The sequence below is a fragment of the Pollicipes pollicipes genome, unplaced genomic scaffold (assembly GCF_011947565.3).
Source record: "Pollicipes pollicipes isolate AB1234 unplaced genomic scaffold, Ppol_2.1 Scaffold_6686;HRSCAF=7923_pilon_pilon_pilon, whole genome shotgun sequence".
In the NCBI taxonomy this organism is placed as follows: Eukaryota; Metazoa; Arthropoda; class Thecostraca; order Pollicipedomorpha; family Pollicipedidae; genus Pollicipes; species Pollicipes pollicipes.
This window is the reverse complement of record NW_023596921.1, coordinates 31642455-31786633: the sequence shown is the minus strand read 5'-3', so window position 1 is coordinate 31786633 and position 144179 is coordinate 31642455. Positions and strand designations below refer to the sequence as shown.

Genomic DNA, 144179 nt, shown 5'->3' with positions numbered 1-144179 from the left:
GAAGGCAACTCTCAGCGCCTAGTTGCGACGAAAATCAAATGCGTCGGAGAAGGAAACTGCCGCTTGTGTGATGTATTTCAGCACCGTCGCGAACCACGCTTACACAGCAATTTGCTCTCGTGTGTCACGCTCAGTCCCGCATTCTGGTAGTACGGTGGTGAGGTTTGGTAGTACGGTGGTGTAGTGAGGTACGGTACGGAGGAACGGTGAAGTGAGGACTAAAAATGACACCTTAAGGCGTTGGCTCAAACTGGTTTGTGCTGAAGGCTGCCTGAGTTATATGATGCGTTACTTCAATTACAGAAGCTGGCAAGTCAATTCTGGCATAGAGACGAAGTTTGAATTCGGGCTTCGAAGCTAAACTCGAAGACAAGACAACGATATAAATCAGAAACAGCAGTAAAAGCCGAAGCCAGTGGTCCTTCAGTTTGGATCTCCAAAGCCGTTGCCGAGGTCAGTGGCCTCTTATATTTAAACAAATGCGAAGCCGAATTTAAAGCTTTTGGCTTTGACCGTTTCATCCGTAACGCCGAAGCCGAAGTCAGCGAAGCTGAACTTAGAAAAAGTGAAGGCAAGCCCAAACCCATGAAGTTGAGATCTCCAGAACTCTAACCGAATTGAGTCACAAAGCTTTTGTGAATGGCAGCCCACTTTTCCGCTTGCAAAAACTGCATGGAATTGCAAAATAACCCAGATTTTGCGAAGTGATTAATTCGTAGTGTAAGCATTACAGATGTAAGATTTTCAGAGCGTTGTCCCCGTCTTGTGTGTTAGCACGTAAACCACGTTTCGGATGTGCTTTACGGATCTACGGGCTTACGCCTTTTCATTTTTTTCGGACGTGGTTTTGGTCAGTTGTTTACTGTTTCCGAGATTAATCCACTGGTTTTGGCTTTAAATCACACACGCAAGGCTAAAGTCCCCTATTAAGTTGGGGCATGGGACGGCTCCATCCCTCTCCCTCCAACCTGGTTTACAGCCCTTAACTTTAAGAAGAAAGCGGTCCAATACCGGGCCCGTTTGCTGGCAGCGTGTTTAGGTTATGTTGCAACATTTTTCATTGCTCAGCCAAATCTCTTGCAGCACAAACCGCACGAACCAAAACTACACGCTGATCACTGTAGAATATCTTAATAATATATACCTCATATCGTCATAGGCAAGCTCTCTTATGTGGAGCTTGCCTTAGACGATATTGATATACTTTGGCGCAAATCAATTAGCCAAGTGTGTATGCCTTGTGATGTCAGCGATTTTGTCGAAAAGGGGAACCGAAATCTGAGCAAAATCTGAGTGTTTTGTAGGGTTGGTGGCCCCTGAATTGGAAGCGGCGCTCCTTCTGGCGAGTGTTCCCCGATCGAAACTCGTGAATCTGCCTCTGCAGTCATAGCTAGGAAAGAGTGTCCAAGGACGGTGTTTTTTATGTTTGAGTCAAAGATTTACTATGCTTTTGTAAAACTTGAGTCAAAATACATTGTGCGTGCCCAAGCCAACGATGGGGAGGCAGCTCCCCCATTGACTGTGGGGCCGGAGGAGAGGAGGGGGGGGGGGGGGGGCAGAACCTTGCAAAATGATGGAAATGGACGTCAGTGACTTCGGTTTTCTTTCTAGAATCCACGTGTATTTTTATATCGTATCAGACGATCTGTAGCCAAGATACTGATATTGCTTGTCACTCTATGCTCATATTAATTTAAATGCACGTGTCGGAATAATCATCAGCTAGCCTTGTTAGCAGAGTGTCATATAACTTACATCTCTACACCGCTGGCCACCATAGGCTGCCTTAAAGTGACATGATTGCTGCCATACGTTGTGCTCCACTGGGCCCGGTTGATGCGGCGACAATCCTGATCGGCCATCGCTGTCTTGCTGATCACCCCTAAGTTTCGGTCAAATGGTGTCGATGTACCGGCGCTGTGTCGGGCGTCGATTTTACGAGCTGGCGGCTGCAGCTGGGGCCACCACCTGGCCAGTCCGGTCGTGCCCCCCGGGAGACTGGCACGTGCCTGGCGCACCGGTGCCGGGATCGAGGGCCAGCGCGGCGACAGAGAGCCCCCGCGCTCAGGCTGCAGATAGAGGCACGACCCGGCGGGCAGGACGGCGGTCCCGAGGACGGGGACTGCGGTGCGACACCTCATGGTCCATGGAGTGGGACGACTCGGAGTTGGGAGTCTTCCTTTGGGGCTCGGCCACGCAGAGTGGATGGGTTGGCAGCTTGGAACTCCGGGGTGACATGGCCATGCGGAGTGTCAGGCTCGGAGCTTAGAACTTGGTTCTGTTATAGAGGCATTTGGATTACATAACCCCAAGCTTTGCGGAGATATACTTAATGCCCTCCAACGCTACACTGAGTTTGGAATGGGGAGGCAGAAAGTTTATCAAAATGTTTGATGCCAGTGATATTCCCCGAAACTCGTCTTCTATACCCCGCCGGCTTTCCGAGAATATCTCGATTAAATCGGCTGCATATTCATGAAATGATACTGCGCCACGAACTTTTCAGAGGAATATTGGACACTCGTGTTTTTCGAATTCTGCACTGCGGTGTATGACTAGAGAAAACGGCGATTCGTTTTTCAGACTGGCCGTTTTATTTTCTACGTCATACAGCTTTCAAGTCCCCTTTTCCCCGCCAATGCCACCAAACGCCCAATTTGCCCATTCGTCTGAACCACAAGCCTTGGGAGACGAGAGTAGCCTAGCTAATGGTTACCGGCGAGTCCGGAGCAATGTTTGAGGAGGCAATGCGAAAGACACTCAGCACCGGAAAACAACCAGTAAAGCTGAGTCGCACGCCCATACACTCTCGCTGTAGGCTGGCGCCATGCGCATGTACAAAGTACCCGAACGTTGTGGCAGGCCACGCGGACGTACCGAACGTTCCACCGCACCCGGCCGGCTGCGGCCACCGCCGGCGACCGGTGCGGCGGAGAGCGGGACAAGGGCGGCGCGGCACGCTCCGAGGGCTATATCCACACACGTGCCGTGTGTACCGGCGGCATTAGCCATTAGCCAGCCGATGCCCCGGGGGCCTGTTCTGCCGATCTGGCCCGATCTATTGACGAGAGCTCCGCCGGCCAGGAGAGGGGTGAGGGCAGCGCACCTACGGCCTGGCCGTGCGCAATTGATCGAGCGGGGTAGGCAGGCGCTCCCCAGTCGGGCCTCTCGCTGCTCCCGGACCGTGGTCAGCCAGGGCCTTGCCGCCTGCGGGCCGGCCGGCGGCCTCTTTGATGAGATGAGGCTGGGGAGTGCCGCGCTGAAAGCGCAGGGGCGGCTGGGGAGCCGAGGCAGGGACGCTGTGGGAACGCGCGCGTGGACTGCCGTTATCGCTCTCTTGTCCGGCGTGGCCAGCGGGACGCAGTTGGGGGATGTCCACGGTGCGGCAAGTAATGGTTACAGTACATTATTACTCATTGGCTTTGCTGCATTAGCCTCGGAACCATTTTTCAGTTCAGGTCTGGCTAAAAGCATTTCTACGGCTATGAGGACAATATCGAACTGCCGAACTCACCCGACTTGAGTTCGTGTTGATTTTATGGTTTTGCCAAGCATTAGTAGTTCAAAGATGTGAAATGGCATCGTTCCCATGATGAGTGGGCGAACGATGAGTGACGAGGCAGCACGATGGCACATGCACAACAGCTGGTGATACGACGAGCGTAGTCGATGCGCACCTGAGCTCAGATAACTAACGAGCTGATGACCGTGATGTCGTAGGGAGCACGAGCGGTTTGTAATGGAAGGGGTCTGCGTCGACAGGGGTGGTAGAGGCATGAGAGTTGGATGATGGAGGAGGGGGGGGGGGGGGGCTGCCTTCGCTGCCTCCGCCGCCGGAAAAGTTAACATCAACCTTATGGTGTTGTGCGGAAAAAAACTAAAAGCCATGTTTGTGTCGTATGTGGCCGGCTGGCATCCGCCGCCAGTCTGCAGCAGCTTCAGTTCTGCGGCCCCCACCACGTGACCGAATGTCACTGCAGGTCAGCGAAGCGAGGCCACGCGCGCCGCCAGGGGACCTTGTATTCCGACGGATGCCACGGCTGTGTGCCAGCGCATCCTGTTAAGCTCTGGGTTTCTGATAAGTATAATGTTCATAAGACACAGCATTTTATGCGGATCTGGACCGCATCGAGACTAAGCCGGCTTAGATTTGTACCTTTATTATCGGAGACCAGGAGTCATCAAACTCCGCCATGATACGGATAGGCAAGCTTGCAGAGAATGGAGCTAACTACGCACTTTCTTACACTTCAACAGGCACCATTTGTACTTGTGCGGTAACTTGGAAGTTGACCAAAGAATAACGATTCATTTTACTGGACCTGTCTGCAGTACTTACTGTATTGCTGAGTTGTCGATTACTACATGAACTAGCCGCAGCCAACAAAATACTAAATTTGTTACGAAAGTCGTAAATTCACTTCACAGCTTACAACTGGAGCAGCGAGCTCTGGCTGTCTAGATGCATTTCGAGTCCAGAAGACAAAGAAGTCAGTCCATGAATATGTCCATGGTGGAGCGAATCATCGCGACTTGGCATACTAACACGCTGAAACGGACTTCCGAGCGGGGAGTATCTCCTCACATGGTCCCGTATTTCAAAGGTATTGCACCCAGTTAGCGTCGTTCTCAGCTGTGGACGATGCCTCTGCTATTTTCCGTCGCAGGAAACGATTCACTTTATCCGACTATCGGAACGTATGAAACGCATCTCGTATTTTCTCGACCCCTGGCCCCTCGCCGGATGCTGAGAATCATGCAAAATGAGCGAACAGAGGCGCGTTTGTTCTTCTTCGGGTGAGATAGACTTCTACCGTGCCCGAATCTATGGCAAAACGGTCAGCCATGTGTTTTCAAACCCCTGTTTCCTTTCGACTACTCCCCCGTATTTGCTCCTACAGTGCACTTGCTTCGCCGTCTTAAACCGCGTCCCATTCTTTTTCCCTCACAGCTCATCGCTGCTGCTTATTTCGCTATGAAATATTTCATCGAGCGGCAGAGATTCGCCGCCAGGCAATTTCCTCTCCGCTGTTCGCTGTTTACGTGAGCTGGCACTAAAAATGACAGATATGTGTTTGTCGGATTGCCTTTTATTTGCGCGTCTTTAATGTCGCGGCTGCCGACGGAACTGCATTACGTGCCGCGTCCTCCCCTCGCGCTGCCAGCGGGCCGGCGTTATTTGCCCCCAGGCTTCGGCGCCCGAGGACAGAGGAGCGGTCAACGCCGTCAGCTGCATCGCGAGGCCCGGAAGGGTCGGGCGGATGTCCGCAAATGCGCCAGCCAACTGGGCTGGCAAACATGGATCCATATCGGGTTTGTTTGATCTGGAATGCAAATGACAGGCGGCTGGCTTGTTTGCCCTCGGCTGGTCTCGGACCGTTGATCGCCGGGCGTTCAGCGAACCACGCCGGCCTGAACTCTGGTCCCGGCACGTGCCACCTGCAGCTGAGACCCCAGAGACCCCCCCCCCCCCCTGTTCAAACTTGCCATGTCAAGCCATGCGTGCATACTTCTCACAGGAAAGTGTGAATGGTGCACACCGGAACTAGTGGGAAATGGCTGGTGGCGAACGCGTGCTGTGGCCGAACGGTGAGGTCTTGCGGTGTGACGCCTGTTGACGGTCAATTTTTCGCGAGAGGCAGCTTTCCCACATATCTCATCTATTACAAACATATTTAGAATGCGAAGCACAGCGCACCTTGTAAAACGACTGTGTCATTTGAGTGCACCTGTGGCGGAAGCACCTTTCGGATGGGACGATCTCTCTGACTGTGGATTTAGTCACGGATCTGGTTTGGCTTCATCCACGGTTTCCACGAACACAGATCGAATGTGCGGATGAATAAGCACTGGACGGATTCTGGAATTGCTCGCCTCGCCTGGATCGGACAGATGCAAAAATAGTGGCGCACAACAAGGAATGACTGCCGATGGAAAAGTGGTTCGGACCATCGTTTGCGCCTGGTGTGTGTGTGTGGTGTATAACATACCAGACGAGTTTGATAGGCCAAACAATTATTGCTCCTGCGATACTAATGGCCCGTGTCATTTCTCCCGTAAAGCTACAAAAAGCTAACTGGTCCTACAAATGCCAACTTGAAAAAATGTGTCAAGTGTAAAGCAGCGTGATATATATGCTGTTTGTCTACTTAATATCAAGCAGAATACGTGTAATATATGTTGTTTGTCCACGCAAACGATCTCGATTTACTAAACAAGCGTATGTAATGCCGCACGACCCACCCTCAGAACAAAACACTAATTAATTGCACTTTATCCCAACTTGCAATGGGCATGACATGACATTTTATTAAGTGGTGGACGATTTCTTGGTGCAAACAACGACTCCAAGATTCTTAAAACAATGCGGAAGATCTCCTATCTCAGAAATTAAATTATGGGGCAAAGCTGGGCACCAGATGCGAGGGAATACGAATGGGAGGGGGGTCAGGCTTAACAAGAAACTTCACTGTCCGGATAGATTTGCCTACATGTTACCCTTGATTTCATGTGATACTTTGGGCTCGCTTAAGTCGTGCGTCATACGTTCAAACGTCATACGTTCATACGTGCGTACTGTGAAAAAGAGGAAGGGTTTACCACGCCAAGAGAGGTGGAAGCGATTAAAATTGTTAATTGGTAAAACGGTAGTCACGCGCATATTCCAAAGCTATCAAGGTTTTTATGAAGCTCCATCCCATGTAAATTAAAACGATACTTTGGCAGCCTATCAGATACTATCTTGTCAGGCATTGAACATCTCAGTAAGGGGCGTGATTAGATTTGTTAGCCATCATAGTAATTTTGCAAGTTTCCTGTCGTTCTCACACTCGGGCTTTGAATCAAGGTCTCACCAGCAAGTGGATTCCATATTTCCCTACAGATAGATAGTATACAGGTAGATATAGATAGATATGGAAAAATATTATTGCTGAGAATAGTCTGTTGCTCCGACACTGGTTAAATAACACTCAAGTTTTCTGAAACCTGGTGTAATTCTTCCCTACCCGGTGGTAAGTGAAACACCACTGTTTTTTCTGTTTGTTTTTTGGACGGGCCATGCAAGACTATGTTAGCGCTTTTAATGGTGCATATATCCTCTTCTTTCGGCCTAGAGGCACGAGATCTTAAGTAAGAACCGAGCCCACCCGGATAGGTGGTTCGGTTCGGTGCCTCCTCCTCGGGTCGGTTCGGTTTGGTTCGGTCCCATTACCACGGCTCGGTTCGATTCGATTAGATAGCTTTGATTCGAATCGAATTTAATCAAATCGGATCGGATCGGATCGGTCCCACTGCCTGGGATCCACTGTGCCCGGCCATTATTACTGAGTGCCACGCCCAGTGCTCTGGTTTCTATTCTGGAATGACGGCAATGCGTCCATAAACAGAAAAAAGATAGGCAGGCCTGCACAAGACAAGATCTTGTCGCACCATGCACACAACACCGCCAGCAGGAGCCGGCACGAGCTGCGTGTCCTCTCGGCCGCCAGCCGCCTGGTGTTGATCCAGTCTGAGCGGCGTCTGCCCCCGCCCGCACCAGCCGGCGGCCGTCCGCCGGGCAGCCCGGCCATCGCCGCCGGCGGCGGCACGTCCAATCTGTCGGCGCCGTCTGCGCCTCGCGCTAAACACGTCCGTCCGGTGTCTGACCGGCCCCCCGGGGCACCGCCGCCGGCGCCACACGTGACGCGCCGGCCCCGAGGAGCGGCGCGGTGCCGCCGCTTCGACGCCGCGTTTGCCGTGGCCGCTTGCCTGTGCCGCGCCAGGCCAGCATCGGCATGATGTTGAGCTGTGTGCTCCCCGGTTAACCCGTGACAGTGTTAAGTCACACTGTGGTGTGTATGTAAGCATGCGGCTCGATGAAAAGTTGAAAGCACTTGATAGATATATGGGCTTGGTCTGTGTCGCGTCAGCTTTGCAAGTTTTCTTTTGCTGGGACATCGCACTTTGCACTCCACCGTCTTGAGGGGGGTGTTTACGACGTTTGGCTATGTTAGCAGCCATGGGCAATATGTTTCAGTTGAATGGCTCAGTGCACGATGGGGTCTTGCACAATGTGGTGCCATCATGCCGTGTCAGCTGCAGACCATAGTGTGCATCTGACCGATGTGTTTGGGTGACGCGCATTGTAGTTTTACATACCTTCCATGGTGTCCTGATGGGTCTTGTAAAAAAATCCTCCTGCCGTACACGAAGTAAAGTATCGTGCCATTGCCATCCAGCGAAGACCTGTGTCTTTATAATCATGTGCGCGCTGAGTGAAAGCGGTACAAACTAAGCGCACGTTGAGGATCACGGGTAGAGGAGCACAAATATCTATAAACCAGTTTGTCTCGTTCGTTTCTGGTCGAGGGTACGCACTCTTGGGCATGCACTCGAATGTCATACAGTTTCATAAGACATGCACATGCAAGCACACAACCGTGAGCAGCATATAAAACTGGAGGTTCAGTATCTTCATAACCGTGAACACTGCCCATCTGCTCTGATATGTGCACTTCCACAGAGCTGTTATGCTGCTGTATCCAATCGTCGCGTTACGCTAAGCGTCACCAAACATTAACCACCTAGTAGTTATCCGCTCACAAATCCGCCGCGGGCGCGCGGGTCGACTCCGCCGGGGTTTTCACATGGACGGATGCTTTCCCCGAACCACTGCATGGCTTTATCGTTCCAAGAAGGTCCGAGGCTGTCGAGCTGGCGCGTGCCCCAGCACTCGAATCATGCTGCGATCCGCCACACATGACTCGCTGCGTCACTGTGCCACGGCTCGGCCCCGTCGCCGCGTGAGTTTGGTGGTGAACATAACTCTGTCCACTTGACGTCGATTTTGATCCATACTGGCCCACGCCGGCCTGGGTGGCTTCGACATGCTCATAAGTGCCAAGGCCTTACCGGTTCTACGCCCGCTGCGATAGCGTAACAAGGGTGGCGCGCCTTGTCGTCGTTTGGTTCTTTCCCCGGGCCTGGTACGTTCTCGTTGAATTATGTAAGGTAGTGCATATGACTTCTATTGGTGGACCTGTCAGGATGGGTCAAACGCGACAAATTTTGTCTGCCTGTGGCCAGCTCCGTTTACGTTCGCAAAATACATATGGCTCGAGTTAAAGCATGCCACCATTCATTTCCAAAGGGAAGTGCGAAGTTATTCGAGATTAGCCTATGATCTATTATGACCTTGATATTACATATTCTTAACACTCGCCCGGGTGGCCGGCTAGATACCCGTTACCCGGGCGGGGGGGGGGGGGCAATTTGACACCCCTGAGATCTCAAGAACTAGGAGAGCTAGAGACGCCAAACTTACAGGGACCTGTTGACCCTGTTGACCTGTACGTGAACTCACTTAGGTCAAAGTTTGAGATTCTTAAGTCATGACCTCCGAGTCAAATAAGGTCAAATGAGGTAAAATTCCAGGCTGGTCTTCAAAGTGCTTCCAAAGCCGAGCTAAATGTTTCTAAGCAAAAGGTCACACATTCATTCAAGGTCAGTGACCTTGTTTGACCTTTTGAGGGTCATGGTGACCAAAATCATAAAAGACTGCTCTGAGTCTTGCATTTGAATAAGCGACCAGGATTACGCAAGGCAGTGTGTCTCTAACAACAAAATGTTGACCTGGGTCATTTTAGATCAAGGACCTATTCTGACTCTGAGAAGTCTATGGAAGATATATATATATATATATATATATATATATATATATATATATATATATTGCGGCTCCTGCTATCAATAAGTTCGAAATGAGCACCAGAAGCTACCCTATACAAAAAGCCCTAGAGTATTAAAACAGGTTGGTTTTAGCCTTGATCTGACCTTCATACCTTACCTTGGGTCAATGTAATTTCCTCTTTCAATATTTGTGTTGCCTAAGAAAGCATCTCAGAGATGTATGGCATCATCTAACACTCCGTCGTTGCATCAGATTGAACGATTCCCTAGAAATTGACTTTGCTGAAACAATGGCCTGACTTTGACCTGCCATAGGTCAGTGGCCTAACAAGGTACATCTAAATGTTGTACGCCAAACGATCTGCTATTTAATTGTCTACAGCTATGCAAAATATGGCACTGGCTGCGCCGCGCCGTTCGGGAACCATTCTAGAGAAGCCTTCGGGGGTCAGTTTGAGCCCCACCCGGGGACGTCCTAAGCGTATGATACGACGGACAGGTAAAACATTGGTGTACTATGGGAACTCTTTCGGTGTCATTCACGTTCGCGTTTCCACGGGCTGGAGAGGTTTTACGTACGGGTCAACTTATGAATTGCTAGCGAATTTTCGAGATGGCAGTAATGGCGTTCATTGAAACTATTACACACTCTCAGAACCACTGTGGACAAAAGGATCGGACAGGCGGAGGCCAGAATGCGTTGCATTCGAGAGGTACGGTTTTCTATTTTTCGGCCATGCGGGCATTTGAGAACAAGGTTACGGCTTAGTGGCCTGACATGGAAGAAGTTGTGACGGTCAGTGTTCGGATAAATGGATTCGAAACTCGGACGCACAAAAATGTCATCTCAATCCCCTGAGCGGCTTTGCCATTCTCCATAGCAGTCGGGTCAGTGAAACACTGGACGGCTGGCCACCGTGCGGCGGATGCTGAGAGTTGGCGGCACAGAAATCGCACTGACGTTTACGCATTTGATGTTTTTTTATAACGTACTGCAATTGAGCAATCAGCCACTTAGCAGTTGGTTGAATGGCAACTGGCGAAGGGAGTCAGACCTGTACGGAGCGGCGGCGCATAATATATGGAGGGTTGGTAGCTTACGACAAAATTTATCAATTCAAACAGGCTAGTTCCACTGGGATAGTAGAGTCAGAGTTGAGTGAAAGCAATGGTTTGAAAAAGCTCTAATCTCAAAATATCTCCTGCAGGAAATTCAGCCATTTCTTAAAGGCCCCCAAATATATCTCTAAGCTATCAGAGGAACCACTTGTACGGATGAGACAGGTCTGCACGTAACCAACAAGAAGAAGGCAGAAGTTGTTCCACGATACGCCGGCTGATGTGGTATGTTTATGGGTCTCTCTCTCTCTCTCTCTCTCTCTCTCTCTCTCTCTCTCTCTCTCTCTCTCTCTCTCTCTCTCTCTCTCTCTCTCTCTCTCTCTCTCTCTCTCTCTCTCTCTCTCTCTCTCTCTCTCTCTCTCTCTCTCTCTCTCTCTCTCTCTCTCTCTCTCTCTCTCTCTCTCTCTCTCTCTCTCTCTCTCTCTCTCTTTCCCCTTCTCTCTCCTTTCCCTCTCTTTGTCCCCAAGTGACACGTCAGTAAAACTCATAAATCACCTTGCAAGTAACTGGTCTTAAAGGAGTTCCGCCAGACAGCATTGAATGGATAGGGTGAGAGGGGTGGAGAGCTTTCTTTCAACCGCCATGTTGCATACTCAATGGGGTAGACGGCCGGTCTGACTAGGATTATATTCTGTGCAGCCATCGTCGACAACCGTGTGGCCACCATGGACTGCGCAGCGATCTCTCCAGCCTTCCAAATAGCAACGCTCTATCCTTTTGTTTTTTACTTTTCCTATGCCTTTGGAATGGGAAGCAAACCTTAAAAATGGCATTCGTTCAAATGCTTCTTTTGAGGATTACTTTCTCATCCAATACGCATTCCCCTGGCGCATATACCTGCTGAGAGCATTTTTCTCTGCGCGCCGAGGTACGTTACGTCATCGCGCGGCTTAAAAGTAGATTGTCCATTGCAACATGACAGGAAACTCGTATGCGCTATCGAGCGCTATGAGAATGTGAGACCTGTAATCCATATCCGCGCACCACCTCACCTTGCCGGCACCATTGTCCCGCCGGTCCGTCCTCGACGTTGGTGCCGTGCCTCTTTCCATAACCCTCCGCGCCACAGTTCCCTGCTGCCAGTCATACCAATACCTGGGGGCATCAGGGCTCCCTAGTTGCACCAGCCTTGAGTCCATACCTTGAAAAGTGATTCGCCTCACCTGTCGCATCAGTTGTCTAATGCTCAGCACAGCTGCGGCGCAAGGCATCGAGCAGCGGGGTCAGACCAGCAGCGTGACCCCACACCATCCTCTCCGCGCTCCGCGTCGGTGGCCGCCGGTCGCCGCGAGCCGGCGCGGCGCCGTTCGTGACGCCGTCGGCGCCGGCTGACGTGCCGTGACCGGCGCCGGTGCGAGCCGCACGCGCCGTCGCCGCCGCTCTTCCAGACCGTCGCTGGCGACGGCCGGTCAGTCGGCGCCGACGCGGCGGACGGGCGGCTGGTCCCGGCCACGGCGCTGCCGCCGCCGCCGCCGCTGCCGGCCTGCCCGCCGCCGTCACCGCCGCTGCAGGAGGTCGACTGTTTCTCGGGGGCAGGGCGCCGGGCCGCTGTTGTGAGCTGGCGCGCGGGCTGCCGCCGAGGACGTTGTCGAAGTTGGTCTTGTGCCGACCGCTGTTGACTGGGCGGAAGCAGCACTTGGAGTCTTGGAGTTGGACGGACGGCGGGCGGCGGATGTACCGGCTGCTGGTGGGTCGTGTTTGGAGGAGGATGACGGAGGTACGCCGGACATCGAGGGCCAGGCTGCCGCAGCTCGCGCTGTTAGTGATCTGCATCTTCCCGACCGGTAAGCAGGGCCGCTGGTGGTGATTCGGTGACTTACACCGCATGCTGTAGTTGGTGCTGTAAAGTGGGCCGCTAATATGTTCGCTTGTCCGCTGGAATACCTCTTGATGAACGCTGCAGCCAAGGTCATAAATGTCGTCACATTTTGGACAAGCCGAAATTATGATAAACAAGACAAGCGCAACCGATATATCACGAAATTAACATGCGGCCTTGCTTTTATGTTTCTTGCAACAATGCTCCTGCTCCTGCTCATGAGGATGTTTTGCTTGTTGCACCTCAGGTGCGTGTCTCATTGGCTAAAGGCGTTCGTCGTACTCAGATATGACGATCCGGTCAAGAAGCGAGCTGCAGCGCCACGATACGGGCTAAGTTTGTCGTTCGTGTTGAAGTTATTGTGATGTAATGTTGTCCTCAAGCATGAGCGTAAACTGCTCCCCCGGCAGATTATTGGCAACGTGAAGAGAACTTATCAGTAATGCTTAATTCTTTTGATTGTACGAATCACAAACATAAGACAATCCCCGCCTACATATTTTCACCAAATTGTAGTCTTCGCATGTACATGCCCTCGGCAGGCCGAGGCTATAATTATATTGCTCTTAAGCCACCTTTTTAAGACTTGTTGGAAGTCAAGAACAAATTACCCCAGCATGCATGCTTTCACACACGCATACATATATATATATATATATATATATATATATATATATATATATATTTGCCGTTTTGATTGTTTTAACGGCTCGCTGCTGATGTGCCTCACAGTGAGGGTCTCGAGAGCGACGTCGGGAGGGGCGGGAAGGAAGGCACTCTCAAAAAGATACGAGGCTTCAGCCATGTCCTTGTCCAATACGCACGGGATCGTTCTATGCCAGAGCATATGAATCAGGTGACGTGTCCTCACATGAGCGGAATCCGCCTCGTGTTTCACGCCTTGCAGGCCTCGCCAGCGCTACTCAATTCATTAAACCGCGTCCATTTATGTCGGAAGTGAAATTTACTCGTGCCCACAGCGACTCAGCATTGTTCATCGCACGCGACTGGGCTAACGATATCACAATTTCGGCTTTGACGACTTAAGTGACCCACGGCTGACGCCAGTGTGCTCAAGATGGCGGGCGTGGGAGGAGAGGTCGTGGGCGGCTTGCGGTGACCCGTACGCAGATATGAGAGTATGGTTAGAGCGCCGGAAGCAATTGGATCGGCGAGATGGAGTGTTTGCAGCCACGAAGACCGTGCTCTGTCCTGTGGGAAGAAGCACAAACTTTATAAATAGTGCTGTGGTTGGTGTGGGAGCACAATGAGCTAAAATCATCATGGAAAAGGCTCACATTAATAATGAACGCTGAAATGTGAATATCCCATTTTGTTTGGAAGGATGCTGAAAACCTCAATTTGACACTGCGTACTGCTTCAATTACCCCTTTATGTATCCTTCACCCGTACGCATAACATTCTAGCTCTGTCGTGAGGGACGCAACATTCCGACGGTCAGACAATGGCCAGTGTCTTTATTTTAGAGCCGTTCGCAAGCAATGCTTTCCAAAAATGCGGTTGCTTGAGAATGAAACTCAGGAGTGGGTGAATGAACCCAAATGGTACAGCAAGCTCACGTGCTAAATGTTTTGAATGAGTTTTGTGATACCAAATGCTGAATTATTTATTTCTTTCCTCATATTCAAGAAAGTTCATCTTCAGCGTTAGCACGTTACCTGTTCAGATAGCCCACCTGTTCGGCTACCCGGGGTTTTATCACACATGGTGGACGCATGGTCGTTTACTTCCGGGTGAAAGATGATACCATTATATTTCCAGCGCAGTTGAGGCCGATGTGCCGCGCAGCAACATGTCTCCGTTTCTTCTGAGCCACTTCGCTCACTTCCCTACGTCAGATGACGCGAAGCTCGGACACTGACCAGGTCATATACCGACGGCGCCAGGGATACGAACGCGTGGCATGGGCTTCAACATGGTGATCTCCCCGTAGGAATTCATAATACCGCCATCAGGTGGCGTCGCTCGATGCTTGCGATGCGAATAACTCCGGAGCCTTGAACTGGTCGGGCGAGAGAAAACACTTAATCCCTGGGTAGGCTATTGAACAGCAGAATTCTGGCTTAACTAGATCTGGTGAACATTTGTTTTGAGATATTTTACTCCGACAACAGGGTAATTGTTTGATGTAGTGCGATATACGTCGCGACGAAAAGTGTGATTACGATCACAGCCGCAGCGAACGGTGAACCAGCGATGTATTAACATCTTGGTGTACTACATTGTGGTTTACTACTACGTAGCACAACTACCCTTATGGTGTGCGGTGAATTGTTGTTGAACTACCTCTTGACCAGTCTCACCATTTTGGGTTTGTCTGATATATTAAGGGCTTTGCATGAGACAAAATATCGTGCTAAAAAAATATCCCGCTGTAAAACAGGCACTGCAACTTTGGAGCATATCATGAAATACCACTGCAATGAAGTCGACGCATACATTATGCTTTTTAATCACAATTGAAAGCTCACCAAGGCAATGTTTATCATAAACAAACGATGATATAGCTTATTCATTGTGGGACTCTGAAAGGGTTGACTTATCACTGTTATATGGAAGTCTTTTGCTACAGAAACATGAGAGGTGCATCGGAGACATTTTCGAGTAAAACACATTTGATCCGGCGCGCTAATTTTCTATGGATCGGAGTCAGCTATCAGGCAATAAAGATGCGAAGCAATGGGCAAAGATTTCGAGAGTAAATACAGTTGGGAAATTTTAGCACAAAAGTCAGGGGCAAGTCCGCAGAGCAGGTGATTTATCAGTTCCTCGCGTTGATGTGAGATCGATACAAGAATTGCTTTCGGTGCAGTCAGCGTGTTATCTAAACATTTACTACCTTCTCGCAAATTCAGTATGCTAAGAGTATTAATGCAAAATGGCGAAAATGGCTGGGCGAATTTCGCCTCCTCTTCAAACAACGAACTTCTTGAACTCCTCAGGTGGTAACTAAAACACTTCCATTAAGCGTTCCAACTTTCAACAACTGGGAGGCAAGTAATCTCAGTGTTATCTCAAAATCCGTGCATCCAATGTACTTTCCTTCCCTATCTTGGAGAGTGGTGCATCACCCCTATTGCTTCATTGTCTTAAATCTCCAGCCTGACACAAACCCCCCACAGCAAAACCAACGCAAAAACGAGAAGCTATGCTACTAAACAAACATTGCAGAACAGACAGTATGCAAATAATACAAGCATCACATAGGGGAATATCTGTTTCATGCTCATTTCTCTTCTACCGATAGACTCACGATTGAATATTTTAAAACACAAATATCAAAATAAGATGAGGCATAGCAAGCGATTAAAAATTATCTGAGTACCTTCTCGGGTAAATAAGCTGAGGTTACAATATTCAACACTCGTGATGGATGGCAAGCGCTCTGATGGATTGATGTGTATCGCGTATTGGTGGATTAAATCTCAAGGTCATTTGTTCAAATAAACTGCTGAGGCCGTCAGCAGGTTATTGAGAATGGCCTGTGGATGGTTTGTAATTATGCCCACAGGCTGGTCTGAGTCTTAATAGTTGAAAACTTTAACTGGAACATGTCAGCGGCCGGCCTGGGTAAAGCTTTGGGTGCAATATCACTGATTAACATGGGAAACGTAAAATTTGCGAAAAATCAGTACGAGGGTCGAAACTAGACTCCGATATCCACGACGAAGCTTTGCAGCGTCGCGAGATCAGCACTCTTAACTAGTAAGAGAGTGTACACCTGTACTGTTATTTGCGTGCGCAGTAGTGGTCACTGTGGTCACTGTGGTCGGGGCTGAACCAAACGGCCGTGGGACAGGCTGCGTATGTGCTAAGAATGTGCACGAGCTGCAGATGGGTCCAGACTGGAAGCCCTCACGCGTAAGATTCCCTGTACCTTATTCACCCATTATCCTTAAGGCTGTGCCCACACCACCCGCTACCCATTCTCAATGCTCGCGCTTTACCCAGCCGCATGCATTTTCGCACTTAGCCCTATTTTTATAACGATTCAGACATGCTGAAATGCAAGCTTACTATTACAGTGAAAATACAAAAGTACTTCAACTGGAACTAATCAGGGTCAGGACCAAAGTACTCTACAACATTGTGGACTTTTTTGTACATACTCGGCCATTTGCGAATATACTTCTCCATACCCGTCCCCATGTCAGAAGTGTCCCCCAAATATATACTTAGCCCAACGTGATACTCATTACATATGGGTACCAGACTGTGAACCTACGCGAGTATATTGCCCACCCATGTGTTCATCCAGTCCGTGAAGTTGTCTAGTTCGGGCTGAAGAAAATCTTAACATAATGCTCTTGCCCTTCGACCATGAATTAAAGGTAAAAACGTGTTAAATATAGGTGTCAAATGTAAGATGCACCGTGTGTGACATTTCTTTTCATACTTTATTTGCAAGTCACGGCAGTGCGTTGGCAATAGTCGCCAAATTTGTAACAAGTCGAGAGTCGTAAAGCATTGTGACTGGTGAGTGTCCTTTACCATTGCCGTGTCCGGCCATGCCTGGCCAGAGGGTGACCAGCCAATTTGAAGTGATTGCTCAGCCTAGCGCGGGAATATTGGCAGACCTGCGTCAGCTAAGCCCTCGTGAAAGGCAGACTTTCCAATTCATAGATGGAACCCTTTAGCGTAGGCTTCCATATAAGTATGGTTCTATTACCTTCGGTTTTGTCACTGCCTGCATAATGGCGGTTGTCAAATAAATCCCCCCCCCCCCCAGCCCCCCAGTAAAAGATGCATAGGAACCTGTCTTAGGGATCTTCCCAACCTAGAGAAAAAAACATTAGGCTTCCGCGGGCACCACGAGGAGAAAGTGGGTGTTTTCCTGTGGCCTAGGTAAGGTCACGCCGCTAAATGAACCGGTATTGGGGGGACATGTACAACAGGCATAGGACACAGTAAAACACGAAATAAACTGAACGAGGGAAGTGAATGAGCTGCCTACAAATCGGTGCGCGATACGAGCACTCTTTGGCGCATCGAGGTGCGTTACTGCTCGATTGGAAAGTGGCCATCGACGCCCTTTTCAAACCAGCCTCAAATACAACATACTGAGGCTTAAGCTGCAAGCGGTGGCCCATGCCAACTCAACGGACGTGAAGCAGAGCTCATTGTTCAGTTCAGTTCACCTCGCGTTCACAAATCGTTCCAACCAGTGGCTTATTGTTTGATTCGGTACAATTACAAAAGTAGTATGAATACCGTAGCAAAACATGATGACAACGCGGCCACATTCACACATCGTCAACCATCGAGTCTTTCTCACAACTTTGTCAAAAACAAAACCATTGATCAAACCATAATTCGTCGACACATGTTACATAACGGCTAACAAGCAATGATTACACAACGGACAGTCTAAATCCTCTAGCCTGGTGCGAAAGCCATTGCATGTGCAATAGGTCGTAATGGTCGGCGGTATATGGCTTCAGGATAAGTCTGTGCGATGCGAAAAATAAATCAGGCACACCAGCCTTGTGCTGACCCGATACCCTGACAATCAACCTATCCTACCAGGCGCATTATCATGTGCCCTTATTACATCTGTATTCACCTTTTAATTTTAAAGACAGCAGACTGGAGCCTCTGAAATTCAAGCTATGAGATTCTTGATGGTGTCATATGAATCGAATGCATCCACTATAAGCAGCTTCTACTCAAGAGCCTTCGCTTCTCGTAATTTATTGGTCATGGCAACACAATACTAAAGCATTTGAAATCTGTAGAAGTGTTCTACCGAAATTAACAGGTCGGCCAGGCTCAGTCATCTAATTGTAAGTGATATGACTTGAAAAACGCACAAACTTCACAGTAAAAAATGACAACAAAGCACTGCCTCCAGAATTAATGAAAAGGACATTAAAACGGGGCCAGTTTTATGGGCTCTGAAAGGTTTGGCTAGGTCTGGCCAAGATTTCATAGCAATGACATGGTCGTAATTCACAGCTGATAAAGGTCACGGCTGTTGTAATCTCGCCAGCCCACACCTCATACGGCGTCCTTTTCGTGGCCTGAGGCAAACGCTATTTTTTACGTATTTTGGTCGTCAGAAGTATAGCAATCGGCGTGCTGCTGATCACTTGCATGTTATTCGTAAATACATTATTATGCACGCCAAACAAGTCTGTATGTACCTTTTCAGTCTAGCGATAGCAGAACGGATCCCCTGGCATTAAGGCCTTCGTGGTTCTCGGCGGTGTCATTGAAGTAGAACGCATCCGCTTTCAATGTGATGGAAGCGCTGGCACGCCGAAAGGAATGCACTTGGGTGGTGGAAAGTTGGGCCGATCTGGGGTGAATATAGTCGATGGATCAGCATACGCCCTCATTTTCTTGATAAAGTGGTCGCGTGGTGTTACTGGTCTGCCGCATCGACCTTCAGGCGTTCTTTGTTGAAGGCCGTGGAGATCGTTGGCAAATTCGTGATCGCATAAGTTTGTTTTTCGCTTAACTTAACAGCAAAGTGAAACAATAGTTCGTTTCAGCGTCTTTCGATCCGGTGAGGGAGTAACGAGAACGACTGGGCGCAACGCACAAGTGGAAGGTATATTCCTAACCCCCGGTTTGATGTGATTTGGTTTTCAGCGTACGGATGAATGATAATTGTGGATGTAATTACGCGCTTATAGTAGCAAGCAGTGCCAGTGATGCCAAACGGACATATTTTACGAGTATGAACAGCAATTCGTAAGCCTCGTGGTAATCACGAGCCGCTCATCGCTGCAGCCCCTTTCACCGGGAAGAAAAGCAAGTATGACACAATTTTACTGCCAAAGTATTTTTTGTTTACTGCTGCTAATTTCTACTACCGGGCTTTCCGTTCCAGTTTGGCAAGTGCGTCTGCTTTGAGAACAACAAAGCTGTTGAAGACGTTTGTGCGCAACAGGCGTGAAACGTCATCCCAACAAAACGAGCATAATCCAGCTATATTTATCACAACAATGAAGCGACTCAAAGCCTTAGTGCCAGTAAAAGCACGGCTTAACGCATCATCGGATTGATGTTTGACGGCAAAACACAGCGCGGTGTTGCTGGTCTGGCTGCCCGGCCCGCAATCGCCGCGGAGAGCGAGGACCATCCTCGCTAGGTGGCGCCACTGAACGGACCTGGGCCGGACGGACCCCGGTGCCTCGGCGGGTCCGTTAGGGCTCGTCGGCGGTATACCGCTGACGTCCGGAAGCCAGCACCACCAAGAGCGCTCTGGTGCGGGCACACCATCGATGATCGATGCAAGAAGTTGCCGAGCGAGGACCAAGCGTCGGAACGCGGAAGACATGCCGGCACCCACTCGCTGCGGGGGCCATCATTGGGATAGTCCAGCGCCGTTCAAACCCAGAGGACGTCGACGAGGCGAGCGCTGGTCCTACTCGGCGAAGCATCGTCGGGAGGCACCGCCACAGCGGTCGATAGATCTACGTTGACACAAAGCGATGCGTGAAAGGAAACCCAGAGCTGGGCTGCTGGGAGTACATCGCCGCCCCTCGGCTCTGCAGCTGGTGACGCGGCGCTCCTGGCTGCCCACGCGCGCCGGACACCGGACCGCCTTCGGCCCGGCCGATCTGGGTTCGATGCCACGGTCGATGGGCCGTAGAGCCATTCAAAAGAGACGCCCCGTTATTCCGCGGGCGCACTCGCAGGTCAGCGCGTCTCGGCGATCGATGGCGCTCGAACCGCCCGAGGCTCTGGCTGCTAGCACGTCCAAGTATTGACACTGAACAATGGTTGGCTACAATTGCCGGCGTCATCACGCGGCTCCCAGCGTCACACAGCCGACAGTGTCGCCATGACAACCCTGAGAAGCGGTGGCTAACTTCTGAGGCCTCACCTCGCCTGCGTTGTCCCACCCTCGTCTAACAGGACGGGAAGATGTGCCTTACCAGCATTAACAAATGCCCCTCAGAATCCCAGCTCTGTGCTGCCCGTCCCTGCTCCTCTAATGATACTGAGTGTTCCTGAAATCGGTGCGAAATGGTTCTATAGCCGCACAGAGGTTCGCCGACCGGGGATTGCTTGCGGTAACTGACGCAGTTGGGATCATCCCGGCCAGATCATCCCGGAGGACGGACTCCCGGAAGATGTGCCGCATGGATCACCTGCTCTGGGGAAACCTACTGCTGAAAGTACTGCGCTCGGATGATCTACGCTGGGAAGATCTATGCCCAAAAGCTTACTCCCGGAATGCTTGCGCTGTGAAGACCTATTGCCGGGAGACCCGCTTAGCGAACGTCTACTGGCGATGTCCTTAATCGAGTCAGGACGAGCAGGCGGCAACGGACGACGACACAATGGATGGCCGATCTTATTATTTTAAAGCTCTTATGTTGAGGTAACAACCTTCAATGTATTGTACGCTTCAATGTATCTTCAATGTATGCAAGACGTACTGCTTAAATACATTGCAGAGTATAACGACTCTAACGACGGTAGTAATATCGTTCAAGGTAAACGATATTTAGTACTACAACGCTAATCAGTGCCTCCCGCTATATTGAAGATTGTTTACTTAACACAAGAGCGTTCATCTCATAATGCCGAAAAATCAGAAGCTGAAAATTAGAAGCTGAAGACCCTTCTTATACTATGTGCAAGCGTGCTAGCCAGAGCGGACTAGGGCCGGCTGGCTGGGGTGACCCGAAGGGCCGTTATGGCGGCCTGCTGACCACGAAGCGTGGTATGCACTGATAGGTCGACTCACTGGACCCATCTCCCACCACACAAGCCGAATATGGTGCCAGAGTCGACTCGCAGGATCGGAGATCGGCCGAAGATCCCCACCGGAGGATCGGAGATCGGCCGTAGATCCCCACCGGAGGATCGAAGATCGGCCGAAGATCCCCAACGGAGGATCGGAGATCGACCGAAGATCCCCACCGGAGGATCGGAGACCGGCTGGAGATCCTGACTCGATCAAAACAAAACAGCCCGGAGCTCTAATGCGGAGGTTCTCTGGGCGTAGGTCTTCAGAGCGCAAGGTTTCAGAGCGCAGATCTTCCGAATGCAGGTATTCACAGCAGTAGATCTCCGGAGAGCAGGTCTTCGGATCGCGGGTATTCTGGTGGTAGGTAACCTCAGCGGTTTGCTTTCCGAGCGTACTCTTCCGAGCGTAGCTGTTCCGAGCGTAGGCTTTCCAGACATGGGACTTCCAAGCGTACGCCGAGAATAGATTTTCCCGGCCTTGGCCTTCCGGGCATAGACCCTCGAAACTCCAAACATGTCCTGCGGGGGTGGGTCCTCGGACTCTCCTGCCACCGCTCGGGCCAACGCGGGCCGGGCGCAGGCGGGGCGCGGCCGGCCGCTCCAGCCGCCATGGGAACGCGTCCGGTGGCGCCGCCGGGGTCGCGCCGCTTCGGTGTGCACCGCACGTCACGCTGGAGTGCGGAGAAGTGTCGCTCTGAAAGCTCGTGACCAACACATAGTTGCACACGGTCTGCATGCAATGGGTGGATGGAGATCAATACCATTATTTGATTCTGGGACGGTGTGCTCGTTAAGCTCCACATGACATACTAGCAGTTTTCACGGAGGTTTGCTGCGTCATGGGATTCGTCGAGTTATCATTTGTTTGCAGATGTGGACTGCAATGTTTAAGATAATGTTTACCCTCGCCCTGATAGGGGATGGGGTCGATGCGACTACGCCCCCCCCCCCCCCCCCTCACCCGCATCCTCTCCCGTCGGTTTTCTGTAGATAATTCTGCGTATTTTGAAACCCAAAACTTGTCGCAGGCGTTTATGGTTTCAGAGCAGCGACGGGACGGCGTTGTTTCGTTAATAGAGCCGTACGTCATAAGCAAGTGCTTAAAACACATAAAACTATAACACATAAAACAAAAACACGTAAAACCATTGCACTAAGAAACAAACAGAATATGTGCCAGTTTAGATTTCGTGGCTTCACGGGTCATAGTTCGTACATACGAGCATGCAAAGCTGGAAAGGTTTCGATTTTCGGGAAAATTTTGCATTTCATCTGGCATATATGGATCAATTATTGGTTATGGAATATAAAACTAATCATCGGTCGCAATATCTCATTGAGATCAATCCGCTGGTTCGGTGGATTTCAAATATCACACATCAAATAACTTCCATGTTTCCTAGTTTGGCAACAGCCTGGTTGCATCAAACCCTTCCTCCTACCAGTCCTCGTTATGAGGATCGGCAGATCAGGGCGCGACCACGCTGTCATTATATCTCAGGCTAGTCAACGCGATTGACGTAGTCATGATTTCCAGCAGCAAATAGTTGTCCTGCCCACGAAATCTTCCCTTAGAAAATGTTGCTCCGAGACCACTTCGCAGTCGGAGCATGTTTGTCAATGATATACTCAGGACTATGGATTCAGACAGAAGAAATTTGTACATTCATAGTATCTGGAGCGGAAAGTGGATTAGACAATCTCAGAAAGTGGCCTTTTGTGACAATGGGTATGACGCACTTCGTATGGTATCCAACACATGTTTGAACCATTCTTCAATCCGCGCTCGGATTGTCTTGCGTTTGTTGTCCGGCCATCCCCAAAATGCGTGTTCCGTTCTCCGCCATGTAAATTCCGCTCACTCCTGCGCCTTGTGCGTGACCGCATTAGACCGCAATGTCCTGGGTAATGAATGTTGGATGAAGATAAACAACCTTCTCATGCATATCTCGGGAAGCAAGCCGACGCCGGCACTTTAGGCGTATGGAGCTCAGCTATTCAGTTAGCAAAATTAGCATCTCGCACATGCGGGTATTGCCAAGCAGACTTCCAGCACCATGCGCTGTTTGAGATCGTCTTCCGGATGTTGCATCTACTCGAGTATCTGAACCCAGCTCCTTTGAACGCCATAATTAAACGTTATTTTTGTCAGCCAGGAAAACGTGGGGTAAACGCAGGTACCACCGCACGGTCACTTGCACCACAGAGGTGCGCAGACCGGAGCAAATGTGCCGATTTATTTTGTCCCGACAGTGATTCGCTTATGCAGGCGTTATTGCGCACGAGGGCATCACGTGGCTCGCCATGTATGTCAAATTAGTGGCCGGCGGCGAGCGGCGTCAGCGGCGGCGCGCAGCACTATCTGTTGCGGCGTGTGCCACGCGCGCCGCCCGGCCGGAGGGGTCAGCCCAGATTGGCGGCGGCCGCCGGTCACCGGCGCTAATCTGGTTTGCCCGTCGTGACTGATGCCCACGCCATCGGTGCTGGCAGGGCGCGGGGACCGGCTCATGAAGACGGTGGTCGTGCGCGCCGGCGAGAACGCCACCATCCCGTGCCCGGGGCTGACCGAGGTCGGCCGCGCCGCCGACTACATCATCGGCCGGCTGACCTGGACGTGCCCCGGCCGGCGGCCCTGCCCGGCCGCGGCGCCCACGGTAGGTGGCTCGAACTGCACGCCCGCCCCCCCCCCCCCCCCCCGGCGGCCGGCTGCCGCGTGCAGGCGGCCTGATGACAGACGTGCAGGTGGCCTGATGACAGACGTGCAGGTGGTCTGACCGCAGACGTGCAGGCGGCCTGACCGCAAGCGTGCAGGCGTGCTGATGACAGACATGCAGGTGGCCTGACCGCAGACGTGCAGGCGTCCTGATGCCAGACGTGCAGGTGGCCTGACCGCAGACGTGCAGGCGGCCTGGTCGCAGACGTGCTGGACGGGGCGTGCAGTGACGATGGAAGCATGGGATCCGAACCACATTTTGCGATGAATGGAACCTTGTGGGGAGCAGAGAAAATCATGGGGACCTAAACGCTGTATTCACTTATGCGATGTGCTACACGTGTTCCTGTTTTGACGGCGGGGAGCAGAAAATTGACGCTTAACTCGGATATTAAGGCATCTTACCTTATGTCTACCAAGTTTGGAGGTTTTGGGGTTAAATGTTACTTAAGCTAAAAACTGCGGGTGGGAGTTGTTGTACATTGACAGATTGATGCGTTAAGTGATATTTTAGATGACATTTGAACCAAATACTGGGCGTGAATCGCCATCTGCTGGGCTGACATTAAGCGTCGTCACTTCTGTTCTTTGCTATCTCCGTTAAAAATGTAGTTAACCCACGTCCGGCCGGAGGGAGGGAGCTGATTTCCACAACGGCATTTCGAGGACAACCAAAACACACTTGCTGCAACCCCACATCCTTAGAAGCTATTAATCCATCAGTTTGGCATCCTTTGTGCAAATTTAAAGCACGGTTTTTTGTCTAGGCTAGCGACCTAAGTTAGGTCAAATTGGTCAACCCCTAAAAAGTTTTTATCACGCATAATTTTTTATGTCATTTGCCATTGCTCCAGCTTTAGCGAGAGAACACGATAATTCCTACAGTTTGCTTCTTTCATATTTTTCCAAACATGCGGATCAGTAAAATGAGGCCCAGTCAGTTATTGCTACTTCTGCAAATAATGCAACCCGGTACGTATTTTTGTGCGGTTCTGGTGTTTGAACATGAGGAAGAATACTAACTAACATTCACAACCATCGCATGACCACAAAGCCAAAGACATTGACCTAGGTGGTGACCTACCTTTATGGGCATCTTCTGCAAGACACATGCTTAGCTCAAAACAAAAGGTTTTATTAGGTACTGTTTTTTGGGGGGGGAGGGGAGAGCAGACTCCCAGTGCCCCACTGAAAATATATTGTGAAATCATTCTAATGCATAATAAGGCCGCAATAGGTCACATGATGACAGGCAAGTTACAATGACGCCATCCAAAGTCAATGAATTATATTGTCAGTAGCGCGCATGCCAGCGGCATTAGGGGTCTCCAAATTTGTCATCACTTAGTGATAGAGGCGTCCAAGGGAAATTGCGAAAATGAATGTCCCCAATATGATATATTGCTGTATTCCGTACACAATATATCAGGCCTGATTGTACCAGCAACAGGCGGCCGGGGGTCCGGCCGGCCGGGGCCTTGACCGTGCTTCTCGGCTAATGGGAAATAGCGCGGGATGTTGGGCGAGCGCACAGAGTGCAGCTACAGAAGAGCACTTTGCTGACCAGTTAGACACGCTAACGCTTTGCGCTCTCTTCTGTCAGGTTTCTAAATTTGGCCTAAGCTGACCCCATGTCATTTCTTGGTCCGTCATAAATGACATTTTTGTGTCTGAGATGTTTCTGTTTCACAGCTGCAGCTCATAAGATAAGTTTAGTCCGAAGTGCAATGTGGAAAAAAACACCAATGACTCGTCCCTGCAGTTTGCTGGGAGACCAATTTTAAACGGTAATCTGACGCGCCTCTTGTGGTCAGAATTCTTGTGGTCAACAGAAACGGCCGGAATGGATTCCCCAAAGTTTTAAGGCGGACTTACATGCCCTCAATATCCGTCTTGACCAATTAGCACGTACTCGGGTGGCCGGTTGGATGCCTTTCGCTTGGGGGAGGTCAACTTGACTCCCCTAAGACCTCAGGAACCAGGAGAGCTAGAGACACCAGATTCACAGGGCTTGTTGGCCTATACGTGAACGCACTTAGATCAAAGTTTGAGGCTCTAAGACTATCACCTTCTGGTCAAATAAGGTCAAACAAAGTCAAACTCCAAGCTGGTTTTCAAAGTGTCTCCAAAACCTAGGTACCTGTTCTCAGCAAAAGATAACATGCTCATTTAAAGTCAGTGACCTTGTTTGACATTTTGAAGGTCATAGTAACCAAAATCACGCAATAATCAGCTTTTGACAAACAATTTGAATTTGAATGCACTTGCATTTTGCATGCGAATAAGTGACAAAGTTTGCGCTAGGCAGTATGTTCCTAAAAACGCAATGTGACCTGGGCCATTTTAAGTCACTGACCTATTCCGAGCTTTAAAAAGCCATGGAAGGTGTCTAATGTGGTTCTTCTAATCACTACATTTTAAATAAGCGCCAGAAACTATCTCATTCAGCAAGCCCTAGAATGATAAAACAGGTTGGTTTTGACTCCCTTCGGACTAAGTGCCGGACCCTAGTTCAATGGAATTTGAGCATTCAATGCTGTGTTGCCTAAGAAAGTCTCTCAGACATGTGTGGCTTCGTCTAGCACTCCGTTGTTCCAAAAGATTGATTTTTTTAGAAATTGACTTCGCTGAATCTATGGCCTGATTTTGACCCGCTGTAGGTCAGTGACCTTACAAGTTACATCGGAATTTTTGGCACCAAACGATCTACCATTCATTTGTCTACAGGTATGCAAAATTTGGCGAGGCGTAGCCGCGTCAAATTTTGTGCGGAAACTGTTCCGGAAAAATCCTTGGAGGGATTAATTTGACCACCATCCGAACGCGTGTTAGCATATGTTTTGACTGCGTTTATCAGAACGACCTTTTTTACCTTTTGCAACCTCTGGTGGCCTCACATTTGGCCTAATATCGGAAATTTGGTATGTATTCTTTATTACTTGATGAGGCCTTCACAACGGTATCATTGTTCATCCCATGCGGCGTCTGGAAGTTGGAGAAATCGATCTTTAGAACATGCGACGCATTTCGCATTGAGGCTTAAACTATGTCAGATATATTGGTCTATCATGTGTATAAAATCACAAATGCCCCACCGCATGTCCACAATAAAGGCTGAGGTGTTTTATGGTACCGTAGATCGATGCATTTTCCACGTTACGTACCATGCCAGATTAATGGGCACATGCAAGCGTGTGTGAGGGCGGAACCGTCCATCCTCCGGCCTAGTCTGATCTCAATGTTGAGTCTATAGACATACTTAAATATATCTCCAAAACCACGCATACATCTACCGTACCTACGGTAATTGTATGCCGTGCAATATAGTAAACAGCTGGAATAAATAGCTGATTTTGAAGACTTTTCCAAAACCTCTGGCCTTCGTCCTCAGCAACAGGAATGTGGCCAATCTCCCGGCAAATGACGTAACAGTCAATTGACTATCAAGTTAGGTGACAGGATGCGATGGAAATGACGCAGCATGTTACCGGGTGAACCACGGAGTTAACGTTGTGAATCACAACACATTCAAAAAGTAAAAGAAGCTTGTAATCGGCATATTGAACTGAATTCCATCCCGCTGATTTGTGCCAGGAAATGTAAATATTTGTCATCTTTGTTAAGTTTGCTGAGTCAAAAGAATAACGAATATTCTTGAGAATATCTTACTTCATCAGTACATGGCACCAACAATAAACGCTTTCAGCTATATATTGAACTGGATGTTGGGCCGCTTTTCTACCACCTAAAGGCGTGCCGATATATTTCGAGTATGACATTGGTGATTATTGTAATATAGACGCACATTATACAAATGCGACGTCTGTATATGAACAGGAACTCATCCCTGTCTTTTCAGGTGTTGCCTGTCTTTTGCCGTCTTGGTTCAATTTTAAATGCATTTAGAAGCTTTGATGCATCTTTGGTGACCGTGAACAATAAGGCTGTAATGTCTGTGACATATGCGCACACATACTACGACCGTCCCGAGAACTCGAGCTCAAACAATGGAGTTCTCGAAGCTTTGCGCGACCCATTCACCGAAGATAGAAAGTATGCCGCCGAAAGACATTTGCATATAATTGGTCCATTGCCAGACAGGTGCCGCTCCAATGAGGTGGAGGACCACTTGAAAGCTAATACCCGTGCAGAGCCATTTGGCTCCATTACGGGCAGCGGGTGGGTCGACGAGCTCACGGGGGGTGAGGGCTCCAACTTCAAACGGCGGCACGGCTATCGCGCTCGCATATATTAAACCTTTTTGGACTACTCTGCATCGAGAATAGTAAATCATACCGGTGAAATTAGGCGCCGTCGTCGCGCTGGCGCACGGACAGGGCCCAGGTAGCGTGTCGTGCGATGCTCATAGGCGTTTAACTCTCACGCTGGGATTGGGCACGGGTTAGGATGTAATATTTCGTGAAACTTTCCGTTAGTGCAGCTAACTCAGTTGTATTTTCTCCCCGCGTCGGATCAGAGTTTCCAATCGCTTGCTAGAGCCCGGCGCCTGTGGACTGTGCTGACGGTGCGGTCTGCGCGCGCGCGGTTCGCCAGCCGCGGCCGACAAAAGCTTGACTGCATTAGGACAGGTTAACGATTGGAGGGAGCCGATGCCGAACTGGTCTCATGACGTCACTGTCACCGGCCGCGCCCAAGGCCACGCCTTCGAGCACGCGACGTCACGTGACCTGGTCCGGTCGCGGGGTCACAGGTTAGATGGATCAGGGCAGAGACTGCCAGGTCAGCACAGCGGGGCGCAAGGGCGAAGGATGGTTTCGACGATGAACGGAAGCCATGACGTTTGGCAGTTGCACGTTGGCAAATCGATTAGATCTGACGTGAAGAGCATGAGCCCATTGGTATTTGGATTTCATTAGGAAAAGGTTTACGAGTCATCGACGCCGCATTATTTTACGGCACACGCTGCCATGTGGTCGTTATATATGACCACTTTCTCACATAGGTCGCGGCAGTAAAAGCGCCATACGGCTGATGATGATTATCAGATCACCACACTTTGCCAAACTCAAACGATTTTAAGTAACTTATAGAGGCACAGATTGTAGCAGACAAAGGCAGGGAATGGCGATGCGACGGGCCATGATGCCTCGGTGCTGACGCGGAAAATTGCATGTGCGCACTGCACGTGCTTGCAATATAACTGGGAAGTGTGTTAAAGAGCAGCACCCACGTCGCGTCCCCCCCCCCCCCCCCCGACTTAGAGACCCCGGTGTCTCCAGCTCTGCGCCAGAATCAGCTAGCTGTGCCAGAATCGGACCCCGCTTCTGTGTTCCTGCGCCAGTGAAACGCTACATTGAACGAGCGCTTCCATCGCGCTAAATTCACTGCCAAGCATTACGGACTTACGCACGCGGGAAAATTCGGTCCCCAAACGTGATCACGAACGTGGAGCCGGCAACTTTTGTGCTCGCATCAGGGAAGCGCTGTCGAGCCCGTAACTTCTCGCAGCAGTCTCTCCCACTCGGCGCCGACGGAGCTGCAAATAAAAACGTCGGCCAATTTGCTGCGCGGACGCCTGATGCGGAACCCGTGTCAGTACGGCGGGCGCGCCGGCAAATAGTGGCGCTGTTGACTGGCAGCTGGACACGGCTGCACGTCGCAACAGCGCCGGTTCCGCCGCGCCGCGCCGTTTTTGGGCCTGATTCGGCGTGGCCGCGCCCAGCCAGCGCCTCCCCGACGCCGGCCTGGCGCCCCGCTCAAGACGTTCATATTTGTCACGTTGTTTGCTCAAGGACGTGCCAATCAGAAATGATTCTTGGCGCCTGGACACAGCAGAAGACAAATATCAGCGTTTCGCTGGAAGCGACAGCGGCGTGAAAGCTGCCAGCTCGCTGGTAATGGGACGCCGCTGGCTGGGCCGGCTCTGTGGCTGAAAAGGTCCCAGGGTAACGCGTGACCTTTACCCCAGGACCCAGCGCGAGATCAGCGAGAGTGCGTGAGAAAAGTTTGCGTTCACTGAATGAACTTTGACCATTTTCGGTGTATTGACGGAGCACAGCGAAAGCTCAGCCATCAACCCATGCGCCTTTCCATGGCACAAAAATTCGTAGTTCTTGTGGCAATCGCTCAAGCTGCATTACGTTACCTAGCGATCGCTTTCGATGCAACAAATCCGTGGCGAGGTAGCTCTTTATGAATGGTAGCAGGACGTCTGATGTCGCGCAGGCTTCTTACGAGGCTCCATCCACGAGCCCTAATCCCCGCTCTAACGCCAAATTTAGGCTGATGGGACTGTATATCCGTCCTCCTTCCCCTACGCTCTCAGAAATGAGTGTAGGTAGAGAAAAAACAAAAAGTACTGTTAGTTTACCGTAGTGATTTGAAACACACAATTAGAAGTCGCTTTTGTACCCACTGTCAAGTTTGTGGTCATATTAGGCCGCTTTGCTTATGCCTTGCACACAAAGCGACCCTATTCCTGGGCATCAACATATTTCTTGCTTTGTCTTTGTGAAGGTCAGGGTAGGTTGCTGACATATAATAATCTTTATCATCCTGTTGTTTTGAGGAACATGCGCCCTAAGGTGGTTTTGGACGTCAAGTATTAACTATAATGCCAGAAATATGTTATATGATTTTGGCCATTTCCAACTTTTAAAGGCCAGATTTGGTCACTGACCTGATATGAACACCGATAACCTTTTGCTTAGAAACAATTCTTCGGCCAAAACTGGTTGCGTGAGGAAGTCTTAAGGCGCTTTCGGCACCGATTTCGAGTGCAAATTTGCTACCTTATTTGAGCCGAGTGTCTCAAGTTAGGAATTCAGAAATCTGACGCAAATGAGCTCGCCCAGACCCCTACCTGCCACGTCGGTTTGGTGTCCCTAGATTTCTTAGCTTTTGGAATACCCGCGGCCGGATTACCCCCCCGCTCACCCCACCACAAACGCCAACCCCACCTGCACCCAGGCGCGCTGCACTCGGCCGGCCACGCGGCTGCGTGTCAAATAGGACAAAAGCTGCGGCACACTCCAGTGTTGCATTTCGTATCCTTTTTTCCCCCAGGTATCTATTTACGGTGTGATAATTCTGCAAAGTTTCGGCCTTAACATGGGCCCAAATGGAGGGCGAGCACCACTTAGTGGCTCTTTCATTATGCCGGCGCCGAAAACGACTCGCCCGGGGACTCTCGGGAAGCACGCCAATATCACTGTTTGTTATGGGATAACAATAGAACATTGTAACATCTGTTTGTTATGGGATAACAATAGAACATTGTAACATCTGGACCATGGATTACAAGGAATTATCATGCCGTCTGGCATGTGTGGTAAAATCTAGGCCGTCATGTAAAATGAGTATGATTCTACTCATACTTTGTGTGCCTTAGGTGTATATAAGTAATGCGAGAAAGAGACGTCGACGAGAGTTATTAACCTGTAAGGAACTTGTGCTGCACAATTAGCGTCCACAGGTTAAAGGGATGCGCTGTCCGGTCTTACCTACGGTAAGACCGGAATAAGTAGGCAAGTAAGTAAGTTGGTAAGTAGGTAAGCCTGACCAGTCATGCGCTGGAGTGTGTATTACCAGCAGCCACAACCAAAATCAGCCCACACCAATGATCCTATTGTCACTTTAAAATGTTTCCAGTATGCCATCGAGCAAGACTGTAGGAATGTACACCAACAATAGAGTGTACTTAATCATGCTAGAATGTATTGTTTTCTACGCGCAAAATGTACGTAGATTAAGACGATATACGAGACGCACCAACAACACAACACTTAATATGCGATCTCCTAACGGAGGTACTTCGCGATATTGGGGCGTATTGGCAGGGGATGCTTGGAAAGGCATTGGAAACGTGTGCGCCGTAACTATAATGGAACTTGTAATGGAGCTTACTCAAACTGGTCTTTTGCATTGGCGGAGCAACAATACATGAGGTGGATACCCACCCGCCCCGGCACTGAGGCTGCAGGTCACACTTTGTGAACCGTGTCCTTAAAAGGGACCGCTCTAGCGCGGACAGCAGCAATTTCCTCCAGATGCATCAGCGCTGTGTACGCTTCCTATCATGTGGCGCCGATCAATGGGACTGAAGGTTACGACGTGCTACAAAATAGCGCGCAAGCTGGTAAAACGACAGCATACTCAGGCACTGTTGCTGAGAGAGCTCTTTGTCTCACACGCCACACGCTGAGGAGGCGTGCAGCAAGTTCCAGCTCGGACTGGGTGTTATGAGCTCGGTTCTGCGCAGTCCGTTCATTGTGATGGCCTTCCGCTCATGCGTGAAGCTTTTCCGTAGTATTCAATTGACTTGTGCTTGCTTCGGGGCGCTGAAAAGGCTCTGCGTAGCACTGGAGTAGGCCACACATTTCGCAAATTCGTCCTGTCGACGATTTGTGTACGCATGCGGCATTTTTTCGTTTTTAAAGCTTGCCTGCGGCATGGGTGTGTTCAGAAAAGCGGGTTTAACTTTTTTCAAAATAACTGCGGTGGACCTCACGGGTTAGTTAATTCCATACGCGCAACGCCATTGTGAGCATTTGCGAGTTAAAATGACATTAAATGAAAATAAATTTGGTCCATTAGCAAAAAAATCACCCGCATGTCTGCGTAGGGGCTGTTCCAAGGTTGACAAAAGTTTGCCGATTCAAAGTTGTACGTGACGGTTTTTTATTTGTTTAAGGTGTGTCGTCGTGTGTCATTTCTTGCCGCAGACGTACCGTAATATTCTGCAATATTGGGCTGCGGCGTATCTCCGGTGTGGTGGAATCCATGAGTGGCAAACATTGCAGCACCGTGACAAACAGGAGCTTTCTCCACTCGTTTTTCTTCTCTACACACTGCATTTTCCAGGCTAAGGATGCTCTGTCAGACTAATAAAGTGGCGCTTTCTCTATGCACACGCTATCTCTACGCACTGTGTGGGCGGCGACCAAGCCCATTCTCTCGGAGGAGGCTTGCAAAGAGCATTCGATGACTGATTGAGCCACCGCGAGTGACCGATCGCGCCAAAGGCCCGAGAGATGTCCGTGCGTGTTCTGGAATATGGTTTTGTAAGATTAGCTCGGGCCGATGAACCTTGGCTCCACAGCGCTGTGGTCGTATGTGCTGTTGCATTGCAGGTGGTTGTACGTCAACCTCCGTCCACGTGTTGCTAGTTTACAACGTAGAGCAGGACACATCGCCGGCGGCGTAACGGCAAGGTGCTGGAATGTCCTTGGTTGGCGCGGATCTAAATAAATAATACGACCATGAAACTATTCGCGTTCCATTGAGCTTCGTATAACACCGGCCGCCTGTTGGGAATATGGTAAGGAGACTCACTAAAATGCAGGACTTCTTCTGGAACAGTTTAGAGGCTTAAGTGGAAAGGAGTGCGGGATTTTTTCTGGAACGGTTTAGAGGCTGAAGTGGAGAGCTGAAGAAGGGCCCCGTCCAGCAAAAACATTGTGCTAAAGCTTTGCAACATTAGACATATTTCAGGGGTATTAAGGCACTAGCCTTATACTAAGTTTGGAAAGCTGACGTTCATGGGGCCCATTGGTGTAAAGCATATATGTGTACATTATATATATATATATATATATATATATATATATATATATATACGTGAGCGCTTGCGTGCATGCGTGCGTGCATGCGTGCGTGCGAGCGAGTGCACCTGAGCGCGCGCGTACGTGCGTGCGTGCGTGCGTGTTTTCATCGGAGGGAACCGCAACTGCCCTTTTTATTGCCACTTGGGATACGAAGCAAGCTTTTGCCGAAATTCTACCTTGTCAAACTGTGCTGACTCTCGCCAGCACCGGCAATGAGGAAACTTTTCTCCGGTGTTATGGAAGTAAGACCCAAACCGTTGCACACATCGCAAGGAAACTAGGACGAGTAGCTTCAACATTTTCATATGACTGTCCAGTTTAAATTCCAGCCGTCCAGGCTGACGACCTCTGACACATGCAACATCCTCAACAACCTGAATCGACGTCAAAGCAGTGTTTCAACGCAGGCGTCTTCTTAAAGATTTGCGTTGTCTTTGGATGCGTGGGATAATGTTGCAATCAGGCATGGCTTCAAGTAAGAAAATGTCTTTCATCGTTTGTAAGTGATGGCAGTTCCACACATGAAAGCATATTCCACGGTCTATTTTGAAAAAATATGCTAAAGCACGTGACTTCCACACCAGGAAATCCACATACGCGAATAACCACGTGGGCATTTGTGCAATGCATGCGTCTGGAGATCAAATACAAATACAAATGGCCTCATTTCAAGTTGTGCACTGCGCAGGCGCGGAATATTGACGCCCCGCGACGCATTTCAAGGTGTGCACTGCGCAGGCGCGGAATATTGACGCCCCGCGACGCATTTCAAGGTGTGCACTGCGCAGGCGCGGAATATTGACGCCCCGCGACGCATTTCAAGGTGTGCACTGCGCAGGCGCGGAATATTGACGCCCCGCGACGCATTTCAAGGTGTGCACTGCGCAGGCGCGGAATATTGACGCCCCGCGACGCATTTCAAGGTGTGCACTGCGCAGGCGCGGAATATTGACGCCCCGCGACGCATTTCAAGGTGTGCACTGCGCAGGCGCGGAATATTGACGCCCCGCGACGCATTTCAAGGTGTGCACTGCGCAGGCGCGGAATATTGACGCCCCGCGACGCATTTCAAGGTGTGCACTGCGCAGGCGCGGAATATTGACGCCCCGCGACGCATTTCAAGGTGTGCACTGCGCAGGCGCGGAATATTGACGCCCCGCGACGCATTTCAAGCCCCGTGCGCAAGCCCCGTTTTGGTCCGTCGGTTCTCAACGAATGAGATAGCTAGATCATGCATGTCATTATTGATCGTAAGTGACCTTTGGGCAAAATGGCCAAAGTAGACGGCGCGTTCTTTAATACAGCTCATGAAAGCAATCAGCTATGGCCTTTGTCGAATGCAGTACACATCAGGTTGATTTTGGAAAAGAATGTAAGCTCATTCCTGCAGTTGGTTCCAAAAAATCAGCCTCCAGACACGTCATATTACCAGTTTAAGTGTATCTTCTAAGTGTAAATCTAAGTCTTTTTTGCATTACCGCAACATTTTGAGTTCATGGGATAGCAGAAGGGACCTATGAAGTGTTAACTTGATACTATGACTTGATTTAATGTATCAAAGATTGCATTCACAATTGTCCAGTCACACCTGTCCGATACAGATCGACAAAAGGGCTTCATTTCCGTCTTCCTCCAGGCTCTAGTTGCTTAGTTTTGCAAGATCGTAAGGGGTCGCTGAGCTATCCTCACCTCTCGAACGGCGAAAGTGGAAAACTCCCGTAAGGTATGAGACAGGTCGGAAGTGGATATTCGCTAAATCATCACAAGCATCACAATTTAAAGCCCTCTTTCCAGGGCTGACTGCACGACGTGTCCGTGTCCGGCAGGGCCAGCTGGCCTCCTACGCGGCGAGGACTGTGTCCATAGAGGGCGACCGCGGCCGCCTGGACCTGGACCGGCGCACCTGGGCCCTGCTGATCGCTCCGGCCCGGGCCGCCGACAGCGGCGCATACAGCTGCTCGTTCAACGACCAGCCCTCCGACCACAGGATCGTCAAGCTGGAGGTGCAGGGTGAGATAGCCACCGGCCAGCGCGGTCCTGATCGGCTACGTCATGCTGGTCGTCTCCTCAGCTGCTGCTTAACAGGGGTCCTCGCGTGGCGCCCTGGCTCTTGCGCTGCGCATATTCCGCGATTTGCAACTGGCTTACCCGCGCTTCCCCGCGACCGGTTCGCAAGCACGCGTAAGCCTGCTCTCGGACGAGCGTCGGAGTGGTTTGCCGGGGCGGCCTTTTAAATAATAGCTCTTGCCAGCCGGCGTCATCTATCCACGGCGGTCGGGCCCGTGCCGGCGGCCGCGCCGCCAGCATGGACTGGCCACCGCGGCTCGCGTGGTCTCGCTCCGCCACTCAGGCCGCCGCCAGCCGTTGCACCCGCGCCGATCGATTACATTTACAGCAGCGGGATTTATGAAACGCAGGCTGCCGATTTACGGCCGGTGCGTCCGCTCGGCCGAGACGGCGACTCCAGCGGCCTCCGCACCGCCGTAATCAGCCATTAATTTTTCACCTAATCAGATGCCGGTCGGCCGGGGCCGCCGCGCGAGGGGCGCCCATTACCGGCCTGCTATCTGAGCCGGCGGCGAGCCCGTGTCAGCGGTTAGCACCGCAGGGGATGATGCAGTGATCCGTTTTCGTTCCGGTCGAACGTGGCTGGCGGCGGCGGCGCGCGGCGTCAGCAGTGACAAATACGTTAGCGGCATGCACCTATTCAGAACCGAAGGGTGGGGATGAAGGCTGTCGCCGTGCTCCCCCCCCCCCCCCTCCCCCCGCACCACAAGCGCCTTGGTGACCTCGCCGCCACTCGTGCATGACTGATATCACTGACGCTGCTGAGCGTACGTCACCGCTGACGTCACTGATGCCGCTGGAACTCATCGGCGCCGCCGGCAACGCTGACGCTGCTAGGCACGTTGGCAGTGACAACATCACAGACTGCTGCGGTACCACGACACCACCGACAGCACTGATGACGTCGGTAGTACTGGCGCCACTGGTACCAATGATACAGCCGGCAACACTGTTATTGGCAGTAGCACTGGCGCATCTGATGCCACAGGTGCCGCCAGCACCACTGATAATGTCAGAATGACCGACACTACCAGTTCTACTGGCAACCCTTGAACCCCTGAGATCACCGAAACCACTGGCACTACCAAAACACTAATACCGACAAAACCACTGCCACCACTGAAACCATGGACAACTGAAACCGCTGACACCGCCGAAACCACTGACACTACCAAGGATACTCACGCCACCGAAACCACTGATACTACGGAGACCACTGACACTGCTGAAACTACTGGCACCGCCGAAACCACCGGTACTATCGAAACCGCTGATACTACTGATACCACTCACACTACTAAAACCACTCGCACCACTTACACTACCAAAACCACACACACTACCGAGACCACCCACATTACCGAAACCATCTACACTACCGAAACCACTCACACTGCCGAAGCCACTCACGCTAACGAAGCCACTCACAATTATCGAAACCACTCACACGACCAAAGCCACACACTACCGAAACCACTCACACTACCGAAACCACTCACACCACCGAAGCCACTCACACTACCGAAGCGACCCACATTACCGAAACCACTCACACTACCGAAGAGACTCACAATACCGAAACCACTCACACTACCGAAACCACTCACACTACCGAAGTCACTGCGCGGCCGGCAGCACTGTGCGGCAGCCGACACAGCCTTCTCCGAACCTGACGCTACGCCACTTGGGCGAGGCCATCCCTATCCATACAGATTGCATGACGCAGCTTGAAATGACACTGAAACCAATTGAGCTCCAGCTAGATAACATTATTCAAGTTTATACCCGTTCGGTGCTGATTTAGAATTGCTCGATGTGATGCGTTGAAAAATGCTCCCATTTGCCTGCGATATTGATTTTCTGCCCAGTCCGCGTGCTCCATGGGACGTTACGCCCACATAAACTGCCTAATACGCGTATGGCGCTTTACTCCACAGACATAATTGTATATTTGTGCACGTCCGACCAGGCAGTGCTGGGGTATTGATTCGATTTTTAAACTCGGCACTAACTTGTACCTACGGTACTATTTCGCAGCGTTGGATTCTAATCCACGGATCACTCAGCGAGATCATGTCATGATAGTGTAATACGTAGGTCTTTAGATCACACTGCGGCCTGTCGGTGTCTTGCAGCCTAGGTCAAACCGTGAGCACGGTTTCACGAGGCCGCCTGTGGATCTCCTGTTCAACACGAGACCGAGGGTGACACCTCTGCTTTAGTGACAGCAGTGAGATCTTGCACATGGACACACCTTTAGGTCATCTGATCTCCTCTTGCATTTTGGTAGTCAGGGACAAGACATGTTTGATGCCGCTAGATATGCCACGATTAATTTTATCGAAGCGGAAGTAAATGATTCCGCTGATTGCCCATTGTCGGGCTTTCCTCTCTGCGGCAGAGCGCCGTAAGAAAACCAGCCTAACAAAGCTCAAAAAGTGTTTTGTAAAGCAGGGCTGGTGTGTGGATCAAATCCGTTTGTCTGCAGGTGATGGATGCATCCTTTTTAAGATTTGCTATTAACCCTTTTGAATGAATACGTTTCTGGTGGAAAAGCTCGCGCTAAGCAGCGCTTGTTGTGTGAGCCGTGACCTCTATCATCCGATCGTGCCGCACCGCGTCAAAGATGGAATTCGGTGGCGAAAGTTCGACGTGCTGCAATGCTCGGCACAGGCCGTCCTGCTCTTTGACGTCACCTGACCTGTAGCGCGGCCGCTACCACCGGCCGCAGGCCATACCTTTTCAAAGGCAAGTAGCCAGCGCCTGAAGTGAATCGCACCACTGTTGGGTGGATCGGAAGTGTCTGAATCATCGGTGTCTGATCGGTGTCTGAATCAAGTGAAATGTGAAGACGGGCAAGTGGATCCTGGTGGACGGACGAGAAGGCGTATGAATAAATATTGAGTTATTTGTGAATGACGCAGGGCAGCCAACCCTCACCGAGCCGTTCGAAAAGCTGGGATGCCTGCAGCCTACTCTTTCTCCGACCACTTCCCACGGATAGATGGTATGCCGAAGTAGAGCACGGACCAGTCTTCAGTTCTTGCCGGCAGGAACTGTTCTCCTGCTGGACTTGAGAAGTTCTTAGTGTGAAGCAGGGACCGGGTTGTGACGTTGGCCTCCTTACGATGCAGGCATGGAGCCTTTCTCTGTTGCTTTATGCCCATCCGATAGCAAGTACTCTGCCAGCGGTCAGTTTTGATGGTTTTTGATAGAGCGTCACTTGGCTGAGTGAGCTTCGCAGCTTTACTGCCGGCGGCCAATCGACCCCCAGCATGACATCATCATGACTGTCACCTGGGCGACGTTCCGCGGTTTAACGCGCGGACGCCCGCCGTGCGCCCTACGAACCATACTGCTGACGTTTATAAGTATGTGCCGCGTTTGCAGCTGGAGTTACAGGTCCAGCTGTCAACTGGAATGAGGCGTCGCTCTTGACTTGTGTTGACCGGTTTGCGGTGCTGCTCTGACCGTTCCGTGACCTGACCCGACTTGACCTGGACCTGACCTGGCTGAGCGAGTCGCGCCAGCTGCTGTATGTGACTCTGGGATTGAGGTGTGCTGCTCCGCAGGCGTTCCCAGTCCGCCAGGCCGGCCGATGGTCATCAAGCACACGTCGCGGCACATCGACCTCAGCTGGGCGCCCAGTCTGCAGACAAACAACAGCCCCATCAAACACTACGTCATACAAACCAGGTGAATGGCGACGCCGCCCGACGGTCGACGCCAGACCTCGCCTCGGTCGGCGTGGATTTCCAGCCATTTTCGAGTTTGGTGGAGCTATGTGACACGGGGAAATCGCTGGACACGGGTCATGATGCGCTGGCTGGACCTCCCGGAATTCAAATACCACAGCCGGCCGGGGTGAAGCTCTATTCAGGATGGGCGAGGGGTTTAGGCTGCAAAACAGACCTTCCGTGGGGAGATACACTCGCATGGCTGCAGAAGTCTTGTGAGAAACACAGGGTTGGTGGCGTTTTTCACTACTGCAGCGTTTGACGTAAACGTGACAACGGCCAGATATGGTGACTGGATGATATTGAACACATCGTCGTTACAAACAAGAAAGCGCTAAGCTCCTGCATACCGTCATTATACATAAGAAAGCGCTAAGTTCCTGCATATCGTCGTCATAAATAACAAAGCTTTAAGCTCTTGTTTTCGACACTATTAGTGTGCTAGAACAGTCATTGCGTATACCAAGCGGTACTGACTCAGACGTACCTATGGCACCCAGCGGGTCTACGACCCTTGTTAGAACCGATGAGTGTTTTTATAACTTATCCAAATAATTGCTTCGTAGGTTAGTTTAACCGGTGTCTTCCGGTACGTTGGAGGTTTGATATTCTCAGGAAACTGAACTTTATTGTTTTAGCATAGATTGCACCATCTAATTAGTTTGATGCACCATAAGTACAGCTAGGCAGAACTTCCGTTATACCACATATTAAATGCCTTTAGCTGCGTGAAGTTTTAAAAGTTGATATTTCTCAACTGGACTTAGTTCTTACCAAGAATTTCTTTCCGAAAGGATCGTGTGAAATTTTATGAACCCAGCCGGATGCGGGTAAGCCTGGCAACTTCAGCCGCATGTGAGTAAGCCAGTCCATCAAACAGAAATAAAACGTGTGAACACTGCTCACACGAGGTCTCGGCAGATAATCCCTATCTGTATGGAGAGCGAGTTACGGCTTCTTGGCCGGTCAGTATATGACGTCCCGGTCGACCGATGACCCAGCGGGCCGGCGCCACAGCAGTCCGGTGTGACCATGCAGCTCGACAGGACGAGCCGGAGCAGCGGGCCGGCGCCACAGCAGTCCAGTGTGACCATGCAGCTCGACAGGACGAGCCGGAGCAGCGGGCCGGTGGCACAGCAGTCCTGTGTGACCATGCAGCTCGGCAGGACGAGCCGGAGCAGCGGGCCGGTGGCACAGCAGTCCTGTGTGACCATGCAGCTCGACAGGACGAGCCGGAGCAGCGGGCCGGTGGCACAGCAGTCCGGTGTGACCATGCAGCTCGACAGGACGAGCCGGAGCAGCGGGCCGGTGGCACAGCAGTCCGGTGTGACCATGCAGCTCGACAGGACGAGCCGGAGCAGCGGGCCGGTGGCACAGCAGTCCGGTGTGACCATGCAGCTCGGCAGGACGAGCCGGAGCAGCGGGCCGGTGGCACAGCAGTCCGGTGTGACCATGCAGCTCGGCAGGACGAGCCGGAGCAGCGGGCCGGTGGCACAGCAGTCCGGTGTGACCATGCAGCTCGGCAGGACGAGCCGGAGCAGCGGGCCGGTGGCACAGCAGTCCAGTGTGACCATGCAGCCCGGCAGGACGAGCCGGAGCAGCGTGCCGGTGGCACAGCAGTCCGGTGTGACCATGCAGCCCGGCAGGACGAGCCGGAGCAGCGGGCCGGTGGCACAGCAGTCCGGTGTGACCATGCAGCCCGGCAGGGCGAGCCGGAGCAGCGGGCCGGTGGCACAGCAGTCCGATGTGACCATGTAGCCCGGCAGGACGAGCCGGAGCAGCGGGCCGGCGCCACAGCAGTCCGGTGTGGCCATGCAGCTCGGCAGGACGAGCCGGAGCAACGGGCTGATGACACAGCAGCCCGGTGTGGCCATGCAGCTCAGCAGGAAGAGCCGGAGCAGCGGGCCGGTGGCACAGCAGTCCTGTGCGACCATGCAGCCCGGCAGGACGAGCCGGAGCAGCCGGCCGGCGCCACAGCAGCCCGGTGTGGCCATGCAGCTCGACAGGACGAGCCGGAGCAGCGGGCCGGCGCCACAGCAGTCCGGTGTGACCATGCAGCTCGGCAGGACGAGCCGGAGCAGCGGGCCGGTGGCACAGCAGTCCTGTGCGACCATGCAGCTCGGCAGGACGAGCCGGAGCAGCGGGCCGGTGGCACAGCAGTCCTGTGTGACCATGCAGCTCGACAGGACGAGCCGGAGCAGCGGGCCGGCGCCACAGCAGTCCGGTGTGGCCATGCAGCTCGGCAGGACGAGCCGGAGCAACGGGCTGATGACACAGCAGCCCGGTGTGGCCATGCAGCTCAGCAGGAAGAGCCGGAGCAGCGGGCCGGTGGCACAGCAGTCCTGTGCGACCATGCAGCCCGGCAGGACGAGCCGGAGCAGCCGGCCGGCGCCACAGCAGCCCGGTGTGGCCATGCAGCTCGACAGGACGAGCCGGAGCAGCGGGCCGGCGCCACAGCAGTCCGGTGTGACCATGCAGCTCGGCAGGACGAGCCGGAGCAGCGGGCCGGTGGCACAGCAGTCCTGTGCGACCATGCAGCCCGGCAGGACGAGCCGGAGCAGCAGGCCGGCGCCACAGCAGCCCGGTGTGGCCACACAGCTCGGCAGGACGAGCCGGAGCGCTTTACGGCCGCGCCCCGCCGCTGTGTATGCGGCGCTTGCCGCTCGTGACGTGTGGCCTTCATATTTCAACGAAATTTCAGAACAAACACCGCCTATGTGGCCCAGGAGTGTCGTACCGCCGCACATAGCGCTCAGCTGCCGTTGCTCTGCAAAACAATGGCACGCGCTCGAGCTCTGGTGGGCATGGTCCTCAACGCGGGAGGAACAGCCCTGTGATCACTAATTTGGATGGAAAATGAGGAGATGATGTCCAGATAATCAGCCTCGTCGGCTTCATTTGAAACGCGCTCCCGCCGTGAACAGCATGGCTTTGATTGATCAGAGTCAGAAGCAGACAGTAGCTGCCAGTGACGAGTGCTACCAACGGCTGCTGCTGAGTTTTCAATATGAGATACGTCGCTGGCACTGACTCAGCTTTAATGCTGTTCGATCTTTGGCAATGATCCTCGGGTCTTTGTCGGCGATTGCATCGCGGATTTATTTAGCCGGCCTCGTTTCGCAAATGTCCTTTATTTGCTCTGCATCAGTTTCTCGGACACTGAATGGGGCCGTTTCCGCAACTTCATGAAAAGGGGCCTCTTATTGTGGAGCTGGAGCTCGAGAAATATTGGACGGCCGAGATTTAGGGCTGTGCCGTGTATCTTGGGCTGGGGCGCGTCAGCTCCAGCTGGCCATAAGCGGTCGGTGGGTGTGTCCGCTTCACTCCGATAAACCGGCTCGTCCCTCTCGCAACAGGAGACCGCATAGTTTTCCATAACGATGACGCTCTGAAAAATTTAGTGTCGCCTGCTAGCGATTTAGAAGATTGCCCGAACCGGATTTGGTAAACAGGCCGATAAAATCAGCTCAGCATCGCTGATTTTCGTAATAACGCACGATTTCACAGCGGGAGAGAAACGCGGTGTAGTATTACGCTTCCTAACTGTCTGTAGCCAGGCGGCTGTGACAGTCAGTGCGCTAAACGCCTGTCAGTCAGGTCAGATGAAACGTCAGACACAGCGTGCCGATCGGTTGGGCTCCGGCTCCTTACTGTCGTGTTTGCGGTCGCCTGTTTGTTAGCTCGCTGATTATGATGCCCGCCGGTGGTGATGCGCTGGTCCGCCCCCTCCCCCCTCCCCCTTGGTGGCCGGGTCGATACGTGATGCGGGCCGCTGGACGTCTCTCATAACGCAGTAAATAATGTCGATGATCCTTGATGGCCCCATAACGAGTCACTTGAAAGCCATTTGACCTCCTGGGGCTGCAGCGCATTGGCTTTACGTGACGTCACTGGGTCAATTATTTATTCGCTGCCCCCATGAATCAACGGCTTGGATGCATCCACAGAGAATGGACCGACGAGTACCACATCACTCTCTTGTTGACCTCAGAGATCACATTTCATCTTGCCGATGTTCTAAGAGGGAAGGATTTTTGCGGCCCGTCTGACTCTCGGATAAAAATGGTCTGCTGGTCTGCCCGTCAGGAGAAGCCCGCTCTCCCCGGTGTGTTGTTTGGCTTCGCGAAGAAATGAGGCGCGGGAGATACATTTGAGGTCACGCCCATCCAGGCGGCGCAGACGACGCATTTGCCGCGCGCGCCGCCATCGCTTCGTCTAGAATAACACGCCAGATAAGCCATTGACAATGCATCATTTTTCCTTTTCTGCGGTAGAAATGATAGTCCCTTATGCTGAGGTGGCGCGATAGTATTCGCCGTGCCCGCAAACATCCTCCGGATGGCTGGTGGCGTGTTGTGAACATTCCAGACGATGTATTCATCTGGGGGGGGGGGGGGGGGGATCATGATCTGGGAGGCAGCTGCCCGCGCGCGAGGCGATATGACAACGATAGATGAAGCGTTTTCGGATGAATATTCCTAAAAGCTGCTCCCTGGTATGACAGATAAGCATGCTCGGAGCGGCCCGACAGGCCGGCCGTCTTATCTAGCTCCTCTCCAGACTGCTGAGGCCAGCTGTCCGTCGTTTTGCGCCGTTTGAGACAAAGTGCGCGTTCCATCACGGCTGGACGGCGCCCGCGTAGTGCCCGCAGCTTCAGCGACGCGCGGGGGAGGAGGGTTATATGTCCATAGTTTGCGTCTGAACTGTCTGGTGTCCCCCAGCTCAAAGAAATGCCTCGTCATTTTCACCGTCATCTTTGGTGTTTATGACTGTCATTTGTTCATAGCCGTGTGAAGCCTTCTCGCCACCGTGTTATTGATTGATCAAGCAGGCACAAATGAGTGTACACGTGCGCGACATGGTTCGACGTGGCGTGACACATAATTTTTGTGGTGCAACAACCAGCGAACAGTCAGAAAGGGCCGAACGGCAACTGCCTTTTGTTGCACCACCATGAGTGTAGGAACTAGGGCCCAGGCGGGCCGTAATGTCCCCCACCCCGTTTTGAGCGGTTAGCATAAACTCTGTGGCGATGCATGTAACTGCAGAATTCAACCTTGACAACCACCCCTCCCCCATACCCCCTCCCCCTCCACGCACACTTTTCGAGATGTTCCTAAGCCTGTCTGCGGCACAGCACATTTGCCATCTGGTCTAGCTAAACTTTTTTCAACATCGCTGGCTATTGGGTTTTATAGGCTATTAAGTTTTTACAATTCCAGCTGCTATTGGGGTTTAACGACGCGTTTTATTAACCCCGGGTATGATGTGTTGAAAGCTCCCGCGCCGCTTGTCGCGAGGGTTCAGAAATCGCAAGAAACACTGAAACGTTGACTTTTGTTGTCATGCTTGCACTCCAGTCAATGATGCCACGTGAGGACTAAAGGCACCCCGCTTCACCTGTTTTACGCATTTTCTATATCATATTGCGTAGATAACGAACCTCGGCAGCCGTGACGGTGGACAACTGCACCACTTTCCGTTCAAGGTACACTTGTGGCTTCTTGCCATCGTAAGATGCTCGTTCTATCTGCCTTGTCACATCGATTTTCTTGAGATTTTCCATCGGTGGACAAATCCCGTGTCACCGAGAGTGTGCATTTATTTATCCCCGTAAGGAGTGAGAGAGCGCGCGTGTGAGAGTCACCTAGACTGCCGATGGCCAGATTCGTGTACATGTATTCCCGTAATGGGTGAGAGAGCGTTCGTGTGAGAGCCACTCAGATTGCCAATCCCCAACTTCGTGCACATTTATTCCCGTAGGGAGTGAGAGAGTGCCTGTGTGAGAGCCACTTGGACTGATAATGCCCAGCTTTGTGCACATTTATTTCCGTAAGGAGTGAGAGAGCGCTGGTGTGAAAGTCACCCAGACTGCTGATGCCCAGCTTCATGCACATTTATCAGATTCACCATCGGATGGTGTGACGCCTGAACAGCTATCATATGTCGCATGACTCTTGGTGGTCGTGGCAGTGACTTAAAGCTGGCACAAATCTGTTTCAAACGTCTCGAATATGGATAAGTACTCGCATAAAAGGGAGAGCGAGATACTAATGACGGCAATTTAGGATTGTGTCAGTTTCACAAAGCTCTGTTGCGCACGCGACTGTAGTAAGTAAATCTTGCGCAAAGGGATGTAACTAGGCTCATTTGCATTCGATTGAAACATTTTTAGCAGGTTTTTGTGAATGGTGCGTGTGCCAACTAGTGTATCTTTGTTCACTACAGAAGGGGCGGGGCTATTCAGGAATGCATGGCGACCTGGGCCATTGTTCATACTTCTTGACCAGTGATGTTTGTCATTATATCGTGTGCGCTGGTGTTGGGATGATACCCTACGCTCGGCTGGAAAATTTCTGGCACCGATGCTGTTCTGGGTTTGCCGCCCGATGGGCCACATAGGCCTCTTTTGCTGTGATTTGTGCAATATGGGTCAAGCCCTCAGCACATAGGCGTCATCCCGCGACGCCGATGAGCGTGCTCGGCACGGTAAATGTCGCAGGACAGCACCCTTTACACTGCATCAAGTATCGGTCAATGTTTTTAAGCTAGGTCAAAGCAGGCCTTTAATAGTCAAACAGCATTCGATAAACTACATCCGGCAGGCACACTGGGCCTACTTCGTCGTTGTACGGCGTTATCTTCGCGTCTTATTTCATAGAGTAGCACCGTCATGTAGTGAGGGATCGGAACAGTGTTGAAAGACGAAGCAGTTTTGTGTATCGTTTGTGGTAACTAACCTCCGTGAGCTGCAGTACTGCAGAGACCGGGTGTTCGAAATGCAACTGTGTTTTGTCACCGATGCTGATGACTGCTTTTCCAGCGCTCGCTGGTTTATTTTCATATTTTCTACTACGAGTGCAGCCTAGGCTTACGGCGATATCAACTGTCATGGCAAAACGTGGCAGAAATGGTCGCATCTACGAACACAGGTCTATGCATGTTTGAATATGAGTGAGTGCTCATGGTTCAAGCGGCTCTTTTGGGCGTTGCGTTCGTCTTCAGCTACTGTCAACGTGTTCTGCGGATTGCTGTGATGCAGTAAGACAAAGGAACTGGGGTGCAAGGTATAAAACCAGACACGTCATTCAACTAGCATGACACGAGAACCAGTATCATGCCCTTACATCCTCGTTTTTTAACCCACAATAACTTAGAAAAAGGCACCCTTTGATTTTTTGGAACAAGTTCTGAACTGTTGCAGACATAAATACCAAACTGTAGTTTTTGGGTGCGGAGTTTGGTTCGTTCTATAAAAATCAACATGCTTTTGCTTTGCACGTTACTGTACTATTTTTCGATGAGCTTGGAAGGCCTGTGTGGGTGTTTTTGCATCTACACGCAGTGATCTTCGGCTTTATTTCGTGTTCCCCTGTTTTTATGCCATTCATGGACTGGTTTCACCGAATGTCAGTTATGGCCAGCCATACTTTGTTAGACAACACTACATCATTATCAGCGTGTGGGTCCAAGCTACAATCGTCAAACCAAAGGCATTTTAGTAGCTTATTTCTTGTAGATAGCCCGATGTGATTAAGACGATTTACAATGCAATGGATGCTCTAAGCCGTATGACCCAAAACAGCCAAACAAAAATTAGTGAGCTGATCAGATCTTGACCTGCCTTGATCTGGACCTTACTTGAACGTTAACACGCGCTCGGATGGGGGTCAAATTGACCCCCCGAAGGTTTTTTTAGAATGTTTTCCGAACGGTGCGGCGTAGCCACGCCAAACTTTGCATAGGTGTAGACAATTAAATGGATGATCGTTTGGCATCACGAAATTAGATGTATTTAGATTGTAAGGTCGCTGATCTATGGCAGGCCAAAATCAGACCATGGTTTCAGCGACGGCAATTTCTAGGGGATCCTTCCATCTGATCCAACAACGGAGTGCTAGATGAAGCCATACATCCCTGAGGTGCTTTCTTAGACAACACAGCAGTTGAATGAGTAAATTGCATTGACCTAAGGTCATGTATGAAGTTCACACCAAGGTCAAAACCGACTTGTTTTGTTACTCTAGGGCTTGCTGTATGGGATAGTTTCTAGTACTGATTTCGAGTTCATTGATAGCAGGAGCGCATTATACATCTTCCATGGACTTCTTAGACGTCGGAATAAGTCATTAACCTAACATGACCCAGGTCAACATTTTGTTTTAGAAACATACTGCCTGGCGTAATCTTTGTCGCTTAGTCAAATGCAAAACCCAAAGCAATCTTGTATGATTTTGGTCACCTTGACCTTCAAAAGGTCAAACAAGGTCACTGACCTTCAATGGAAATGTGAAATTTTGCTTAGAAACGTTATCTAGGTTCTGGGGGGCACTTTGGAGACCAGCCTGGAACTTCAAATTGTTTGACCTTTTTTGACCTAATGGTCATAATCTAGGAACCTGAGACTTTGACCTCAGGGAATTCACGTACAGGTCAATACACCCTGTAAATTTGGTGTCTCTAGTTTTCTTAGTTCACGAGATCTCAGCTGGGGTCAAATTGATCCCCCCCCCCCCCATCCGAGCGCAGCATATTTAGGCTGCCACCCGGGCGCGTGTTAATCGGGCCTGGCCTGACACTAACGTTATTTCATGACGGTATGATAATTGCATGCATTGAAACACTTGTTTGCTTAATGCTAGTTGGAAAGCTTGAGAACGCTATTGCGAGTAAAAAGGAACTTCAAAATCGTTCGAAGCATTCGGCAATGTTTAGGATAATTTGGCGTGACAATTTGAGTGTACTAGTCGCGCGAAAGACGCCAAAGAAAAATGTCCTATGCGGGACAGACCCGATCTATCGATTGCTATTAGAATATTTCCAATACGACGCTTGGACCCTCGGGCTGCAAGGGTGTTAGAAGTGACGCCGCCAAGCGATCGGGGCTGATGGAATACTCCCGAAGGTGTCAGATTAATGCCTGAAAAGTCAGCTCCCTTAGCCTGTTACAGAGTGTGCCCTCACTGTAATCAGGGCCCTGTTTCTTGCGTGACGACTTTCATACATTTGGAGTATGTCCACTATCATGGTACGCTCTGCGCGGAGCTTGTTTAATGTCACGTGTCTGATTTGTCGTCCCTATATGGGCCGCTGATTGTTCGTAATGGGATCATTATTTACCCCTTAATTGCACTTCTCTTGTTTAGCTTCCATTCTCGCGGAGCGTGCAGTTTCTGTTTCGTCGAATAACGCCCGGCAATATTGGAACTGCCCAATTATAGTCATCGCATTACACACCTGGACGGGTATACAGTTGCCGCTGTCGAATCCATACCGCCCGCTGGCAATATCGCTGGAAATATGGCCGGCGCCGTTTACATATTCGGCCAGGACACGACGTTTGCCACGCGCCGTGTGGCTAACTTTGCGAGTAACGGGCGGTGTCGGGCACTGTGGTCGCTCCGCTGGGCACGTGCCGTCATCAGGACGGGAGCATTTTCAGACTGACAGACTACCGGAATGTTGTGAAATAGATGCAACCATACACTTTATGAGAAACGTAGATGCCCATATACATGACAAGGAGCAGACCTACCCAGATATCTACAGATGACACTTCTTGCCCAAAACGCTCAGATATACTTGAGGACTCGGAAATATGGCTGCTCACTGAATTCCGAGCTTGATTTGTACTGTCATTCATCTACTGAGGGTCTGAGAGGACTTTTCTTTCATTATCTCCGTGTTTTTGGCCAGCATTGACTTGCGGCTTGTTTCTAAAGCACTCTCGCACTAATAGAATCTTTTAAATTCATTGCACGTTTGACCACGGTAGCTTTAATTTAGCTGTAACAAGTCTGGTCTCAAGGCTACTTCGCAATCAATTGAAAACTTTGCTGCAAACTTGGCTACACGCAGAGCGAGAGAGGGAGAAAACCGGCCACTGGACCACGACCACGAGTCTATCACAAACTATAACGCACCGTTCGTCTCGCTCGAGGATGACTTCTCACGCCGGAGCAGCGAGCGATTTGCCCCGAGGCGACCGGCCTGGCTGGGGGACGGGGCGACGGTGGCCGGGCCGGGCCACGGCTGATGGCCGGCCGGCATGCGAGTGGTGCCGCACCGGCCTGCGCAGCAGCGCCGGGCGCCAGCCGGCCCGCTCCCAGGCCTGGCTCGTGCGCTATTCGCGCCGTGGGGCCGTACACCTTGTGCCACGCCCGCGGCTTCGAATGGCGTGTTTGCTTTTGAGGTGTGCCGCCTGCAGGCCCGGTCGCCCGTCCGGCGGCCGGCACGTGCGTCAGGCGCGCGTGCGGCCGTCGCCGACGCGTCCGAAGGGGCCGCTGTCGCGTCGGCCGCGCACCGTGGCGACCGAAGGCAGTAGACTCCGGGCGTGCCCGCCGTACCAGCGCTCGTGCCCGTCCACTGCCAGGCGCCGGGCGCTCCGCAAATCATGCCGCCATTCTGGCACGATCAGACGACTCCGAGCGGCGGTAAACAGGCGACCATGCTAGCGGACACAGTCATCATCGGTGGCAGAGCGGTATCGGCGGTAGGCGCAGCGGTGTCTGGTTGTACCGGATCTGGACACCGTAAGCCGGAGGCGGCAGGGCTAAATCACGACCACCAAAAAGCGACGCTCGTATTTCAGTCTTCGCTGTCTATGCTCGACAGCTTAATTAGAAGTTTTGTGCTGCACGAAAGGGCAGAGCTTGCAGACATAGATTGAACACGAGTAATTTGAACAGTTAATTTGGACCGATTCATCTGAGCTGATAAAACATACATCTAAGCTGGTTCTGACCGCGAGAAGTGGACATCCATCGAAGTCCAACGCTGCCAGCAAGTGGCACTGATACCGGCGATGCGGCCGTCGGTGTTGACATTGTCGGCTGACGCGCGCGCTCCGTCGTCAGGTACGGCGATACGGGCACGTGGCCTGCGGTCGAGGCGGGCCACCGCACTGCCGGCAGCCAGACCAACGCCACGGTCGCCGACCTCACACCGTTTACCGTCTACACCTTCCGCGTGGTGGCCGCCAACGACATGGGCTACAGCCGGCCCAGCGACGCCTCGTATCCAGTCAGCACACTCCGAGAGCGTAAGTCAGCACCCTCAGAGAGCCTCAATCGCTCCCTCAGAGGGTGTAAGTCACCATCCTCTGAGGGCGTAAGTTGGGCGTTCGAGAACGTTGTGGGTTGCGGCGTACGCAGCAATGTCCCCTGTTCTGTCAATACACGTAGGATATGTCTCTTCAATGGTCGTGGGAAGTCAGCGGCTAGCGCTAGCCTAGCATGGACTCGTCTATCCGGTTTGCACGATAAGGAAATGCAACAGAAGCTACGCGCGAGCAAAAAAACAATTTCTTGTTTGACTTTTAAACTCATGACGTCGCCAGGGCGTAAATCAGGATTCGAGAACATATCTCGTTGTGTGTGTCCTTGCGTGACTGCAAGACATTGCAGCCTTCTAAATGGTGGTCTAAAAGACCGTGATATCTTTTGCGCTGATGTCCGTATGTTCAAACGCTAATTCTCACCACACGATGACAGCGCCATGGAGGTTACGCTATTGAGACCTCACTACCTCACCACCGCAGCATGAGTGCGCCACCTGCTGTCTCCCGCCGCAGGTCCCGGGGCGCCACCGAAGCTGACATATGCCCGGAACCGGTCGTCCACCTCTATAGAGGTGGGCTGGCGGCCCCCGGCCGACCACACGCTGCACGGGGAGTTCACCGGCTACCACCTGACGTACCGGCGGGCCGAGCCAGGCCGCCGGTCGGGACCGGCCAGCAGCGTCCAGCTGCACGACGTGTCGGACCGGGTAAGGCCACCTTTCCCCCCTTCCACCACCGCAGCAGGTTCTGGCCTGCAGTGTCCAGCTGCACGACGTGTCGGACCGGGTGAGGTCGCTCCCCCCCCTTCCCCCCAGCTACAGCCGGCTGTCAGCGCCCTTCAGGTACATGTCTGTCCTAACCGGGTGCTCCCCTCCCCTCCCCTCCGCTCCCCACACGCACACCCTATTCACGACAGGCTGGAGTGGTCAGCAGCACCAGCCGCAGGTCTGCTGCCGGACGGGTCAGACCGCGGTACGCGGCTCAGGGCGCCAACCGCGCGTGCATTCGCGATGTTCGCGATGTCTGTTCGCGATGTAGCGTCTGTCCGGCACGCAACGTTCCGTCTGCAGCTGTTCAAGGCATGTGAGACGAATTGATGTCATGGAGCACTTGAGTTAACTCTGCCTCAAGGTTCACATTTTTAGAGATCGAAATGGCTGTTGAACATCGTTATTAGTCAACCTCTGTCCTAAACATTTTATCGTTTCCGCACATTGCGGGAGGGAACACTTAAGGCCTATTGCATTTACAATGACGGTCGTAAATTTTCACTCGCCTCAACAGCGTGGTGTGAATTTTTCGGGCTGCGTCCTGCCACACAATCAAGCTAAAGTGATATAGATAGACGAGGTGTCAAAGGGACTTCTGTTCAAGAGTCGATAGCATCACTTACACGAGGCTTCTCGTCACGAGAGTCTCGTTCCCTCGTTCCCGACTGAAAAATAGACAACCCGCTGAAAAATGGCTGCCGTAACAAGCAGCATCAGCCGTTAAACAGCATCAATTAATGTCATTGAGTGCATTTCATTCACTTACATAATACGTCATTAAATCAAAGTCGGCTGGAACTCCTCGGCAGTGGCAGTCATTCCGCCGGAAAGCCGGCCTGCTGGGGCTATCGAGCTGTCCGGCCGGCCCTAAGATGTGCGAAAGTTGGATGACAGCCGCCGTAAGTGTCAAACTACGGCGATTCTGCATGGGATGACATCGCGGTGATGGCACTAATTCCGGAGTGTTAGCGGCGCATCGGGTCCGGCGCCCGGTCGCCGCGGCCCTCGTGTGTCCCCGCCGCGCGCCACCGGCCCGGCACCTGTCGTAAAGGCGGCCGAACGAGCCGTCCGCCGCCGGCCACTCTGGATATTGGCCGCCGACCGTGCTGGGATGAGTGGCGGTGCGGGTCGCGCCGCCCTCGCACGTGCTGCACCGCGGCCCCCGCCGAAGCTTGTCTGGAGTTGATCGCTGAAAGCGTGATTGCTCAGCGGACAACCAATCCAATCCGGAAGCTTCGATACAGGTGGCGGAGGTGCGGCGTTCCAGCCGTTGACGGGCTGCGGAACGGTGCCTTTTACTGTATGGCAAACATGATTTGTCGGCAGATGACCATGGCCTGCGATGAAAGCTGAGGCGGAGATGTATCATGAATCTTTTGCGGGACCCCATTCTGTTTTAGCACCTCGACGTGTATGTGGCTGAGGACAACGGTATCCCGTAATAGTTCTGAAGCACATATGATAGTTATGCTGCCATGACCTTTGTGTGTGACTGGAATTACGCTTGTTTCAACAGAAATGGTAATTAGCAAGGTGAGTTAGGCCATTAAAGCAATTAGAGCTATAGAAAGGAGCCGGAACCTCGTGTTCATCTTTTCATAAACTTCTTTTTTCTCTTCCAAGATCGATCATGCATATATTTAGGCTGTTGCCTGATTCTTAACACTTAAGGTGTAGGCACAAACGCAGCTCATCATCATGAACATGACAAGTCGACATTCCACTGGGTTAATTAGCGTCAGAATCCTGGAACAAAGGATAGCTGGATATCTCTCAGACCGGCGAGGCTGTGGTATAGGGGCCGTGAGGGATGACTATTACCAAAGGCGATACCCAAAATTGATGGTCGTACTTCAGGGAGGTCAAGGTCAATTGAACACACGGAGTAAGAGCCACATGCTGCACCGAATGGGCCAACTTTCCTATGGTCTGCCATGTTTGCTAACTTATACTCTCAGGAGGCGCCGCAGTGAGATTTCAATTACCCCCTGCTGTGATAAAAGATCCGAAGAGGCAGCAAATCGTAGAAGTTTCGCGCCGGCGGCCAGACCTGCTCACCCGTTGCAAAACTTTGTCAGATGCATCTGTGATTCGGGTCGATGGGTGCCGAGTGGGGCCTTACTGCTTTGTGGGGGTATGTCGCGAAGACATCCGACGTCGAATGGAGTGGACTGACCGTGCGAGTCGAATGTGCCAAAGCTGTTGGCGTCGGCCCGACGTGGCAGACTTGCTGGGGTTGACAGCAATGGACTTTGCGAGTATCCCTGCCCGAAATGCGATCAAGGGCGCGATTAGATGGTCCGAAGGGCTGCTCGGAGGTCGTATTAGAGGACCTAGGCCGGAAGGCCAATAATAAATAACGCTAATAACTGAACCGCATGCTCTGGTGAAAGATTCGTCTGGGCCAGTGCGGCCCTTTGGCGACCTGGGATCAAGTACTCCGGTGAGGGGCCTTTCTGCGTCGAGGACGAGACCGATGAGTGATGCGTCCCTCTGATGATTTCAGTACCGACCCGGGTCCCATACTCCAGTGTTTTCAGAATGATAACCAGTAGGTACTCTGGGCTGGAATAAAGGTGCCCCTAATTCCCCGACCGGGAGAGGAATGATTGACGATCCGCCCCGAGCCCTCCACGGCTCTACCCAAGCGGTTTCCTGTTCTAAGTAATTAGGGGCTCCTCTTACTGTCCAATCACAGCCCCCTCAATGCTAAATACCAGGACGACACATTTGGATTTCCCTTAAACGGTGGGGCCATAACTGTTGGCTACCGAGTTGTAAGGACACGTCAGCTGCCTTGCTTATTTGCGCCCATTTGGGGGGGGGGGGGGGCATGCGGTACGTGGGGAATATCTCTCGGGGCCGGCTTTTTCACTGAGAGCCTTCAACATGCTTCTTGCCCCGCCCTACCGACCAATTAGGAGATCAAACTAAATTAGTTAGTTAATTCTTGAAACATTCCAGATCCAATACAGCTAATTCGCAACTGACAAGATCGCCTCTACAGTTAAACACAAAAAAATCCATCTCGGTGTCAGTTAGAATGTCTTTTCCATGAAGCTCCCCCAACTGTGGGTTGACGTGCAGACGTATGTCAAATTTGATTTCTCATTTCGCATTGTTGCTATCCACGTATGTGGTATGCTGGCCCGCAATGGCAGTAGCCTGTTCTGCCCAACAGAGCTACTTCATCGAGGACCTGGAGCCGTACACGAGGTACGAGATCACTCTACAGGTGAAGAATCCGCAGGACCTGGGACCGCCAGCCACCATCACCGCCACCACGGGCGAGGGCGGTAAGGAGCAGACCCTGAGCGAGCAGAGCAGTCCCGGGCGCCGCTGAGCCGGGTGAGCCGGCTGGACTGAGCGCGGCCGCCGCCGCCGCTCGGCTCCTGAGCCCGGCAGCATTGCACAGGCCATCCGTCAGCCTGCAGCCGCCGGCGCTCCGCCAGTCGGACTCCGAGGCTTAGCAGCCGGACGAACAGTAATCGGGTATGATTGTCCAGAATGTGGGGAAACTGTTCCGAACGGCGCTCGGTACAGATGATCCGGTCGTTGTCGGAGAGAATTATGTGTGATTGACCACTCATTTTTCTTCTTGCTTTCTCACAGAAACGATGTAAGAAAATCCGGAGGTTTAATGTTAAATCCCAGGACTGCTCTTGAACAAGTCCACTTCCCACCCCTTCCTGGTGCTATCACCGATGGCGGGGCAGGGAGCCAGGTCGGAAAATGCTGCGCTCGCTAGAAAAAGGAAAAATCCCGTGATTATACGCGAGCCAGCGTGCTATGCCTACGGCCTGCTCCGGTCGTCGACGAACCGGGAATGTAGACTGTTCCGCAGTGCTCTGTCGCATGCCGGGGCAGCATAACGCGCGCTGGGAGTGTGGTCTACGCGAGCGGGGACGCCATAGCCGCGCCCTCTCGGCACGTTTTAGCCCCATTTTCTGCAACCAAATCTACAACCCAGGTCCTTTGTAACCATCGCCCTAATTGGGCGTTTTTCATAACGTGGATTGATAGAGATGGGGAGACGACCCCAACCTGCAGTTTCCAAGCTAAGAAAGATAGAGCGTATCGGAAACAGCAGTGGATTGATCTCAACGAGATCTTGCGATTGGTAAAAACCGCTATGTTGCTGATTGAAATGTACGCCACAATGTCAGGCCAAGGGGCGAATTTTTCTTAAAATCAAATTTTGTCCGCATTACAAGTTCATACGTAAAAGACAATAATACGTAGCGACACGAAACCAAACAGGTGTATGCCTTGTTCAACTATATATGTAACGAATGTAGTTCAAAGTTTGTGAGCATACATCTGTGACCTAGGGCTCCGTTGATGGAACGGTGTTGGCCCGCCCTGCATAGCCCGCGGAATCGTCGGTTGCCACCCGTCGTCCGCACCGGCCGAGGATCGCCGTGCAGTGCTCCAAAAGGGCCGTTATTTCACAGAAAACAGAAACCTTAGGGAAACGTTTATAGTGTCAGAACACGTTCAATGAATGTCTTAGAGGCTACCAGGATCTGAGTGCGATTGAACGACATGCCGGAGAGATGTTCTCCGCAAATCTCAGGGGGCGGTGGTCTCATTCCCCCACCAGGGCGAAGGTTGTCGTATCATGTGCGGGTTGAAGTGCACCACACGCGCATGTATTCCCTTTCCCATTGAACAAGTATTTCCCCGTCCTCGCAACTGTTTTAGTCTCGTACTAAATTTTTGTCATAGCCCCATTATATATCGCGGCCATTTCACTGCACATCTTTGTTGGTGTTTTTCGTCTTCATGTAAGAATCAAGTAATGTAAAACGGGAGGATAGATCAGAAATAAGTACGTTGTAGGCAAATTGATATGCTAAAATATACACTTCGAATTTTGTGTAATTGGGGCGTTCTGTCGCTGAACATTCCCTAGAAGAGGTGCTAATACAGCCATTCAGCAGATGCAGCCGGCCGGCCAATGTGTCAGGTCACCCCTGTGGCCGATGTGTGAGGTCACTCCCGTGGCTGATGTGTGAGGTCATCCCCGTGGCCGATGCGTGAGGTCACCCCTGTGGCCGATGCGTGAGGTCACCCCTGCGGCCGATGTGTGAGGTCACCCCTGTGGCCGATGTGTGAGGTCACCCCTGTGGCCGATGTGTGAGGTCACTCCCGTGGCCTATGTGTGAGGTCATCCCTGTGGCCGATGCGTGAGGTCATCCCTTTGGCCGATGTGTGAGGTCACCCCTGTGGCCTATGTGTAAAGTCATCTCCGTGGCCGATGTGTGAGGTCCTCCCTGTGGCCGATGTGTGAGGTCATCTCCGTGGCCGATGTGTGAGGTCACCCCTGTGGCCGATGTGTGAGGTCCTCCCCGTGGCCGATGTGTGAGGTCCTCCCGGTGGCCGATGTGTGAGGTCCTCCCCGTGGCCGACGTGAGAGGTCACCCCTGTGGCCGATGTGTGAGGTCATCCCCGTGGCTGATGTGTGAGGTCATTCCTGTGGCTGATGTGTGAGGTCAACCCCGTGGCCGACGTAAGAGGTCACCCCCTGTGGCTGATGTGTGAGGTCATCCCCGTGGCTGATGTGTGAGGTCCTCCCCGTGGCCGACGTGAGAGGTCACCCCTGTGGCCGATGTGTGAGGTCAACCCCGTGGCTGATGTTTAAGGTCACCTCTGTCATCGAGCCGACGCCGGCACTGTCTGCAACAGCTGGCTGGGCGCAGCACTACGGTCGGTGCTGACACCAGTGTTGACATATGCCAGCAAAGTATACTGATGAACAGCACCGCTTTCGAGACAGACAGTCCACCGAGACAGCTGCGGGGAGGGGGATCGCTCAAAGAATAATCAATATGGGAAAGGGTCTGGAGTTAGCTGCTCCCACCTAAAGAGGATCCGGAACGTTCCAAGGCCTCATTTGCGTCCCTGTTCTTTTATATAACTTTTGATTTTTTAAATGAGCATCTGCTAAGCTCATCTCACATCCTCCCACAGGCAAGCAGCTGGCTGAGCTGATGATGCCTGTTTCATAGGCTGGGGCGCCCAGCTGATCCAACATTGTTGGAAAGGCTGAGAATGCTGAAAAAGGGACGCACTCTTCAACCAGCTCTTAAGTGATCTATACATAACCGAACTATGATAAAACCCGCCAAAACTGGAACTTTTCATGAAGCCCGGTGAACAGAAACCCGCCAAAACTGGAAGCTTTCCATGAAGCCCGGTGAACAGTCCGCGCGCACATGGTTTCCAGTTTGCTCCTGTGGTCATGGCATGCATTTCGCCTGATCTATATCATCATTGTTTATTCCCACGTTTCATGGGACAAACGAATCTCCCAAATTATTCGCTGTTGGGACAGCTTGGTAGCTGGGCTTTGCAAAATGGCGCACAAATTTTCCCCTACCATCTGCCGTTGTTTCTGGCAGCTGTTCTTACTTCAGGCTCCCTTGTGGTCACACTTTCTGCGCTGTTTCACAGTTTGAAGCGGACGCATCGAAGCACACGAAATACCGAACAGAAAGCAGAAAGCAGTACAGAAAGCAGCCAACTTCGGCGCTCTAAATCATCACTGGTTTCAGAAGAACCTAGCATATTTGTCCGGCTCCGTGTGCTGTGAGATGGCCGAGAGCGAGCGCACTGCTGGCTGATCGCGACCGGCCATGAAGCTTGGGCTTCAACCAGTCAACCGGTCAGCCGGTCAACCGGTCAAAGGTCAACCGGTCAACCGGTCATGAAGCTCGGGCTTCGACGGTCGTGGCTGCTCCCTAAAGCGCTCGCAGGCGGAGTTGAGCTGCCCTCTGACATATCAACCCGAGTCATTCGAGCTACTGATTCAACAGAGCTGCATTCATCCAGGGTACGCACGGGGTGGGCGGCGCGCTTACGAGTTCTACTTTGCTAGACCCTGGGACTGAACGGCCGGTGCCGTCGGCGTTGCCACGCATATCCTTCAATGGCGTATGTCAGATCGGTGGCTTCAATATCAGTCGACGCTTCTCGGCACAGTGAGCCTGATCAGAGCGTCTCCTGGCTTACGATCGTTCGCAAACCCTATGCAAGGTTTGGCTTAAGATTGCTTGGGTTGTGTCGCAGATGTTGGTATGATATAAACTGTGTTGTTTTGTATACCTCCACGTAGTGACCGCGCTAATTACTGAAAAGTCACCCAGTGGAGCAAATATATATATATATATATATATATATATATATATGATGAGTACGATTTTATGAGTACTACTGATGAGTACGATTTTAGGCTTGACAAGTCCTTTCATGAATGTGATGCGCTATGATGAGATGATTATAATAAGCCTAATCTAACCACATAGTGCAGAATATTTCAGCGCGTGCAATACCGTGATCCAGTGCTGCGCCATCTGCTGCAGACAATACTGTTTTACCACTCGTCTGCTGAAGAATCTAGTGCGGAGTGACGCTGCTCGTTCAACGCCAGTAAGGCATCGGCCCCTACGGCGCGATAGCTGTGTTGACGTCACGTAATTTCGCCCAGCGGTACCCTTAAAGGCCGGCTTTGACTGTCGGATCGGTCACAGAAAGCGACTTCAACGCAAGCATCCCTGTTTATATCGCAAAGAGCCCCCAAACGCGACTTGTGGTCTGGCTCGGGCTGCTAAGCCTGTTTGGTTTGCGAAATTATATGGAAATAATTATCGAAAAATCCCGAATAGTGTGTGTCCCTTAAAAATGGTTACGCTTGAAAATTAGCCTGGCAGCCTGCCGTCATGCTTACACCCACCAACGTAACGTTTTTGAGAGGATATTGTGGGCAGCTTGCCTGTTCTGCGGACCCCATGCTGGCCATGTCCCTGTACTGTCCCGTGCTGGGCGCGCATCTGTATCCTCTAGGAATGGTGCGTGGAAAGCCGATGATAGATTGCGACTGTCCCTGGCCACTGGGGCAGTGATCGGCTATGGACAATCAGCCGTTGCTAAAATTCACGGCAAGCGATTAAAAAATGCTCAAAGTAGGATGCAATTAGTTGGGATATAGGCATAATCTCATAAAAAATTATGGATCGAATATCAAAGCATATTGATAAAACCAGAAACCAGTGTAAAAGGCTGCAACGTATGTCAGCGTCACGTACGGTTAAGAAGCCAGCATAAATTGGCACCAAACGCGAGGACACCTTGAGGACTAAGTCATTGGACGCCTTGCCTGTCAACACTCATTCACGTCCTGCACACAGCCCGTCTGCACAAGCCCAAGCTGTCTGTTAAAGAACTTCATGGAATTAATTTTCAGGATCCGGTCCAGTCCAATCAGGCTGGTCCAAATTCGGTTTGATTGCCAGTCCGCCTTTCCCAGATTTCTCATTACGTCATCCGGTTCGAATTGCCAGATGTTTTTCAGATGGCTCCGTGCAGATCCACTCCAACATAAAGGACTTTTTATTATGTGAACAGCAAAATTAGTGCTTTTGAGTACGTTAAATTGTATTTGTTTGTTAATTTCTATTGGGAAAACGTACAATAAGTTGGTATACACGATTGGGTGCCAAAAGATTAAACACAGCTTGTTGCCTCTTGGCTATACAATTTTGCAATAAGACTCACCTTGCTTTCAATAATATTACAATTATCTAAGCCAATAATTCATGAGCACCATTAGGGGCCAAGCTCGCCCCTCGTTTCACCAACCTAAAGGTGTGAGCATACTATCTAAAAATTCCAGACTTCAGGTTACGTGCAATATATCTGCACCTGCCACTCGACAGTTTCAACGGTACCCAGTTAACAAGTGCAAAACGACACCCACCTAGTGCGCCTTTTGAATAAATAAACCGACCATCTCACCTCACATGTGGTAAATGATGTGAGCATGCGTTCCTGGACACAGCAGCTGGTGAAACGAACTCAACAGCGACCATTATTTCCCGCTAGATTACCTGCTGCGTGTAACTTGCAATCAGGGCGCGCGACTGCCCACCGGCAGGTGCCTGCGGTGCCGTCTTTCCCTTTTTCATGCAGGAATATGAAAGAGTTGCGTCATTTCTTCAGCCACCTGGCCAAAACGCCATATGCTGCCAGATCTCCCTTGTTTGTTCATGTGGGAAAAAGCGCGAAAACTATTTTATTTGTAATCGTAAATCGTGCAGGTGCAAGAAGTTGCATTTATACAGAAAAACAATTATTCCAGATACATCGACAATATTACGGCACTTCGCATTTGTTATGGGACAGCGTTTTATCAGTTTGATAAGTCTTTTCTGCGTCGTGAGCGCCACAGATACCAATAAAATATCCTTCCGCGTTCAAAAACATGAGAGAGAATAACGTACATTTCGCCAGTCATCCGACTTTTGTCATGACCACTGGTGCTTTGACATCCTATATGCATGCTGCCCACTTGCTATGAAGGACCGTGGTGATCGCACCAGATGCTCAGAATCTCACCAAATCTTCATTTGAGGCATGAATGGATGGTATTGGGTGCCATATTCACCCACGTAAATTTCCTGTTTTTCTGTGTAAAGTGCTCTGAATCTCCTAAACCATTACAGAAAAGTCATAGCTACGCAAATGTATTGTTAACGTCCAAATTTGTGTATGGATAATACGAGTGGAGGCAGAATGAATAGGACACAAATTGATAGCTGCCTACCTAAAATAAAAGTTTTTTGCTGGATGTAAAGACTACCTAACTCACATCAAGCAACTAACTACTGGGTGAGGAGGGTGTCTTTGGTCCATGGTTGTTGAGGACGACATGGTCATTCTCTGAGATGTATCAATTTTGAAGATCACTGAGTGATATTGAGGATGCAATTTTGCTCTGACATTCACCTGCCATTAGATTAGCTGAAGCATCACACTTGTTTGAAGATGGTGATAACTAAAACTTGACTGACTGACTAAGCCAACAGAAAATAGTGTTTCCATGGAGATAAGTTTCTTTTAATTTCCTCAAACACGAGCTTGCAGTTCAAAGCTCTATGGTGTGCAATTTGCCAACAAAACATTTTCCGCCTACTTTTTCAACTCTGATATGCAATGGCAGCCACTATGGTTCAATGGGACTGCTGGCAAGATCAAACCTATAGTAGTAGTTACAAAAGTAGTTGTGTGATGATTTGACAGAGCAGTTTTCAATATCAGCATATATGAGTGTCACTCACCCATATAAAGTTGTCAATGTGACCTATTCAGCAGAGAATTTATTTGAGGATTATGTGGCTGAGTTATGTATTATGTAATCTGCCTGTACATTGCTTGTAATTCAAACTACTGTATTTTAATGGTGTTAAGATACTTTTCTCGGTTGATGTCTCTTTTGAGCATTGTAGGAACGTTAAGTGGTGATTTCCATTTTGATTTATATTTGATCCGCGAAAACCGTGTGAGCTGGTAAGTTTCAAAATCCGACACATGTTTTAGTGAAAATATCTGATCCGGTCCAATCCAGTCCGCGGATTGATCCACAATCCGTGGATTGATCCAATGCATGAAGTGTTCCACTGTCCGCCGCAACAGTGCCGCGCCGCAGCCTGGGGCTCCAGTCGTCAGGCGCGGCGCGCGACGCGCGAACACTGTGAACGCGTGACATCCCCCCTGCTCAAGTATGTGCGCGCAATTTAAAAGTCCGGGCGCGACGAACGCCACCCAGATGAGCGTTTTCCCCGAAAGGGCCGACCTGCCGGCGGGCGGCCGTCGGGTGGCGCCTCGTCACGCGCCGCGCGCTGTCCGGCAGTGCCGTCGCGGCCCGTGAACGTCAGCTTCTCCAGCGTGCGGGACCGCAGCGTGGTGCTGCGCTGGGTGCCGCCGCGCCGGCCCAACGGCCTGGTGCGCGGCTACAACGCCTACTGGACGGCCGACAAAGGCCAGGTCATGCGCCGAGCCGTGCCTGACGGCGATCGCAGGACCTTCACCATCACCAACCTCGGTGAGGGGAGACGGCTTCAGGAACACATGGCGGGCGTTCAGGCGCTCGTGCTCCTTGGCATGCTTATGCAGACTCTTGTATTGCGTGCTCTCAAACAGTCTGTGGGTGTGTGGACTCGGCATAATTATGCATTAAGTAGTAGTCCAAATCAGCTATGTGTCTCGTTAACAGCATTAAATATTCATTTGTGCAATTGGGCTCACTTTTAATCTGCATTAAACACACCTCTTGCTCCTTTCAACATGCTTGATTCGCGGTATTGTGGCTTATTACCAGTTCTAGAAAACGGCTAATCTGATATTGCGCTGCAGAGCCATATGGCACTATACAGCTTCGCACGGTTGAACACAATGGTGTTTGGTTATCGAGGTCATATTACCGTTATTGAACAGCACAGAGAGTTCATTTATCAGTGACGTCACTGCAGCCCACAGAGCCGGACAAGGAAAATAGCGCGTTAGTGACGACACTTGAACCCAAAGAGCCCGGCCGGTAATCCAGTTCGTGCCATTTACCTCTGGACTTACACAGCCACACCGGGACTGCGGTGTGTGTCTGTGATGGCAATGACATCCAAAGAACAGGACCGGGCACACCGCCTGAGTCAGTGGCATCACTGCGACCCACAGATCCGGACACAGAGTACAGCGTGTGGCTGAAGGCGGTGACGGGGGCCGGCGAGGGCGACCGCTCGTTCCCTGTGCGGGCACGGACTGACGTCAGCGGTCCGGGGGCGCCCGTCATCACCAACATCACGTGCCCGACGGACACGTCACTGGGACTGCAGTGGCGTAAACCGGAGATCGTCTATGGGTGAGCGCACCATGGCGCGTGGCGTCAATGCGCGTGTTATAGACGTCAGCAAACATCAACCTAAATTGCGGGCTACTTTATTGTGCTATGCAACTGGGTAAATCAAAGCAAGATGTTGCGGTTGAGGATTTCTAAGTGCTGATAATATTGCCTGCGTCAGTCGCACTGCAGCGAACTGACTGCCAACGGAAGTCAGTGGGCGAATGTCAGCCTTACCATGGTTATTTATTTCATTGTATTAGCGCCTGACATTTGCTGTTATTTCAGCCTGGTTGATCTGTACTATCTGCTCTATCGCTCTGGAGACAGCCGAGACTTCATCGAGCGGATGGTCCCTGTTCAGAGCGACCGGCTGCAGTACACGGTAGGAGGAGCGTCATGCTCGTCACCACCTGCTTACTGCTCTGGCACTGATTGCAGAACCATGCTTCTGGCGCATGCTCACTCTGTCACTTAAGCACCTATTTTTTGCGCCCGCAAAATCTCTTTTTTGCATGCGTGATCTGTAATGGACGAATGGGCGTGTGCGCGAGTTGGAAGTAAAGGGCGGCCTCGTAGCATACAATACAACGACCTGATATAGTGTGGTGTCTCATAGCCTACTTTTCGTGCACTTTTGGATAGAGGCTCGAGCATTGTTTTCTCTGCTGGACTTGGTGGTATAAAAGTTTTGCTGCGGAAGGCAAGCAGATTTCCATTGCTGAGCCGTATGAGGCAAGTGCGTATGTTACAAAATAATCGACGTGCCATCGTGCTCAGCACTGCTTTGCGTACGCATTTCGGTTAAAATACAAAATAGAATATATAAAATACAAAATACATAAAATACATAATATAAAAATAAAAGGCACATTTTATATTGTGCCCTGAAATCAGCGGCTGGGGCACTCGGACTGAATTGCCGCGGACGAGAAGGCTGGCTGCTCTGTCACCCGTTGGCAGCTGAACTGCGAACGGGGCCGCAGACCGATTGATCCTGAACCGCTGAACCACTGAACCGCTGAAACCCTGTCAACCCTGAACCGCTGAAAGCAACGCCAGCGTAAGCGGCCCCGCTCGACCGGCGGCCGCTGTCACGCTTTCTAGACGATATGCATGCAACAGCTAATCACATATTTCTGAGATCTTCAGGAACAAGGAACGCAGCTTTGGTATTTTTGCTTTACACATTTAGATTATTTTCAAACAGTCTGGTTGACCTAGGCGATTTTCCTACTATTGCGGTTTGAGCAAAGTATATCTTTACTTACGTAATTGACAAGGAAAATGGACCATTTGCGAGTTGCGAAAAAAAACCTGCACAACGGTGGCCCAGATCTCGGCGATCCCACGTTAGGGACGCAAGACCAATGCATTTTTGTCTGAGGACGGGACGGACAATCGAATCGCCCAAAATGTGCATCGGTCTGATCAGTCTGAGACGCGCTCTTCAAAGCGCACCAGAAATCCGCCCATTCTGGGACGTTTTTAAGACTGATGTCAGGTCTCCGCAGTCAGGGCAGGTACGACATCAGAGAGCAAACTGCGTGATACAGCTGAACGCGCCCCCTTCTAGGCAATCGCATTCGTGTTCAACCGATAAGTGCGCCGGTAATTGGCCTACAAAAGGCCAATATCCTTTCTTGCGTTTGCAATAACCGGTTTGCAATACAGTACGCTGCGGCTCAATCTGAGATAGGCTAGACCCATTCTTAAACAACCACGGAGACATATTCTTAGAAATCAGGGGGGTTTATTCCTTAAAAACTGAGGAGGTCCATTTCTAAGAAACTAATTGAGCTCATTCCTAAATTCCCAAATGGGTCCATTCCAAAGTATTTGGAAGGCCCATTCCTAAAAACCTAAGGAGGTCCATTTCTTATTCTAACGAGGCCACTCCTGAAAAATAAGGGAAGCCCACTCAAGTCCATTAAAACCAATATCCAAATAAGATATTTTGCTTTCCCAACGCTTTGTCACAATCACCAAATTCGCCAATTAATACTAATTCATTGATTTTCCCGGCCGAAAATGAGGCCTGGCCAGAAGAAAGGCTAGTCAATTAACGAGCAGTGTGATTTGTAACCCTGACTCGAGATCGCCACGTCGGCCAGCCATTGCGTTCTGAACTCCAATGAACGGTGGACTTTCCATCATTGGTGAGGTAAGTGGCTGAATGATATAAGGTTCTGGCATCGTCCACATGCTGTTAATCTATAATTCCCATGTCAAAGTCGCGTTACAGTCAGCTCACTTGTCCCACGCCACACGAGCCGTCATGCTATTCTGTCATGCGTAAATCGCATTTCACGAGCATAGGGACCAAGAGAAACATTCACCGCTGCATGAAAACTGTACTGCCTCAGCTTGGGTGCAGCTTGAGTGCCAGGAGTTGGTGAGTACCAGGAGCCTGTCCTGACACGGCGGTACGCCTGACGCCGCCCGCCATCCGCTGGCTTCTGGGGGGCGGGGAGGGGGAGAGCGCCCCGGCGGTGCACACCGCACGCCGCGGCCGCCCCAGCCGCCGTCACCCCCGCCATCCGCCGGCCTCTGGGCGGCGGGGAGGGGGAGAGCGCCCCGGCGGTGCACACCGTACGCCGCGGCCGCTCCAGCCGCCGTCACCGACATGACGGATCGCCCGTCCCGGCCGCTGCAGCCGCCAGCTCCGGCCCCAGAAGCGGGCCTCCCCCGGGGCCGGCCTCGCACCACTTTTGTTTAAGTCGGGACCCTGCGCAAAGGTTAGCCTCTTAAGGTTGATTGGATTGGTCGGGGCGGCGCTGAGAGCGATGTTCCGCATCACTGGCGTGCTGCCCCGACGACTGACCGCTGTCTAGGGCTCTCCCCGTGCTTGGCGGTTGGCGGGCGTGACTTCCACGAGCGGCCACAGTCTAGGGCTGTCCCAAGGCTTGGCGGTTGGTGGACATGACCCCGACGAGTGGCCGCTGTGAAGGGCCCTCCCATTGTTTGTTGACTGGTGGGCGTGATCCCGCATTGTCCCTGTTGCATGGATCTGCAATATGTCTACGCAAAGCATAATTCTGCCGGACAAATAGATATTAGGTGGCAACCGATGGTAAGTGGTGTGCAATTTATGATGCACACAATAATCGGAACGCATGCATAATGCTTTCATTTGAATTCAATCCATTTTGTTCCTCACGGGTTCGGCTACCTACCTTAAACTAAGAATTATTTTCAGCGGATCTGACCCTGAGTGTGAGGGCCTGATCAATGACAAAACGAAAATCTTGAAAAATAGAGGATCGAGGCGATCACCAAATAAACCGTCATGATAAATGTCATCAGGAAACGGCGTAATCAGAAGCTCATGAAGGAAAAAATAAAACCTATGTAACAGGGGCAGCGATTTCCTGCGGCGTCAAACGAGAGACGGTGCTTTTCGTTCCTTTGAAGAACGAGCGGTGTAGGCTGTCTTCCGCCCATTCTTGTAGAATTTAACCGAAATCCAAAGTGTAACGTTCGTTAATTCTCACGTATCGCGCTACCCGTCACATTCGCCGAACGCTGACATGTTAGCCGCTATTTTTGGTTGCCGCAGGTCTCGTGATTACGCTTGTGTCGCTTGAGTACCAGAGTTCCGGCGCCGTTTGGGCCGAATCATGAAAACTTGTGTACAGATTCGGCTGAGGCTGCATCGAATTTCGCTGCACGATTTCCGCGCTCGCACAAAAACAAGATTGGCCGTATAATACTAGCTTTCCCCACGCGAACGCGCTATCCACCAGTATGACCGTGGCCACCAATGGGCTGGTGAGGTTCGGATCCCAGTACCTTTGGGCAGGTTAAAATATTTGCGTTTTGACCATTAAAGTGGCATCGTAACAGAACTGAGCCCCAGCAACGTTTAAGGCGTGATTACGCCAAAGCTTACAACCGAAAGCCTCAGCGTCTTCCAATTTCGACGTTGTTTACCTTTCGATGTAGAACCGCCGGAGGACGCTACTGAGCTACAAGACGCGAGCCGGACAGTTTAACTAAAGTAAGTTTAACGTTTCTAACAAGAGTGGCTGGGTGGAGAAGAGGATCAGGCCATCAAATGTTCTACCTTTGCGCGACACGCCCATTCCCCATGAGCGATCACTTGACTGGTGTACTTTGCTGATCCTTTTAATAATGCCTGTGTTGTCAAGTGTTTCTACATGTATTTTGCGAAGTACGGCCGAGCGTGCTATCCTTCACACACTACGGTTGTGTAACGTGTTCATGGCTATCAACAGCATCTTCGCATGCCCGTTGCTGACATTTCGGGGGTGGATGTGGAGCCATGACATCTGCAGCAGCATGTCGGAAGCTCTCACTGACATTCGGCGGGCTCCGGAGAGGCGATAGTAGAATGCTCGTGCCTGATCCCGAACGCTCTCACTGACATTCAGCGGGCTCCGGAGAGGCGATAGTAGAATGCTCCCGCCTGATCCCGAACGCTCTTACTGGCATTCAGCAGGCTCCGGAGAGGTGATAGTAGAAAGCTCGTGCATGATCCCGAACGCTCTTACTGACATTCGGTGGGCTCTAGAGAGGTGATAATAGCATCCCGGTGCCTAATCTTCAGCGCTCTCACTGACCTCACCGACATTTGGCGGGCTCCAGAGAGGCGATAGCAGCATGCTCGAGTCTGGTCCTTGAATCTAACCTCCCCTGTTGCGGGATACGGCCTCATAAGTTTTGACAGGAGCTGGAAGGCCTCGTCGCCGACAAGCACATGCGAAGGGGCCGTCTCCTCCTGGCAGTGGGCCAGGTCGTGGGATGCGCATTGTTTGGTTCGCAATACACCGGGCCAACTCCAGGGTGCGGCACATGCCGCCGTCGCCCCCACAGCTAGCGCTTCTAAGACGACGAAGGCGAATGGTTGTGCGTGGCATCCAAGGCAGCCATGAGGACGCAGGAGCATTGGTGTTTTTTTAGTGAAAATGTGCTGCCGGCGTTGGACGGACGGCGAGGCTTAACATGCTTGCCATCGATCGCGGCGAGCAGTTTGGGAACTGCCACCGGTGCCGGAAGTCGCCCTCATCCGCGCGCCACGACGCCCCCGTTGGGTTCGGCTGGTGCAGCGGCCCAGCACCTTCACAGTCGCCTATCGCTTGTCGTGGACGTCCGCTTGTGTGGTGGATTCTCCGGGACGGAAGGAAGGGGCCAGCGTGGAAAACTCCGACACGGATGTCAGATACTGGCGCGTCTCTGCGAAGCGTTGGGAAGCGCTGGTGGGCTGACGTAAGTTAGTTTTCTCCTCAGTGATTCGACCTTCATCTAGCGCCAGTAGCAAACCGGAAGCCCCTTTGTTCAGTCGAAAGAATTGCAGACAGCATTGGGGAGGTCACTTAGTCAGAGCTCCAGCGCCAGGTCGCCAACGATATCTAGCTCGCCAGACCTTACCAGCAGCTTGTTCACCCACCAATGTCGGACAAGTGGTTGGCGCCGGTGGTCACCACGATCTGGTCTCGATATTATGGATCACATTATCGAGGCCACAGTAAGATACATAATACCTTGTTCTGGATTCTTCAGCGCCTGTTATATTTCCGCGTTTCCCCCACTAGCAATTTCTGGCGCTGAAATCTATATTCTCGCTTGCCTTTCACATTGAATGTAGGGAAGGGCAATAGCAAGCCGGCTATTATTCACATTCCGTGAGTTTCCAGTCATTTCATTTTATTGAGCGACAGCAGCGAAATTTGGTGGGGATCGACCGCTGCAGCTGTGTTTCTGGCGAGAAAAATTCGTGATTATCCAGAGGCGTGAAAATACGGACTGAATAGCCGGTGTTCCACAACTCCTAGTAGACGGCTCTGTGGTAGAGCGCTTCCTGTTTGATCTTTTACGAAAGTGCAAAGCTTGTTGCCAGCTTCAGTTGCTATTTCGCATGAAATAATCTTCCAAAAGGCCATGTTAGGAACAACTGGTTTGAACACGTGACTATATCTGAGAGCAAAATTGACCGTTGGCGTTCAAGTATCCTGCTTATTGTACCCTTCAGGTGCACCAAAGGCTTGTCAGATTGGTCATGAAAACGTATTTGATGCTCATAATTACGTGTGCAGTCCTGGTATAAAATTGGTGAAGCATCTGTGGCAACGGATACGAGAACGCCCTCTTTTCACGGGCACACAACCGGTTACTTCCCCAATTATTTCGCGGGTAATGTGTTCGTGCTCAGTCGTTTCGCGTCCTTTCACTTTCTAGACCAAGATCAACCATAAACTGGTCTCAAATGTACATGTGCAATCGCATAACGCTCTGGTTGCTTCAAAGCCCCTTATATGCGAGGACTGGCAGAATTTGCAGCTAAATAAGAACGTATGTACCTTTTCGAATATTTGCGCAATGACAAGGGTATTACCACCCCAGTGGCGTACACTCATTCACGGCAAATCATGTATTGTGTTCCCGTAACTGGAAGGTCACCGCGAGCGAAGACTCTGTCGTAGTCACGACCAATATTGTACCACCGGTTTCATTATGAGGGTTATTACATCCGTCGGCAACGCCCGTGATTGTGTGCGGCGGGTCAAAAATTATCGGCAGCGCTGGTAAGATGCGATAACTTACCGACCCTGACGCAAAAACTAATGTCGCCACGTGCTGATATACGTGTATATACATATATACATATGTATATATATATATGTATATATATACATATATGTATATATATATATATATATATATATATCTCATGCCACGAATTGTCAGTCCGAAAATGTGGCGTCCTTTCGCCTATTCAAAGGAATATGCATGCCATAACTAGTTATAATCTATGCCGACTTGATGTCGATATTTACCATGCATGTGTGGGATTGTTCAAGACTGACACACTTTCCAAGAGAGTTTCGGTCAAATAGCGTCTCTATGCACTGCTCATCATATACTAATTGTCAACACGCATTTTAATACTTGAGGATTGACCTATAAATTGGAGCCCTTGCTTTCAGGTCCTCCCGCTTTCTTTGATGCGTAACCACCAGTGATGTTTTGTTTCGCTTGTACCGCAGATCCCCCATTTTGGAGCTATGGGGTAAACAAAAATGCAACTCGTAATTTGCTTGCCTTTTTTAACTCTCCTTGATCTTTGAACCTCTCTGTCATGCCTTTTCAGGCAGCGCATCCATTCAACATACTTAATCTTTTTTCATCTTTTGGGAGCATCTTTTGAACTGCAAAAACGCATTGGCAGGTGACCTTGGGAAGCCCGAAGGTCTCATATTCCGGTCTAAGGGCGTCTTTGTGAGTCTAAGGGGGCATTTTTAGGCACATTTTCAGGTTGCGGATATATTTTTTGGATGCAATGTCAATGTTTATGACCGTCTTTTCTATGTGGGGGCGTGCTGTGAGGGCTAACGGGTGTATTTTTAGACCTGTGGAACGTTGGTTAAGGTCAACTAGACTTTTCTGACCTACAACGTACCTTCAGCCTTCAAATAGCCCCCTTCTACCAGGTCTGGTGCACTTTTCAGACCACGGCCTGTTTTATCATGTGCCATGGTTGCATTGTTAGGTCTTTTAGCATATTTTCTGTCCTTGAGGGCGTGTTCACAGTCCTGAGGACGACATGTTAGACCGGTTGGATATAATTTCGGGCTTATGAGGCGTCCGAAAATGACCTGGGACTCAACCGGAAACTTCAACCTGAGTTCCAGGCCGCATTGTACGTGCACGAGACGCTGCTGGCAGCATATGAAGGCAACAAGTGTTTAAGTGATGGTCAATATGGTGCACTCAGTATCGCATCGGTCAGCAATCGTTCATTGTCATTACTCCCCTTCAATCGACCGCACCCAGGCCCATTAAGGCGTGGCGCTTACCTGCTGCGCCAAAGTTTAGTTCAAACTGTAAGAGAAGTTCTCAGTAGCAGGTATTTTACCAGCAAACTGTGTTTGAGGGTCGGCAGCCAGTATTTAGAATCCAAATAACTGAAACTGCTTGAATGGATGGCGGTGTGGAGATCTTCAACAACGTATTTAATATCTTAAAAATACACGACGGAGACACGTTATGTCGGGTTTAAATGACGGCTGTCTTTTTTAAAAAACCTCACTAAATAATGTGAAGCGATTAAAATAGTGTCTTAGATAAGCCGGCAGGAAAAACCATGCTAGCAGCAACCGCCCACAATTGAGCGTTTAGTCATCAGCCGCTTTTTGGACTCTGTACCAAATCTGTAATCTGCGGTCACAGCGCTAACGTAAAAACTGACAGCAGTTTGAGAATTTGTTACTCGTTCGGGTCTCACATGACAATTACATCTTTACCCAGCCCCATATGTCACTTACTTATAAAGTGCAGCTCCACGTGTGGATGGACGGATGATTTCAACTGCCTTCCAGGTGCTATGCATCCCAGATGCGTTTTCTGACTTTGTTTATAACATTGTGACCCATGTCCAATAACCCATCAAACTGCATGCAGTTGCGTATATCTCTGTGCGGCTTCTTGTCCTTGTTACGTTCGTTACAAGGTAGTGCAGCAATGAGCACGACTGCGTGGTGGAAGCGACTTGTGACAAACTCCGCGGTGGAGTGTTCATCGCATGGTTCGGCAATATTTCCAGCCCTCCATTTTACGACCCGTGCAGCTCTCGATGGCTGACGACCGGCACCCGGCCCGTGCTCCTAGCTCCCGGTGCGGGACCATGTCAGCGATCCCGGAAAACTCCAGATCCTGAGGCAGACTCATAATCTCGCCACTCTTGGGGCCGCGGTCACCAGAGCCGGAAGCTTCCGGGTTCCGGCTGGTAACCGCGGTGGCTGAGCCGTGACACAGACCTGATCCTAAGCGGCTGGGATCGGACGCTCATCCCTTGGTGGCATCGAGCGCTTGGCCCTTGGTGGCATCGGGCGCTTGGCCCTTGGTGGCATCGAGCGCTTGGCCCTTGGTGGCATCGGGCGCTTGGCCCTTGGTGGCATCGGGCGCTTGACCCTTAGTGGCATCGGGCGCCTGGCCCTGGCGGCATCGGGCGCTTGGCCCTTGGTGGCATCGGGCGCTTGGTCCTCGGAGTGGGATCCCACCTCTCCCCTGGCCCGCGCCCGTCGGCTGTGTCCCATGCTGCCGCCACCGTCTCACTGTGCGCAGCGTTGGGCCGGGCGACAGCTGCCGCCCGGGTCTGTTTGACGTCCTTCTCCCCCTCTGCCTCAGATCAATCTGCCCAATCTGACGGCCAACCAGGTGTACGAGATCCGCATCCAGGGAGCGACCGTGTCCCGCCTGGACCGCAACAAGGTCTACAACGGTCAGCAGTCTCTGCCCAGAAAGGTAGGCGCCAATTCAGCTCACGACGGTAGTTTCAGGTCACGGTGGCAGCTTGGGGTCGGGGTGGCAGCTCCATGTCAAGGTGGTAGGCCAAGGACACGGGGAAGGGTCAAGTCAAGATGGTGGCCTCAGGTCACGGAGGTAGGTTGAGGTCACGGCTAGGTGAGGTCGGGAGCCCCGCCCTTGCGGTCCCCTCATGCCAACGCTACATTCTTAGTACATTGGTGTTATCCCCTACAGCCACGCGGGCTGGAAAGGGACTCGTACGGTGAGACTATCAGGGGAAACGTGATCCGGCTAACTAGCAGGCATAGTTATGCAGACGCGTAAACCCTCAGCATGTATGCTATATGCGAATCACCCGGTATGTGCCAGTTCAAGGCAGGAACGGGAATGTCCGCGGCCAGAGTACCAGGCTCTCCAGGATGGTCCCACTCGGTGCCGAAGGTGCAGGGGCGCATGAAGAGCGCCACCTTGGGGGCAGAAACACCGGCTTGAGGGCGGAAGTACCGGCTTTGGGAGCCTAAGTCCAAAAAGGTGTAGTCATTGTCACAAACATATCGAATCTTCCTAACTTCGACCTAAAAAAATGTTGCAAAGCAAACTTCTGAATACCAGGGAAGCTTAACAGGGGTGGCAGTGGAAGTAACCGCAGTAACAGTGGCAGTTTTTCAAACTCATGGTGTGCGATTTGGGGCCTCATTATTGGCGCCCCGTCTTCCTCCTTTCTCGCAGATCGGAGCTTGGCAAGATGAGTTGAATAACGATTGATGGTCATGCATTGCATCATTTACAGCTTAATGGGAGTGTTTCACATTTGTATGGGATTTTGGACTGAAATAGCTATCATGAAGTTGATTTGGTGCAGGTCGCAGAGTTACTCTTCTTAAGACATTAACCCTTCTGGTTTCTGAGCAGCACCACCGCGAAGATGTGCACACTTTTTCTTGCAGACTATTTTAAATTCACTCAGGCAACCATGACCCTATAATGTCATTTAAGCCCCGCCATTCCATTAGCCACGCTGCGATCAAGGCCAATAAAAATGTAATTGTCGAGTCGGTCCAATCTGGAGCACGTGAGCACGGTTTCCATATATGATGGCCAGCCAACTAGCTCTTAATCAATGTTGTGTAACGTGCCATGATGTAATTAAGACAACGACATCTTGAGAAACATGCTTATCAAACAGAAAATTGGGCTGCTCACAGCAGTCTTCTCCACTTAAAAGGATGCCAATATTTAAATATGTACTTATTTGATACATGGAATATATGAACTTATTTCATTACACCTGATGCTTCCTTCAATAATTTTAAATGCGGAGCATTCCCTTCAAGGGAATAAAGCTATTGCCCTGTCTGTCCGATTCTCTCAGAAGTGTGGTGGTGTGGGGAGTAGTTTCGTAAAATGGGTGTAGGTGAAGTAGATATAGAGCATCTGTCGGCCCTGTAACATCACCGCCTTGTGGGGCTCATCCGCCGGTCAGGTTCATTCGGTGTTCGCCGCTTCGCATGAACTCTTGGCCAGTACTACGCCTACGCCAGGGGCGCAGTTTTGCAAATGAGTTGGTGGTGTGGGGGGGGGGGGGGGTCTGCACCCTGGAAATAATGCTGCCACCCCCGTATAGATAGGTCAACAGGCGCGGCGTTTTCTTGGATTTGGCCCACGTTCTTATCAAAAGTTAATGGGCTTGAGCCGAATTTGGGGAGGGGTGATGGAGCCTTCTTCCCCAAATGGACAGGAAACTATTCTCCTGGATAATACAGAATGTACACAGCCAGGAAATTTATGCACGACTTACGATTAAAACACGTGACTTTCTTTGATAACACCAATCCTCACGTTATTCATCAATCGCCAATGATGGAAGCATCGTTCAGGAGGGAGCACCTCATACTTCAAGGCTATTATGCAGAACCAACGGACGTTCTCAAGTGCCCGCCATCCCCTCTTCTGCAGGACTTTTGTCGACGCGGCCCTCTCATCCTCGGCACCGCTGTCCCTCGGCGCTATCGACCCAGATGCTGTTCCATAAGCCGCTCCAGACAACATCTCGTGGCGATATTGTTTTCGCAGCGCTCTTCATCCGTCGCAACAGGGGCGCGTGGGAGCATCTTCCGGCGCTGCAATGTTGCCGCCTTCTGAGGCTCATCTGCCGGGCAGGTTCATTCAACGCGGGCCGAGGGCGTTCGCAGCTCCGTATTAACTCTCGGCCGGCACTACACCGCCTCGTAAATTGCGCGCACCGCCCGCCGTGTCTGCATAGGATCGGGCGCAGCTGGTGGGAGCCGTCCGTTCGATTCCGCCCCGCTTGACGAGCCTAAGGAGCCGCGGTATCCGGCCGGCGCCGCAGCGTGCTTTACGCGTATGGCACTGGCCGGCGCTGGCTGCTCACGGCATCGATCCTCGCGGCCGAGACGCGCCGAAATTGGTTATTTTCGCGCCGGCCGTTGTCTCCAATTAGCGGCTTGATGCGAGTGAGGGAGGGGAGGGGAGGGGGCTGCGGCGTGCCGCCTCGAAACTTGGCTGTGTGGTCACGTGGGGTGGGTGATCCATTCGTGGGCCAACTTCAGGCCGGCCGCTATTGACAGAAGTTCGCCGCCTCACCGCTGGGGGCCGCTCCCCAATACAGGACGGGGCCCGGTGGCAGGTCTGGGTGACGTTTAGAACTAACGCGCACCGGGAAAGTTAGGCTTAATGTGCGCTGGAAGAGTTGCTAATTTGGTCGTTGGAAATGTGTTGTGCCGTTAATGTTTCCTATCCTTGCTCATGATAGTCCCTTCTCTTCCGCGGCATAATTTGTTAATGTCTTATTGTGCTGCTGCATAGCTGCACACGCTTTAGTTGAATCATCTATTGGATTAGCCGACCTTCTTATTATCATGTATGTGCACGTGTAATCCGTTTATGATTGTTTCGCAAACTGGGAACTACCTCTTCTGTTCAGGGTCTGACACGTCTGATTTGGTTTGCATGAATGTCGTCTGGAGTTACAGCTACCTTAGGCACGTGCATCAGACACACCGGACTCTCTTTTCCTATCTCGCCCTTTTCCTTCATCACATCTCCCCTACTTGTGGTGACATTGCCGCCCTGCTGAGGTCTGAGTCTGTGTGAGCTGTGTAAGACCCACAACTCGGGTACACCTCTGTCGTCCGGGCCGTTCAGGTGCGCATGGAGCGTGGCTGTGAGGAGATTCAGCTGTACAGCACGTGGAAGCATCGGCCGCACACTACGCTGGCCGGCTCAGAGGTGACTGGCATCTTCGTCGGCTGCCTGCTCGTCCTCTTCCTCGTCATCACCGCCGTCATCTGGAGGTCAGCGAGCCCACCAAGACTTCGAACTCGCGACCAGCGCATGCGCGGTTTGGGAATGACAGGAAGTAACATATTTATTGTAATTTGAGACGCAAGCGGCCTGATTGGTCAACAATGTCTTGTTCACCCATGCGCACTGTATGGGGAACGTCAAATCACTGGCACTCGGCAATGCTCTCAGAACACGTGACTTTCTGTTGGGACACTGCCACTTATATACATGCATGCCGCATGCATGTATCGCGTGCGGTAGGCATGCGGTTGGTCATGTAATAAGTCATGCGGTAGGTCATGCGGTAGGTCGTGCGGTAGGTGATGCGGTAGGTCATGTGCAAGGCTATGTGGTAGGCCACGCCAACCGCAGGCCACGGCTTACGGTAAAGCTCTTAGCTGTGTTATTATTCGATGAATATAAATTCTAGCCCTTCTCGGACGTCTCGAATGATATATATGATAAGGAAAGGTCACACGGGTTCAGCTATCTCGAGGCTTCCCACGCTTGGCTAATCCCAGCATAACTCGTATTTTGTCGGGACATTATCAACCCTCGCCCGGCGAGGAGTGAGAATCATGTTACTTCCCACGCGATGTTGCTTAGACTGTGGGAAAGGCTAAATGACCACAGCGCCGTGGAGCACAACATTGCTACAATGTTTCATTAATTTCGCACATACACATTTTAACATTGACAATAATGTTGTGGCACTGGCATATCTGATAGAGCTTTCAATGCGTAGTTTTGCGGAAAATGGGATTGCGGCTCATGTAAGGTCACTGAGTGATGCCTCCACCCCACAGACTTACGGGGCCATTTATGCTACCCACATCTTGACATTTTGCCAGTTATTGACACGGGATGATACTTTTACGAGTGCGATGGAAATGTGCTGTCTAACTTATTCATAGATGTTATATGAACTGGCCGATTCCCCGGTGACATAGATCGCTTCGTGCGGGTCAATAGCTTAAAATGAGGTCGGTTTAGACGACTCTTTGCGAAGCTTCTCATTCACTTCATGATTTGCTCCGACAGAGTTTGAAAAGTGGTGTCATTCCCTCTGAAAAGCTTTTTTGTCGCAAATATCGAGTTAGATCTGATTTTGAACGTCACTGGAGGGCCTTAACCTTGGGCCTGATTCACCGCGTTTTGTAGCGTGGCCTGAAAGAGAGGATTGACGCGTGCTTCCTGTCACTCTAAAATAAGAAAGATTAGGCTTAGCGAAAACACCAGTGAAGTGATCTTAACAAGATCTCGGGATTTACAACAGGTTTGATGTTGTTTGACGCCCTTATGCCAGGTCATATGTCAAACTGTTCCGATAATCGCACTCATGCTCATGCTCTACATGTTCTACATGCTCATCTGAACGAGATTATGCCTCTTAGCGACACGGAACCTAATCGGACATATTTCTCGATCAATTGTAAGTACAATGGCATATATCTTTATATCTTTTGAGCATATGTTTATAAAGTATGGTGGGTTAACGTAGCAATGTCAGCCGGCCGCGAACTGTTCGTGGAATCATCAGCCCTCTTCCGCCGCTCGCGCACCGCCCGTCGATCGCCGTGCAGTGTTCCTGAAAAATAGCGCCGCCGCTCTAAAACCAGGTGCTAGACACATGTTTTTGTTGTCAAAACATGCCCAGTAGATGACCTAGAAGCTAACAAAAATTTGGGCGTGATCGCGCGACAGGCCAGAGAAGTATGTTCAGAAGATCTTAGCGTGGGGGGGCATATCATTAGCCCGCTATCAGCGAGAGGGTTAATGAATAAAACCAGACTTCGTCGCGTTTTCCCGACACCGGACACTTGGATCTCCAACTTCCATACGTCGCATGAGGTAAAAAAGATAACGTTGTGAAGGTCTTGTCAAGTCATGAAGCATGCACACCAAATTTTTGACCGCAGGTCAGATGTGAGGTCACCAAGGATCACGAAAAAACGGTCATTCTGATAGATCCAGTTAAAACATGTGGTGATAGGTCAAAAAGAATACTGGTGGCACAAAAGTAAGCGTTAGCGTTGTAGGGAGTCAACTGTGACCATATTGTTTCTCACCAGGGTTACGTCAGGTCAGGACACCGTTCAAAATTGTCTACCATTAGCGTACAAGAATGACGCTTCATATTTTTCCCAATGCGTTTCTGACTAAGTGTATCTTATTAAATGTAGCTGTGGGCAAAAGCATCCGAGACACAAAAATAAAATTTCAGGCTGACCTAGAGCTCAGCTGAGGTTAACTTAGGTCAAAGTCACGAAACATTCAAATGAAACCATGAAGTGTTGACTGGTTGTAAGTGATTAGTGCAATGATTTTCAGTGGTCATAAATTTGTGTTGTATATCTACAGATTCTTAACATCGCACAGCTCTTTCATACATTATTAACAGTCCCTTCAACGCAGGCAATACGTATCCAACAACCTGAGAAAAGGCACGTTGGGATATTAAATTATACGTCACCAGCTTCACAAGCACGATAGAGAGGTAGTTCCACGCGTCGTACTCGTCCATCTGGCCTCTTCGCTACTGAAAGCAGGGGTCGTTGACCTTTGGATGACCTCATGTGACCTTACATGTGATCAAGGTCATGTGCTAACCGGGTCTAAGTGACCGATATGATGTTTTTTTTTCTGTGGAGTGCGCTCTTTGCGCTCGCTCAACATCCCGCGTTATCTCGCAGCCGAGAAGCACGGTCAAGACTCCGTGACCGTGTTTTGTTGTGATTACTCGTGTGTTGTGATCAATTGATATCAGTTGTCGTGACTGCTTGGAGATATTTATCTTTACGATTTACCTTTAGAACCTATCACAAATTGACGAACAAATTAGGGACTTGTCCACCAGCAGGACTTGTCCAACATCACAGCAGGAGATCCGCAGACAGTAATCCAAGCGCTTCGTGAAGCACCGTCCCAGCAAATTACATTGCACGTGATTGTTGATTCCTGCGAAACACTGCCTGACCCGTTTTGTTTCCAGCCGTGATATGAGATCAGTTCAGTTACACAGGGACAGCAAGGAATGAAACCGAACCGTTCATTGTGTTTTGACCATTAAGAACGTGTCTGGCTCCATGCCGCATCACGCAGTGTGGTCATAAGGCACAGGCATCTTTCGTGGACTGCGAACTGTACCTCGCCAAACCAGGGGGCTTTTAGGGACAGAAGTGACTGAAAGTTATTTTCAAATGATTCCATTCGTGTCCTACGACCCAGAACTATCGATCGCTACTTTAACAAGTAAATCACTCCTGTTCTCGAGATTATGTGAGGTGCAATAACCCCACCCTGCCTCCCCGGCTCGGGTAACTGGCATTCATCCAGCGCCTCCGGCGGTGAAGCTAATCAATACTAAAGCGAAAATCCGTTCGGTGCTGTTTGCAGAGATACAGCGAGAGACAGAGCGCACTGAGGCACCCAAGGCCACAGCCGTAGTGACGTACTATTTTGTTGAACCATCACCTCGCTGCGACACTTCGCTCATGAGTAATTACGCCCTGGTTAAGCCATTTGCACCCCGCTCCTGCCGGCGAGGCCATCACAGCTCCCATCTGCGTGCGCAGTTTGTGTAATTTATGGCGGGCTGCCAACTATTTGCAGCCCGGCACCGGCGAATAATAGCTTGATGAATTCTCAAAGGCCGCCAAGCCGCTCAGGAAGTCAGCATGTTGCGCGCCAGGCACCACCCTCACGCGCTTTCGACCAAGAAAGGAGGAAGGGATGTTGAAGCTGTTTTGTCGCTGAAGAGCGTGAGAAACATCAACTAAATCACGGAATTAGGACAGGTCGTGGGCTGTGATTGCAGGTCATAACAGCGCTATCACATTAAGACAGACACATGCCAGTTTTTGCGGCAGTTTAAAATCTTTTGGCAATTACATAATTAACAAGGAAGCGGTCATCACTTCCAGCCTAGGGATGCCTGCGCTATACCCGTTGAAAACAGGATGTTGAAAGTAATTCCACTTCCTTATCTTTCTTCAACGCACATGTTAGCGGTGCTAAAACGAATGCGATGCTTTACCTTTCAGAACGTTTAAATCCAAGATGACTTCCCCTCCCCTCCTCGAGTGCCGTCGTTCCATCCCCTTTTTCCGAAATGACCACTAGCACCATTTTCCTGTTCGCCACTAACGCTGCATCAGCGGCGGCACCAGCGGTGGCTGCAGCGGTGGCCGCAGCGGCGGGCCGCTAGTACCGCCACCGGCAGGCAGGACCTGACCTGGGCGGGCGCACCGGCGGCCGGCCGGCGGGCCTGACCTAGCCGGGCGGCGCCGCCGGCCGGCCGGGCGTCTCCGGCCGGCGGCCGCCCACTTCGCCGGCCGGGGCCGCCGGTGTCGCCTAACTGTGACCTGCCATCGGCCCGCGGCTGACCATCCATTCCGGCCGGCCGCCAGAGCGACGCCCATAAAAACACGTCAGCGCAAACGCCGCTCACGGCCGCGCGGAGAGCGATGGCCCGGGCCAGCCGCGGCTGCCCGAGCGGCGCTGCAAAGCTCGAAAGGCGAACGATTTAGCGCATGAGCGACGTCGAATCAGAAACGGGCTTTTGATGCGAGTGGAGAGAGCATGGCCTTGGTATGTATAGCATTGTGTTTCCGACAACGACTTGCCCTGACAAAGACTCGCCCCGAGCACGTATTCACAGACGTGCCGCGCTCTGAATTCTGCGTAAATGAAAACCTGTTGACTTGTTGAAGGCCTGAAGTACTTAATTTTGGTATCGAGATGGAGCCTTTTCAGAATAAGGGGACGTGCAACATGGTTAATGTTAATTGTTTTAAATATTTGCATTTAGCGGTTCTAAAGAAATTAGGGGATGAAATCAAGGTTTTATAGAAAAACGATAGCCAAAAGTTAAATTCACGTCTTATAAATTGGAGCCCAGAGCATAGTAGCAGAGCAGGAAGGTTCGAGCCTCCCTAGAAGACTGGGAGGTTCTAACCATCCCATGGTATACATAGCCAGCAACATAGCACAGTACATACGTCGGAGTTTGACACGGCAAGCTCGTTGGCTACCTCCGTCGGGGCTGTAACGCCCGGGTATGGCAACTGACGCCGCAGACCGACGCGCGTACCCCTGCAGAGCAACACGACCGTCTCTGTTGGCTGGGGGCCCGGCCCGGCCCGGCCCGTGCCATGTCCGGCCCCGGCCGTCCGCGCGGCGTTAATTTACGGCCGGCCGCGGCGCCGGCCGTTAGCGGCTGATGGCGGCGGCGCCGGCGCGACACGGCCAGCCGCATCGGCGGCCGCTGTCGGCGCCGGCAACGACCGGCCGAGTGCGGCTCGTACGGCGACCCCGGCCCGGCCCCGGCTCTCCGACTCACCGCCCTGGCCCGGCCCCGGCCCCCGCCCCCGCCCCACGGCTCGCCGCCCTGGCCCCAGCCCGCAGCTCACCGCCCCGGCCCCGGTCCCTTGGCTCATCGCCCCGGCCCCGGTACCGCGACTCACCGTCCCGGCCCCGGTCCCTTGGCTCACTGCCCAGGCCCCGGTTCCTTGGCTCATCGCCCCGGCCCCGGTCCCGCTGTTCACCGTCCCGGCCCCGGTCCCTTGGCTCACTGCCCAGGCCCCGGTCCCTTGGCTCATCGCCCCGGCCCCGGTCCCGCTGTTCACCGTCCCGGCCCCGGTCCCGGTTCCTTGGCTCATCGCCCCGGCCCCGGTCCCGCTGTTCACCGTCCCGGCCCCGGTCCCGCGGCTCATCGTCCCGGCCCCGGCCCCACGGCTCACCGCTCTGGTCCCGGGCCCGCAGCGCACTGTCCTGGCCCCGGCCCCGCAGCGCACTGTCCCGGTCCCGGCCCCGCAACGCACTGTCCCGGCCCCGGCCCCGCAGCGCACTGTCCCGGTCCCGGCCCCGCAGCGCACTGTCCTGGCCCCGGCCCCGCAGCTCACTGTCCCGGCCCCGGCCCCGCAGCTCACTGTCCCGGCCCCGGCCCCGCAGCGCACTGTCCCGGCCCCGGCGCCGCCTGAAGCTTTGGTCGACCGCCGGACCGTGAAGAGCTCACCAGCGAGGCCGTGCTAAGCAGGGCTTTCTGGAGCCGCGAGCGACAGAAAGACCACTCTGCAGCCGGCGTTGTGACCGGAGGCGGGCTCGGGTGAGCGCCGCCAGTTGTTGCCAGCTGCTCTGCAGCCGGCGCTGTGACCGGAGGCGGGCTCGGGTGAGCGCCACCAGTTGTTGCCAGCCGCTCTGCAGCCGGCGCTGTGACCGGACGCGGGCTCGGGTGAGCGCCGCCAGTTGTTGCCAGCCTCTCTGCAGCCGGCGCTGTGACCGGACGCGGGCTCGGGTGAGCGCCGCCAGTTGTTGCCAGCCGCTTTGCAGCCGGCGCTGTGACCGGAGGCGGGCTCGGGAAAGCTCCGCTGTAATTGTGGCCAGCTCCGGATCGGAGAGCCCCGCGGCAGGACGGAGAGACGGGAACACGGAAATGTGCAGAGCGAGGTGAACTCATTCAGGAAAGTTTATGATGACCTCAGGGGAGCGGCGCATTAGGCACTGTCTGATGCCGCCGACTGCCGTGTGGTGGTGACGTGACCTGCTTTCTGATTCGAGTCAGGTCACAGCGGCTCCGGCAGAAAATAGTTGTCGTCGTGGGTCTATTTTCCGTCACGGCGCCGTTGACCGCGGCGTAAATATTGGTGTAACCGGTTCAAACACTTCAATCTGACGGCATTCACCTTGACATGCAAAATATGGCAAACACCGGCAGGATAACAAATACATTGTAATCTTTTCCCAAGGCAACATTGTGGCCTGACGAAGGATGTAGATGGCGGTTGAATTGAGCGCACTCACAGCTCAGCAGAGGCGAATTAAATAGCTAAGGGTTAGGCATGTGCTAAGGGGAGTGATGCTCAAATGAGCGCATATAACATGGAGGCAGCCTCCCTGATGTTATCCACATTGTACGTCGAACAGGAAGACTAGTTCACCAATTTATTATCAGGGATAGCATAGGAAAACAAAGAGTGAGATGGTATGACCTACACTGCATTATTTCAGTCCTACTTGATGCCCGGGGAGATTTGATTATCCTCACGAATTGGTTTCACCCATTCGCCATTTCAGACGTTCTCTCCCCCTCCCCCAGTGTGAGACCTGCGTAAGACCGCTTGGTGGCGATGAGCGACCCCGCACTACCCCCAGGCTGACCCGTCGTTGTGTCTCGCCGCCACCAGGCGGCGCCAGAAACGCTACCCGGCCGAAACGGCCGACAAGATGGCGGCGTCGGTGGCCGGCTCGGTCCTGTCCGGCTGGGGCGCGCCTGCCCACGAGGCGGTGCCGTCCCACCTGTTCTCGCAGCATGTGCGGCAGCAGCACGCCGACGCCGACGACGGCTTCCGGCGCGAGTGGGAGATGCTGCAGATGGCAGCGCCCCTGGCGGACGACGCACGGACTAGTGGCGCCGCGCAGAAGAACGGACAGACAGCGGCCAGCGATGCCTCGACGGGGAGTTGTGAGTGCTCCTTAAGGCGTGAATAGTAAGATGCGTTTTCATTGAAATGTGGTGCACGATCGCTAGCCCCGATTAATGTGAACAGTGTGGCACCTGTGTGGCAATGAATGTACGACGTGGTTTGATATCCTGGCGTGCTTCACGAGTGTGGTGAAATGTCGATCGCACGTGTCATATCAACGCTTAGGCAGCTAGGCTTGAGACGAAGGCTCGACGCGTCTATTCGTTTTCATACGTTCCTTGAATCCCAAAACTCATGCGTGTTCCGGACTGGCAACCAAGGATGCTGTTCCATAACGCTTTAGTGCACATACATCAGGCTACTATTGCGAAATAACCCGCAATGGCTGGCACGGAGGGTACTGGTTCCCCTCATGTGAGGTCCAGCATCCATCCTCTAACAGCCACATAAGCTAAACAGGCGTGTTTATCGCACGCCGCTGATGCAGCGGCACGCTCCGATCTTGACGTCTGGCGCCTGCCACAGATTACTCGACACGCGTGCCGATCACGTCCCGCCTGTACCGCCACCGGCCGACTCCGGCCGCCTACTACGTGGACGGGTACCAGCGCGCGCGCGCCTTCATCGTCACCGACCGGCCGAGCGCGGCCAGCCACGACGCCCTCTGGCGGCTGGTCTGGGAGCAGGGCGTCACCACGCTGGTGCTCATCGGGACGCTCGAGGTACGCGGCGCTGGCTCGGCAGGCATGTACCGGTGGCGTCCACCGGCCAGGCTGCCCGACCTGGGGGACCGGGGGGACTGGGGGAGGGGCACTGGCCGCACCGGGTGCACCGGGTGGACCGAGTGGAACGGGCGCACTGGATAGACCGAGTGGACTGGGCGCACCAAGTGGACTGAGTGGACGGAGCGCACCGGGGGGACTGGGAGGACCGGGCACACCAGAAAAGCTAGGAAGACCGGGTAGATCGGGTGGACTGGGCGCACCGGGGGAATGAGAAGACCCGGCGCACCGAGAGGACCGGGAGGGTCGGGAGGACCGGGAGGGTCGGGAGGACCCGGAGGGTCAGGAGGACCGGGGGTCGGGAGGACCGGGAGGGTTGGGAGGACCCGGAGGATCGGGAGGTCCGGGGTGTCGGGAGGACCGGGAGGGTCGGGAGGACCCGGAGGGTCGGGAGGACCGGGAGGGTGGGGAGGACCCGGAGGGTCGGGAGGTCCGGGGTGTCGGGAGGACCGGGAGGGTTGGGAGGACTGGGTGGATTGAGTGGATTGAACGCGTCGGGGAATGGGAAGACTGGGCGCACCGGGAGGGTCGGGAGGGCCGGGAGGACCGGGTGGACTGGTGCTGGGTGGGAGTGAGGTGACGCCCGTGGCTGCCCGTGACGCGGGCCTTAGTCAGTGCAGGTGGCAATGGCATGACGCTCAGGCCTCTCTCCCATTGCCCCAGAACGACCGTTATTAATGCGGACCAGAAATGGCATTATGTAAGCAACGATGATTTGCAACTGAATCGCTTAATATGTCATGTTGCAGGCTAAGATTAGGTTCAGAAACACGTGCTGCACTGATGTCTGCTAGTTTTGCGTTACGAATACGTGAGCCACATTTCCTTGTGACATATTTTAGGTTCGTGAGCCTTTGACGGAATGCCTGCCAAAAATAGATACATCTTTGATCTAAGTTGCACGAAGCGGATGACGCAGACGACCCAACACCTGTGGTGTCTGCAGGGTGATAATATATGGTGGACGAAGCATCAGTGGCATCGACTCAACAGAGAATCACTTAAACCAAAGCGCAGTAAATGACGTCATATGATGGCGATGACAGCAATGCTTTCGCTATTATTTTTGTCTCTGCCTGAATTTTTACCCGCTGCTATAGAGGAGGGAGCGTGCGGGGTGGTTTTGTAACACGTTTGCCTAGAGTTCCGACAACCTAGCGATGAGATTATCGGTGCCGGCCGCCGAGGGAGCGTTTCGAGCTCCCACCTCATCCAGGCAAGCAAAACATATTGCATCTGATCATATGTGATTTAAAACGGGGTTTAAATATTGAAAAATACAAAAAGTGTGCGTCTGCATCACTGCGTCGTTTAAGGCTGTCGTAAGGAATACGCTCACTGAGGATTTGGGACCACTTTTTAAAGCCAGACGTCACTGAGTGCAGCCTGTCTGCGGAAAACATGGTGGGATGGAACTGGCCAGACACAAAGGCTAGACGGCTAGTCCTGATGCAGCCGTCACGACAAAAAGCCGCCTCGCACTGTGGCGATGTGTTATCAACACCGACTTGGGAATTTGCGGTGGCATTCAGTCTTTTCAAAAGTGTCTCCAGCACTGAGATCCGTTTTCCAGCACAGAATGAGGCCGGTCACCACTTCGGTGCATCGTAAAGAAGGTTTATGCTGGCTGCCGATGCGTAGCGGGCTTCGCACTTATCCGCCGACTTAAATCAAAGCCGCCGCAGGTATTTGAATAATTCGCCACGATCCCTTTAGGCCACATACAATGCCTTTGAAGCTAGGCTCAGTCGGTGGCATAAATACTGTGCCACTTACTTCGGACGCCCACAGTGAGGCTGACTGCTTCATTTCACTGGGAGTGGACGATGTTGGATTATCAGTGGCTGTGGCTCGCGCATAAAATTATGCATGCTCACATAGCGCATCATGCTGCACAGGGAGCTTACTCTTGCGCTCCACGTGAACTCGTCTTCCCAGACAAGCGTCTCACGCAGCTCCATCCTTGTCAAAGTCTCCCACGACATCGCACCACGCATGATGTTGTTTTGCAGAGGCGTGCGTGCCAGAGGCGTGCACACGTCCTCCTGCATCGCCTGTCATTCGTCCGTCCCGTCGCTTCCGTCCAGTGACGGCGCGGCGTCTGTTGCAGCCGAAAGGCGGCCGGCTCTGGCCCGAGCGAGGGGCGCAACGACCTTTCGGCGACCTTCAGGTGGAACACCGCGAGGAGCTGCCGCTGGCCGCCTGCTGCGTCCGGAAGCTGGTCGTATCAAAGCTAAAGGTACGCCTGCCGCCGTGCCATGCTCCTGGACTTTATAACGGGCCAAGTTTTCCATTTGCCGCGTCGGGGCTTACGGGAGAGTCACTCAATGAATCCAGTCATCGATTTTATTTCAGTCCGGACCGGCAAAATGCAATTTTACCGGCGTAAAAGTAGTCTCAATACCCGGAGGGATTTGGTTCCTTGGACAACAGCCAGGGCCGCTTGGAGCTCGCGCCTTCCACAAAACCTCTACTCCGACATTTTGGAAACATTGCGTGACAACGGCCCGGCAGCAGGGCGTGCCGCTACCCCAAGCACGCCGGCATCACTCGTTTAAGCACATCAGCCGCCCCGGTCACGCTGAATTCTGCGACATGTCTCGAGGTTAATCGAATTCAGGTCCGGCGATCGGACGCAATGATTCACGATCACCCGGCCCTCGTAATGCATTTCGGGCACGCGACGCCGGCAAAGTGCACGTCATGATTGCATGCGGCGGTATTCAGCCATGTGCAGAGCATTAGCGATCGGTGTATAGGGCCGCGGGGGTCGTGACACAGACTCTGCAATCGCCTGCACGGCCGCCGCCGGGCGCCGCGCACGGCCGCCGCGGACCGGGCCGACCTGACGGAACCACGGCCCCCGGGCCAGGCCGTCTTGACGGATCCACGGCCCCCGGACCAGGCCGTCTTGACGGATCCACGGCTCCCGGACCAGGCCGTCCTGACGGAACCACGGTCTCCGGACCGTGCCGCCCTGACGGAACCACGGCCCCCGGAGGACCGGGCCGTCCTGACGGAACCACGGCCGCCGCGGACCGGGCCGTCTGACGGATCCACGGCCCCCGGACCAGGCCGTCTTGACGGATCCACGGCCCCGGACCAGGCCGTCCTGACGGAACCACGGTCCCCGGACCAGGCCGTCCTGACGGAACCACGGCCCCCGGACCGGGCCGTCCTGACGGAACCACGGTCCTCGGACCGGGCCGTCCTGACGGAACCACGGCCCCCGGACCAGGCCGTCCTGACGGAACCACGGTCCCCGGACCGGGCCGACCTGACGGACCACGACCCCGGGAGCGGAACAGGCTCTCGGCGCGGTGGCTGCCGAAGACGCAGGCTGCCAGAACAGCCGGCTGGCGGGTGTGCGCTGCTCGGCTCGCTCAGCTGGAAGTGGCCGGGGCCGCTGGTCTGGCGCTGGTCTGGCGCTGGTCCGCCGCTGGTCTGCGCCGGTCTGCCGCTGGTCTGCCGCTGGTCTGCCGCTGGTCTGCCGCTGGTCTGCCGCTGGTCTGCCGCTGATCTGCCGCTGGTCTAACTCCGGCGCTGACCTGCCACAACGGCCATGGACTGCAGTATCGTCGGGAGCCGGGGACCGAGGCCGCCTCGGGGCCGATTCTGCGACTGGGATGCCCCACTGGTCCAATCACCCATGCATACGTGATAAAGTGTTGTGTCGTGTAAATGTGTAAAGATGGTGTTAGCAGCGGTCGCGCCCACTTGGGATGTCTCTTGCCGCTGGATTACCGCGACGGAACATGGGTAGGGAATACGGCATGGCATGTGTACGATTCACAACGCATATGCCGTGGTAAAACAGTCATAATTTCACCATTTTTCCGTTGGAAGATCACCTATGTGGCAGTGTCGCTACGGTAGCATTCCTCAGCACTCTCCATCTTTGGATGGAGTGTAAGTCTGATATCACGGGCCCTCATAAGCACATTTGAATGGGGTCACACAAATCAAGGCACGTGAAATACCGATGCCTGTCACGCCATCTTACCGTCATGCAGCATTTTATGAGCACAATGGACACACGACAAACACCCGGCGCATTTTATCACAGGCGTAGCAGTGATAAAAGATGCAGACCATTGTTGTGAAAATGGCGCATTGCTTATTCATACGCCGCGGCAGCAAATACGGTAATGCGTTGCGTAATGTCACGGAGGGGACTCGGGAAATGGAAAACACCGTATGGGAAATGGCACCTTTTTGTCGATCTGCTCCGATTTGCCAGCCATATCAGTCTCACTGCGGACAAACAAAAGGCTCTCCGACTCAGCAACCCAACGCCGCCTTAGACGAGGCATAATCACCCGCCTGCTACCGACACGGTCCACGTGCAGCATCTGCTGCAAACCGTGTCATCCACACTCCTAGCCGACATCGGACGACGCTGCAGCTCCGGCGGGCCGACGGCCGGCCGGTCGGCGGGTTGGCTGTTGCCACGCCGCACTGTCCCCGTCCCTGGTCCGGCGGAGCGAGGTCGCGCCGCGCCGGGGCCTGTGTACACGGCCGGTCGCGCCGGACCTGCGCCACTTTGGCCGGCGCCCGGGGACGCGCGCGCCCGCCCGGCCCGGCTCGTCCGGCCCCGGGGATCCATTGGGGCGGTGGCCGGCGCGGCTCGCCGGCGGACAAACACATGGTCGGCGGTCGGCCCAGTTCATGGGCGGCGCTGACGCGCTCCGGAACGGCGCCGGGACGGCCGGGCGGCCGGCTCCGGACGCGCCGCCGCGCCGTTACGACGTCTCAGTGCGCTGGAACTGCCTCCAAATGCGCCCCGTGTAATGGCCTCGGCTCAAGTGGTGCCGGGTGGATGTGGTGTTGTTGATACTCTGGCTAAAGAGGCCGACTAAAAAGACGAGTGTTCTCGTAAGTTGAATTGAGCTGAGTTGTAAACCACTCGTTCTCGCCAGCACGGGTGCTGAACTTGACACTTAGGTGATAACCTAGGGTTCGACAGGCTATTTCTGCCATGTTTCCAGAGTAAATCAAGCAGGAGCAAGAAGGAAAGGGGAGTCAACTTCTTCCAGTACACATACTGGCCAGAGTTCGGCCTTCCCGAGGACACACTGCCGCTACTGGACTTTGTGCAGCGGACGCTTCAGCATGAGAGCGCGTCCAACGCTCCTGTTCTTTTCATCTCTGCGTGAGTGTCAAGCTCGTGGATGCTGCAACGGCCTGTCTGGTCAGTGTATGAACGACGAATTGTAGTGACGGTGAAGGACCATGTCAGGAATGTGAAGGATCATGTCAGGACCAACATGGCTTTGGTGTCGCACGACCACCTTCCGACATCTAAATGCGAGTGTGCTTATGTCGTGAATGCTGCGAACGTTGACTGTGTGAAATGGTTTACGACATTTGGACTTTTGGACATTTGGACATTTGCTAGCTAGGCGTTTTGGTTCAAGGACTCCAGAAGAAGGGGCAGGATGGGAGGCAAGTTTTCTCCAACCCTGGCGGAACTGAATGTTACGCTGTAAGCGCCGTATGGCGAAAAAGCATCAAACACTTCGATTCCACCCAGATCCATTCACCCCTCTTGCCACAACCGATCGTCCCGTGGCCGAGCTTCTGGTCTAATCAGCCCGGTTATCGTCGATGATAGGATGCCGCAGTGTTGTCTGACAAACGCAGGTTGATACGCTGCTCAGCACGACTACTGGCGCAACTGCAATATTTGCGGCTTCGCGTTTCTTCACTGGCGTCGCGCCATTTTCGCTTCATTAGCGCAGCCGTCCGGCGCCGCATTATGCGCCGGTGGAACCAGAGCGGCGCGGCCAGCGACGCGACCGCTCTCTCGGGCGGCGCGGCGGTACTGGCGCGGTACCCCCCCCCCCCAGGCCCCCCCAGGGGGACCATAGCGCCGCTTTATCGGGCGTGGAGGCTCGTTGGCAGCAGCGACCTGTCATTTGGCGGCCGAGACTCGTTAGAGCGGTATTACCGCCGGCTTATTGGGATTCAGGTGCGCCTGGGCAGCCGTGCGATGCGCGGTGCGGCGAGAGATGCGCCCGCTGGCTAGTGCACATTGGCCGCACATGAGGGCCGTTTGCTCTGAAGGGCTCGCTGCGATGCCGGCACGGGGCGTGGCGGGCCGTCCAGAACGTGTTACGTGTGTGGAGGGGTTATGCTGTAGAACACGTGTCCAATCGCTGACCTGTGGAAAGCACTTATGGGTGGGGAGTGAAGAGCCGCGCTGTTGGGAGGTGTCTCGTTGCATTAAAAGAGAAAGTAGAAGTTAACGTGAGATTCCAACGCAAAGCTGGATTACAAATAGGATGTTTGCGTCACTGGAACAGGACAATACGCGAGCGGAAGCGCCGTCATGTCGCTTCTAAATTGGTCTGAAACTTTAGCCAATTACAGACTTTTGCAGACTGAACTCGAGCTGAGACCCCACCATCCCAACCGGTGCGGATGAATATCAAGTGATCAATACCATACCTTCTTCAGAGTGCTTCCTCGAAGCTCCCAGGAGTTTAAAGCACTTCCTGTGGCATGCAAATGTTCCCCTGAGGGAAGCGTGCTGATCCGCTGGGCCTGTGTCCTGTCGTGCTGCAGCACCTCGTACTGCGCCGCTGGATTGTACGTGGGGCTGGTCTCCCTGCTCACCCAGCTCAAGTACCGGGCGGAGCTGGGGGTGTACTCCTACTGGCAGCACGTTATCGGTGAGTTGGCGCGCGAGCTCCGCGCGCCACCTGGTGGACGGCGTGAGGCTCAGCCGCATCCTGCATGCTGAGACAAACGAGGGGACATGTGTGTGCAGATTGCCGGCACGCCTCCTGGATGAAGAAATCAAAATGTACACCGGTGTGGCGTATGTCGTCACGGAGTGATATTTGGGCATTGGTAAAATTAGTCGCTTGATCTTCATATGCAGTGCTCGCATACGCTAATATCATTGTCGTGCCTCATGAATGCAGAATTGTGTTAGATATCTTTACATTTTGACCCTGAGGCTCCTTTTAGCCTGATCTTAGGCTCACTTGCTGTAAAGCTAGAGAGGCATCAATCTAGCGGGCAATCTAGCAATCTAGAGGCAAATAGTAAAGCATCAATCTAAGGATGGGAAGATCATGAAAAGCCCATTTGCCATTTATTTGTTTAGGTTGGTTACTGAATATGTGCGGAATGTATGATCATCAAACGAAACGATGCGATGTGCGGAAGCTGAGCAAGGAAAACGTCATTTCGCATGCTTCGAATTTTAGATTAAGCTCAGACGTCTTGTTTGACCACACACACGTAATGCCCAAGAAATACCGAGCGAAAAATCCAACAGGACAAATTCGGACACCTGACACGCGCGTATCCAGGACAAGCGGACATAAAACGCCGCAACCGGGTGGACATTCCGCCTCCTTGACCGCCGTCGTGACCTCGTCTAACGCCCGCGCCGCGCAGGCGCAGCGGTGCCGACCGCGCCCGCCGCCTCGGGGGACTGCGCTCCTGACACGGAGCGCGCACTGTTATCACGGCATCGAGCCGGCAATGCGCGTAATGTATGGTGATTGAATGCCGAACGGGCGGCCCGGATCCGAACGCTCTGCGTGGATCGCGGCGCAATAACGCGCACCTAAGCTGCTGAATAATTCACATGCCGCTTCACCGAATTTCAATGCGGCTTCACAAAGCTGGTGAGTATAGTTACCAGCAATTTGTTCACGTGCCGTGTTATTGAATGTCAGGCAAATGATGTACACAATATTTGTTCAAGAAAACTGGTGGGTTTTCAGTGAAACGGGTCTTTTCAAGCAATTTGATGGGCCCTGTCATCAACCTGGTACCATGAACAGGAGCGTAGTTTCTTATTCATTTGGGGCTCCAACCTTTCCCTCAACTCTGAGAAAATGGTGGGTCTACTCTGGGGAGAAACCCGTCTTTGGCATATTTATCGGTAGGTTGCGCAATTTTTCACCGCTCAGCCCCAAACCCATCTAAACTACCCCAGCTCATTTTACAAAACTACGCCCTTGGCCCGAAACTACATATCAAAATGTTGTTGTGTTTACCTCCACATCCTGCCAGCAGTGGATGAAAATGTCTCACATCGCAATGATCTCATGCTGCAGATAACATGAAAATGTGATTTATACGCTAGAACATCAACACGTTATAACAACACAAACAAATGACACTTGCTCAATTTTACCCCAAAAAATGTTTCCGATTTAAAATTCATTGTCGAATGCTGGTTGATACGTGATGTGTTAGGAGCTTTCTTCACGTCAATAGTATAGAGTGCTGTGCATTTCTCCGTGACGCAGTACACCCGATAACCACTCCGCAGCAGCTGCGTGTGTCCTCTAGCTGTCGCGTCGTGTCCAGTGCTCGTCCGTCCACGGCTGTTTCGTGCGGCAGGCCAGTGTCCGTACCTGCTCACCACGGTGGACGAGTACTCGTTCCTGCACGACTGTCTTTTGGAGCGCGTCACGGCCGGAGAGACGCTCGTGCCTCGAAACGATGCCCACCACTACATAGAGCAGCTGCAGGACGGCTGCCGGGGCAGCTTCCCGTATCCGGCCGCCGAGAACCAGTACAAGGTCAGCTTCAGCCGGCTGTCCGGCTGTCCGGCCGTCCGGCTGTCCGGCTGTCCGGCGTCCGGCTGTCCGGCTTCTCTGTCCGGCTCTCTCTCTCTCTCTCTCTCTCTCTCTCTCTCTCTCTCTCTCTCTCTCTCTCTCTCTCTCTCTCTCTCTCTCTCTCTCTCTCTCCTCTCTCTCTCTCTCTCTCTCTCTCTCTCTCTCTCTCTCTCTCTCTCTCTCTCTCTCTCTCTCTCTCTCTCTCTCTCTCCTCATTTCTGTTCTGCACTTCCTAGTCCCGTCGTTTCGTTTGTTCAGGAGCTGCGACGCTCCGTTATCATGAATCGATCGGATACGCGTTCTGCACCGTCAGCCTACCTTCCGAGCGTCACGTTTCATGCGTCACGCTCTGCGTGTCGTCCTGTGACGCCGATGTCCGTGTCGCCGCAGCACGCCATCGCCCTGGAGGCGCGCCAGTACATGGTGGTGTCGGCGGCCAAGCCGTGCAACGAGGCCAAGAACCGCAGCCTCAGCTACATCCCGATGGAGACGTCGCGGGTGCGGCTGCGACCCGACTCGGGTCTGGAGGGCGCCGACTACATCAACGCATCCTGGCTGCCAGGTGACGTAACACACACTCAGACGCAGCGTCGGCCCCAGGTCAGTCAAACACGCCAGTCTGGCAGCTGGCGAGTTACAACTGACGACCAAGCATGCCAGTCTGGTAGCTGGCGAGTTACAACTGACGACCAAACGTGCCAGTCTGGTAGCTGGCGAAATAACTGACGAGGGCCTTCGACGAGGGCCTTAATTGTGTGCGTCGTTGTCTGGGTTTTACTGTTGGTCGCGTGTTTCGGAAAGTATGATGCGCAGGGGGTGCCACCTCACTCGCTAGGGGGGATTTATTATTTCCAAGACAGGAGCTGTTTCGGTACACTCGATTGGCCTTGGCCCGCCAAGGTCACATCCACCCATCACAGGATGAGCCGTCTTCATAGTCGGACAGCCCTCTGAATGTATGGCCGCCGCGATGCCGGAGCTTATGTATTCCAGAAATATCGCTCCCAAGAATCCCGGGACCACTTCTGCAAAAGGGCTGTCATTGAGCTGCCGACAATGCATGGGAGCTCAGCCGCTGAATGCCGCAGACTTCACCGCCGGGATGGTCATTGTTGGTTCAAGGCCACATGTCGGCTCTTCAGTGAGCTGCCGCGCCGACAGGCATCGCAGGCTGTGGATTACTCAGTGGTGGTAGTGCGCAATGCCCCAGGGTCCGTGAGCCAGCCAATGTGTCCGGCTCTGGTTTCTAGCTGCAGCACTCTGAGAATACGAAGCTGTGGTTTCAAAGTGCTTTGTTCTTGCCAAATGTAGGTTATTGCTGGCTCATGGTCCACGTCCAGATATAGAACTGGGCTCGCGTTACGGCATGACAAAATCCATCGCCTTGAGTGGCGGCTAATCAGTCAAACGTTATATTTGTCCACCGCCGTCGAATGTAGCGGTGGCAACAATGAACAAGATCAACCAGGCCCGCAACATGGCAAGCCAAATTTGCGTTATTCAAACGAACAAAAATGCGGCACGGAGGCATCACAGATCACCATTTTGCCTATAATGTTAATTCATTTAAAGGTAAAAGTACTTGATACAGCTATGGCATTGTGAATGTTATTCATAATCGCAATATTACGAATTTGTGAATGCCATCAGGTATTAATGAGTTCAAAGCTGGTATGTGGAGTTAACGGCCTGCAATGTACCAGGAGGTGCAGATAAAACGACACTGTAGTGCTAATATACCGGCACCTCCTTGTGTATGGAAGGTCGTTTACTCTACATGAGAACCTTGACCTCATAGAGCCGGAAAACTAAAAAGCACAAACGCATCTACAATGGGTCTGCAAAGTACACACTCAAAATGAGGGCAAGTCAACAATAAAGAATCAGCGATGTCGAGTTATTTAGCACAAATAACAGTTACATGGTAATAGTATACTATAGATTGTACAAGCAATGGTATGTCACGCATATCATAAATCTTATTACCACAATGTATATCTCGCATTCATATCATATCTCGTAATGCCCATTATAATCCTGCACGTGATTAGATAGTTTTTCATTGAAATCATCAACACCAGCCACTGGTCTGGTGATCGGCTGACAAATACGCGATTGATCGGCCGCAAATCACAACTGGGTCGCAACTCTTAATTTTCTGGCTCAATAGGTGTCGTAGTTCGTCATTGGTGACGCGTACATCTCGCGGGCCGTATTGATATAGCTCCTAAGCGGGTCATCTGTACCAGGATTGGTGTTGTGCCTCACGTTTACGCTTCGTGGCTGCTGAGCTACGGATGGCTGAGCACATTTTCCACTCAAGCTCATCCGAAAGCGAGGAATTCGTTTGTCTTTACGAAATCCGCGAGTGTATCCTCCCAACAGCCAGCTGCCGGGTCGGCTCGCCGTCGGAGTCCGTCGGGGCCGACGCTCAGCCGCCGGTGTGACGGAGCCGCCGGCGGCCCCCGTGCCGACGCTCAGCCGCCGGTGTGACGGAGCCGCCGGCGGCCCCGGCGGTCTGTCCGCCGCGCCGCTCCGCAGCAGCCGGTGTGACGGAGCCGCCGGCGGCCCCGGCGGTCGGTCCCGCCGCGCCGCTCCGCAGCCGCCGGTGTGACGGAGCCGCCGGCGGCCCCGGCGGTCGGTCCGCCGCGCCGCTCCGCAGCCGCCGGGCCGGCGGTCCTGTAGGTGCAATTAAAAGTCGCGCCGCAGCCGCCGGTCCCCGGGGGCCCATTGAGTGGCTGCGGTCCGTAGCGGCGAGCTTTGTTTTTCTGTCATCTGGCGGTGGCGCGGCGCACATCTGCGATGAGACGGCCGCGGCACGGTCACGCTCTATTGATCGGGCTAGGCCCGGCCGGGTGTTGTACACATGAGCTGCGGCTTCCGTATGGGTGGGGGTGCCGCCGCCAGAGGACCGGTCTGGCTGGGACAGAGCCTGGTCCCCGTAGGAGTGCGGGTGTCACCGCCAGAGGACCGGTCTGGCTGGGACAGAGCCTGGTCCCCGTAGGAGTGCGGGTGTCACCGCCAGAGGACCGGTCTGGCTGGGACAGAGCCTGGTCCCCGTAGGAGTGCGGGTGTCACCGCCAGAGGACCGGTCTGGCTGGGACAGAGCCTGGTCCCCGTAGGAGTGCGGGTGTCACCGCCAGAGGACCGGTCTGGCTGGGACAGAGCCTGGTCCCCGTAGGAGTGCGGGTGTCACCGCCAGAGGACCGGTCTGGCTGGGACAGAGCCTGGTCCCCGTAGGAGTGCGGGTGTCACCGCCAGAGGACCGGTCTGGCTGGGACAGAGCCTGGTCCCCGTAGGAGTGCGGGTGTCACCGCCAGAGGACCGGTCTGGCTGGGACAGAGCCTGGTCCCCGTAGGAGTGCGGGTGTCACCGCCAGAGGACCGGTCTGGCTGGGACAGAGCCTGGTCCCCGTAGGAGTGCGGGTGTGTCACCGCCAGAGGACCCGGTCTGGCTGGGACAGAGCCTGGTCCCCGTAGGAGTGCGGGTGTCACCGCCAGAGGACCGGTCTGGCTGGGACAGAGCCTGGTCCCCGTAGGATGTGCGGGTGTCACCGCCAGAGGACCGGTCTGGCTGGGACAGAGCCTGGTCCCCGTAGGAGTGCGGGTGTCACCGCCAGAGGACCGGTCTGGCTGGGACAGAGCCTGGTCCCCGTAGGAGTGCGGGTGTCACCGCCAGAGGACCGGTCTGGCTGGGACAGAGCCTGGTCCCCGTAGGAGTGCGGGTGTCACCGCCAGAGGACCGGTCTGGCTGGCGCAGAGCCTGATCCCGGTACCAGACAACGGCTCCTGTAGGGGGGTACGAGCGCCGCCTCGAGAGGACTGATCTGGCTGTCACAGAGCCTGATCCCGGCACCAGACAGCGCCGATTGGCGCTTTGGGGACAGGCGTGGCAGGGGAGCTGCCACTCAACTCGCCCTGAAAATTGTATCAGGTTAATCGAACTCAGGAGCAGGGGAGCACCACGGCAAGAAATACACGTGACAGGAAAGGCAACGACAAAGACAAGAAAGGGTTCCCTTAGGACGCTGTTGCTAAATTGACTTTTATTTTTGTGCGATCCAGTCCACCGCACTGATCTTGCTGATCCCAATGCCGTGAGACGTGGTAGATCACTGAGCATCTAACACATAAATGTTCATTAGGGTGAGCATTCCGCTACGTGGTATTGGAGCTTAGTGTCATTTATAAGGCGATTACGAATAAAAATAACGTTACGGATGATTACAGAGTATTTATGGTTGCAAGAGGCATCCTCCCGTTAGTTTTTTTAAGATTTGATCCGAACCCTTTGAATGGATGGATCTCTGGGATCAGAGCTCACGCTAAGCAGTGCTTGTGTGAGCTCTGACCCCTACTACCCGATCGCGCAATTCCATGTCAACGGCAGAATTTGGTGGCGAAAGCTTTACGCGCCGCACTGTTCGGCACGGTCCGTACTGCCCTCTGACGTCAACTGACCTTCAGCGCGACCACTGCCACCGGCCACAGGCCATACCTGTCAAGGGCAGCGAGCGCCCTAAAGCGACTCGAACCCACCCCGCCACGGGTGGGCGGATTGGAAGGCAGGCGCTCTAACCAACTGAGCCACTGGGACGGACTTAGTGGCCGAAATAGTATTGACGTCACGCCTCCGTTGGCCTTATCAATTTAAGTAATTTAATCAATCATTTTAAGCAAGAGTAAACATCAATTTAATCAATCAATTTAAGCAAGAGTAATCAATTTTTGCAGTGTTGTGCACCCGAGGCTACTAGGAAGACATGCCGCCTTGTGAGGCTCGTGGGCATTGATATCAGTCCCGCTACCCTCTCGTATATATGTGCTGAGCTCCGGCGGCGACGCTGATCGCCCAGCGCTTCTCTTCTCTTAGCGTCAGACTGCCTTGACCTCTGTGCGCGCTGTGTGCTGGTCTCGGTCATCGTTTAGCCGGTGTTGACCGCGCCCACTCATTGCGTACTTGCTGCTTGCAGGCTACCGGCTGATGCAAGAGTACATTCTGACCCAGCACCCGCTGCCCAACACGGTGCTGGACTTCTGGCAGATGGTGTGGGACCACAGGGTGACCACGGTCACCTGTCTGTCCCCCGAGGTCGGTCCAGCTGCCAGCGCATCTCGGGCGTAGCGTAGCCCGTTCTTACCGCCGCTGGGACTGTGTCGGTTATAAGAAAGCGTGGGCGTAAGCACAATCCCTCCTCACTGGTCACGACCCACCAACTTAGGGAGGTGTCTCACGTACAGGACTAGTCAACAATATTTCGTCACATTTCGGAATCTTCAGGGCAAAATCTTGGGACTCAGGCACCCTTAAGTGAAACTTAAGAAGCATTAGTCATACGTGATATCTGTAAGACAGTGAATGTCCGGACAAATAAACGCGTTCGTATTAAAGATTCATGTTAAGTTCTTCGAGTTTTAGATGCTTTGATCCAAAATGAAGGATGAGATGCCATGTCAGCTATGGGTTTATCCTGTGCATAAAACTACGCGCTTATTAAGTTGTGTCATGACTTCAGTTGCTAATCACGTTGCTCAGAGGCCAACTAAGCTCTTCCTCCGCCAGGACTTCGGGGTCTTCTGGCCGCTGGAGGAAGAAGAACTTTACGGTCGGAGCTTTGTAATTCGGTACATGTCGGAGAGTGCTGACTGCAGCGCCACCTATAAGTCCTCGTGGATCATCCGCTCCTTCCTCATGGAGTCGACAGAGGTAAGTGGCGCTGGTCCCACGAGACCGTATAAACGCTTCAGACGTCGCAGCCACGAGCATTGGGGGTTGGAACAAGGCGTACTCGCTGCGCTATGTCGCAGCATATGTAGTATCTGCCGTGACCTTCCGTTGTCGCGCTGTCGGGGCTGGTGCCTCACACCTTCCCTCGTGCTCTGACGGCGGCGTGTCGTGGTGTCAGTGACGCCACAGAGTGAGCGGTGTCCCTGCCATTTCGCCGGGCCGGTGCGTGCGGGGCTCTGATGCTGCCAAGGTGTGCCAGCCTGATGTGCGTGTCGTGGACTGGAGCTCGCTGGCGCCGTTTCAGGGCATGGATGACGTGACCGTGCGCATAGTTCACCTGCCACTGTGGCCGGAGGAGTGCTCCACCGACTCGGTGGTCGAGGGCGTGCTGGGCGTCACCGAGATCCAGGGAGACCGGCGCACGCCGCTGCTGGTCATCGACAGGTGACCGGGCTCTCAGGCGCCCTGCTGGTCGGTGGCGGCCACAGCCCAGCGGTGACCGGGCTCTCATGCGCCCGGCTGGCCGGTGGCGGTTACAACCCAGCACCTGGTGTGCGAGTGCTGCGCATGAATGCTGCCAGCGGTGCTGTTCATACCGGCTGTGAAGCGCGACATCTACGGTCGTTTTGGTCGTTGAGTAATTATGAGGACGAGGTGCAACACTGGGCGTCCTGGAATATGGTGGCCACCAGTGGCTGAGCTGCGAAGAGTTGAGGTGGGATATGTTCGGAGTTAATGCGGCCTCGAGCTATGTTGCTCTTTTGCCAATGTTTTTACGTAGATTCGTTGAAGTTTCGAAGACCTGCATTGTTTGGGCCGGAGAGGGGCTATTACTAAAGACACAATGCTTCACCCCTGACTGTCAGCATTCTGCTGCTTACCCGAGGAGTGTGCGGGTGTTTAAGCGATTTGCCCCCATGTCGAGATGCTGGAAGAAGCACCTCAGTGGAGAAAGATGCCGGCGGCCGAGACTGACATGCCTGGGCCGCCGGCCGTGACTGGCTTCTGGTGGCCCACGCCGTGACACGAGCGCGTTCCGTGCTCAGGTACGGCGGCACGGAGGGGGCCAGCTTCTGCCTGCTCAGCTCAGTACTCCGGCAGCTGCAGCACGAGGGGTGTTTCGATATATTCACCTACGCCAAACTGTATCACCAGAGGCGCCCAGGCATCTGGAAAACCATGGTAGGAAAACCTTCCACCAGGTGTGCGTTCATGTGTTCTGGTTCACTGCATGCAACGCCATGGCCGCTATAGCTGCGTACTTACCATGGGCTTAGATGGATCCGCATTCATATAGAGGACTCGTGGTCCGTTTTGAGCTCGAACAAGGTGCCGTGATTATCTGGGTGGACTGTACCGCATCGCTCCTGTGTATAACTGGTCGGTATTCGGGCTTGAAACCGAGCGTCCGAACGAAGCTTTTTAGGTAGGCTTTACCGCATTGCCTCTTGCCAAGGATGGTCAGTAATCGGGCTTGAAGTCGAGCATTTCGACAGCATGAATGAAATCAAGCAGCATTTACATTGGAATGCTGGCTCCGCCCCGAAATGCATTGCTTCTCCTCCGATTGTTATGCTTCTATCCAAAGCAAGGCGAGGTAAGATAGGTTTCAAACCCGACACGTCTCACATCGTTAACGACACAGTGTTATATACATATATATATATATATATATATATATATATATATATATATATATATATGTATATATATATATATATATATATATATATATGCCTCGTTTTATTGGCTAGCACGATTTGTTCTCAAACGAGAAAGGAACTAACTGGCAGTGTTTAATTTAGCATTGATTAAATTTACAATAGAATTTGAATGTGAAATGAAAATAGAATTTAGCTTGACATAAGCGCCACATCTTGATATCGTTACGTCAAATAAGATCGTCTATAAAAGGTCGTAATGACGTTTGACGTCAAATCAACTTCGCACAGTACAATCTTGCGGACAATATGCGTTGTGAAGGTGATCATGAAGAGGTCCCAGATACATTTGGAGCAGCCGGCTAGCTTTGGTCTCTGTCAGAAAATCTCGAGCGCGCCGCGGGAGCAGCCTTGCCAGGACGCGTTGCCGTGCCGTCGGGTTCCGGAGTCGGCGGCAGCCGCGGTCACCGGCCGTTCCCATGGTAACGGCGGCGATCGCTGCCGGCAGCGGGAGTTCCTGTACCTGTACCACGCGGTGGAGGCATGGCTGTCGGCGCGAGAGGGCGCCGGCCTGTACCGCAGCGACTCGTGCACCAGCATCTGCCAGAACCGCCGCTCGCTGGAAGTCAGGCTGAGCGGTGTCAGCGGCGCGGTTGTGTGAGCTCCGCGGTGACGCACCGCCGCCGCCACCGCCGCTCCACCGCCGCCGCCAGTCACTGTGATGCTCGTGCTCCAGTGAGGACGGCAGTCGGAGTGAGGCCGAGGGCAGGGGCACGGACGACTGGTACCATCCCATCTCGCCGGTGATCAGCTCCACGCAGGCCCTTTGCGGACACGTTGGCGATTTCCGGATGCAAGCGGTGGCCCGGGAGTATGAACTTCAAGCAAGCAGTGTCGTATCCGTTGACTGATGTGGAACATCATATCAGTTGGAATATCAATTATTTGTGCTGTTTAACGCCGCAGCAACTCGAGCCCTGTGTGAATTAATGTGCCATTGATCTTCATGTGCTGGACATTCTCTTGCGGATTTCTTGCGCTTAATGGCCATACCACACCGTTACGGAAACAGCTAGTACTGACTTAAACCACGTATCGTTACGCTCTCGCCATATGAGTTCGAGCGGTGGGGTTTGATTGAGCTGTGTGTCGGCCACTGGTTTTCACGGATTACTACATCTTGCAGATGAAACTGTCTTGGTCTCTCGTGTTTGTAATTTGTTACACCCTGTAAGACTATGATTTGTATGATGTACGTGTCAATTGTTATAAATAAGATGTACATTTATGGACTCCCTTGTTTCGTAATGAGTGCAGGGGACAGACATGCGTGAGCATTCTCGCTTTGTTTCTTTGTAGCTTCGGTGAATGATGCCGGCCGGTTGTTACTTTTTCGTCATTGCTGCATATCTAAATCCCAACTTTTGTTTTAGTATGTACTTCAAAAAATATAGGTGGCCACGGCACCATTTCCCACAGCCGACCCACACCAGCGTTCGATACGGACAGTGCATCAGCAGGCCCGGCGGCCGATATTCGATACCGACAGTGCATCAGCAGGCTGGCGGCCGATGTTCGATACCGACAGTGCATCAATGCATCAGCAGGCCGGTGGCCGATGATCGATACCGACAGTGTATCAATGCATCAGCAGGCTGGTGGCCGATGTTCAATACCGACAGTGCATCAATGCATCAGCAGGCCGGTGGCCGATGTTCGATACTGACAGTGCATCAGCAGGCCGGCGGCCGATGTTCGATACCGACAGTGCATCAATGCATCAGCAGGCCGGTGGCCGATGTTCTATAACGACAGTGTAGCAATGCATCAGCAGGCCGGTGGCCGATGTTCGATACAGACAGTGCATTAATGCATCAGCAAGCCGGTGGCCGGTGTTTGGTACTGACAGTGCATCAGCAGGCCGGAGGCCGATGTTCGATACCGACAGTGCATCAGCAGGCCGGCGGCCGATGTTCGATACCGACAGTGTATCAATGCATCAGCAGGTCGGTGGCCGATGTTCGATACCGACAGTGCATCAGTGCATTAGCAGGCCGGTGGCCGATGTTCGATACTGACAGTGCATCAGCAGGCCGGCGGCCGATGTTCGATACCGACAGTGTATCAATGCATCAGCAGGCCGGCGGCCGATGTTCGATACCGACACTGCATCAATGCATCAGCAGGCCGGTGGCCGATGTTCGATACTGACAGAGAGCATCAGCAGGCCGGCGGCCGATGTCAATACGGACAGTGGTTGTTCACTGCATGGGCATAGCCACATCTCTGAGATGGGGGGGGGGATTTATTTGGATTAGAGGTGCGGAATCTTGGGGGAAACCTGACCCGAAAAGTGTATTTTGGAACGGGAAAATTCAAAAGCATGCATTCCACGCGCGAAATGGACGAAGGGAGACAAAAGTCGGGATACCTAAAATTGTCGGGGAGTACCCCCCCCCCCCCCCCCCCCCCCCCCCTCCTCCATTCCCCCAATGGCTTCGCCCATGGCTGACTGCAGCCAAATCAGCGCTGTCGCCGTCCTCATGCTGTGACCGCAGACAACGGGAGTGTGCATGCGCTCCTATAAACAAAGACGGCCAGAAAAAAATATATTGCCAACAGTGTGCACGGACGACTTAGGGCAGAATCTGCCATACGTCGACCGTAAACGGTCAAACGCTCGAAGAAACGCAGCTGTAAATCTGGTGCAGTTTTTCCTGTCGTGAAACTAAAAATCACAGCTGAGATGGGTTGTTCAAGCCACTTAATAAAATAGCACGGCATCCTCACATTGCAGCTGACCCCGTGCCGCTTTGGCTGCAAGCTGGCCTCCATATATGTCCCCATAGGGTTAAGTGGTTGTGTATGATCCGAAATTCGAATCGAGTGACACTGCCTTAGGCAGCTAAGCATAGAACACACAGCTACGGTGGAGACTGCAGGACTTCATTGCGTTCATAGCTCAGCTGATTTGCTGGCCGCCTGGTACCAAATCTTATTGTGCGGTTAAGTGATCCTGGTACGACGAGAGCTCTTGTAGTAGCTTACACAAGTTGAAATGCTGCCAGTGAGCTCAGATATGACCTTGCTGGTATAACTTTACCGTCCGAATACCAGCGAATATGAGTCAAATACTTGCAAATACGGTAACTTGACCTATGAGGAGAGAGAGCTGCAGTCTCATTGAACCAAAGCTGTTCACGTTACACATCATGAGCTGCATACAATGCGTCATAAAAGCAACGGGTCATCAATGTTCAGGAAGTTTCTCCAGCAAAGAAGCTATGACGGAAGCCGCGGCATTCTCTCAACGCTCAGCGCTTTCCCTCGAGTTTGCCGGGAGATTTCGCCTCTGTCTCAGCGAACACGTCCGCGCTTGTGACGGGTCTACACTGACCGACGGATTACGAGCATCGGCAATCTGGCACAGGTCATCTTGGTTAGCGAATCGCTCATGCCGCTGTAGGCTGATAATTTACGTTTCACCACGCACTATCACTCCGCTCTCGGAGATCCGCCACACCATCACTCCGTTCTCTGAAAGCAGTCACACCATCACTCCGTTTTCTGAGAACCGCCACACCATCACTCCGTTCTCTGAGAACCGCCACACCATCACTCCGTTCTCTGAGAATCGTCACACCATCACTCCGTTCTCTGAGAACAGTTACACCATCACTCCTTTCTCTGAGAACCGCCACACCATCACTCCGCTCTCTGAGAACCGCCGCACCATCACTCCGTTCTCTGAGAACCGTCGCACCATCACTCCGTTCTCTGACATCCGCCACACTATCACCCTGTTCTCTGAAGCCCACCAGCAGTCAGCTGGGATGGTGCTCCGCGGTGGCGGCGGGTGGGCGCTCTTTCCCATGGGTGCGGTGGCGTGCCAGACCCCGCGCACACCGGCAGATGTGTTTCTTGAAATATTAGTCCGGGGTTGCTGGAGTCGTCGCACTAACAATCCAGGCAGCGTGAAACTGGCGACAGTAAAAAGATAAAGATCAGTCAAATTTGAGCACAACGCAGCGTCGAGTTTTATCATCAACAACGAGTTTCATCACGCACTGTCAACGAAGCTGCAAGCAGTGCTTCAGTTTTTAGATTGTGTGCCCGCCTCAGCATTGCATCAATACTTATGTTTATGGGCATTTTGTAAGTGTCTTCAATGATGGCTGGTGCAGACGGACGAATAGGGGATACCATGAGGGTATGGTCTGCATTTGCAGTTAATCGACATACAGTTCCTGCATTTTTCATATGCGGTTGCACTGTACAAGCCCCAACGCATCTGCAGAAAATAGTTTGCGGCGGAAGTGTTCCTGCATCGTGTCATGAAGTGAAGATATGTGGTTCGTAAACGCTTGTACGCTAGTAAAAAATACGTCAAGAGTACTCTTAAGATGAAGAGCCCTGATGACGTTGGTTTGTGTCATGAGGTAGGTTAATATATAAGAAGGAAATGCCTTCAACTCTTAATGTTTTTAGGCATTATGAGTTCAAGATTATTATGCAGAGTCAACGACCATCAATACACCAGAAGGTGCTGGTTAACCGAACCTGTATTGCTAAAGCACGATTATGTTGACGGTACTCAATATTACGAGCCGTGCTCACATTCAAGAGTGACATTACAAGGGCTTGGTCTACATTTGCATTTACCCAGCATGCGGTCTGCGTATCATTTCGTGTGTTGTTGCGCAGGTGCAGGCCCGAACGTATCTGCAGAAATCAAGTATTGGTAAAACTGTTCCCGCATTGTGTTGTGAATGGAAAACATGAAATAGTAATAAAATAGTGTGTGACAGAGCACTAGAACACCCTTGAAGATGTGCACAACTAAAAAAATTGAGGATCTTCAACGCATTTGTTATTTAGCACAATTTCATCGTTTAACCAGTACCTCCTGGCATTTTTTTTTATCGTTATCTCAATATAACAACTTCCAAGTCAACAATCTGCAAATACCGTTACAAAAATGCTCTATCACACGATGTTCGCGCCCAACTCACCAAATACGCTAGCGTGATAGTCGAGACCTCAGGCCATAATTAAGTTAGGATAAAGGGACATATTTACGCAGTGCTACCAGTTAGGCACAAGTTCAAGAGTATTACTTGTGGAAGCCGTACATGTGGATGTGGAAGTACGCTTGGAAGCTGCCACGTTTTCAACCGTTGGTCAGATTCGTCCTTTTCCATAACGTGAATTGATAGGCGGTCGATGCGAGCCCACTGGTGTTTCCAAGCTAATGAGAATAGAGCCGAGCAGGAAACATCAGTGTATTGTTCGTCACTAGATATCGCGATTGGTATTAGTTGTTACGCTGTTAAATTTAAAATTGACCCCGTTATGTTAGGTCAGAGGTCAAATTTTCCAGAAAATCACACCTTGGCTTTATAGCATCGTACATAAGAGTCCATGCCTCAAGGTGACACAAATCTAAATAGACTTAATCCTTGTTTAATTCCGAGCACAACGATGTACATTTGTGTGTGTTATAAGCATAAGATGATATAAATCTCCCTAAATGTAACAAAGGCAGCCCGGACGTCATCTGTTGCCGACCGTCGCCCCCTGCCGGCCGTAGATCGCCGAGCAGTGTTCCTCAAAAATCGCCGCTGCTCCGAACCGGAAGAGGCAGGAACGCATCTAGGGTGTCAAAACACATGCAATGGATGCCTCATAACCTACCGCGAATGTGGGCGCGATTACCCCACATACTGGATAGATATCCCATACCGATCTCGGGAGGGGTCGCAGTGACCTCCCCACACCTTACCAGGGCAATAAGGGTTATTTTTTTACGCGACCACGTCTGTGGCGCCCAACGTCCTGGCTGTGAACCAATGGTGACAATGGCGTACGTGACTTGGGGAAAATGGCGATACGTCGTTTCCAATTCGCTTTATTTGTGACCGGAAACGCCGTGTTTAGAACGTGCGGCCATGCCCTACCATCAAATATGGTAAGCAGAGAACTGCGTTAGATGAGCTACCAAAAAGTGATCGTCTTGTAATGAACGTCGTTAGATCCAACAATAAGCCAGTCGTGCTACAAGCCCAAAACAGCTCATGTGTGCGCTGTTGGGAAAATGCATCATAAACACGAACAGTTCGAGTGCCCGCTATCTTATCTCCACTAGTTTCCTAGGCATGGAATGTACACATGCCCTGAAAAGACAACAAAAAAAGACTAAACGCGCCGCGCACACGAACGAATAAACTCGCTGTTTTAAGCGGGTGCGCATCCACCTCTTGGGCCCTAAGGTTTTGGGAATCTGGTCCAAAACAAGTACACCGATTGTTTCTGATTGTACGAACGCTATTCCGTTCCCTTACTACTCTCCGCGACAACCTGGTCGTGGAGGTTGTATCCAATCAGTCCATGGACGACGCGTAATTTGTTTAGCCTCCTGATGAGACAACCATGTTAACACGTGCCTGTGTGGCCCACTGGATACCCTTCGCTCGGGTGGGGGGGGGGGGGGCAATTTCACCCCCTTCCCCACCGAGATCTCGGGAACTAAGAAAGCTAGAGACACCAAATTCACAGGGTGTGTTGGCTAATTCACAGGGTGTGCGTGAGCTCACTTAGGTCGACGTTTTAAGTTTCTAGGTCTTTTTTGACCTTCTGGTCAAATAAGGTCAAAAAGAAGAAATTCCAGATTGGTCTCCAAAGTGTCCCAGAACCTAGATAATTGCTTCTAGGCAAAAGCTCACATGCTCATTTAAGTTCAGTGACCTTATTTGAACTTATGAAGGTCATGGTGACCAAAGTCATACAAGGCTTCGCTGAGTTTTGCACTTGAATAGGCGACAAAGATAACGCTTGGCAATACGTTTCTAAAAACAAATGTTGACCTGGGTCATTTCAGGCCAATGACCTTTTCTCACCTCTAAAAAGGCCATGGGAGATGTGTGATGCATTTTTTGCTCTCAGTAAATTCGAAAGGAGCACCAGCAACAATCCCATACAGCAAGCCCTAGAGCAATAAAACAGGTTTGTTTTGACCTTGGTCTAACCTTCATACCTGAACTTAGGTCAACGTAATTTGCTCATTCAGTATTTGTGTTGCTTAAGCAAGCATCTCACAGATGTGGCTTCGTCTAAGACTCCATTGTCGCATCAGAATGAACGATTCCCTAGAAATTGCCTTCGCCGAAACCATGGCCTGTCTTTGACCTGCCATAGGTCAGCAACCTTACAAGGTACATCTAAATTGTTATGCTTAACGATCCGCTCTTCAATTTTCTACAGCCATGCAAAATGTGACGCGGTTTCGCCGCGCCGTTCGGAAACCATTCTGGAAAAACATCCGGGGGGTAATTTAACTCCCGCCCAAGCGCGTGTTAAGACTTATTTTTCAACACCAATGCATCAATTTGACAGCGAGCACCCCACAAATCGGTGGGAGTATTTGGTTTTAAACGGGCGATCAGAACCATTAGCAATATAGGCATACTTAGGTATTGCATGTTGCAAAAAAGCGTTGTACATAAATCGTCTTTTTAAGAAGATAAATGTTGTAGATAGTCATAACGCAGGTACATCTACACTCTTACTTTCAAACTTTAATAATTACTGTAGGTTATTTCCAAACACTCCAGAGACACAACACTCCCGACCCGCTGGCCCGATTGTTACGATGGTGCAATCTGCCTGCAGTTCCTCCGCGGAAACGGCATTTTAGGAGGAGTGGGAAAATAAACAGAATTGAACCTGACCTGACCTGACCTAACCTAACCTAACCTAGCCTAATCTGACCTAACCTAGCCTAACCTAACCTAGCTTAACCTAACCTAGCTTAACCTAACCTAACCTGACCTAAGCTAACCTAACCTAACCTAACCTGGCCTGACCGACATAACCTAACTTTACCTGACCTAATCTAATCTGACCTAACTGTCGTCACCCTGACCGACCTTCCACCCAATTCCCTGCAACCCATTGTCACATTAGCATCCGTGAAATCAGCGTGACAGAATAGCACTGGACCGACTTTTGCCATCACTATCGTACTTATTAGGTTTTAAAGATAAGAAGACACGGTGTTCCAAAAATATTCCTGTTTTAGAATCACTTATGGTGTCTGGTATATTGAAAACATCAGTCCATGAGCAATCTAACATTGCAGTGTAAGATACCAATGTGGACAGCTTCCCGGCTGGTCCGCCATGGTAAGTGGCCAACCTGCAGGCATTTCATGCCAGGTAGAATGGTGTTTGCAAAACTGGGAGCGATTGTCCCCATGTTTAGATGCATTTCCCCAACAGTCTACACGTTAGCTGTTTGGGACGTTTAGCAGAATTGACTCGTTGAATGCAACACCATTGACGAGCAAGAATGTCACTATGTGCATCCAGTTTGTGCTACTGGAAGTTGTCACGTCACGTTTCCAGGAGGCAAGAGAAGCGCTAGGTCATGCATTTGGCGTCGAACATTTTCATTCGAGGTACAAAGTAAAAGCAATAAGACGCAATCGAACTGGTCCTATTTTGCCCTCACATCATGTACATGTACACGACTGAGTATCACGTGTTTCACAAAAAATGCGAGTCATAGGAACAGTTGTGAGTCAAGTGAACAATAAAACAACCGTGGCATCAATAAGCATAGTTTCTGTGTCTATGCGTAATCAGGAGTCACGCGTAAGTATGGCACCTAACTCTAGAAAATCATTGTTCGAATCGTGGATACCGTTTACGCATTTGACGTGCAGAAACCTCAACTACAAGACTGCATGACAGAGCATTCTTTCAACTGGTCATTGAATGCTTGCTTAGTTCACGTCTGACGACTTTCCGGCCAAAAGCCGACTCTCACAAAGGATAACTTCCGTTTCAAAACAAGACGTAGCAAAATATGTCATCACTGTTCTTCCAGATTTATTCTGGTTATAGACTATGTCATTTCAGGTAAAATGAGAAGCCAAGAGTTCAAAATAGAATACCGACGGTTGATAGGGTATTGTTCATGCACTGCTAAGAAAGTTTGCAGTGCATCATTAGGGAACGCGTCTGTTTTATTATGTATTCCTTGGTTGTATCTCAATGATTGCGGCATAGAGATGCCAACACGAAGTAGTCGAAGCGTGGGAGCTAAGCAGCTGCTCAGGGAAAAGATGTCGCTGATGCCAAGTCGTAGGAAAACATGGCCAAGTTTGATTAAACTAGATGTCACGGTGAAGACACCTACCGTTATGAAGAACGGCTTAAGCCTGCGTAATTAAGCCGCTTTACGTTTAGCAAACTTCACATAACGCATCATTCATTATACTGTATATCACCCGACGATGACCTAGCCAGATGCAAAACTCAGGACAGAAAACAGAAAAAACGTGAAATAGGGTATAAGAAGTCAAATCAAGACCATTACCGCTCAGTGTGCTATTAAGACAGCGTGCCGCATGGCTTGAATATCGGCCACTCATTATCCATCAGTGCTGCATCGGGCGGTGGCATATGCTTGACGTCCTCGCCTGCAGGACTCAAATAGTCGCTGAGCATCTCTCCAGCTGGTGACCTCTGTGTGCTGTCCTCGCTGTCAACGTCTGAAAGACATCGAGGGCTGGTTAGAGCGCTGGAGAAATTGAGAGCACTCTTCGTAGTGTAAAATGAATTAATCGAGCCCAACCCACGAAGAATCTAACCATGTCACAGCACCTGAAAGAGGTGGAGGGGGAGGGGCAGGGGCAAGCAGCATGAGAAAATGGTGTCGTTTAAGTCCTAACTGATGCTCAGAAAAACTGTCTGTAGACACTACCGAAGTGTAAGGTAAGCCATGATTCTCAGCGACGGCTTTTATGGCCTTTCGGGAGTTGAACCAGACACTGCTCGGAGTATGACTTGGGGGGTTAAAAGTCATCAATGCCATCTCAAAATCTTATTGACAGATCGGAAAAACCTCAAGCAGCAATCGGCAACTTTGTTCATGCTCGCCCAAGAAGTATCGAGCTGACGCGAGTCGCTCGTCCGGTGACGTCGTAGATCGTGTAAAATTTCTTCAGAACAACCAAAATCCCCGAGGCCTCCAGGATTATCTAGCGCTCGTTAGCTTTGCATCTGTCCCTCTAAAGCGCTTATATTTGCACTCAAGAATCACGCCATAAATGACAGCAAATGCGAAGATTAGGCTCAGGTCAGATCGGGTTGACGCAGGTGAAGATCAAGTCATCTTGTTGGACATTCTTGCTGCTCGTCCAGCCTCCATGGGCTACAGCAGTTAGCCGTAGGCCTTGAGGCGTGTCAGTTATACCGACTTGTTGGTCGCAAATGGGCGTTAGGGATCGGTTTAGTTGGCCAGTTATCAGATGACCTCACGTGACCTTTTTATGATCGCAAAGGGTGCGGCTTGGCATGGCACGACCGACTCTGACTGGCGAACAGCAGGTTTTGTCGATGAATGATTTAAAACAGTTCAAAATGAGGGAGGGAAATGTGAAGCACCACCTGTAGTAGTAAAACTGTACTGTAAGTTGTTACTGATGATTCTATGACTTGACGCAATGTCGATGGCAGTTACGTAGAAGATATCCAAATGATCAGCCGACGGGCTTTAGAGATCTGGTAGCCCACATGAGTATTTTCGAAAGTTATTTGAGAAATACGTTTACCCGTCCTTTCTTCGGGAGACCGCATGGCCGAAGACAATGCAGAGTGGCCATTCGTACCACTGGGTTGTTGGGATTGGTCAGATGCTCTTAGGATCACAATTTGTTAGTTGTTTTAGAACACGGAAAACAAAACAAAAGGCGTTATGACCAGCCTCTTCAAACCGGTAATTTATCAGAATCCATTTGCCGCCTCTGCGGTCTAGGGCAAAGGTGCTGGACTCGTAATCCAGTGGCACTGGGTACGAGTCCCAGAGTGGGCGCATTGTCTGACACGACTGAAATGGAAAGGTCAGCTGGCAACTGGCCAACGAGGGTCAGCCCAGACCCGAGGCGGCCGTGTCGCAGCATTGTGCGGCACGTAAAACCCTCCGCGTTCCTGTCTGGCGAAAGGGCGGAGGCGAAGTTTTCTGTTGAACTGGACAGCACGACTGGTGGTGGGTTCGGGGTACACGCAACGAGCTACGCTTAGCAGGTACTCTGAATCCGAAGCCACCCATGCATACCATTCGGAATATTTTTTTTATCAGACGATCAAAAGGTTGTTCTGACATTTCACGAAACCGTGTTTGTGTAATGGGCAACAGTGAGTGGTTCGAGACACACGATTTGCCTTGGAACGCGTTAAGAACGTACATCAGTTATCATTCCTTCCCACAAATTCTTTCATGGACTCAACGAAGGTAACAAAATCCATGCGGACCTGTCCACACTCCAAGCCCATAGCACCCAAACATCCCACCCTCGCTGTGCGGTCCCACCACCCCCACATAGGGCCGGACCGGCGCGGCGTAGCGCCTGCTCACAGCTGCCGTCGCTGGTGCTCTGGTCCGAAGAGTTGAGGGCGGCCAGCCGGCCGGCGGCACCTCTCTGAAGGCACAGCACGTGCAGCCGATACTGGGCGTACTGCGTCAGCCAGGCGTGCAGGGTATGGCCGGCACCTGAGGCACACCACCGCACGCCTGAGGTCGGGAAGGGGGGCAGATGTGCAGGGTGCGGCCGGCACCTGAGGCACACCACCGCACGCCTGAGGTCGGGAAGGGGGGCAGATGTGCAGGGTACGGCCGGCACCTGAGGCACACCACCGCACGCCTGAGGTCGGGAAGGGGGGCAGATGTGCAGGGTACGGCCAGCACCTGAGGCACACCACCGCACGCCTGAGGTCGGGAAGGGGGGCAGATGTGCAGGGTACGGCCGGCACCTGAGGCACACCACCGCACGCCTGAGGTCGGGAAGGGGGGCAGATGTGCAGGGTACGGCCAGCACCTGAGGCACACCACCGAACGCCTGAGGTTGGGAAGGGGGGCAGATGTGCAGGGTACGGACCACGTGCACTTGGTATGGCCAGCACCTGAGGCACGCCACCGTACGCTGCATGTCACCTGCCAGCTGTCCTAATTGAGTCCATATCTGCGGGTGACGGCTGGAAATATTTGGTGCACAGCGGGAAGCAGGAGAAAAGTCAGGAGGTGGGAAGTCAGTCCCGATGTCTGTGGTTTGGTGGCGGGAAGTCAGTCCCAATGCCTGTGGTCTTGGTGGCGGGAAGTCAGTCCCGATGCCTGTAGCCTTGTTGAATCAGGTGGAACATTTTGAGTCTTTTCTGTTCCGCTTGCATTGTAGCCATTAACACGCACTGGGTTTGGAAATATTCGATTACCCCCTCTTTCCAAAATAATTTCCGAACCACGCGGTATAGCCGTGTCCAACTCTGCATAGCTGAACATAATTGTACAGCAGATCGTTTGATGAAAAAATTAGATGCACCGAGTAAGGTCGCTGACCTATGGCAGGTCAAAGTCAGGTCATGGCTGTCAGCAAAGGGCATTTCTAGGGGATCGTTGATGTATTGCAACAACGGAGTGCTAGACGAAGCCATGCATATCTGGGATAGCTTCTTAGGCAGTAAACCAATTGAATTTACAATAACAATCCAACTGCATTGGCCTTCAGTCAGGTGTGAAGATCAGACCGTGGTCAACACTACCCTGCTTTTTTACTCGAGAGCTTGATTTACGGGGTAGTTTCTGGCGCTCATTTCGAATTTAGTAATGACAGGGACCACAGCAGACATTTTCCATGCACTTTTTACGGGTCAGAATAAGTTACTGACCTAAAGTGACCTAGGACAACATTTTTTTTAAGAAGACATCTTCTAGCGTAATCCCTGACGCTTATTCGAATGGCGAAAATGGGAACAATCTCGAACGTACTTAGTCATCTTGACCTCGTTTAGGTTAAGCAAGGTCACTGACCTTAATTGAATATAATCAACCTTTTGATTACAACAGGTATTTGTCTTCACAACGGTGGCATGAGGAGGTCTGAAGGCACCTGAGATGCCAAGCCAGAGTCTGATCTTGTTTGATCTTATTTGACCCTAAGATCATAACTTAGCAACCTAGAATTTGGACACAAGTGACCTTACGTAAAAACCAATAAACTCAGTGAATTTGGTGTTTCTAACTATCTTACTTTTTGAGATCTCAGGGGGGAAACTGACCCCACCCGCACCCGAGCAAAGGATATTCAACCGGCTACCGGACGGAGTATTTTATGAACAAAATTGCTGGCCTGGTCGGCGTGAATGCTAGTAAGCACCACCTCGTCAAAGCAATCTGAAAGGTGCAAGTAATTTGCTTTTAGTACGTGATGCTCACTTTCACACAAAGATATTCGGGTGGGTATGTGTGGGTTTAGACACGGAGCATGAACCCCTGTCAGGATACGCGAGGCAATTTTCGGCGTTCTGAGATTGAAACGTCAGGTGGATAAGTACATACATGGATCATCAAATGTGCATATTTGCAAGTGCGCATGCGCACCGCAAGTGAACATGGGTGAGTTAGCACCGATGCGCAGGTCGGAGCCACGTCATGCACCCAAATATCTGAGCGCATTCACGACTCCCACGATTTTCGTACTCAAGCCTATTCGACAAAGAATGGAAGTCCCTCCAAGACACCGAAGACTGACGCATCTGCTCCGTTAGAAGCTGGCTTAGATGAGTCAACTGCAAAACTGGCGTCTTCGCCATGCAAATGTCGCAATATAAACGTGCGCAATGATCCATAGATTGCTTTGTGCGTTCGATGCAATTAAGCTTAGCAATGTTCGTATTTCTTCAGGTCTGCGACGACTTTACGAGATTTTGTGATCAGATGAATGCGTCATTCTGTGGCACGTAGTGAGTAGTTCGTCGTTGTATTTCCAGAACGCCGGAAATTGCTCTGTTTATCATGATCGGGTGGTTCCTGCTCCGTGCCGGCCGCCTCTTGAACATCATCACGCACTCATTTCCGGCACATCCAGCGCAGGGCCTAACTGTACGCGCCGCTGTGTGACGTTCTGCTCGGAAGCCCGCCGTACGCACCCCTCTAGGATAGCCTGCTCGGTCACTGGTTATACACAGCACCGTGGGACAATGTTCGCGGTGCAGCTGGTTATACACAACACCGTGGGACAATGTTCGCCGTGCAGCTGGTTATACACAGTACCGCGGGACAATGTTCGCCGTGCAGCTGGTTATACACAGCACCGTGGGACAATGTTCGCCGTGCAGCTGGTTATACACAGCACCGTGGGACAATGTTCGCCGTGCAGCTGGTTATACACAGCACCGTGGGACAATGTTCGCCGTGCAGCTGGTTATACACAGTACCGTGGGACAATGTTCGCCGTGCAGCTGGTTACACACAACACCGTGGGGCAATGTTCGCCGTGCAGCTGGTTATACACAGTACCGTGGGACAATGTTCGCCGTGCAGCTGGTTATACACAGCACCGTGGGACAACGTTCGCCGTGCAGCTGGTTATACACAACACCGTGGGACAATGTTCGCCGTGCAGCTGGTTATACACAACACCGTGGGACAATGTTCGCCGTGCAGCTGGTTATACACAGCACCGTGGGACAATGTTCGCCGTGCAGCTGGTTATACACAACACCGTGGGACAATGTTCGCCGTGCAGCTGGTTATACACAGTACCGTGGGACAATGTTCGCCGTGCAGCTGGTTATACACAGCACCGTGGGACAACGTTCGCCGTGCAGCCGGTTATACACAACACCGTGGGACAATGTTCGCCGTGCAGCTGGTTATACACAACACCGTGGGACAATGTTCGCCGTGCAGCTGGTTATACACAACACCGTGGGACAATGTTCGCCGTGCAGCTGGTTATACACAACACCGTGGGACAATGTTCGCCGTGCAGCCGGTTATACACAGTACCGTGGGACAATGTTCGCCGTGCAGCTGGTTATACACAGCGCCGTGGGACAATGTTCACCGTGCAGCCGGTTATACACAGCACCGTGGGACAATGTTCGCGGTGCAGCTGGTTATACACAACACCGTGGGACAATGTTCGCCGTGCAGCTGGTTATACACAGCACCGCGGGACATTGTTCGCGGTGCAGCTGGTTATACACAACACCGCGGGACAATGTTCGCCGTGCAGCCGGTTATACACAGTACCGTGGACAATGTTCGCCGTGCAGCTGGTTATACACAGCACCGTGGGACAATGTTCGCCGCGCAGCTGGTCATACGCGCTGCTGCGGGACATCTGCGTACCTCCAAGTCATACACATATTGCGGAACATCTCGCGCCCCAGCTAGTGAATGCAACAGCGCGAGGCATCGGGCGCAATATCTGACTTTATGCACCCTGCGGGGTAATTCTGTGCCGCAGCTGGTGAGTGGCTATACTCACCACTGTCAGACGTCCTGCGCAGCAGGTGGTTAGTGGGTATACTCACCATTGTGAGAAATCCTGCGCAGCAGCTAGTGAGTGGCTATGCTCACCACTGTGAGACATCCTGCGCAGCAGCTAGTGAGTGGCTATACTCACCACTGTGAGACATCCTGCGCAGCAGCTCGCCGCAGAAGGTGCTCCAGGTGAGGTAGACACGGTGGACCGTGTGCTGGAGCTGGGCGGGGTCCTCAGCCTCGGCGCTGACGCAGCCGCCGCGACTTCTGAGGAACGACTTGAGCAGCCTGTCCATGAACCCTCTGAGCGCCGTGAGGTCAGCAGACCCCAGCAGGAGACCCTCAAACTCCAGCACGGCTGAAAGGCATCACGTGTGCGGTTTGTTGCGGGAAGATCGCCAAATTTGGTGAGAATTGTCGACGAGGACGTGATTGTAATGGTTAAATGCACACTCCCCAAAACATCTTACTTATCAGGCGATACGGATTCGTGTCTGAAACATCCTGCGTAGGTCATGCAGTGTATATGTATCCCCCGCATACCGAGCATACCGCTGTGTCGGTGAAAAGTCGGGAACTCATGCTTGTGCGCGCGAACTAAACAAGTACCACAAGTGAGCGAGTGTAGATCTAGTGCTTATGTAATTTGCCCATCCCGACAGGACAACTCTGTTCCGACTTGCCGCGCGATCACCCAGGGATTATGGTCCGCCCTACGAGCAGCCTGACCAATAGGACAGTAATAATTGCCTCCCCACGCCACCTGAGCACCCAAAAAACACCCCTGCCTCTCCTGGCCAATCAGGCAGCGCAGGTCTGTTCACAGCGTCACCAGACCAGCTCGCACCGTTGGTGAGACAGTGGAAGTCGGCGTGCGGTGCCTCGGCCAGCGCCAGCTGCACCACCTTGAACAGGTCGACCGCTCGCCAGTCCGCCTGTAGGCGAGCCAGCGTTGGCCCGTCCCGCAGCAGGGACAGACAGGCGTGCTGCGCCTGACACAGCGCCGGCAGCCGCTGCAGCACCTGCGCCATCTCCGCGCACCCTGCGGACGGCGAACGCACGTCAGCCTGCGCCTGACACGGCGCCGGCACCCGCTGCAGCACCTGCGCCCAGCCTGCGGGCAGCACACGCACGTCAGACTGTGAGGCCGACCGGGCGTGGTGGATCTCCGGACCGGGCGTGGTGGCTCTCCGGACCGGGCGTGGCGGCTCTCCGGACCGGGCGTGGCGGCTCTCCGGACCGGGCGTGGTGGCTCTCCAGACCGGGCGTGGCGGCTCTCCGGACCGGGCGTGGTGGTTATCAGACACTGTATAGAAAGCTGACAGACTCGGCGTCGCATGCTCGACACTGCACATTGTATAGCACATGATCAGTGAAAGTGGTCGGAGAGGGACGGACCCGACTGGCCGACGACCAATTCCATCGCATAGCGGGAGCATTTTGCGGCGTGATATACAGGGCGCCATATGAAGGTCCAGAGATAGGGGTGCTAGTGTTTTGCTTCCCATCAATGAACGACTCGACGATGATCAGCATGATGAATGTCTGCTAGCCACAGAGCAGGATCATCACGACAGTCAGCCAATCGCCAAGTGTAGCGACGTTACGTTTATCGGTCGGCCGTGCCAGGAGCTTGCGGTGAAAAATGCCTTAAGCAAACAGCAGGACTCTTCAGACTGAAGAGCGTGAAGAGAATTGGGAAAGAATCGTGACAGAAGACATTCATGCATGGTGCTCTGCAATATACATAGCCTATTTTATCCATTGATGCGGAATAGATGTTAGCAAAATTGATACTATCACTATAGCGAGGAGATAATGCAGACCGGGGCCGTATAGCACGGTAGATCGGTCCCTTCGCAGCTGTGCACAAACGCTTTCAGTAATAGCATTGCAGCCTAGCGCGGCACCCTCGCTTTGGAGGTAATGCGCTTTAAATATTGTCAGCTGAATACAGCCAAGTGGATAAAAAACCTTCAACATTTCCCACGGCAGCTAACAGAACGTATGTTTTGTGCATTCACGCCCCGATGGTAGGCAAAGTTTAAATCCTTCATCCAAATGATCTAGCCAGAGCAAAATCTACGCCAATGTAAATAAAACAGGTTAAACTATTTTCTAGCTTAACCACGTGCATACATACCATCTCTCTGCAACTGCATGCATACCAATTCTCTAAAATAAATATTTAGTCCACTGCGATCTCCAGAAGTTTACGGTTATCACCCCCTCCTCGCCAACAAAGGGGGTTAAGCTGTCATCCTAGTTTTTTCTACACGTGCTGCGCCGCGGCCGTGCCGAGAGGCGGCGCTGCGGGCCCACCAGCCGGCGTGGTCCCCTGGTGCGAGCTCACACCTTGGGGCGCCGTCCACACCTCACCGTCCAGTTTGGCCTGCTGCAGCTGGGACGGAGTGTGCGCGAGACAGGCGGCCAGCCAGCCGTGCAGCTGCAGACCGAACGCGGCCGCTCCCAGAGACCGCTCCACCGACGGCTGGAACGCAGTGCTGCCTGATACACCTTGCAATCCCCGCTGCACAAAGCAAAGGCTCACGCTCACAGAACTGGCGAAGCCCGACATCTTGGACACCGCCGGAGCTCACGCTGCAGCCCGTGGGTCAGCAGCTGTTCCACGCACTTTGTACACGCTGATTTTGTTACACACTGACTGGTGTAGGTACACTAAAATGCCGGCTCAGCCGTTCGGGCAGTCAGATTCAGTGAGTTGCGCCGCCTCTTCCACGTGAATATCTACTCTACTCCCTCTACTCCTCCTTCGTCGCCCCTCTCCCCCCTTCCCGTCTGTGAAAAAGTGGTGACCTCCGTTCCTCTGTCCCAGACTCGCCCCAACTAAGCCACCACCAACCCTACCTCTCTTCCTCTCACTGTCCCGTACTTGGAGGGCATCCCCGCCTCCCTGACGCGTCGGCCCCACGCCTGAGGGCAGAGCGCGGCTCTGCCGGCTGACTGACCTGACTATCGGACGGCAGCAGCAGCTCGGTCAGCGTGTCGTACAGGATGCCGTCGCAGCTGGCCACCACCTGCACCATGGCGTCGTGACGCAGCAGGCCGCGCACGTGCTGCGGCATGCCCTGCCAGAAGAGCGTCACCGTGCCCTGCACCTGCCCGGGGCAGGCAGGCGCCTGTCAGAGGCCGGCCAGCGAGGCTGCGGGTGGGGAGGGGGGGGGGACAGGCCCGTGTGACAGCTGACAGGGCAGCGGTTCGGGCAGGACACCGCAGGACAGTGTTTCGCGGCCGAGCCGTGCCTGCTCTGGCTCAGTTGCCTTGCATCGGATGAGCCAGGACTGCGAATTCTATGGGCTGGTGCTCCTGGTAGCTCAGTTACAGGTTAGGTGCAAACATGTATAGGCGTCTGCGGTGAGTTAGTGACGGGGTAAGAAAGCTAAGGCACTGCTGGTTAGTAACGTGTCCGCTTCATGGCGATGTAGTAACGTTTACATGTTATGACGAACCACATGGAAACGCTTTAAACATGTTGATGTTCCGCACGCAGTTAATCACATTAACATGATTTTTGAAAACGCAACTCTTCATGAAATTCAGTTGCTCATTTGTAGCCCTCTCTCAGCTTCTGCTAACGCCTCGTTAAGTAACAGCATGTTTGCAGGTCAGACCAAGGACCGCTTTATGAGCTTCCTCCGATCGAGTGGTGTATGTACTTTGGTGTGCCATTCCAACAGCCCGCTGACGTTGCGTGTGTTATTATTATATATGCAGTCGCCCTTACGTCGCCGTAGTCGCCGGCAGCCACCAGGTCGAGCAGGCGCTGACAGTGGGTACGGTACATGACGAGGAAGCGGTGCAGTGTAGCCCGCTGCACAGCCGGCTCGCGCCAGGCGATCCTGCTGACCGACGGGAACTCGGGCAGCGCCACCCGGGCTGGACGCGGCGCCGGCTTCTGTTGGACGGCCACGCCGAGGGTCTTAAGCCCGCGAGTCACAGCTGACGACTGCACCATAAAGGCCACGACTGCACCATCGAGGGCCACAACTGCACCATAGAGGCCACAACTGCGCCATCGAGGCCACAATTGCACCATAGAGGCCACAACTGCACCATCGAGGCCACAACTGCACCATCGAGGCCACAACTGCACCATCGAGGCCACAACTGCACCATGGAGGCCACGACTGCACCATGGCGGCCACGACCGCACCATGGAGGCCACGACTGCACCATGGAGCCCACGAATGCACCATGGAGGTCACAACTCCACGGTGGAGGCCATGACTGCACCATGGAGGTCACGACTGCCCCATGGAGGCCACGGCTCCCTCCATGGTGCACATGGAGACAGACGACTATACCGCGGAAACCACGACCGCACCAGTGAGGCCATGACTGCACCATAAAGGCCACAGCTGCACTATGGAGGTTGGGTGGGCCGCAGTGGGGTCGGTAAACATAGGCGATGAAAGTCAATCGACTTTTATTTGTCTTCAAGCAATGTTTAACATATCAAATGCAGACGGTAGGAACTCTCAGTGTCATTGGTAGCCACCGTATAGAATAACAACGTTACCCCTTCATTGCGCATTTCTTAAAAATGTACCGTCACGCAAGCTTCTAACAAGGGCAAAATGGCAAATGATTGGGGGATTAGCCCAGTCTACAGCATACTTCCATATTCGTTCCGTATCTTTATCCCTGCCGAATGGATTTTATTTACGCGTCAATAGTTCTGAGAAGTTTTGTTCTCGGTCCTAGCCCTGTGGTACGCAGTAGTGCTGCCTACTTTCATTATGGGATTGTTTTGTTGATAGCGCTGGGCGGAAGACAAAGCACAAAATTGGAAACATTTCAAACATTTGGGACATGTTCGAGTGAACAACTGCTTCTTGGAAACGTAAATTTTGGGCGACTTTAAAAGAATCACAGCCAAGTGCTGGATTGGGTAAGTCCAAGCACTTAAACTTACGACTCAGTCACATTAAGTATGGCGGAATCCTTAAGTGCGTGCTAACACTGCGTGCATCGCATGGTGCACCGCAGCACATTATAGCATCTAACGTATTACAGCACAGCATCGCATTTCTGCATGCTACAGCTACACGTGCCATATTCGTCGCAGTTAAATGTAGTAATATGAGATGACATTAACATTACGAATCGAATCATCTAGAGCTTCGGCAAGGTGCAAAAACATAATGTTCTCAACTCGGAAAGTACATTTATTTGTTGCATGCTCAAGAATCGGAAGGCTGCGTTACTCATGCCTGTGTTTATAGACGGCTGGTGGTGGACAGCGTGACGAATACTGGAATGCATTCTTGGATATCAGTTCACTCACGCGCTCTACAAAGATGACACTCATGCTTACCTCCTCGCTGAAAGTTTTCGTCGATCTCTTTTTCACCTTCATGCTGCAAAGAAATGGAAAGTGGGATTGCGGCACTCTGTGGCCTTGCTCTGGAACAGTGGGGGACAGACCATATAATGGTGATAGAAATATGTTAATTCATATTTACAGACGGGCGCCGGATAATAAAGTTTATCGACTCTTGGAGACAAGAAGGCCCGCGCTATTCCAATGGAAAGGAACAAAGTGTTAATGGTTTGTTTGAATTAAAGGACATCCAGGCTTATCAGTAATCGTTTGTTCGCCTCGGGGACTATTGTTTTCTTCCTCAATAGTTTGCACGGCGGTAAACAAAAAATCCCAGGCACCAGATATGCCCTTTGTCCAATAGCATACATCGCCAACAAATTCTATGACTGCTTATCATCGCTTATGCTCTCAATTTCTCCAAGTCAAATCCTTCCTTAAGTCTGCCCGCAAATAGACGCTACATGCACTTGATAGACTGTGTGTGTATGATAATCGTATGAAAATATGTGTGACGCGCATCCGCGCGCTTATCTTGCATTTTCCAGCAGTGGGACGGAATGCATCATTGGTTATCAGGGATACCGTTATTGTGGCATTGCATATCGTAGTCCGCTATATAATCTTCATTTTACTACATAATTGTAACATGCAAATTGGCATATTCGTACTAAACGAATTTGCGCGTGCAAAATTCATGTACAAAGTAAGCCTCTGTTGAGCAGCACTATTCTAACTTACTTCACGCTAAGTAACGACGTCGACTGGGCAAGTTGAGGCGCGTGATGACTTAAACGTTACCTTAAGACATAAATCAACGTCACAGCGCTACTGAGCGCATTTCCTTGTCTGTTCTGGTCACGGGTGTACCCGTTGACACGGGGCATGACGTCCAATATCTGTTGTGCCGGGCAAGTTTGAGGATGCCCGGTCGGGCACTCCAATTTCTCACATTTTTCACCGGCATCTGTCGGTCGCTGTCACGCTGCACAGGGGCGCAGCCAGGATGTCCTTAAGGGAGGGCTCGGAACTTGGCGGGTACATATCATTACCTTTCTGTCGGAAGCAATCTATGACGAAAAAAGCGAAAAATCCGGGCCTAAGGAGGAAGCCCCCCAGCCCTTCCTACGACTGCGCCCCTGGCACGGCAAGCTACAGGAGGCCCAGCCGTGCTTGCTGCTTACCCGGCGTGTTGTTTGGCGTACAGCGGACTGTAGAAGCGTGACGAGCAGGCGACGGCAAGGCCGTAGTAGTGGTAGCGCGATTTACCGCGCGTGCCCAGCCGTCGTGTCGTGAGACGTGGGTACTCCTGGCGCACAATCTGTGGCGGCGGAAGCCGGCGCAGTCAGGTCCTCGCCGCTGCTCCAACCGGAGCACGCGCTTAGTTGACCGCTGCTCCGAACGGGCAACGGAACGCCCTTCGCGGCATCAACACAATATCCGTCGGCCATAGGCTGTGCCGCAGTGCTCTGTTGTACGATGGGTCGCTTTTACCCACGCGCCCTGGCGGGGCAGTCCTCGCGGCAAGTGGCGAGTTGCTTAAGACGAATCACTATGGTGGGAAGCGGATTTCAATTATTAGTGTCCTTGGGTCACACGTCACTCCACACATATGGCTTATATATATATATATATATATATATATATATATATATATATATATATATATATATCCGTCCAGCTATGACCCGCTGCCGCTTTACCTTGCCAAAGCTGGCGGCGTTGACAGGCACCATGCCGTTCTCGTAGCAGCAGACGGTGTAGTGCTGGAAAAGCACACTGCGCGGGATGCAGACGCCTTCGCGCAGCTCGTAGTTGTCGCGCAGCCAGCGTAGTGTCAGCGGGGTGCTGTGCGAGCGCAGCCGAGGCGGTGGCTGCAGGCGCAGCTCGGGCGCCGCCGTCGCGCAGTCAGCTGTCGACGCTGCCGGTGCGTGCCCGCCGACTGCCAGCGATGGGCCACCGGCGGCAGGCGTCAGAGCATTACAGCGGCGCAAAAGGAGTGCCTTGCCTTTGGAACAACTTTCAAAAACATAGTCCAGTGAAACTTCAGAACTAGTTGCGTCTAATGCACAGGCAACTGGGTTCGCTCCGACAGGGCTCCTTCCAGGGGGCTCCTAAGGTCACGCATAGCTGATGCATGCAGGTACTGTGGATGCACTGGGTGCCACGGGGGTGCAAGAGTAAAGGTGAATGAGTGCGGTGAAATTGTAACCGAGCCATACATGCGCCAGGCCTAAGTCCTGCCCAGCTGACAGAGCCTACCGAGTATAGCCGGATGGAGTCGCGGCTGTCTCTGGCCGTGCGCTGCTCACCTTCGGTCCCTGCCTCCTGACAGAGCATTGGGGCCAGGCCTGGCGGCGGACTAAGTCCCGTTGCAGCATGGTAGCAGGCGTCGTAGCCCGTCTGTAGTGCGGGCTCGTCGCCGCCGAGCGGCGCTAGTGGCGCCGGGGCGGTCGGCACGGCGCTCTCCACGAGTCGGCGCGGCGCCTGACCACCGCCTCCAGCCTCCGCCGCCAGGTGGCAGGGCGGCGGCTGCCAGGCGGCGCTGCAGTTGGCTATGACGTCAGTCATGGAGTGTTGCCAGATCCCTGGAATGGCGCCGGCGGTTTAAGCTTTTGGTTTCGCCTAGCTGGGATGGTCTGTTATTATTTGCTTCCATTTTTGCAATTTTGTCCCAAAATAGCTCGTACAAGTGTTCGTTTTTATCACCGACCTAATCTTGTAAATCGGCGGCTTTTTCCCCCTTGCATAGCAGACAGCTTTTCAAAAAAGTGGAAGTCGCCGTGCATACTGCAAGAAGAAAGATAAATAAAATTAAACAGCTTAACCCTCGCCCTAATTCGCCGTTATCACAACGCAGACAGATTCGGGGGAGGGCCGTTGATGCAACCCCCAAACATGGCATTTTCAAACTAATGAAGCTTATTAAAGCCCTTAGTAAAAACTACCATTGGGTTGGTCTCCACAACATCTCGCGATTAGTATTACCTTGTATGGTGTCAGGTTAACAACTAACCCCATTATGCGAGGCATAAAGGCCAAATTTTCCAGAAATATGCACATTTTACTTATACAAAATATTTTCAGGCGAAAACATGCCTTGTGGCGGCACGAACCTAAACAGACATTTAGGCTTGTGTTGCCGCACCTCGCTCAATTCTTCGTGCAATGCTAAAAGTGCGTGTGTTTTTGTATGTGTTTTGGGCATACACTTATGATATATGACTCCGTTAATGTAACATCAGTCCGTCGTGCGCGTTCCGCGGCATCGTCAGTCGCCGCCCACCCGCCCGCTCGGGCCGTGGATCGCCGTGCAGTGTTTCCCCAAAACCTAAAAAGTTAAGAACGTGATTTTGGTGTCGAAACACGTGAAATGAATTTCCAATAGTCCGCAGAAAATTTGGGCGCAATTGTGCAACATGCCGGAGCGATATCCTGAAATTCTAGGGAGGGCGCATTACCCCCCCCCCCCCCTTTATCAGGGTCCATGTAACAAGGTCTTGGCAATGGTTTTAAGTAATAGGTCAAGTTGGCCTTTGACATTTACGTTGCACTGATTCCCAAAAACATGATACCTTTGATCACACTCAAAGACAAAGAGGAGAACGAAAGAACAAGGAAAGAGAGGCTAGACAGAGAGGGGGCACATGCGCGCGCGCGAGAGGGAGAGAGAGAGGGAGAGAGAGGGAGATACGGAGAGAAATAAAGAGAGATAGAGGGACAGGGAGAGAGAGGAAAAGAGAGAGAGGAAGAGGGAGAGGGAGGGGGAGAGAGAGAGAGAGAGAGAGAGAGAGAGAGAGAGAGAGAGGAGAGGGAGAGGGAGAGAGAGAGAGAAGAGAGAGAGAGAGAGAGAGGAGGAGAAGAGAGAGAGAGAGGAGAGAGAGGGAGAGAGAGAGAGGAGAGAGAAGGAGAGAGAGAGAGAGAGAGAGGAGGGAGAGAGAGAGAGAGGAGAGAGAGAAGAGAGAGAGAGAGAGAGAGAGAGAGAGAGAGAGAGAGAGAGAGAAAGGAAGAAAGAAAAAAGGGAATGGAGATTATGTCAATATATGGAAAAGGAGACAGAGGGAGAGGGAGACTTGCAATATGGAGGGCAGCTTTGTTTGCCGTTTGGTGTCACTTACCATCCTGATTTTCTAGGTCGGTGGCAATGTGAAGCATGGTGCGAATATCTATCAGCTTGGCGTTTTGTGGTTGCTTCAACGTCTTGCTTCTAGTATCAGGCTCCAAGCACTGTCGGACGAGATTATATCAGGGAAAATCTATCATGACAATTGCAGTGTAACTCGAGGCTGAGACGGTACATCACCTATTCCTTGTTATTTGTATTCATGATAAAGGTTTCTTTATGTGTTAAAGAGTATTTCACATTTGTCCGGGGTTTTGTGCGGTTGTGTGTTTATGCGGTTCACAGCCCTGCCCTTCTCAAGACCTAAGAACCTCTAGTTTCTGAGCTAAAAGCCCGCGAAGATGGGCAGACTATTTTGTTCATGTTGTTTCAAGGTCACTTAGATGTGCATGACACCATGGAAATACCATTCGAATATTGCCACCACATTAGTCACGCGGCGTTCAAGGCCAAGGGGAGTATAATCGTCATGTCGCTCACGCTTGGCTTTCGTGAGCACAGTTTCCAAATATAACAGCCCTCCATTAGCTCTCGATCAATGCTGTGCAGACAGCGTAAGATTCAAACCAGATTTGGTTATTTGTATCAGGCCCTTTCGGCCAGTAGTGATCACGTAAGGGCTACGGGAGGGGAATGGATTACACCGGGGTGGGACAACATGCGTCTGAAGCCCAACCACCAAGTCTTAGCCCGCGCACACACGAAAGGGGGGGGGGTCCGATACACTTAACAGGGGGCCTCTCGGCCTACGTGCGGCTGGTGCATGCAGCCTGCCTCGGACAAGCGGAGCGTCGCGAAGATGCAGTGTAGAGCAAGAAAGAGGATAACAATGTTTGATGTTCAAGCATGAATAATGTTGTGTGCTACGTAATACAAGAAGTGAACGTGGGTACTGGCTGTTACGGAGACAATGCTTGTAACCGAATAACTTAAGGATAGCGCCATAAACGAGAATGTGAATACAAATAAACAACTTAAACTCATGGGCAATTATGCAAGAACAGATGAATATGGGATGGAGGAGATTCGATAACGGTGGGGCAGGACCACTGCGCCTGAAGATAACATGCGCCACGAGAAAGGGCCAAAACAGAACTGCATAACGAAATTTGCTCGAGCAAATTTGCCCAGCACCACCACTGCCCCAGCTTCTGTTTGCCGGATATGATCGACGGCAAAACCTGACACTTTTGCGAACCAATTTGTGACAAAATTGTGAAAATGCAAATAAATTTCAACAGAGCAGCCCATATTATAACCTACTATCCCAGCTAGACAAAACTCAAAGCTTAGTATTGGTCTGCGCCCGTTAACACTGGCAGCGTAAGCATGTGTACAAAACATGTTGAGACGTTGCCGTTTCGCTATGAGCACAAGATGTTACCAAATATGGTAGCTTTAATCAGAATAGTCTTTAGCAGGTGCCAGAAATACACTACAATCTATACCATATCAGTGCTGGTGTCACAATCAGGGGTGTCGCAGTGCTTTTCCAATGTCCCTCAGGTCAATGTTTTTCACATATTGTTCAGTCAAGATTCGCGTCATATACTAAACAGGATTAAGATACAAAATACCTAGGCCTCTTACTAGTCGTTCGAATGGTGGCTGGCCACAGTATCTTGCGACGAACGTGATCAGTTTGCTACGCAGCGTTTTAGAGCGTCGTGCCATTTGAGGCAGGTGGGCTCAAACGCTCGTCACGCGGTGATGCGTTGATGTGGTCATCACACGCTCGTCACGTGGTGAGACATTGGTGTGCATTGGTGTGGTCGGTGCAAGGCTATGGTCTGCTGTTGGTTGTGTTCATGTCGTGAGAAGCTGCCTGTCTCGAAGAACGTAGCTAATCGCAGCTTTTTAATGCAACAGCGTTCAAAAACCCTGCCGATCTAGGAGGACTGTTGCTTGTGGATACCTGAGCCGTGGCTAGCCGTAGAAACGTTATCAAGGTTCTGGGGCACTTTGGAGACCAACCTGGAACTTGACCTTGTTTGACCTTGTTTGACCCGAAGGTCATGACCTAGGAAGCTGAAAATTTGACCTAAGTGAGTTCATGTATAGTTCAACGCACCCTGTAAATTTGGTATTTCTAGCTTTCTTAGTTCCCGAGATCTCTGCGGGTTAAACTGACCCCCCACCCTCGCCCCCACCCGAGCAAAGGGTATCTAGTCGTCACCCGGGCGCATGCTAAACAAGGAGCAATGGCCAGCTACTACCACGGTACAGTGCATGTCTAAATAAGAATTAGAATCGCGAAAATACGGGTACATACAAACAAATTTAATTCAACAGGCATCACGCATCACGCTTCATTCAAACATGCAAGCGGGTTCAAGTAAACAGGCATCACACATCGCGCATCAATTATCCATGCGAGCGATTTCAATTAAACCGGCATCGCGCATCACGTGTCAGGCATCACTTATATATGTAGACGGTTTTAAGGTAGCACACATGACATATCCAGACACATATCACGTTCGCACAGTCGGCCATGATGACCCCTGTACGTTAAGGGTTGTTCGTCGACTTTTTAAAGAATAGATTCACTTATTTTCCTGTTTGGGTGATTCTGTCCTCTGTAGATGACTTTGAGTTTTAAAACGGGCATACAGTGCATACCTCCCTGGATTTCAGCCTGAGCGTGTTTTGCCAAAACAAAAATGGTCATCGAAAGGAGTATTGCCTCTTTCATTTTTAGCGTCTTGCAGGTGTTTATTATATATCAAATGAACGATGTATCAAATCTCAAACGCATTTTCGGGTATTCTAATCCTTAGTTAGACATGCATTGTATCGTAGTAATGGATGGTCATTGTTCCCTGTTTAATCCGCTGAATGTTGGTGTACTGTAAAAACCGTAGCTCGCTGTTTCCAAACAACAAAAACAGCAAAAAAAATCGACGGGATCATCGGCAGGCAATTTTGAATTTACTTCTGCTGCTGTTTCGAGAAAGGAATGTTGTGGAAACATCAACCCATCTATATCCCATCCTCCTGGCTTTTCTCCGAGGAATGAAACTAGTACTATTGTCTTATCTGTGCAACAGTTTCTAATGGATCTCGCTTCAAAAGGCAATTTAGGCAGCCTCAAATTTCGTCGGTGAAAGAAGAGACACTTTTTTGCTCCTGGCCGATCCTACGACCAAACGACCCTTGTTATATTTCATCTAGGCCAACAGAGCACTTGCCCCAACGCTGCACAGAATCGGCGTCCCCGGCACTGCGTCTCCCCATTCGCCGTGTCTCCGGCACTGCCCGCCCTATCGGCCGTGTCTCCGGTACTGCCCCGCCAGACCCCGTCGTGTCTCCGGCACTGTCCCGCCCTATCCGCCGTGTCTCCGGTACTGCCCCACCAGATTACGTCGTGTCTCCGGCGCTGCCCCGCCCTATCCGCCGTGTCTCCGGCACTGCGCCACCCTATCCATTGTGTCTCCGGCACTGCACTGCTCCATTCACCGCGTCTCCGACAATGCCACGCCAGATTCCGCCGTGCTCTAGTACTGCGCCTCTCCATTCGCCGCGTCTTCGGCACTGCCCCGCCAGATCCCGCCGTGTCTCCGGCACTGCCCCGCCCTATCCGCCGTGTCTCCGGTACTGCCCCACCAGATTACGTCGTGTCTCCGGCGCTGCCCCGCCCTATCCGCCGTGTCTCCGGCACTGCGCCACCCTATCCATTGTGTCTCCGGCACTGCACTGCTCCATTCACCGCGTCTCCGACAATGCCACGCCAGATTCCGCCGTGCTCTAGTACTGCGCCTCTCCATTCGCCGCGTCTTCGGCACTGCCCCGCCAGATCCCGCCGTGTCTCCGGCACTGCCCCGCCCTATCCGCCGTGTCTCCGGTACCGCCCCGCCAGATCCCGCCGTGTCTCCAATGCCCCGCCAGATTCTGCCGTGCTCTAGTACTGCGCCTCTCCATTCGCCGCGTCTTCGGCACTGCCCCGCCAGATCCCGCCGTGTCTCCGGCACTGCACTGCTCCATTCACCGCGTCTCCGACAATGCCCCGCCAGATTCCGCCGTGCTCTAGTACCGCGCCTCTCCATTCGCCGCGTCTTCGGCACTGCCCCGCCAGATCCCGCCGTGTCTCCGGCACTGCCCCGCCCTATCCGCCGTGTCTCCGGTACCGCCCCGCCAGATCCCGCCGTGTCTCCAATGCCCCGCAGATTCTGCCGTGCTCTAGTACTGCGCCTCTCCATTCGCCGCGTCTTCGGCACTGCCCCGCCAGATCCCGCCGTGTCTCCGGCACTGCACCGGCCCATTCGCCGTGTCTCTGGCACCGCCCCGCCATTTCCTGCTGTATTTCCGACGCTGCTCCGCCCCATCCGCCGTGTCTCCGGCAATTCCCGGCCAGATCCTGCCGTATCTCCAGTACTGCCTCGTCCGATCCTGCAGCGCCCGTACACGGCCGTCGACACACGCGGTTGGCAATCAATGCGCGCTTATTACGCGCCGCGGCGCTTCTGGCGCATTGTCCGCCTTTGAGGCTGCGCGGCGTCGACGGGGCGTAAAATGCTTCGCGCGCCTGCCGCCCTCGTCGCTCCCCCGCCCCCTCCCCCTCGCCGTTCGTTGCTTGTTAGGCCTCCGCTATGCAGGCCGGCTCGCGGGTCGCCAGGTGTCCTCTGTCCCTGCTCAATTGGACCGGAAAACGCAACGAGCTCGTTTGATACGGAGGAGGGACAACGGATTCACGCGGCTCCCCGCCACCAGCAAGCACTTTAGTCGCGTTTGTATGTGGGCATGAATGGAGGTCGGAAGGGAATGGGGTCGCTCTGACAGCAACGCTGCTTTGGTCATGTAGGTATGATTGGTTCTGATAGAGGAGCTCTGGCGCAGTAATACGCACATGATGTGTCTAACGATATCTATGTGGGGCAAGATCATCAGCGCAGCCTCCTGTCGGATCGGCATTTTGACGAATGACTTACGACTCGCCCGGGGCACATGAGTTGCATTTACATACTATTGCATTATACAAGAGCCATCTTTCAGAAGAAATGACTGCATTTCACCGAAAAATCGCCCCTTCTTCACGCCGACCGACGAACGGAGCATCATTTTAAGATGCTTGCGACCAGGTAGCATCTAAACAGCTGCAGGTTTCGGAAAAGGAGGGGTCATTTTTGACCAGATGCAATGAATTGCAAGAATTGTGACATGAAAACTGCTTGTTTCTTCACCAGCCGAAACAATGGTCCTGACTCGTGGGCATTAGTGTGGCGTGGGAAGGCGGATGAGGGGCGTGGTATCGCTGGTATCGTGGTATCGTATAGGGGCGTGGCCGGCGCTGCGGTATCGGCACACCTGCCCGAAATGGTGATTTATTGCCGGATGAAAGCCACCGTATGCGCTGTGTGTGGAAAATCAAAATTATTCACGTCTTGTTAAGCATTTGTATCCAAAAGTTAAGTGGTCACGAGGCCAAGCAGAAATCGAGATCAGGGCCTTGGTTCAGAAATTTAGAACTGAGAGCACTTGTTGGAAAGAGACACCGAAAACTAGTTGATCGCGTTGCCTTGGCGTGCATCCATGTGCTACCAGTATTTCGTGTTGTTGGCTTCACCTTTGCTCAAATATTGTGGAATGCAGAAGCATGGTTCGGCACTTCTGAACTCACGCCATTGCTCTCAGGATCAAATTTGCACACGATGTATTTCACTGGACACTCGTGCGCGTACCTCAACTCATCACTCCAGACATTAGATCGATTCCTCAAAATTGCTGCAACAATGATAGAAGGTATTTTACAAAGCGGCGACATCACCGTCGTACTCGACGATTCTAAGTGCAAGGTCATTTGAGATCAGAGGTCATAGTTGGACATGGGATCCCCTCAGAAAGTCTCAAACTGTCACTGGGAAGTTAATGGCGACATATGCTGTCCTGGATCAGGGTTACTCTGTGCGGCATTAAATGAGATGAAACCGGGATTATTCTCGGTGCCGCAAAAACCGCGCGAGTTCTGTGCGCCCATGCATTAGCACCGGCGCAGATACCAGTTCATTACCAGTTTTATTATGATGCATCTGTATTACGCAGAGACAGCACAAGCGTGATTTGAAGCAATACGTCCCAGCTTTTCTGTTCAGCCATGATAGCTTAGTAAGACCTGAATATCTTTTTTTGTAAAAGGACCGAGTTATATACCACGGCTCCATTGTCTGAGTGTTTGCTTCCTTTCGGCGTATCGGGTTGGCAACGGGGGAAGTCATATCACTCCACCCACGCCGTGAACGATGGCAAAATTTTCCAAACTGCTCAGAGCTAATATGGGTATCTGTCATAAACAATGAGATGACCAACGAAGAACTCCTTAAAAATTGGTGAAAGGGCCAGCGCAGTAGCATTTAAGGCATGCATTAATTTTTCTCATCATTGGCCATGGGCCAAATTTGGTATCAAGTCTGAAATGCATTACAACTAGTATAAACAGAAGCGAAACCCGATGATGGCATTTGGATGCAATGGTGCTTCGACGGCAGTGGTCATTTTACACCCAGGAGTTAAACCCAACGTTTGTCGTCAGGTCTATGCCAATAGACGGTAAATTGTGTGAAATATTTTTGTTTTTCGGTCATGTACCCATTCGACGTTTTACCCTTGAAGATCGCAATGTTTTATAACTTGGCTCCATTGCACCGCACTTATTATTCACCTGAGTTGATAGCAAATGAAGAATAAGTAAGATGACAAGACAAACGATGATTTTGGAATACAATTTACCGGCAGTATCGACAGCCCTGCGCACAGTTCGTTGAATGTGTCCTAGTTTTAGTTAATTTCAGATCCAGTAGCAATAAGGGCATTTTTGTAAAAAGATAGTCTTTGTAAATGCATCGCATGTTTCAGGACAGGAGGACTAATTTTCGTGAAGCAAACCGTTCGAAAGGTCGTTGATAGAATTTGGTTTACTCTGATGTGGGGTCTGTCGCATTGGAGACACAAACGCATAGGACCCATGAACGCATTGGGATATCCTATCTTGTAAAGACGATCAAATGTCCCATCCAAATATCCTATCCCACCATAATTTCATGACATTAGCAATGAGGTGCGGAAGTGCACTAATGCCTGGCGTCTGCTCACAAACTTATGCACAAAACTGACAGAATGTTGGATAGTTTAAGACCTGCCAACGTCCAGGAAACTTTACTAGACGAGTAAAATGTAATTGTAACCAGCTAAATTTTTGGTGTCTGTGACGAAATATCCGAAATAACATTTCAGGTGAATGTCGGTCATAATAAGCCGACCCAAGCGCCTATGCAGTTTCATGGCCCAATATGTTTCAGGTTAGGCCACGAAGTTCTGTATTTGAGGTCTGATTGAGAAAATGTTGCCATCGGCGGCTTCCCCGGTCTATTACTGACGCACCCAATGGTTGGACTGTGTTGCGGATCGGTAATGAATTGTAGATGGTGCGCACACCTACATCGTACAGCTGATTTCACACATCCACCTGCTCGGGTTGCCAACATCTCACATCGACCGCTAAGAATGTCTGAAAGTGATAGGTACATGATTTTTGCATGATTCGCTCCATTTCGGACCCGGGATCTTCAATCTTTCCATTTTTTGGAAGTTACGTTTCTCATGTTATTTCGATGGGAAGGCGAAAAAGTGGTTCATTTTCAGAAATACACCACCTGATCAAAGCACCTACACTGAAGTGCCTCAAAGTATTGCAGTAAAACTTTGGAAGGAATCATGCCTCTATTGGGTGGGGATTTATGGTGATATTGCTATTGGTTGCAAACGTACTAACCTGCCCAAAGCATGACTAGCTGGGATGGCTGGACCGGGCTGCTGAAGCGCGAAATTAAGTCCTAGATTTGGTTAAGGCAAGTTTACGATGGGACTCGCTTGGCTTAAGACACCGCTCGTAACCATGGAAACATGTGTTTTTGTTACGGTTTGAGCCGAAGTCAAGAGTGTGTACAGCTTTATATATCAAACACCCAGCGCTAAGGATTTCCCGATAAGAGAGAGAGAGAGAGAGAGAGAGAGAGAGAGAGAGAGAGAGAGAGAGAGAGAGAGAGAGAGAGAGAGAGAGAGAGAGAGAGAGAGAGAGAGAGAGAGAGAGATATATATATATATATATATATATATATATATATATATATATATATATATTATCTATACGCATTCATGAGCAAAAAAATGTATTCAAATGATGAGAGCAATTTCTCACAAGCCTAAGTGCTGCACCCAATGTAAGTTACAACAACAAACAACAGAACCTGTAGCACTGTAAGGTTTTCAGTACTCGAGTGCCATCTGGCCCATCATTGGCACTTAAACACAATCTATACTACTGGCACAATTGGCACAATCTTCACTCTACATCATCTATACTATGCATTACCGTGGCACTTTGGCACGCACTTGGCAAAATCTAAATCATTTGCTTTGGATGCGTCTGCCTGTTTGTTTGTCGTCTGTCTGCTGCGTATTGAGATGTGCCCTGCCTGGGCCGAACGGCGGGTTGCTGAACGGTGACATTTGGACGCGACGCGGGGACGCATGAGGCGTTTTCCACGGGTAGCTCGTGAGTCGCTGAAGTTGGGGGTTCGGGCCTGGCGTGTCCCGTAAGGGTCATTGTAGATCGGGTGCTTTTGCAAGGGTGGCCTGAAAACATGACCCACGACAAAGCCTATGAGAAGTCGTTTTGAAACCGTAGTCACATCTCGGTGATCACGAGCCGGAGCGACAAGAAATTAGCATCTCTTGGTGGATAACTGAATGGGAAATTGTCTGATATGCCAGATGCCGGATATGCGGTTTCCAGCTTTCACGTGTTACATACGCAGGAACGGCCAAGATGAGCTTGCCCGGTTTTTTATTGGTTTTCCTAATTTATACCATATTTCGATAGCTAGAGCGGGTGGAAGGGCGGGCGGGTAAGTCCAGTTTCAAAATATCGATAAACGTGTGATTAATGCCGCCAACACGAGTTTTTGCCATGCACGGTTGCTCCAATGATCGTCGGGCAAGCCGGCAATGTCGACATTTCAAAAATGATGTGAAACTACAGTCAGGGTTGTGGCGAAATGTATATCACCGCATGCACCGATTCATTGCCTGCGCTTGCCATCCACTCATTCGTCGTTCTGTGCACCGCCTCGTCTAGACATCACATCTTCCTAAATGGTTGTAATTCCATATTTCTGCGTCGCCAAAAAGCCCTCGGCTGGTAGCTTAGTCACCGCCGCCGAGTATGCTAAGTAAAACGACAAAACGCGCATGCGTGTTATGCTAAGCAAAACGCTAGTATCCGATAGCCGTCATTCATCTTAAGTCCATTCATTCATTACGGCGAGCTACGGCGAGCCAAGGTAAAGATCCAATGCATTTTCTGAACTCATCACCTTGAGAAATGTAGAGAAAGCAAGTGTTTTGAGCGGAGATTAATTTGCAAGGATGCAGTGAAAAGACTCATAAAATGTAGTTATTGCAAAGTGAACCCCGCTGCCATGGCAACTCAGCACGCCCAGTGCTTCGCGGAGGGTGGATTTTAGGTCCACTTCAGCGTGCAACAGCTCATAAACATGGCAGCAGCACCGGCAAGTGACAGGAGCGAAATTAGGGAGACTTGGCATTTTCAGTGGTAGGAAGTACGGTTTTTTCGAAGTTTTGGAATGCGTAACAACACTCAAACCGCAGTGTCAATGTGTAGCGCAAGATTTGAAAGATGAACAATCGCCGATTCTGTTTTAGCAAAGGGACCTTGGGCTTATTAGGTCTTGAGCATTGCGCTCAGATGGTGTTCATGGATCTTGTTTGTTACGGTTATGTTGTGTCTCTCTGCTACGACGCGCGACTACCGAGTAAGATATCAGTAAGCGTCATGACAGCGTCAGTCTTAGATTCGAATTTATGGTGCCTCCATCGGTTTACCATGGCTTCTTGAAGAATTTGGCACAAAGTTCTTCCGGCATTCCCGACCAGGCAATTCACCTCTCAGGAAGCGAACCTCCATGTAGGTCTGCACGAAAAGCTGGCTTGGGTCCCCGTGACCCACCCATGTCCCTGTTCGTCAACACGTCACACCTGGTCCCCGCCAGGCATCCTGTCAGGCAGCCGTCAAATCGTCCAGGAAATCGCATGAATGATGTTGCATGCATCCAGAAATAATGCAAAGACAAGGCGTCCATACAACGCCACAGGTAATTTTGTACGCTTTCAATCAGCTCCATTGCTTGGCAAAACAAGCCCGCATGTACTTGTATTCATCTATTTGGGGCACCAGTTTATTGAAAGCTCGGTTTGAAACCCCGTTACACAAGCTCGCACTGGTGCAATGTCAGAGGGTGCCTATTTGACAGGTGACTATCTATAGTACGCAAGTTCATACAAGTCGCCTTGCATCAATTTTTCACGTTCTGTTTGCGGATCCAGTGTCATGAAATCAATTTATGAAGTATTACACAACATTAGTAAAGTATTATATATATATATATATATATACATAAAATATTATATATATATACATAAAATATTATATATATATATATATATATATATACACACAAGTAAAATATTACCACAATATATTACAAGTGAAGCAAATGTGAACTGTCACATTCGTGCACGATGGTGGAACAGGCACGCCTGTGGAGCAAATACATGGGACTATTCTGATAGCCCTAATGGCAAGCCAGGACCGGCGTTCCGCATCTGTTTGTCCAGTTTGTTATACACGTCCGGTGTGGTAAGGAAAAAATAGTCACTGTCTAGTAGAGCTAGCGTGAAAACGGATGCAGCTGTACAGAATGTTAGGGACGGTGCGTGTACTGTCTGGCACGACAGATCTTGTGTGGTCGAGAAGAGGACACCGGCCGGTATGGAATGACCAGAGGTCGAAAAAGTTGCCTACTTGGCAACACCAGTTGGGCCATTCTGGCACGCTGCAAAAGGTCCAGGGAGACACGCAGCGTGGTATTAAAAAAACTCTCGTTCATGCGGTCATGGCCGAGACTTCAAACCCTTGGTTAGCGAGGGGACGGCGCGACCACCTGGCGCATTCCACCGCCCGTGCCTTCCTCGTGTGTCCCCCCTTCTCCCTGCAGAAACAGTCCGACGGTCCGGCCCCCGTGCACATTCCACAGGCCCCGCCCCGCTCCCCCTCTGTCCCCTCCCATCGGCAGAGCGAAGACTGTATATGAACAGATGATTGGAGGAGAAAGGATCGGAAACTCTCGGCCAGAGCAGGAGCAGGGGGTTGCAGGGGGCTTAAATACGGAATGGTCGACTTTCAATGGTGTTTGACCGGATCCCGTCAGAATTCTACGCATTATTTCTGTGGTGACAGTAATGTAACTTTATGACGCATTTTGACGTCAATTTAAAACAAACGCTCTTTGGAGGAAGAAAGGCCCATCAAAGTTTTAAAAAGCCGGAAGTGTGTAAAAAATAAAAATATCCACCTATTTGTGTCGCAATGCTACACGCAACTGGATGAAAATGCGTAAAATATGGCAGTTGGCGCAAGTATAGTGTCTCCTGCGACCCTTAGCTGTTGTTTACAATGTGCTGAACTTCGACCAGGTGTGCGCGTGCGCCGTTACGCGGCGAACATTGCCGGGGAATGGCAGCTTTTGGAGGGGACGTCGGACTGGAAGGTAGATGATCTCGTCCACCCGCCCATCACGCTCGTGGCAGACATATTAGTGGAAGTGTCGTAGAAGAGAGAGAGAAAGAGAGAGAGAGAGAGAGAGAGAGAGAGAGAGAGAGAGAGAGAGAGAGAGAGAGAGAGATATATATATATATATATATATATATATATATATATATAAGCTTAGTAGACACATCGTCAACAATCATGGCTTCAAGTATGTTTTGTTGAAAAATAGCGGCTTCGGTATGGAAAGAATATGGCAAGCACGGACGTCGCAGAATGGTGGGCAACCATTTATCGGGAGGATAGGTTTGGTTCACATCAACATTGTGTTCGTTTTCCTGTTGTTTATAATGGGAGTCAGAAATGTCTATTAGTGGTGTCTGTGCTAATGTAACTGTGCGCAGTAGGTAATTGAACTATATAAATGTTCATAATTTAATCTTATGAGCCTGTTTCCTCGAACTGGCTGAGGAGAGTGACTGTGAGCCCGGAAAGGGCTGTTGAGAGGCAGCCAAGCACATTTTTCGACCTCTAGGAATGACGTGACCTTCATCGACACGGAGAAACACTGAGAAATACAGCAGACCGGATGTGCCACACGTGGCCCCGGTCTTGAGTCCCATCACCAAGCAAGCGTGAAGCAATATGCCCCCCCCCCCCCTTTATAGATATCTTGTCGCAAAAATTACGTCTATGAGTGAAAGGAACTTCTAACGCGCAACCGGTGGTCTGGTCGCAAGGTTTTAGCCTATATACCAAATACCAAAATCGTGGGTTCGGACCTCAAAACTGTCAGCAGCTTCCGAACCCGTGACAACATGGTCTTCTGCCAGAGATTCTAAAATTTTCTCAGAACCGTTCGACGGCCGGGGAATTGGTCGGCCCAGACGTTGTTCATGCACGAACATTAAGCACTGCTCCATCCATGATACCGCAGCGTGGTTAAAGGCAATGTTCCACATTTGAACATATTGAAGCAAGCATCAGAGATGCTATAATAAGCTAAATTACGACCATTGGCATACTTCTAAGCGGAAACGACTGTTCTAGAGAACGCATTTGCTCCGTTTAGTAAATAAAAGGTAAAAGAGTTTAGATAAAAATCCCCAATACGCCATTGTTTGATTACGTCATCGTGTATTGCACAACGTCGATTGAGAGCCAACTGAGGGCCGTTATATCTGAAAATCGCGCTCAAGAACGCCAGAAATGAACGATTCGACAATTGTATTTTTCTTGGCCTTGATCGTCGCATGGATAATGAAATGGCAGGATTTGAAGGACGTTCCCATGATGTCATGTACGCCTGGGTGACCTTGAAATAGTCTCCCCGAAATATTCTGCACATTTCCATAGGTCAGGAGCGTGTGGGTCAGAAAATACAGTGGTTTAGGTCTTCAGAAGGGCACTACTTGGAACTGCACCGAATGATTTCAAGATGACTATTTCAGTTCAAAACCCGATACAAATATGGAACACTCCCTTCACATGCCAGGAAGCTTTGAAATGAAGGCACCAAGAGTACCTTCATCCCCTTACCTATTTGTTGACGAATTGTCTTTGCCACGTTTTCAAAACACACTGGGCTGCTGTCTTTCCATGCTAGCGACCTTATACAACGCGTGTCTGGCAGATAGCCAATGGCGGAGCGTAACTCCGCCCACCTAGGCACGTCGCCCTGTGATTGGCTGGTAGTCTTGGGAGAGAAGCTGCAGACCAGTTCTCGGGCGGTTGATACCGGACCGGATGACAGACAAGAGCAATCGATGATGGCTTGTGAGCGCTGGATCATTGCGGCGCTGAACTAATTAAACTCCCGTTTTACGCGATATGTGTGAGAGGAGGGTCTCGTATGTCTAGACGTGAGAGGGGAGAGAAAGGTAGCTTGATGAATAGTTGCAGTTTCTTGAAGATTTGAAGAGTTATTGGCGCCTTTGTTGGTGAAAGAAGCTGAGGTGGAGGGTGAGAAATAGGGAGAGATATATAGAGAGAGAAGGGATGAAAGGCAAAATGGAGAGAAAGAGAGAGAGGCTCTCTCTCTCTCTCTCTCTCTCTCTCTCTCTCTCTCTCTCTCTCTCTCTCTCTCTCTCTCTCTCTCTCTCTCTCTCTCTCTCTCTCTCTCTCTCTCTCTCTCTGTCTTTACTCTAGCACCCCACCCTTCGCAAATCCTAGCACCCTTCGCAAATGAATGTGCAGTTAGCGCAGTTCAAAGTCTGCATAAGCGGTTTGAATACATATCAGCCTTCGCTTTTATCTCGAACTTCAAAGTTATGCAAATAATATCCCAGCAGGCATGGAAGGGAATGTTCGACATCTGCATGAGGTTACTGTATGAGGTTAACTGAAATAGCCATCTTTCAGATCATTTGGTACAGTTCACAGCCCATCGACATCGACTAGTCGGCTATCCACCGGAAACTGGTTAGCTGCAACCAGCCTTGGGATGAGATGTCGTTTTGGATTTTTGGTGTTATTAAGCGGTCAAATTTAACACATTTTGTTATATTTCCTCTGAAATATATACTTTCAAAATAATATGATCCACCATGATCTGCAGGAAGTAAACGCACTCCATGTCTGTGCATAAGTACCACGATTTCTAGAGCTGCGCACAGAGAGATGGCTTTCCGTGTACAACATAGCATGCATGATAGTCTTAACATTAAGTGACACAAATCCACGGATACTTTTGGAGGTGCCCTAAACTCCACGGGGGAGGGGGGGGGGAGGGAGGGGCACAATGATGCGTGGTCAGCCATTGACGACATCCTAGATCCTCCACTGACTGCGCTGGCTAAAGTAATGCGCACAGACAGACAGAGTGGCAGACAGACGTACGGTCGCAATTTAGTGAACTAGATTCTACCAATGTTATCTGCAAAAATGTCAGCCAGCATGCCAGTCTGCGAAACTCCAATATTACTGTGTATTTTACCTCGAGGAAACCGTGAGTTCCACAGATCTTGTCCGTGTACAGCAGGTCACACAAAACAGCATATTATGTGCTTAAACTTGTTATTGTTGTTACCATCCTCGATTGAAGCCATTCCAGTGCGATGCCGTAAAGCCCTAACAAGGACTGTGCGTAACAGAACATAATTCAGACATGCTGGTTGTTTAGTTTCAACCGTGTAGCTGCTTGTGTGCGACGTGGGAGAAAACGACACGTAGCGTTGAGTTATTTTGTTATTGGCTTCACTTTGTCGGATGGATTGATATTATGAGGGATTACGTTCACAGTATGACATCTCACTGCCGTCATGAATCCGCGAACTTCTGTCATGCGAGGCACACAGCACTGCTGCGCCATGCTGATCCCCATGGCAGCGGAGACTGCAGAAATATTCGAATACGTTGCACAACGCAATGAAAGCAAGACAGCATAATCAAACACGTGCTGAGTTATTTCTCAGTGTTTAAAAAAGTGTGACGATATTTATTGCGCGTTGTGCGACTCCGTCCAATAAGCGTACCTTTAACTCGTGCCCTTAATTGTTCCTGGCACGAGGAAAGTAAATATCTGGAAATAATGCGCGATACGGTTGGAGTTTAAATTCTGCGAGGCATTACGGGGTGTGAATTTTTATCTTTTTTGCGCAGTCAAGCCACTGAGAAAAAGAGATTACATGCCTAAGTAAATGATGAACTGGGACAATCATTTGGACCAACTGTCTTCAAAGTGCATGATATCTAGCCAAATTTATGTCAGTCAAAAACAAACTATATTGTAGCAACTTACTACCCTTTGGAAGCACAAAAATTGTCTAAAATCCTGCAACGGTGGCGGCGGCTGGGCACCGACATTAGAAGGCGCCAGAAACCTGGCACCCCGCAAATAAGCGCACAGCTTCGCACATGGGAAACCATAAAAACAAAGCTGATGTTTAGCCTTAAGGGAGTGTGTTTCGACCGACCTAGTGCCTCCGCCGAGCACCTCCACTTGTCTTCCCTTCTACAAGCCGTTCCCCACATCTAGCCTGCCATCGGCGCTGGCGAGCGAGCCTGCTCGGCCTCCGGCGGCACCGCACCATGGATGGCGTGCTGTCTTGCTCGCCTGGCAACCGCGGTCAACAGCGATCCACCGGCGCGCCGCCGCCGCCGCCGCCGCCGCCGTTGCCGCCACTGCCGCCCGGGTCCCCGCCCCGACATGACGCTCGGCGGGACGCTGCCGTCGACGGCCGGCCGGGGCTGGCTTCCGCTTGTCTCCGCTCTGCTGCTTGTCGGTAGGTGGCGCTGGCGAGCGCTCGGTCCGCCAGCAGTTGGAGGCTGGGAGTGAGAGGAAAGGTCCTGAAAGATGGAAACAGAGCTCTTACGTGGAGTGGTCCTAACCTTGCACGAAATTCGTCGCAATGGCCTTCCAGTGATGTTAGAGAGCCGGTCGTAATTCGTGTCTTATCAAGTACAGTGGGCCCCGACCAAAAAAAAAAAACAACAACAACTGGAGACCTGTAACGCCCAGGGATACTGGTGTATGATCACTAGTGGTGTCAGAACATGTGTGGTATACTGGGGAGTGCCACATCCGTGGGACATCTCTGTGTCGTCACATAAGCGTGGAATGGGGCCAATGCTGGCAGGCTTAGCAGATTGTCGAGTCAATAGTTCGGTTCTTGGCTTCGATGAGCAATGAGACAACGGGGTTGTTCAAAATAGTGTTAAGGAATGGGTTAGGCAACGTTTTACCATACTCCATAGACTTCCCTCTCAGCCCAGTGTTAAAACGCTTGACTCTTATTTAGAATGTCCTGGCTAAGTCCTAGCATTTCCAAGGAGAACAGTCGGGTTGTTCGCATTTGCGGCTGAAAGCCGTACACCATCCATTTCTTCTCAGCTCAATAGCTCTTGCCCCCGTCCGGGGAATTAAATGGTGAAATGTGGTGTGCGTGCTAACGCGTCAGACGTTGAGGATGGTCTGAACAGAACGCCATACGTGATGCCAATGCCTTGCATCAATCCTTCCGTAAATCCATGCTGGTCTCGTGCAGTGGGACTCGATGCGGCCTTCGTGCGGAGGATAAACCCAGGATACGTCGGAAGAAATGGTGGAGAAATCCAGATCGAGGGGTCAGGTAAGGATTCTCGTGGTCAACGCGCAGCATGTTAAGTATTTACGTAGTGACAAAGCGAAAGTTGATCGAAAGCGCATGTAGTTTAGAAGACACACAGACGGCTTCTCGGCCTTTGGCATGCTCACCTTCGAGGAAAGATCGGAATGGTTTTACAAAACGACGGCATTATTTCTTACTTGTTATGTTCATTCAGTAAGCATCAATGTGATAAATCAAGCATTTCAGTGTGTAGCCCAACAAAGCGGGTGAGAATACTTCGGGGAAGCGGCATAGATATGTGTCGTAGCTTGATGACGCTATAATTTCCACAGTAACTCTGAAACTTGAATATAAACGTGATGACGGCACAACATATTTCCAAGTTGTCCCGTTCATTACAGACCAACATGTTGGAACTACCGGAGCAAACCCAGCGCGTTAAGATCAGCCATGCGACGCGTTTAGCAGTTGCGATTAAGACCGTGGAAGTGCCTATTTCGCCCGCCGGCCGCACGTCAACCGTGCGGCTGGGTCAGAGCAGCACACTAGGGTCGGCGCGTCAAAACGCTGATGCCGGCAGGCTTCGCGGAGGACCAGTACTCCCAGTTCCAGCCCGAGTTGGGAAACTCCGTGACCTTCGTCAACGACTGGGACACGGTGCCCTGCAAGGTGAACGTCTACAAGACCAGCGCCACCAGAATCATCTGTACTGTCGGGTGAGTGCTGGACGTTGATTCCTTACGTCTCCGTCTTTATTTACGTAGAACCACCGATTTTTGTCTCCAAGTTCCATACCGACTGGCATTGGCGTTGCCTTGGCGATTATGTGAAAAGCTATAGGGGTTGTTACACATTTTACGGGATTTTGAACTAAGCTAGACATTTTGCAGCATTCGGTGCAGTTCACGGCCCTGCTCTTCTTAAGATCTAAGCCTTCTAGTTTCTCAGCTACAAGCCCGCGAAGACGTTCAGACCATTTCGGGAAGACCATTTCAACGTCACTCAGGCATCCACGTCGCCATAATAACGTCATTCAAATCCCACCATTCCGTTGGCCACGCGTCGATCGAGGCCAATAAAGAGATAATTGTCGATTCGCCCATATCTGGCGTTCGTAAGCACGGTTTTCATATCTAACGGCCGTCAATTGGCTCTCAGTCAATGTTGTGCAAGGTACAATGACCTGATCAAACAATGACGTATTGAGGAGCATATTCAAAAACTAGAGAAATTGTGTGGTGTAGGACAGTCTTTTCACTTAAATGCATACCAATAGTTACAATTGACCATATTTCATCATATTTGATGCTTGCTTCAATTTCTTCACTTGTAGAGCATTTCCTTCAAGCATGGGCGTGGGAACTCCGATCAGGCGGCGTCATAGTGGTGTTCATGGACTCCTTCATGAGCTTGCCCACATTGCCGTGTCAGCTGACGAACCGGTGTGGTGAGCGTGCCGTCTTTGGCGCCAGCTGGCGAGCCGGTGTGGTGAGCGTGCCGTCTGTGGCGCCAGCTGACGAGCCGGTGTGGTGAGCGTGCCGTCTGTGGTGCCAGCTGACGAGCCGATGTGGTGAGCGTGCCGTCTGTGGTGCCAACTGACGAGCCGGTGTAGTGAGCGTGCCCTCCGTGGTGCCAGCTGACGAGCCGGTGTGGTGAGCGTGCCATCTTTGGCGCCAGCTGACGAGCCGGTGTGGTGAGCGTGCCTCCTGTGGTGTCAGCTGACGAACCGGTGTGGTGAGCGTGCCATCTTTGGCGCCAGCTGACGAGCCGGTGTGGTGAGCGTGCCCTCCGTGGTGCCAGCTGACGAGCCGGTGTGGTGAGCGTGCCATCTTTGGCGCCAGCTGACGAGCCGTTGTGGTGAGCGTGCCTTCCGTGGTGCCAGCTGACGAGCCGGTGTGGTGAGCGTGCCGTCTGTGGTGTTAGCTGACGAGCCGGTGTGGTGAGCGTGCCCTCCGTGGTGTTAGCTGACGAGCCGGCGTGGTGAGCGCGTCGCCTGTGGTGCCAGCTGACGAGCCGGCGTGGTCCTGGCTTCAGGGCACCACGGGTCGACAGCGGTCTGAGCAGCCAGTACTCGCTCAAACTAACCGTCGACGGCCAGGCGGTATCAACCGGCGGACGTTCCATCGAGGTCAGTGAGATGGACCACAGCGAGCAGCATCTCACACCGCCATGCCGTATTGTTCGCGTTGCTCTCCAAATTATCCGCACTCCCTTGGCATAGCACATACCCAGCTCTGCGCTCCCCGACACGAGATATGCTCGATCCTTCTCAGCTCCGCTGACACGGGAAGTACTCGGGTATGGCATGGTTTGCTGACGTCGCTGACCGTCGGATGACGTGGCGACTGTCGCAGTTCCGCGAGAGCTGGACGCCGTATGTGGAGTCGGTGGAGCCGGCCGCCGGCCCGCCCGGCTCGCTGGTCACCATCAGAGGCCGCTTCTTCACCTCCAGTTACTCGATTGATACGAGGACGGCCGGCGACCTCACCGCCTCCAGCCTCTCCATCGCCTGGTACGTTCCGTCTCGCTGTCAGTCCGCCCTGAATGGCTGCATTAGTTTGATCTGAATCGCCGTTAGGTTTTTTCGCGAACTTCACGCGTGAGGTTATTAAGACGAGCTGAGATGACAATGGATATTTTTTTTACGGCGGGCTCTGTTTGGGTATTTGGGTGTTATATCGTGTATGTTTGTGAACACGGACGATACGTTATCTGTATCACATGACAGGTTTGCGCTGGGCCATATGCCCTGTGCTTTTACTTTGTTTACAGCCTGTAATTCTTGAACGGACTTGTTACTGCCATTCTGAGAACCTGACTACATAACCCTAGTCTTGTATAGACCCAACTCCGTTTAGACCCGGCCCAGAAACTTTACCAAACTCATCCGCGGCGTGCATCCCCGTGCCGTTTTTGGAAGGTATTGTCTAGAGTTGTATCCAGTCGAAAGATGGACCAGCTGTCCGTCCAAAAAGTGCCAAAAAATCAGGTTGTTCAGAGATGTTCAATTCTGTATATCAATAAATTACACCTACAATCAATAACCCC

The 144179-nt window shown here is 51.9% G+C and overlaps 2 protein-coding genes and 2 long non-coding RNA genes across 4 annotated transcripts; 2 read left to right on the top strand and 2 right to left on the bottom strand.

The window, feature by feature from the left end:
* The first annotated feature begins 34883 nt into the window (after nt 1-34883).
* LOC119108185 (tyrosine-protein phosphatase 99A) lies at nt 34884-101072 on the top strand. Its single transcript, XM_037231762.1, has 23 exons — nt 34884-34892; nt 35440-35623; nt 39253-39376; nt 50274-50458; nt 50990-51183; nt 54428-54542; nt 61937-62128; nt 62758-62941; nt 63209-63305; nt 72068-72184; nt 75353-75501; nt 82678-82955; nt 83443-83639; nt 85810-85938; nt 88688-88851; nt 90267-90373; nt 92067-92248; nt 92675-92846; nt 97257-97375; nt 97847-97990; nt 98316-98455; nt 99058-99193; nt 100181-101072. The coding sequence occupies exons 1-23, from the start codon at nt 34884-34886 to the stop codon at nt 100331-100333; spliced, it is 3471 nt and encodes a 1156-aa protein (XP_037087657.1). The 3' UTR covers nt 100334-101072.
* Nucleotides 101073-102292: 1220 nt separating this feature from the next.
* On the bottom strand, nt 102293-122680 carry LOC119108184 (transcription factor RFX4). Its single transcript, XM_037231761.1, has 12 exons — nt 122603-122680; nt 122044-122226; nt 121525-121661; nt 120335-120377; nt 118742-118912; nt 117966-118115; nt 117352-117487; nt 115844-116110; nt 115139-115354; nt 111091-111225; nt 109051-109225; nt 102293-103652 (listed from the first exon to the last, which is right to left on the bottom strand). Exons 1-11 carry the CDS (start codon nt 122678-122680, stop codon nt 109065-109067), a joined length of 1677 nt encoding a protein of 558 aa, XP_037087656.1. The 3' UTR covers nt 102293-103652; nt 109051-109064.
* A 163-nt stretch (nt 122681-122843) lies between these two features.
* Nucleotides 122844-137660, bottom strand: LOC119107152 (uncharacterized). Its single transcript, XR_005095211.1, has 3 exons — nt 137623-137660; nt 124459-124567; nt 122844-122928 (listed from the first exon to the last, which is right to left on the bottom strand). It is a non-coding gene; the product is annotated as an uncharacterized LOC119107152 (long non-coding RNA).
* A 2605-nt stretch (nt 137661-140265) lies between these two features.
* On the top strand, nt 140266-143254 carry LOC119107141 (uncharacterized). Its single transcript, XR_005095207.1, has 4 exons — nt 140266-140306; nt 141069-141152; nt 141712-141847; nt 143166-143254. It is a non-coding gene; the product is annotated as an uncharacterized LOC119107141 (long non-coding RNA).
* Nucleotides 143255-144179: the final 925 nt, after the last annotated feature.

What these genes read in the sequence shown, in the direction of transcription:
- LOC119108185 (XM_037231762.1), top strand. An exon ending in CGCCACCACGGGCGAGGGCG is followed by an intron (nt 54,543 to 61,936) that starts GTAAGGAGCAGA and finishes GCTGTCCGGCAG; the next exon opens with TGCCGTCGCGGCCCGTGAAC. An exon ending in CAACGCATCCTGGCTGCCAG is followed by an intron (nt 92,847 to 97,256) that starts GTGACGTAACAC and finishes TGCTGCTTGCAG; the next exon opens with GCTACCGGCTGATGCAAGAG.
- LOC119108184 (XM_037231761.1), bottom strand. Translation starts at nt 122,680, where the DNA reads ATGCTCTGTCAGGAGGCAGGGACCGAAGGTGAGCAGCGCACGGCCAGA. An exon ending in GGTGTGGACGGCGCCCCAAG is followed by an intron (nt 116,111 to 117,351) that starts GTGTGAGCTCGC and finishes TGCTGCCCGCAG; the next exon opens with GCTGGGCGCAGGTGCTGCAG. An exon ending in GAGCACCAGCGACGGCAGCT is followed by an intron (nt 109,226 to 111,090) that starts GTGAGCAGGCGC and finishes GATGTCTTTCAG; the next exon opens with ACGTTGACAGCGAGGACAGC.